The 127,599-nt window shown below is 36.4% G+C and overlaps 1 protein-coding gene across 4 annotated transcripts; it reads left to right on the plus strand.

Moving 5' to 3' along the window:
- Positions 1-8,791: 8,791 nt before the first annotated feature.
- On the plus strand, positions 8,792-90,969 carry TRAPPC8 (trafficking protein particle complex subunit 8). 4 transcript variants are annotated; one of them, XM_070513256.1, is made up of 30 exons: positions 8,792-9,342; positions 15,462-15,656; positions 24,620-24,709; positions 26,005-26,179; positions 28,246-28,399; positions 30,800-30,893; positions 31,533-31,792; positions 32,135-32,250; positions 32,950-33,100; positions 37,292-37,392; positions 40,388-40,493; positions 46,781-46,801; positions 47,688-47,819; positions 51,636-51,860; positions 52,813-52,921; positions 54,984-55,178; positions 55,605-55,735; positions 57,920-57,994; positions 58,486-58,612; positions 60,647-60,801; positions 66,417-66,859; positions 68,491-68,638; positions 69,812-69,908; positions 72,306-72,374; positions 72,465-72,523; positions 74,417-74,590; positions 77,716-77,817; positions 81,429-81,574; positions 88,900-88,989; positions 89,918-90,969. In XM_070513256.1, exons 1-30 carry the CDS (start codon positions 9,186-9,188, stop codon positions 90,150-90,152), a joined length of 4,332 nt encoding a protein of 1,443 aa, XP_070369357.1. In that variant the 5' UTR covers positions 8,792-9,185; the 3' UTR covers positions 90,153-90,969. The 4 variants fall into 4 exon arrangements, with proteins under 4 accessions (XP_070369357.1, XP_070369358.1, XP_070369359.1 ...); XM_070513257.1 differs by having other exon boundaries at positions 31,536-31,792; XM_070513258.1 differs by lacking the exon at positions 46,781-46,801.
- The last annotated feature ends 36,630 nt before the right edge of the window (positions 90,970-127,599 follow it).

Here is a 127,599-nt window from a genome sequence, read left to right on the forward strand (position 1 = left end):
AAATGAAAACCAAACATATCCATTTTTGTAAGATGCATCTAAAGTCACGCTTAGATGGAATTAAGTGACCATTAACTGTGATCCTATCTGCTATCACAGCATTTTATCAGGGATATTTGAGGGGTTTTGTTTGTTTTGTTTTGATTTAGTCATACATGGTTGTTGAAATTTCCATTGATTCATATAATCTTCTAATCCGGAGTATGGATTTGCATGTGATATTTGTTTAACATATTTTTTAATTGTGTTATTCTTGTTTGTTGCTATTGATTTTATGAATTTAGGATCCTTTATTGAACACTTTTATTAATTCTTATAGTTTTTTCAATAAATTTCTGAGTACATAATAATCTATTGGGCTGGCCTGGTTGTGTAGCAGCTAAATTCTCATCCTCCACTTTAGTGGCCCGGCATTCACTGGTTTGGATCCCGGGGTGGACCTATGCACTGCTTATCAAGCCATGCTGTGGCAAGTGTCCCACACATAGAGTAGAGGAGGATGGGCATGGATGTTAGCTCAGGATCACTCTTCCTCAGCAAAGAGAGGAGGATTGGTGGTGGATGTTAGCTCAGGGCTAATCTTCCTCAAAAAAAAAAAAAATCTGCTTTTTCTTTTCTGATATTTATACTTCTTATTTTTATTTCATTATCCCAAATTTTCAGGATAAAATTAAATATTAATAGTAATTAACATTGTCCTGCTCCTGATTTTCACCAGAATGTCTCTGATGTTTATCAACTTTTCAAAGAGATCTGTGATCCTGAAAGTTAAGAACCATTGTTTAGAATCATGAGTTATTAGCATTCATACAATCCTTCATCTACAGATGGTTATTCTTGAGATCAGAAAGGTTAAATGACTAGTTTCAAGGTCTTACAACCAGGCAGTGGAAGAACCATGACTAGGTTTTCTCGCCACTTATTGTTTTACGGTTATCAAACATTATAACACGAATCATAATGGTTTTCCTCATCTCTGATTTTTTTTTAAATTACAAAACATTGCAGTTGTAATTTTTTTGGTAATAGCTTTATGGAGATATAATTCACATACTGTACAATTCACCCATTTAAATTATACAATTCAATGGATTTAACACATTCACAGAGTTGTGCATCATCATCACAATCATTTTAGAATATTTTCATTACCGTAAAAAGAAATCTAGGACCCCTTAGCCATAACCTCCAACTCTCCCACTCCTCCTGGCCTCCCACTGCCCCCCAGCTCAGGGCAACCACATATCTATTTCCTGTCTCTATTGATGTACCTATGCTGGATATTTCATATAAATGGAATCACATGTGGTTCTTTGTGACTGGCTTCTTTCACTTAGATGTTTTCAAGGTTCATCTCTGTTGTAGCCTATATCAATACTTCAGTTCTTGTTATTGCAAAGAATATTCTATTGGGTGGATGTGCCACATGTTATGTATTCATTCATTAGCTGATGAACGTTTGGATTGTTTCCACTTTTTGGCTATTGTGAATAACACTGTTATGAACATTCATGTACAAGTTTTTGGGTGGACATATTTTTGTTTCTCTTAGGAGTAAAATTGCTGGATCATATGGTGACTCTACGTTTAACAGTTTGAGGTACTCTCTTTAAACAAGCTGTTTTCCAAACCAGCTGCACCACTTTACATTCCTGCCAGCAGTACATGAAGGTTTAAATTTCTCCACATCCTTGTCACATTTGTTATTCTTTAGCTTTTTGATTATAGCCATCCTAGTGGGTGTGAAGCGGTATTTTATTACAGTTTTGATTTGCATTTCCCTTATGGTTAATGATGTTGAACACTTTTTCACGTGTTTATTGCCTATTTGTACATCTTTTTTTGGAGAATCATCTTTTCATATCCTTTGCCCATTGTTTTTGACTTTGAGAATATTTAAATGTTTATTGGCCATTCAAGTTTCCTCTTTTGTGAAATGACTTTTGTCATTTGCTTATTTTTCAACTGCATTGTTTGCTTTTTTTCTTATCAATTACTGGAGTTCTTTAGTGTAGATATATATCTTTACGTTTGTAGCATGTATTTTCACTGTCTCTGTGGTCTTTTGATGAAAAGAAGATTTTAAATTTAACAAAGTCCAATTATCAGTCTTTTCTGTTATGGTTTGCACGTTTTGAATCTTGTTTAGGGAATCTATACCTACTTTCTTTGTGAAAGGGAGGTAATATAGTGTAGTAATTTAAAACAGGGACTCAAGAGGCAGATGACATGAGTTCAAATCACAGCTTTTCTACTTACTGACTCTGTGACCTGGGGCAATTTAATTCATCTTTTTCACCTCAGTCGCCTCATCTATAAAATGGGAATGATATTAATAGTGCCTACTTCACAGGGTTGTTATGAGGACTGAATGAATTCGCATGTGTAAACTGATTAAAACCGTACCAGGTACATAATAAACATCAAGTAAGTGTTTGCTACTATGATTTGTATCTTTATTCTACCTTACCTGAGTTTTTGTATGTTGTGACATAGAAAACTAATTGGATTTATATTCCATAGAGACAACCAATTATTAAAGCACCGTTTATTGAGTAATCTGTCCTTTCTGCATTGCTTTGTTCATATTTCAAGTTTGCCTATCCCACAGCTCTCTAGTTATTCTATCGGCCTATTTGTCTACCCCTGTCTTTTAAGAACTGTATTGTAACTTTAGTACGTCTTGCTTGCTAGTAGTGTCAATCTATCTTTTTATTGATCTTCAAAATTATCTTAACACTTTTTAGAATTTTGCTCTTAAACATGGATTTTAGGATTAGTTTGTCAAATTCCATAAAACTTTTGTGGGTATTTTGATTGGAATTGTACTGAACCTCTGGATTAATTTTGGTGGAATTGACATCTTTATGGTGCCTCTGCCACTACCAATGAGAGCATAAATTAAAGCTCTCCAAAAACATGTCTCCTCACATAATTCACTTTCAGATAGGATTCTTCCACGTATATGTCTAGCTGACAAAACCCTAGTCCAATGATGATGTCTTAGCTGTAAGAGAAGCTGAAATATGAGTTCTGCCTTCTGCTTTTGGGGGGGACAATTGAAGAGAAGATGTACACCCACATAAATATGATGAAGGTACACTGTATATTTAGCCCATTATATCATTTCTAAATAAGTATAGTTGTGTTTCTTCCTTTCCAAATCCTACAAATTTTCTTTTTCTTCTCTAGATGTTTTTGTAGGAAGCTAAAGTATTGAATAGAAATAGTGATAATGGACATTCTTGTTTCATTCCAACTTTAAAAGGAGAGATTCTTACTTTTCACCATTACGTATAATATTCTGGATTTTTGTTACATAATCTTCATCTAGTTAAGAATTTTTTTGTTTTTGTTTATTTTTAAATTGAGGCATAATTGACCTATAAGAATGTTAGTTTCAGGTGTACAAGATAATGATTTGTTATCTGTATATGTTGTGAAATGATCACCACAAAGTCTAGTACATTTGAAAGTTTCTAAGAGAGTAGATCTTAAAAGTTCTCATCAAACACATCAAAAAATTTGTAACTGTATGGTGACAAATGTTAACTAAACTTTGCCCATTTTTGATTCAGTTGTCTTTTTCATTATTGAGTCATAATAGTTCTTTATAAATACTTGATTATTTACCCTTATAGATATACATTTTTGATATCCAAATGCAATTTTTGGCAGTATTTACACTCATCAGATTTTTATCAGATCATATATAATTTGCAAAAATTTTCTCCCATCTTCCATCTTGTGGATTGTGTTTTCATTTTCTTAATGGTGACTTTTGAAGTCCAGTTTTTAAAATTTGATGATGTTCACTTTATCTCTTATTGTTACTGTTGCTTGTGCTTTTGCTGTTATATCTGAGAAACCATCCTCTGATTTCAAGTCATAAAGATTTATGCCTATGTTTTCTTCTAAGAATTTTATAGTTTTTGCTCTTACATTTAGGTCTTTGACTAAATCTGAGCTAATTTTTATATATGGTGTGAGGTAGGAGCCCAACTTCACTCTTTTGCATGTAGATAACCTGTTGATCCAGCACCATTTGTTGAAAAGACAATCTTTTTCCTCCTCTAATTGTCTTGGCACCCTTCCAAAAATCAATTGCCCTTAAACGTGACGGTTTATTTTGCAACTCTCAATTCTATTCCATTGAACTATACATCTGTCCCTTATGGCAGTACCACACTGTCTTGGTTATGGTGGCTCTGTAGTAAGTTTGTAATTAGTGTGAGTATCCAACTTTGTTCTTTTTAAAGATTGTTTTGGCTATTTTGGGTCCCTTGAACTTTGAGATATATTTAAGATCAGCTTGTTAATTTCTACCGAGAAGTCTGCTGGAATTTTGATATGAATTTGTAGATCAATTTGGAGAGTATTGCCATCTTAATGATATTAAGTCTTCTGATCCATGAACATAAGATATCATTCCATATGTTTAGGTCTTCTTTAACCTCTTTCAAACTGCATATATTCTTTAACTTGCATAGCAAGTTAGCTAAAAAAGTACACAGCTTTTGGGGACTGCTTAGTAGCTGTAACTATTCCTTTAATTTTTATGTAAACAAATCACTTTGATGTGTTAGAAATTAAAAGCATTTATTAAAAAGTACTCATTAAAACAATATCTGTTGACCTAAATCATTTCTGAAATAAAGAGGGACAAATAAATAAAAAAAAATTTTAATTTTAGTTAATATGTGAACTTAAGAAGTATAATGAAAAGTGGAAGTCAGGAAACTGGGAAGCTTTTACTAGCTGTGTACCTAACTAGGCATATAACCTTGGGAAAATTATATTACCTCTCTATGACTGTTTCCTCACATATAAAATGATACCGTAGTTTTTCCTAAATAGAAAATCATGGGTCTGTGCTATCAATCTACTATATGGCAGGTAACTGTGTGTTTATTTTTAGCTTAAGGATTAAACCTCTATAGAATTGTTTTGAGTTGAGATGTTCAATATCCCTCTCCCCCAATATCTACAGTTTTCATATCCAAATCCAGTTTTTAGAAGTATTTATGTATAATTTAAAACCAAACGCTAATGTTATCCCCTATCTTAGAAGCATAAAGGAGAAGAATATTTATAGAGGATTTTTACTTGCTTCAGATTAAATTAGAGGAGGATTTATATGGAGCATAAATACCTATAATAAGTATAAAATAGAATTATGAGCCTTAGAGTGCAAAATTGTGGTTACAAATCATCCTTAAAATAATTGATAAATAGACACCATCTGTTTTAGTCAGAAATTTAATGCTAATAAATCGTTTTAAAACATCTAGTACAGTAAATAAAATAAAAAGTGTGGGCCAACGTGGATAATATATTTAAATCTTTCTCTTTTTTTTAGTGTTTTAAAGTAGCGCAACATAAAACTTTAAGCTTAAGAAACTTTTAACGTACAGATTTTCTGAGCATTCCCTGACCTCCAATGCTTTGATTTATAGATTTATCTCCTCTGTGAGGACTATGTCTGTACTCAGGAATTAGAACTGTTTTTATTGATTTTTAAAGCCAATACTCAATAGCACCATCTATTGTTAACACAGTGAAATTTAATAATAGTGGAAAGAATAATAGACTCTCAGATCTTCACCTTGAATTTAATACAAGAAACCTACTCCCAACTTTCTAAGCTTACAGATAAAGAATTCAAGGCTCAGAAAAGATAACTTGTCAAAAGTCACAGATTTCTTGCTAAAACGGTATATACTATTGCACACTAAAATTTCTGTAGGTCCTTTCAAAGCAAGAAAACATATGGAAAAGTAATTTATCCTAGTGATCACGTCTGCAGGGTTAAAAACTGAGCTGGTTCTGTTTCTGGCTCCAGTGATGACTGTCTTTGGGTAAGTTAATTAACTGCTTCGTGCTTCAGTTTCTACATCTGCAAATTGGTGACACGTGCTTCTCAGGGTTTGCATGACAAGCAGATGTAGTAGACAATGCATGTAAAGCTTGATAGCTATGCTTGATAGCTGGTGAACAGCAATGGTGATATTATTTTTATTCACAAGTGGTAGAACTGCCTCTGAACCCAGGCCTCTCTGACTTCAGTGTCTGTGTTCTTTAAACTTGACCACACCAGCCATCAGAAGAGACAGGCAATATCATACATACAAAATAAAACAATCCATAAATGTTTGATAACCCAGTATATCAAAATATAAAGCCTATTGGCATAGCATAAGTTTTATGGGATTCTTTGATTTGGGAGAGAGAAGGAAGGTGGGTCTCATCTTTAGTGCTTGGAAAAGAGGTCCTGAGTTGCTTGTGTTATTGTTATTATTTTGTCCAACAAGCTTCCTCTCTTCTAGTGATAGACTCTGTCCTCTTGGCCTTGAGGGTGGGCATATGGCCAAGGCCTGGCCAATCATAGCACCTCATTTTTCCTGGACACAGTGCGTGGTTCAGAGGGCATGTGATGCAAAAAGGACCAGTGTCCAGAGGAGTCAGAGAAATGAAAGAATTGTGATATTTAGACTCCATGCAAATATATGGGTACCGTATTCCTAATAAAGTGTGGTAGAGACCTTTGACTGTCATCTCATACTCATTCTCCTCCTCTTCATTTAGCAACAGAACCCTTGAGCCTATGTTTTCCAGTCTCCTTTGGAGTGAGGTGTCACCACAAGACTCATTGGCACCAGAGGGATGTGAGTGAAATTGTTGAATTTCATTTCTACAGTTTGATCTTAAACCATTAATCATGTGCGTTTACATTCTCTTCTTCCCACTCCTGCAGCCTGGAAAGCAAATGTGGCAGTGACTCAACTTTAACCTTTAGGTGAGGACAACCTATCCCAGATGAATCCCTTAGGTAGACTAGATTAGCAAGAAATAGATTTTTTTTCAGTGAAGCTACACACTGGAAACACTGTGTGTGGTTGTAGTGTTAGACTCTAAATTCAATGCATAAGACAAAAATCCATTTAGGCTCAGCCACAAAAAGGAATGAAGTACTGATTCATGCTACATGAAGAACCTTGAACACATTATTCTAAGTTAAAGAAGTCAGACACAAAAGATCACATAGTGTATGATTCCATTTACATGAAATGTCAGGAATAGGTAAATCTATAAAGACAGAAAGTAGATTAGTGATTTCCAGGGCCTAGAGGGGGCGTAGGAGCGGAGAGTGACTGCTAATGGGTACCAGGCTTCTTTTGGGGGTGATGAAAATATTCTGGAATTAGATAGGAGTAATGGTTGTGCAACCTCTGAATATACTGAAAACCACCCAAATGTACACTTTAAAGGGGTGAATTTTATGGTATGTGCATTATATCTCAAAAAATCCATTTAGACTAAATTCCTCTTCAAAGTTCTTTTCAAAGAGTCTAATACAGCTGGTTTTACCTTCAGTGTAAAAAATAGCCTTTTAAAACTTTTATTTTGAGTTCAGTACTAGATAAAATAGTATGCTTGCATTGAGGAGTACAAGTCCTGTATCAAAGAATATATCTTATAACTCGAGTCATACTCAGTTGTATGAGATTCTCACATTATAATGGGTAAGGGATTGAGATCAGAGGAATTCAAAAGGCGATACAAGAAGAATTTCCAAGGGATACTCAGGCACACATGGTTTTAAGGAAACAAATTTCCAGGTCCCCAGCTTACATGTATTATCTTTTCTAAATTGATCTGTGTCTAAGCTGTCATGTCATTATGTCCTAGAGTCCTTTCCTACCTCCCATTTCTCAATTTGCAGGAGAAAGGCATACCTCTCACCTGTCATAAACTCTTACCATGGTAGAAACCTCAGGATGCCAAACTACCCGACAATTTGGAATACTGATGTTGGGGAAGCTTCTTCCAAATCAAGGCACCATAAAACCACGAAAAATGCAACCACCAGCGTTGCATTTTTACTGGTCTTATATTTTTGACATGTAATTCAGAAGGAATTCAAACAATTGAGTGAGAATACAGTAAAGTTCCTTTCATTCACTTCTACTCATTTAGAGGAAAAAGGTATATAAACGAAAGCTAGGAAAGAAAGCCAGTTCGGTACATAATTACTGGCTTCTCCGCACCTCCATCACTATGAAGTAAACACCCTATCAGAATGTAAAAAAGGAAGCGGCTGCGGACAAACGACTCGGACGTTTGCACACACCCTTTCCCTGCGACCAAGAAAGAATGCAGTAGCGGAGGAGTTTTCCCTTACGTTCATGGTAGTGGCAGCACCCACAACAGCACACATTTCTGCTCACTGGTTGAATTCACATTCGTGGCAGTCTGTTTCTAAAAGCGTGGTTGTGTTCAAATGACACACGGCCTGTTCAGGCCAGCTCCAGCGAAACCTCCAAGCACCGGCAGGGCCGCACACTCTCCGGTGAGCAGGTGGCCTTGGCCGCTCCACTGCGAGCGTGTGGGAAGGGCGGGCCGAGCGGGCAGGAAGCCGCGCTAACAGCCACCTCATTTGCCCAGCGTTTCCAAGGAGAGCCTCTAGGGCTCCAAACAAGCCGCGTAGGCGTGGAAGGCGAGCGTACACCTCCACCACTGTGACAGCACCCATCACGAAAGCGCGCCTGCCCCATAGCGCTTCGCACCTCGCGAGGCTTTGCCAAATACGTGCGTGAGAACCACGCCTAAAGTCGCGTGCCTCTCCGCTTGGCTCCGCCCACCAAGCTCGTAGCCCTGCCCCCCCCCCCCGCCCCGCCCAGTAGGGGCCCACCCGCGCACTACTTCCGGCGTCTGCCTCCTGACCGGCCACCGTCGCTTCTGGCTTCCCTGTCCTCGGCTCTCTTCCCCCGCCCCTATCGCCTCCTTAAACACGGTCACGTGAGGGGCGAGCGCGGGGGCTGCCGGGACTGGTACTGCCGGTGGGTCAGGGTTCGGCCTCAATATGGCGGTTCCGGTCAGGCAGTGACCAAGGTTTTGCCGCCGAGAGGATTAACTGGCGATTGTCGGCGCCTCCACCTATCAGGGTGGCATGCGAGGACGCCGGGGCGAGCGCTGAGGAGCGGCGGTGACGGGGAGGGGTCAGCGGTGTGTGCTCCGGGAGCCGAGGCGGCGGCGTCTGTTCCTTCTATTGGTCTCGAGGCTTCAGCGCGGGGCCCCGCCCGGCCGGGCCAGGCCGGCGGGCGGCGGCAGTAGCTGCTGCAGCCGCGGGCTCGGCCTCTGAGAGTGGGCCGGAGGGCGGGCGCCGCCGCCGCCTTGCCGCGGCGATGGCCCAGTGTGTACAATCAGTGCAGGAGCTAATCCCGGACTCCTTCGTCCCCTGTGTCGCTGCGCTGTGCAGCGACGAAGCCGAGCGGCTCACTCGTCTCAATCACCTTAGCTTCGCGGAGTTGCTTAAGCCCTTCTCTCGCCTCACTTCCGAGGGTATGTGGTCTCCTCCCTTTTTCACTGAGCTCCCGCAAAGCCGGGCCGGGAGAAGGAAGTTGGGGGGCGGGCAGGGAAGGGAAGGGCGATGTTTACATCCCGGAGCCGGTGGAGTGGCGTCTGGGGTTAGGGCCCCACGGTGTCTACCGTGGCGGCTGGACGAGGGGCCTTGAGTGAGGTGGTCAAGACAGCGCGGTCCTACCTCCAGTTTCTCTAGGTACTTTTATTCTCCGGACAAGCTGGGCCACTAGGTAATTAGTGTAAAGAAAAACGTGAGCCCCAGAGAAGGGTGTTGGGAATGTTCTGAATATCCATAGGGAGGGAATTAGGAAGATGCTGCCTCTTGGACCGATGAGGTCTTAGTAAAGAAGACGGATCATCTTCCTCGGGTGTTAAACTGGGCTTTCAAAATTGTCTCGAATATTACATTCTTCTAGCAGTGAAGCCCATCCATTTCTAAGTTTCTGTTTAGTTATTTTATGAAAATGTAACTGTTTTCTTAGGTATACAGTGTTTTACTTAACCTCTCAAGAAGATAAAAAGTATTATAAAATAATAAAACTTGCAACAGCCTTTTGGCTGATGGACAGGTAAGGACAAGTTGTGGTTCATCTAGATAGTTGAAGTTAGATTTATAGGCATAGAAAAGTCCTAAAATTTGGTTTTTCAGATAAAAGTTTAATCAACGGGAGAAATGTGTCTTTTGTTGAAGAGCTGCCTGTCTTCTCCAGCTTTATATTCTTTATTACGGAAAAATAAGCGTAGTAAAACTCCAAGTGTGGTTTAAGCAGTATCTTTACCTACTTTGCACACACCACATAGTGAAGAATAGGTAATGTTCTTAAGTTCTGTATAAAATGAAAAGTTCTGTAATAAAGCTGTGTCAAGCGAATGACTGATCTTTATTTGGTTATGATGATTTCTCCACAAAAAAACAGTGCTGTGCCATAAATTTATGTATTTATATGCCACAGGTGTGTATTCTTTGGGGGAGAATTAGCTCCATGACGCTTTTGTGTTTAAAGGAGAGAGGGAGCTGTCCAAAAAAACAAAGTTTGGGAACTCTTGGATTTTCTTCAGCCTGTATCTTAGCCATCAGTCTCAGCTCCTCTGGTATTGTGATTCGTTAAGAGGAACAACAAAAAGCCTTCCATTCTTAAAACTTTAAAAAAAAACAAACACTTGAGAGCCAGTTTGATTTTGATCTGTGTTCTTCCCTGCTGTGTTAATAATAATAATGCTAATACCTGATACCTGCTTTATGTAGCTTTTCTTTTTTAGTCCTCATTGAATCCTATGAGATAGAGATAGTTAACACCATTTTAAATCTGAGAACATTGATGCATAGTGATGTTCACTGTCCACAGTTTACATGTGGGAAAGATTTAAAAATGGGCAATGTGACTCAAGACAGGGTGTTCTTAATCAAGTCGTCTTATCTCTTGGCGATATTTAGAGTTACTTATTCACACTGGAGAGCTGTGCTATTGGGTAGAAATATAATGTGTCACGTATATAATTTTAAATTATTTAGTAGTCACATTTTAATGAAAAAGTAAAAAATAGATGAAATTAATTTTCATATATATTATTTAACAAGTATTTCCAAAAAGTTATCATTTCAACATGTAATCTATATAAAAAATCTTAATGAGAGGTTTCACAGTTTTTTATTGCGAAGTCTGAAATTTGGTGTGCATTTTACACTTATATTACCTCTCCATTTGGACTAGACATACTTCACGTGCTCAATAGACACGTGGCTGCCTCTAGTATTGGACAGTGCAGTGAATAGAAGCTCGAATCAGAATTCTGATTTCCTTTTGTAGACTGGAAGATTTAGGGAAGGAGTATACTGAATTGGGCTTTCATGGATAAAGAGTTGGTGGAAAGGATGAGGACAAGAGTTCCCTGTTGAGGAGGGGGATGAAGTTAGAAAGGTATGAGCAACAGGTATAAATTATGATTGAGGTTGGGGAACAGTGAGGAAACTATTGCTATCGGAGTACAGGATAGAGAGAGAAGATGCCTCGATAAGGAAGGATCTTGAATTCTAGGAAAGGGATTTTTGGATTTCATATCTAATGGTAAATGTATGGCAGTCATAGATTCTTGAGCATGGGTATAGAATTTTGGGAGATTAGAGTTGTGCAGGTTATAAGCAATTGAGGTTTTCTTTATACAATGAAGTTTTGTCTTTTAGGTAAAAATATAAGATACCATTATTTTATTTTTCAAAATATATACCATAGAACATCAGATGTGTTATATGCTCCCTAAAAAAGAATTTTTGGGGGCCGGCCCCGTGGCCGAGTGGTTAAGTTCACGCACTCCGCTGCGGCGGCCCAGGGTTCGGATCCTGGGCATGGACATGGCACCGCTCGTCAGGCCTCGTTGAGGCGGCATCCCATATGCCACAACTAGAAGGACCTGCAACTAGGATATACAACTATGTACCAGGGGGGATTTGGGGACATAAAGCAGGAAAAAAAAAAAAGAATTTGTGGTCAAATAAGTTTGCTTAATATAGCATGTGTTTGTGAGAATTACAGTGTCCTTTAGCACATTAAAGGCTGTGGGAGGACTGGTTATAAAGAGACCTATTAAAAACTTAATCCATATTTCCCCAGTTTATTTGAACATGGGATCGATTTTTCAGAAATAACTGTTAACTATCTTGAGGAACCAGTATTACATGGAGCAGCACATACTGGGAAATGTTACTTCATAATACAGTATTCAGGAGATAATGTTTAGATGGGGTGTGTGTGTGTGTGTATATATATATATATATAATTATTTTTAAAAAGTATTTATAAAAGTAAGATGGTAGAGCTGAATTTTATTTTGAAATTGAGATGTTATATGATATATGGAGTCACCTTTTGTGATGCTGTAATCTTAATGAAATCTTAATATAGTTATGAAGCTTTTGAATTTTTTTTGTGTGATTTCAGAGCGTTTCTTTTAATCATTCTTAGCTCTTGCATTCCTCTTTTTTGGGTTGGTTTTGTGATACTCCAGTGTATTATTAGATATTGTTGTTTAATAAATTACCCCAAAACTTAGCACCTTAAAACAGAAGCGTTTATTATCTCTCAGTTTCTGAGGAATCTGGGAGTGGCTTAGCTGGATGGTTCTGGCTCAGGTCTTTCTTGAGGTTTTAGTGGAGCTGTCAGCAGGGGCTACAGTCATCTGGGGCTGGAGGAACCGCTTCCATGCTCGCTCATATAGTTGTTGGCAAGTCTCAAATCCTCGCTGGATGTTAGCCTGGGACCTCAGTTCTGTGCCATGTGGGCATCTCCACAGGCTCCCTGAGTATCCCCATGGCATGGCAGTTACCTTCTCCTGGAGGGAGTGATCAGAGTGAGAACCCAAGATGAAAGCTGTACGTTTTATAACCTTATCTCAGAAGTGAAATACCATTGCTTTTGCTGTGTTCTCTTGGTCACGTGTACCAACCCTGGGATGTGGGAGGGACCTACACAAGAGTATCTCTACTGGGAAGTATTGGGATTATAGGGGGCCATTTCAGAGGCTTCCTGCTACACCTATTAACACCTATTAACTTATTTCTGAATTATTAGTAGGACTACCTAATAACTGATAAACCCACTCTGAATATAGGGCAAAACCAGAATTTTTTTTCTTGTTAACACTTATGAATACCTAAAGGTAATTAGCCAATTTAAAATTTTGAGAGAAGTTTATTACACACATGGGTATTTACGTTATTTGACAATTGTGGATCAACTTTAAGGAAAATACTTGTACAGTGTTCCTAAAAATAACAGAAATGCACCGTAGTATTTTCATGTTTTTTGGTTTCATAGTTAGACCAGCTGGAAAATTTAATTAGGGAGAGGCCTGTGTGTGTTTATTTAAGTTAGAAAACAAAGAATTACAGAAGAATGCACAGAATACAAGAAATATCTATCTCCCCACTACCCAGAACCAACAAATATTACCCTTCTTGTCATATTTGCTTTGGTATCTTTTCCTTTTCTTTAAAAAGAAATCAAATATAGGTACAGTTGAAATCACCTTTCTACCTTTCTTAGTCCCATTTCCTTCCTTTATCATAGACAACCATTATAATGGAATTTGCGTGTATACTTTCTGTACAGATATTTATATTACAAGTGCACATATTCATGTCATATGTACTACTTTAAAAAGGTTTTTTTTTTAATTTTCGGAGGAAGATTATCCCTGAGCTAACATCCACCGCCAATCCTCCTCTTTTTGCTGAGGAAGATTGGCCGTGAGCTAACATCTGTGCCCATCTTCCTCTACTTTATATGTGGGACGCCTGCCACAGCATGGGTTGATAAGCGGTTGGTAGGTCTGTGCCCAGGATCTGAACCAGTGAACCCCAGGTTACCAAAGCGGAGCGTGCAAACTTAACTGCTGTGTCACTGGGCTGGCCCTTAGTATTTTAGAAAGATTTTTGTCTTATGTTTTTTAATTAAAAATTTAGAAATCAACAGAGAACTCACAGAAAATTTAGTAAGACAGTTTTTACGGATGTAACTTTATTTAAAATATGGGCAGGCCTGAACTTAAAAGTTTGGAATAAAGTATTTTCCATTGGGAAAAAAGTGTCATTTTTTTGTGACTAGGTACCCAAAGCCAATTTTCCAAAGTTTCCTCTTGTATATGATGATCCATGATGTACTTGAAGCAGAGTATGTTGCCTCTGCTGCCTCCACCACTTCTCAAGCTCTTAACTGAATAGTTATGTATGTGTCAGGCATGGTGCTCGGTGCTTTACACTTACTGTGTCATCTAACGTCTCACCTAAATCCTTAAAATAACCCTGTGAAATAGGTATTAATGACATGTTATAGATGAGGAAATTGAAGCACAAAGAAGTTTAAAAGTTGTTGAGGATAACCCAGTTAATAAGTGGCAGGTTGGGATTTAAAATAAAGTCTGACTCCAGAAGTTGGGTCCTTAATCAATATAATGGACTGCTTCTAATACTACTATGAAAACTAATCATCCTGTCTGATTATATGATAAAATATGCTTGCATTTCTTATGATTATATTTATATGAAAAAATATGCGCTGTGGGCACTGTCTTCTTGCTACCATTGCCTGAGAACCTATTCCCTGGCCTGAAGCTCTGAACCACTGGTTATGAATCCCATACGCTGAGGCAAGGCCTATGGCAGGATGAAGGTAGGAGGTATTGGGTTGGGAGAAGGGATATGGGCAGTGATTTTTTTTTAATTGACTTTAATTTTTAGAGCAGTTTTAGGTTCACAACAACATTGAGCAGAAAGTACAGAGAGTTCTCCTATACTTTCTGTTTCAACATGCACACAGCCTCCTGCACTACCAACATCCTACACCAGAGTGGGCATTGATTTTTTAATTTTTTTTAAAGATTGGCATCTGAGCTAACATCTGTTGCAAATCTTCTTTTTTTCTTCTTCTTATCCCCAAAGCCCCCTAGTACGTAGTTGTACATTCTAGTTGTGTGTGCCTCTGGTTGTGCTATCTGAGATGCTGCCTCGCATGGCCTAAGGAGCGGTGCCATATCCACGCTCAGGGTCCGAACTGGTGAAACCCTGGGCTGCCAAAGCGGAGTGCGCAAACTTAACCATTCTGCCACAGGGCCGGCCCCTGAGTGTTGATTTTTACGGTAGTGGAATAGGGACTGAGAATGCAGGCAGCGCTGTAGGGGAAGCAGAGGAAGCGAGCATGCGGCGTTTAATTCCTCTTTCTTCCTTTTTACTATTTTCACTGTCGATACCACATACTTCACGCTGCCCTGGACCAACCTTGGGGTGAGGTGAAAATTAGAGATTTGATATGGATGATGGTTGGTCCCTGGCAACTTCAAACACAGGAGGAAGAAAAGAACTTACATAGGGAAGTTGTGAGCAGTAAGCATTATGGGAGGTTAGATTTTCTAGCTAGCCCTTTTGGTGTATAAGGTAATGTCAGTCAGTTGTATTTCTGGAAGACTGTTCCACTTGGAATTTCTGGTTTCTGATTTGAGCATCCTTTTTGTTTGTAATCTATTAAGCCATTTTTTAATTGTTGTTGTTATAGTTGAGTTATGTATTGTGAATTAATTTCCAGTTTTTTTCCTTTTTTTTGTTAAAGTTCATATGAGAGATCCTAATAATCAGCTTCACGTAATTAAAAATTTGAAGATAGCAGTAAGCAACATTATCACCCAACCACCTCAGCCTGGAGCCATTCGGAAGCTTTTGAATGATGTTGTTTCTGGCAGTCAGCCTGCAGAAGGATTAGTAGCTAATGTGATTACGGCGGGAGATTATGACCTCAACATCAGTGGTATGTAATGAGGTTTATTATTATCTTTTAAATGAAGTTTTCTTTTGTTAGGAAAAATAAATCTGTAACTTGGAAGTCACTCAACAAACACTTAAGTGCTTGCTGAGTGCTAGAACCTGGGAATATGATGTTGAAACAAATAGTTCTTGCTTTTGAGGACTTTTACAATCAAGTAAGTAGGCAGCCATTCAAATAACTATGAATTACATGATTTCATTTTATTTTTTCATAATGAAAATGTTTTTGTAGTTCTAATTATAAAGTTAGTACAAGCTCCATGAGGGCAGAACTTTGGCTCTTTATTTTATTCCCAGTACCTAAAGTAATGCCTACAACATATGCATGATAAATATTTCTTGAATGAGAGAACTAACAGTAGATAAAAAAACATTATTTTGTGACATAAGTAATATTATAAAAAGCATTACGTTTATTGTATTTTTTTATCTCGTCTTAGTGTTAAGTGGAGGAAATGTTTATAATATATGAATAAATATTTGCTGTTTTCTGAGTGCTTCTGATTTGAATGGTAAATGTTTTCATAGATTGGTGGGTGAAATTATATATTAATATGTAAAGTGAGTTAGTAGTATTTGGTGTGACTCTTTTCCAATATGAAAAAAGACTTAATTAATGGAGGGATATGGTATATATTTTTAGAGGGGAAAGAATAAAAGTACATCATCTGGTTAGGATGTTTCAGCAGCCTAATAAAATAATCTTTTTAGGTCAGTGTAATTTATAATCTGTTATTGTAACACCACCTAATTGCATATTTAAACATTTTCCTAAACATACAAAGAGGACTTAACTGGTATGTTTTAGGTCACAAAGTTAGTTGGTTGTAATTGTGTAGTTAGAAATATTTGTAGATTTATTTTGTTTAAATGTTCATAATTTTTTTCTTTGTGTGTGATTAATTTTAATTCCAGCAAGATAAGTTAACTTGATGATTTTAAGTTTCAAATATTATGATTGTCTTTATGAATCAAAAGAATCTGAATTTCAGGATTCATATTTTATGCAGTTCTAGGCATAAGATATTGTCAACAAGAGGCAAAATTGAGATCTTTCTGGGAGAAAGTGATGAAATTTGAACTACTACTGTCATCAATAGAAAATTCGTGTTTAAATGTGAAGGACAATGAATCAAATGCCAAAGCCTCCAAGTTTTTCTACAGTCATAGCCATTAGTTAATTGAATAACTTGAATAAGTTACTTATTCAGACTCAGTTTTGTTCTCTTAAAACAACAGAATTTGGCTAAATTCTTTCTTAAGCCCTCTTCTATACTTTTAATCTTGTGATTCTATTTTATAGGGTCTTTAACATTTTTGTTATTCATGCAAAAAATATTTACTGATTTCCTACTGTATGCTTTGCATTGAGATGTAGAGATGAATAAGACATGCTATATAAGTTCATAATCTGATGGGGAGACAATACCTTATAATTACAATACATTGTAATAGAGATATGGCATATCTGATATGCCAAAATGCTAAGGGAATACAGACAGGGATTAAGTATTATATTTAAAAAACACAGGGCTGGCCCAGTGGTGCAGTGATTAAGTTTGCATGTTGTGCTTTGGCGGCCTGGGGTTTGCCGGTTTGGATCCTGGGTGTGGACATGGCACCACTTGGGAAATGCTGTGATAGGCATCCCACATATAAAGTAGAGGAAGATGGGCACGAATGTTAGCTCAGGGCCAGTCTTCCTCAACAAAAAGAGGAGGATTGGCAACAGATGTTAGCTCAGGCCTAATCTTCCTCAAAAAAAAAAAAACAACAAATAAAAATATCTATCTTTATGCTGTGAATATCTTTCTAACCTCCAAAACACATAATACCTTTTACTCTAAAAGGATTTAATTTATCAAAATGATATGTGCACAGAGACGTGATGCTAAAAAGACTTCAAGGAAAAAACAACAGTAATCTCTTCCCTGCACTGCTGCCCCACCAGGGAGCAGTTCTTTTAGTGGTTTCCTCTGGTATTTATTTTGTGTTTCTAAGTAATATTTTTATATGTCTGTATGTGGCTTAATGGACTTAAATTTTTTTTTATTGATTTCTCATTATAATTGATGGAGATTTAGCTTAATTGCTCCCTTTCCTCCTTTCCCCATTTCCCTAATGTAGTTTTCATAATTTTAGGTTAATATTCACTGTTTACAGTGTTATGGCTAAATATTGTTCACTTCTTCACTGCTAAGCCAAATATTGGGCTTTGAGTTCTTTTTTATACAGCGTTTTGTTTTTTCAGGATTTAGTAATTGCCTTTTTAGAATGACTTGTTGAGGGCCAGCCGTGGTGGATCACTGATTAAATTTGGCCTGCTCTACTTTGGCAGCCAGGTGTGGATCCTGGGTGCCGGCCTACACCACTCATCTGTTAGTGGCCATGTTGTGGTGGCAGCTCACATAAAAAAAGAAAAAAAGAGGAAGATTGGCACTGGCTCTTAGCTCAGGGTGAATCTTCCTTTGCAAAAAAACCCCAACTTGCTAGAGTTCTTTGTATCTTTGGCTGGTCTCTCAAACATCCAGTAGCCTCTCAGTAAGATTTTCCACTTGGCATAAATTTACGAGATAATCCATTTATCAGGATCTCCTTCCTGCAATCTTCTCTTTCTACTCCATGCATTCTCAATATCATCCCTCAGTGGGGAGAGAATTTGGTTCTTGGGACAGTGCAAAATTCTTAGTTATTACAATGGTTTGTGGCTCTCCAAAGGACCATGGTACATAAAAAAATAAACAGTATATCTCTGATCTTAAAAGTATTTTTAGGGGAGGAGGACCAATTAGAAAAGAAATGCCTAAAAAGGCTCGTGAGAGAAATAAGGAATAAAAGTTGCAAAACATTGTTCTATTTCATCGTGGACTGGAGTAGTTATGGTGAGCGTCACTGGAGTTACTCTCCAACGACTGCTCGACAGCCGTCATTCAGGGGATTTCCTTCCCTTATCTGTACCCTCTCATTCATATCTTTTTTTGTGTATTTCCTTGATTTGATGAAGGACATTTCCGGTAGCTTCCTGAGAGAGGTTACTTGGCAGGTAAAATTTTGGAGAAATGAATATCTGAAAATGTTCTTATCTTTTCTATTTGATTGATGGTTTGACTATATGTATTATTATTAGAAATAATTTCCCTAAGAATTGTTCCACTTTCTTCCAGCTTCTACTATTGCTATAAAGAAGCTAGATGCCATTAAGTTACATATCCTCTCATTTCCTCCAACCATTGGAAACTTTTAGAAGCTCTTTATCCCTGCTATTTTGAAATTTCATGTTGGGCCTGATTTCACTCCTGTTTCACTCGTATTGAGCTGCCTCTTTGGATTATCTGGTCACACACCCTCTTTAGTCCTGGGAAATTTTGTTGTATTGTTTCTTTGTTAATGTTTTCCCTGGAAATACTGTCAGTTGGATGTAGAACTTCCTGAGTTGTTCCTCTAATGTTCTTATCTTTTTTCTAACATCATCACTTAAAAAAGAGTGACGATTCTTCAAAATGTGGTAGTGCAAGATAGGAACTTAGTGTTCTTATTTTTCCAGGTTTTTAAAGTATTTTGCTGTTTGTCATCGTCCTAGGAATTATTTATCAATTGTCAATTACTCTGAACTACGTATAAGAAAGTGGAAGCATGATGAAGTTGTCTAGAAGGATGATGCAGTAGTGAACTAAGTCATCACTATCACATCATCCTTAAATTTTCAATTTTGTATTGCCCAAATTATTGCATCTTCTTTCAAGAAGGTATAAAAGAAGTCTGGAGACACCATCTTTGTAGTCATCACCTTTGTCTTCATTTTTTTCTTTGATTGAACATGGTTGAAAACTGAGAATTTTTCTTTTTTTTTCTTTTGAGGATGATTAGCCCTGAGCTAACATCTGCAGCCAATCCTCCTTTTTTTGCTGAGGAAGACTGGCCCTGAGCTAACATCCGTGCCCATCCCTCTACTTTATATGTGGGACTCCTACCACAACATGGCTTGCCAAGTGGTGCCTTGTCCACACCCGGGATCCGAACTGACGGACCCCAGGCTCCCAAAGTGGAACGTGTGAACTTAACCGCTGCTCCACGAGGCCAGCCACAAGAATTTTTCATTTTTATTTCATATTGGCAAAGAAAAGAAAATTGTCCATGAAAGACACAAATTTTCACAATTGTTAGACAAATCAGAAGACAAAATATAGAATTTTCGTCCAGCTGATTAGTAATTTAACAGGAGGGACTTCACGCAATATTTTGAGACAAGAAGTTAGACCATCCCATTTGGTTAAAGGACATGTGACAGTACTCTTTCATCCTTTATGATATTTTTGTAACAAAATTTGCTTGATACAGTTTGTAAGTGGGCAAATGCTAAAGGCAGATATGTGTATGAAGATGATTAGAAGGAATTAGATGATGTAGAAATGAAAAATTCATAGGATTAATCATTCTATTTGCTATTTAGAAGTCTAAAAAATCAAAGTGTTTTGCAATGATGGAGCAAATAAGATGACCTTTTTCTTTCCAGAAAAATTCTGAACCATCAAATTTTTCTGAAATGTACCTTGAGTATGCAAGTGCAAGAAGAACCAGAAGTAATGATAAACTAGAACTTACTAGAGATATATTTGAATCTGGAGTCAGTATTTACATGACAGATGTGTTCCAGGTTCATTCATGACAGTTGATGAACAGTTAGTTTCACTCAAGGAGTGTTGCCTAATTGAGGCAAGTATCTTTAAAACCAGGAAAATGTGGAATACAATTTAAGTTTGCTCTGTTTAAATTCTTACTAAAATTTCTAAAAAGGTTTTTACTATGCCTTTATTCTTAATTCTGTAAATAATTTGTAAAGTGAATTAAAAATACAGTGAAATATTAAGGGTCAGTTAGATTCAGATGGTAAGTGACCATGACTTTTTTCCTGATATACTGAGGGTTAAAAGGAATATAGTTTCAAAAGAGAACAATTTATTTTTTTAAATATCTTCCACTCTGGTGTCTGAGAAATTAAAAAATTGGGAATAAGTAATCATGATTCTCATCTCTTTAGAATACTTTGATTTTTGCTGATTTTTCTGAAAACATTTGATGAGAAATAGTTTCCTGGGCTGGCCCCTGGCCGAGTGGTTAAGTTTGCACGCTCCTCTTCGGTGGCCTGGAGTTTGGGTTGTTCATATCCTAGGTGCAGATATGGCATCAGGCCATGCTGAGGCGGTGTCCCACATATCACAACCAGAAGGACCTACAACTAGAATATATTTTTGGGGGGCAGAAGAAGAAACAAAAGAAGATTAGCAACAGATGTTAGCTCAGGTGCCAATCTTAAAGAAAAAGAAAGAGTTTCCTTAATAATAGTTCTCAAAGGTATTGTTAAAATACAAGGTTAATATTTCTTAGCTCTTAATATTATTTAAGATCTTTTATAATTTGCAAAATGCTCGTAAATTTCATATAAGAGTTCTGGTTTTGTTTGTTGTAGTTTTTGTATTCTAAGATCCTCTAAATTAAACCATATTTTCTGATAATCACAGTGTTTATTGGTAAATATTTTTTACCTTGAGGCTATGCATTTTCTGAATTAAATAATTATACAACATTTAATTATTTAGTTCTTTTCCCTTACTGCAATATTTACATTTTGAAAATATATTAAGTTTTGGTATATCTATTCCTGTTTATCTAAAGTTACATAGTCATAAGTGCCAACATTATGTAGAATTTGTTAGTATTTCTTAGTGCTTTTTTGTTTAGTCTGAATAGTGATTTTCTGGCACTTTCGCCTTTTATGAATAATTAAGAAGGGAAAATATGTGATTTACAGGTGATGTTTATGTTTAGGATATTCAGTCTTTTTAACTTGCAGATTTGGAGTTACTAAATATATTTAGTTTCAATAGGATGAGGATCAGAGTTGCTTGAGGTCTAGCTCACTACTGGCAGCCCTTGTGAGATATGGATTGGGAACACTAATAACTCTGTGTCCCAAGTTACTGGCACTGAGAAGGAAACAAAGAAGAGACGGGGAAAGAATGCTACATTTTGTGAGTGTGAGTGGAGGATAGAGCATTATGTCATTTTTCAGCTTTTAGCTGCCTTCCTTACCCTTCGTAACCAAGACAAAGTACATTCTGCCTAGAGAAGCTTTAACTGGTAGGGTAACATGGTTCCTGTTTCAATTCTGAACAAAGAACCTGTAGAGATGGAAAGCGGTATGAGCAAAATACTGATTTCATCCCAGAGTAAGTATGAGGTTTTTTTTTTTTTGAGGAAGATTAGCCCTGAGCTTACTACTGCCAATCCTCTTCTTTTTGCTGAGGAAGACTGGCCCTGAGCTAACATCAGTGCCCATCTTCCTCTACTTTATATGTGGGATGCCTACCACAGCATGGCTTTTGCCAAGTGGTGCCATGTCCACACCCGGGATCTGAATGGGTGAACCTCGGGCCACCAAAAAGTGGAACATGTGAACTTAACCTCTGTGCCACCAGGCCGGTCCCAGTATAAGAGAATTTTAAGGGGCGAGAGTTGTTAATAAATGTTAAAGTCTTTGTTCACATAAAAAATTTAAAAACTATCACTTTTTCCACTTTCTGCAAAAGAGTCATTTGAAAAAGCAAAAAAGTAGAAGGATGCCCTTGATTTATTGGCATATAAAAAAACTGAAAGAGGAGTTCTTAATTAACCTCTCAAGGAAAACAGGTGGCTGCAGGGAAAACTTACCCTGTCAACCTAAATGTGACCTACCTGAAGGATAAAACCCACTTCTGCCATATAGTATGTTTTTAAATCTTTCCTTGGCTCCTCATATGTATCCTTAGTTGAGTACCCAGGGTCTTCTTGCACCAGTATTTAGAAAGTATTATTTCACTTTAAGAACTTGTACGTGTGTGTACTTGCTTTTTCCTTTTGATTTAATTTTATTTTTAGTTATGCAGACATTTATTTAGTTCCAAAGTCAAAGCTATAGAACAAGGTACATTCACAGAGGTCTAGCTTCTGTCCATTTCCCCTCCCCTTTCACCTCTCTTCTCTCCCTTATATATAATGAAATTTATTAGATTTATCCTTCTATTGTTTCTCTTTGACACCATACACAAATACAGATGTGCCTCTTCATATTTTCTTCCCTTTCTTATACAAAAATGCATACTTTTCTGTTGTTGCCTTTTTTCACTTAACAACAAATCCCGGAGAGCACTTCATAGTAATATATGGAGAGTTCCCCCTTTCTCTTAGAGCTGCATGGTGCAACCACTTAATAGATGTACCATAGTTTATTTAACTAGTCCCCTCCTGATGGACATGTGGGTTTTCTAGTCTTTTATTAAAGATAGTGTTGCAGTGAATAGCTGTTTTGGAAGATCTAATTTATTTATTCAGAACTCTCCAGCCCACCGTGAAACAAACCCCTTTTCATATGTCTACAACTTAGCTGTTATTTGTTAAATTTAAGCAGCATGGAAGCAATGAAGTAAATAGAAAAATAATTAAAGTTGACAAAGTCATTTCCCCATATCTGTGGAGGTTCCTTCCTATTTAACCAAAGTTTTCATTATCTATCTTTTTTTCGTTATCTTTCTTTTCTTGTCATTGTACTAAATGAAAATATACATTAATTTTCTAGGCAGAGACCAATTTTAACTGATTTGGGGGGATATATTTAATGGTTGGTAAGAAAATTGATTTTGTTATTCTAACAGTCTAGTCTGTGTCATTCATCCTTCAATTTTTGCCATTTTTCATAAAGATGATATTTGTGGGAATGTGTTTCCTATTCTGTAACAATGAATGTGAAATTGTTACGGTGGTATCCCTCGTAAATGATATATGGGTTATTCTCATAAGACATTTGTTGGAATTAAAATTTTTTGTATATATGGCAACAGGTTAGATACACTATTGGTCAAGATGAATAGCTTTTTTTCTTCAACTTTCCCAGTCGTTTAATGTAGTAGTATAATGTAAACAGAAAATATATTTGCTCTGTTTTCAGTGATTAAGATGAAAACAAAAAGTACATAAAGTTTCATAATCAGCATAGGTCACTAAGAATGTAGTGTTCTTTTAGTAAAACTGAATTAGGTACTCTGCTTACACCTAGTGAAATGACTAAGTCCAAATAAAAAAAAGTTAGAATAGTTGTAATGTAAAATACTTAGCATGGAGCAAGAGAGATTTGACATTTTAAGAATCACTTTATATACCTGTATACAGAAAGTGAAAATACAGTTCTGTGTATTTGATTATAAGGTAAGTATGCTTTGAAGTTCTGTTTAAAGAGGTTTTGTTACTGTCATATTCAAGTAATCAAGTTATGAAGTAGGGTTTGTCAGCCTCAGCACTACTGACATTGAGCCAGATAATTTGTTGTGGGAGGCTGTCTTGTTCTGTTCCTTGTGGGATGTTTTGCATCATTCCTGACATCTTTTCCTAGATGTCAGTAGGACCCTCCTCCCCACCTCTAGTTGTGACAACCCAAAGTATCTCCAGACATTGCCAGCTGTTTCCTGGGGGTCAGAATCACTCTTAGTTGAGAACCACTGTTCTGAAACGATATCATTTATGAAAAGGAGCTAGTTATGACGACATGACTAGTGGCAGGGGCACAAAATTTCAGTTCTAAAATCCTTTCACTCACGTAATTAATACTTAAAGCATTAATGGGTAAGTTGTGGGATCATTGTGTAGGTTTGAGAATGTCAATTCTATTTTTGCAAATATATATACTCCTGTGTATGAATGTATTCGTATGGCTTTATGTGTCACACGTATCACATATATATATTAAAGCACAGGTGAAACATGCTTGTTACATATCTTTAAGCATGAGTGAAAAATGCTTGTTTGTAGCTAGAAATTATTTTTTAAGACTTTTAGGAATACGGACTTGAAATTTTGTCTGTTGTAAACTGATTCTATTGAGGAATTTTAACTGTTTTTTTATGTTGTTAATTTTAGCTACTACTCCATGGTTTGAGTCCTATAGAGAGACCTTTCTTCAGTCAATGCCAGCATCAGATCATGAATTTCTGAACCACTATTTAGCATGTATCCTTTGACCTTAATGTTCTCTTAAAATCAAATGCTTTGGTAAGGAAAATAAGCCAGACAGAGAAGGACAAACACCTTTTCATTTCACTCATTTGTGGAAGATAAACTTATGGACAAAGAGAAGAGCTTAGTGGTTATCAGGGGTTGGGGAGTGGACACAAGGGGTGAAGGAGCACATTTATATGGAGTCTGATGAATAATATACAACTGAAATTTCACAATGTTGTGAACTATTATGACCACAATGAAAAAAATCAAATGTTTTGGAAATTATTAATCTCAGAAATAGTTATATAAAGGCAAAATTGTTGAGAGGATGTAGAGAATGGAAAAATTATTTTTTATTGTTGCTATTTCAAGTTTTTGTTATTGTTAAATGGTGTCTCAGATACAGGACTGATGTAATAAATTAATTTTGATTAGAAAATAAGAATACTGGGGCTGGCCCCATGGCGGAGTGGTTAAGTTCCTGCGCTCAGCTGTGGCAGCCCAGGGTTTTGCTGGTTTGGATCCTGGGCGCAGATGTGGCACCATTTCGTCACGCCACACTAGATGGCGTCCCACATGCCACAACTAGAAGGACCCACAACTAAAATATAATACTGCATACTGGGAGAGTTGGAGAAAAAGCAGAAAGAAAAAAAAACCTTTTAAAAAAAAAGAGAAAATAGGAATACTGAGGGTTTGCTTATTGTTTTTCTTTATCCCCCACCTTAGAGATTTCATGCTTAATAAGTTTTTAAGCCATTTTAGAAAGAGAAAATGTAAACTGTCACTTTTAACTGCTTTTGCTGATTGCAGTCAAAATTGATTGCTTATGCAAAAGCTCATATTTAAAGACAGTTTTCTATCTTTTTAGTAACCTGTTTTATAGCTATTAACCTCCTTTGACAGTTGTGGTTTTTTAGTTTTCTTAATGAGGTTGCAGAGAAAAGTTAAGAGATAAGATAGAGTATGAAACTGCAGTGAGATAGAATGGAGAGGAGCAGTACTCAGCAGAATTGTTCATTATGTTGATAATTGTACAATTTTGGTATTGTCCATTTTTATTTTTATAGATTTCCTTATTGTATATGTAAATGACCTGAAAAACTGTCAACAAAAAATCTTTAAGATTTAAAACCTTGAATTACTTAGATGTGTTGGAGATAGTATTTTGTGCTTGTGGTGAAAACCTATGAAATCAGATTTTTTTTTTAGCTCAGAAAATATCTTCCTAAAGTTTGTTTTAATAGGATAGTATTTATCATTGAGTGATAAGTGGTAATTACCTTAATAATACGGTTTACAAGGTATGTTGGTAGCATCCTCTAGTGAAGCTGAACCTGTGGAACAGTTTTCAAAGTTGTCGCAAGAACAGCATCGAATTCAGCACAACAGTGACTGTTCTTACCCCAAGTGGTTTATCCCAAATACACTTAAATATTATGTACTTTTACATGATGCAAGTGCAGGAGATGAACAGAGGTAAGCTTTATTTTAAAATGGTTTCCCATTAAATGATTTAACATTAATTTGGACATGGCTTGTTTAAATTTTAGATATATTTTTCATCCAAGAGTGTAAAAATTTATTAATAAAACGTTTAACTGTATTTTTTATTCCAGTTATATTCAACACCTAAGTCATTTTATATTAGATTTCATATGCTTCCCCAAACTTTCCTTTAAATATATATCTTTATTACTACAATTTTTGTACAAAAGTGCTTACTATTTTACACCTCTAGGCCTTAGCTGTTATTTCTCACTTTATATAAAATTATTTCTCATTTTTTGTCTTTTCTTCTTCCTAGTTTTTCTCTAACTTTTCACTTCCTGGCTGTTGCTCATAGGCACTTCTTTTTCACTCTTCGCTCTTTTGTCACTTTTTATTTTTAGCCTTGATATTTTTCACACTCTCAAAAAACATCCAAACATTTCTTTATGTTCAACCCTTTAATATTTCTTATTAGTGATTTGCTGTAGACCTCTTATCTTTGGGATAAGTGAATTACTTATATTTAAAAATAGAATAAGTTTTTGAAAAATAAGATAACATTAAAAGCAATTTTATGTTTATGGCTTTGGAGTTTATTTTGAATTTTGCTTCAAGATGTGGATCAAATTAATCTTTTGTTTCAAACTCTTGTTTTGATAATGCTATTTAGGGTGTGCAATTAAGTAATCATTTCTTACTCTTGTTCTGAGCACAGATCATCATTTTTTAATACATTCTCCTCTATAAAACCAAAGAATTATTCTGAGGATTACTAATCTTTAGGATATTTTGAAATCATAAACAGTCTGCACCCTGTTGGATAAAGTGTACTATATAAATAGAAATAATTTGAACTAGCTATTAAACTTAGTTTCTATCAGTTAAATTTGGTGTATATTTTCCGTATTGAATGGTTGTAACTGGGATATTTAAGTGGTAATTCAAGTATTAGATCAGTGGTTCTTATGTTTAGCAGAAACATTGGTAAAGTGAGCAGTTTAGTTTATTATTCTAGAGTATATATACATATATATATACTTATATCTGTGTTTATACAAATTTATAACTATTTTACATATCCAACCTTAATTTTATAGTGTGTAATATGATTTGTTTGCTAGGCTTGTTAGTTGTGTAATATTTGCATGTACATTTGAATATGATATAAGATTTTCCATGTGTTTTTTGGCACCAGATGGCTGATTGACTAAAAAACTACCTATTTTTTAAACTGGGTTAGCTTATGTATCAAAATTTCATTTTTCATTAGAATGTTGTCTTATCATTGGAATTAGCTTATCTTCCACCAACTAGCAAGTTGAGTTAACTTAAAGGAAATCAATATGCTTCTTGTTGCATCTGAGATATAGCTCATGGATCTAGCTATTATAAATTTTGCAAGAAAAAAGGGTGGATTTTTATGTAATGAATACCTTGGCTGCTTTTCTTGAGTTTTCTCCCTCCTGTTATTCCTTTGAACTGTATTCCTTTGGAGACAGCTGAGGGAACGGTAAACTATGGCAATGAAAGATGTTTTGTAAGTTTTGGGGTGCTATATTTTCTGTTTTAGCAGTTAACGTTTTTCGATAAGTGTCTGTTCTCTAAGACAGTATTTCCCAAAGTCGTATTTCCTGAAGACTAGTTCTCATAGTTGAAGGAGTTCCTGATCTCTAAGTTTGAAACAACTCTTTAGAAATTCATAGTGCACGTCAGCGAATGGAAGGCTTCCTGATGGTCTGCCGCAAAGAAACTGTTTGGCTTTGTTTACTGTAGTTCCCCAAACTAGTCTGACCCTCAGAACTTTCTCTTTGAATAACATAGGAGTACCTTCCACATTTTATTCCATGAAGCATACTTTGGTAACTGCTTTAAGGTGATATCTAAGCTAGCTAAAGTTCAGTTAGGATCACGATCTTTAATTTTTTTATTATTCTATCTCTAATTTTCTGTTCTGCCTTTTGGGGACTATTTTTGCATTGTTTTTGTGTTATTTTAATATTTATCATTTTCTAAGATCTCCTCATTTATTACAAACTTTTTTCCATTTTTTTTAGAGCTGAGTCAATTTATGAAGAAATGAAACAGAAATATGGAACTCAGGGTTGCTATTTACTTAAAATTAATTCTCGAACATCTAATCGAGCATCAGATGAACAGATACCAGATCCTTGGAGTCAGTATCTCCAGAAAAATAGTATTCAAAACCAGGTATATGTAAAAAAAAAACAATGAAGCAAACCGCAAAAGCTGTATTTCAGTTTTATGACATAATGGTGTCACTGTAGAATTTTTTATGTCTTGGTTTAACTAGTAAAATTACTAATATTTATTTTGTGGTATCTGGCTAGTTTTGATCCGTCAGGATGTGAGCTCTTAAATCAGTGGTGCAAAAGCTGTTTCTAAGTTAATCCCTTATGTATATTCCTTTCAGGTATATAATATCACTGTTAATTATCTTTTTCTTAAAAGATGAAAGAAAAGTAAATTACACAAGAAGAATTGAATTAGATTGGGTAGACATGTAGAGAATAGGACTTTTGACTTGTATATTTGTTATGAATGCTTACAGTCAATTCTTTATTATCCACATGCTCTGGGGTTGCCTTCCTTCATTTTCACCATGCTGTTCTTATGGCCACCTTTTGGAGCTCATACTTTTTAGGTGGGTGGGCTTTTTTCCCTAACTTTCCTCTGATTTCTTTTCCTTCTGAATTTTGAGGAAGTAGTATTTCTTCCTAATCTACTCTTTTCTTAATCTGGAATTCTAGACGACTGTTAATTGTTGTCTGTTGGCCGAAGTGGGTGAATGTAAGGTTTCACACTGTCAAATTTTTAAGATAGAATTGTATGTGACTTGGTAGTAGCTGAATGCCAAGTTCCTATGCTTAGTTCAGATAATCAAGAGTTGACTGTTTCTTGTTTAGAAGGAGGACTTCTTAAGTAAATAGAAAATTTATTTATATTTTGTACAATTAAACTACATTATGTACTCTTTATGTGATTTTTAAAAAAATGTCAATTATAATAAAGTTTATGTAATATTTGATATTCTAATATAAATATTGTTTAATAATTTAGTTGCTTTATTTCTGTCATATATGGAATTTTTATCCAGATACAGTGGTATACTGATATTTTACTCATTTTAATACTGAGATAATTGCTGACCTTTTTAAAGATAATGCTAGAGAAAAGTGTCTGAGAAAAAAAGAACCAGCTGGATGTGAAGGAACTTTATTTTTTAAAATGGTCTTTCAGAGTCACACTTAGAATAGGAATGGTGTTGATGTATTCAGTTTAGAGTCCAGCCATCTAAGGTTGGGAAGGGGCACGTGAGTCAGATTGTCCAGTTTGAGGACTTTTAACAGAAGACAGAGGTATCAGAAATTCTATAGCTTAGAATCCTGGAAACCTAGGATTGGAGGATAGGTTAAAGGTTATCAAATTAAGCCTCTCTTTTAATGGTTTAATTTCCTTTAAACCTCTGAATGACCTCATCTAGTGACAGTACTCACTATTTTCTCAGGTGACCCATTCCATGTCTGAACAACCCAAGTTGATCAGTCCTGTGGGGATCATATCAGTTTTCCATTTAAGATAGCTTTCAAAATACAGAAGGTTAGCTCCCGTGTCCCCTCTGATGTTTTCCAGGCTAAATATACTCAGTTTTTCCAATTTTTTCTTTTCTTTTTTTTTTTTTGGGGGGGGGAAGATTAGCCCTGAGCTAACTACTGCCAATCCTCCTCTTTTTGCTGAGGAAGACTGGCCTCTAAGCTAACATCCTTGCCCATCTTCCTCTATTTTATATGTGGGACGCCTACCACAGCATGGGTTTTTGCCAAGTGGTGCCATGTCTGCACCTCGGATCCAAACCAGCGAACCCCGGGCCACTGAGAAGTGGAATGTGTGCACTTAACCGCTGCGCCACCAGGCTGGTCCCATCAACTTTTCCTTAAATGGTGGTTTCAGACTGTTTCTTGTCCTGATTGCTTTCCTCTTATTAAGTTCTAGTTTATGTATTTCTCTCAAAGTATGGCTCTCCAAATAATACCTCATGTTTACCGATATTAGTCTGAGTATTTTTATTTTAAGTTTTTCTTGTTGGCTGAGAAACCAGTACTTTTGTACAAATAAACACTGCATTGGATATTTTTCCAAAACACTTTTATGTATTCAGAATGACTCCAACCTATTAACACTGTGTCCATGACCCAGGAGATTCCATACCATCCCTCGTTTTCCCCTGCTTGGTTCTAATAGTCCATCTCTCTTGCTATTATTCCTTTCTTAGATGCATATACAAGTATTCACATAGACATATACAGATCACATATAAACAGATAAACTGTAAAAGAGATCATTTGAATTCAGAAGAATTAGGATAGTAGATTGAATGTGAAAGGGGATTTAAGAATATAGTAGGTGTGGATTGGAGTGATAGAAAAGGTACATGGAAGAATTTAAGAATTTGGAGAAATGGGAGAGAGGAGTCGTAGCAAATAAATGAGGCTTACAGTTAGCAGAGCAACCATAGTTGTTGATGGATTTGGTGGTGTCTTAAACATGATTAAATATAACTGTTAATGCTCTTTTATTTTATTTTGATAGGAATCATATGAAGATGGCCATTGTACTATAACTTCAAATAAGAATTCTGATAGTAACTTGCTTTCATTGGATGGATTAGATAACGAAGTCAAAGGTCTTGATATACTTTCTCTAAGTTTCTCTTTTGATTGGAAATATGCACTGTTGTGAAAGCATGCTAATCTTTATAGATAAAAGATGGGGGAAATTTTCATAATGAAAAAAGATAGTGGGCAGGTTAGCTTTTCCTCTGAAGATTTTGAGTCATTTGAGTCTGATGTTTTTTGACATTTAAAAATTTATGAGTAATAAATCAGATTTCCTTAAATTTTTGTGGAAAGCAAGGGAAGATATGATGTGCCACATTAATTATTCCCCAAATTCACATGCTTTTGAGAGCTTTATTTCTGTATTTTAAATTATAGTTTTGGTAGTGATAGCTCTAAAATTTTTTTGTTGTAATTTTTCTTGTTGCTTAGTTGTGCTATTTAAAAGTAATTCTTTATATTATTTTAACACTGTATTTTTCTTCATTTGTTTACATGAATTTATAAATTTCTGTTATGTGTAACAAGTATTAACCCAAGCCCTGTGATTTTCGGGGGGAAGCTGTTAGTGTTATTATATCTTATACTTCTAGGATACACAGAAAGTTAAAGGTTCCAACATTTCTTCCCTTTTTCTTTAGCAGTATGGTAGTAATATCACAATTTTCTGTTGCATTCTGAGAGTAAAAGAAAGATCTGTTTTTCAGTAGATGGCTTACCAAATAACTTTAGAGCTCACCCACTTCAATTGGACCCATCCGGTGACCCTTCTAACAGCATTGATGGCCCAGATCATGTAAAATCTGCTTCATCGTTACATGAAACAAAGAAAGCAAATACTGGAATTATTCATGGTGCATGTTTAACCCTTACTGATCATGATAGAATTCGACAGTTTATACAAGAGTTCACATTTCGAGGCCTTTTACCACATATAGAGAAAACAATTCGGCAATTAAATGATCAGGTAAGATTTAATCTTTTGGATTACTATTTTTAAAATTTCAATAAATAGTAAACTTGAGAGTATAGTAGTATAAGTTATTTAAAGTATTTGGAGTTTTTCTTTTTATAATAGACCAATATTAGGATTTATTGACACTACTCTCAGTGATGAAATTCTGCTAAATGCTAGAAGAGGCTTATATTTTCACTAGAGATTTTGTCAGTGTATTCGACAGTTTTCTATAAATCAATGTTGTTAACATGAACATTTGCTCATTCTTAAAGCTTTTTAGCTGTTTAGAATTTTTTTATGTAAGAGAAAAATATTCTCATATTTGTCCACATATTTAATCTTTTTTCGTAGCTAATATCAAGAAAAGGTTTGAGTCGATCTCTATTTTCTGCAACTAAAAAATGGTTTAGTGGCAGTAAAGTTCCAGAAAAGAGCATTAACGAGCTGAAAAATACATCTGGATTGTTGTGAGTAAAATATTTTCGTTTTGTTTTTCTGTGTTTAACTCTGATTAGTGTTTGACCCTATGATGTTCTGCAGAAAGTGACTATTTCTTTAGTTTCTTAATTTTATATTGGTCAAAACTCAGGTAGATAAAAACAATGACTGTAAGCAAATTATATTAAATTAAAAAACCCTGTAAGTAATTGGATATCTAAAAATGAGCAAGATAAGTGGGAAAATCACTTTACTTTGAGTCTGTTTGTCAAAAGATAAGAGTTAGATTAAGTATTTGTTAATAACTCTTCTACATTAAAATAGTGTGGTCTAGTGATTCTAAGACATGGCATATGTTTAGAAAATTTTGTTTAATATAAAATCCTATTTTAAGGGAAAATAAAATTCATTTTGGATTTTTTTTTCCTGGTTGTATATAAAAGTGAGTCACCTGGAATTAACTATTTCCTTCATAATTTGACCATGGAGAAAATGCTTGCCTACTGTTGAGAAGTTCTCAGTACAGGGCTATAAATTATGTAAATAAGATGTAACTGTTCCCAGATATCTTTGAGAAATGATACTCTCTCCTTGGAGGTAGAATTCTTGTAAAACAGGATCAGTTTTCCTCATGTTCTGGACAGCCGAACAGCTTGTTAGACATTTCATAATATTTAATGGTTTAGGGGTTATAAGTTATAAATTACTTCCTTATTTTGTATTTACAGGTATCCACCAGAGGCACCAGAGCTTCAAATCAGGAAAATGGCTGACTTATGTTTTTTGGTGCAGCATTATGATTTGGCTTACAGTTGCTATCATACTGCAAAGAAAGATTTTCTTAATGATCAAGCAATGCTTTATGCAGCTGGTGCCTTGGTTGGTATTCTACAGTATTATAATTTCTTATTTTTGCTACTGTAAATGATTTAGAAATGTCTGTTTATGAAATGGTGAACAAAATACTTAGGGATAAAGTGGTACTCAAATACCATACAATGCTTTATAGGTTTTGAATTAGTTTATGTTGAGCTGATGGATTTTTCTTAAACTAGTGCATTCAAACATGGTCATGTATGAGGGTTGATTTCTTAGTTTTGATTAGTACCTTCTAATTTCTGTGTCCATTTTCAAAATTTAATTTGAATTTCACTCTTTATTATATTCACAGTATAAAGTTTTTTTCTTTAGAAGATGCTTGTAGACCTCTTGAAAAATGATTTTAGGTTGCTTGAAATGTTTCTTCTGTTGGAAGACTGTCTGTTGGTTAAGAAGATGTACTTTGGTGTGAGACAGACTGTCGTCTTCAGCAAGTTATTGAACATCTCTAGTCCTCAGTTTTCTTATCTGTAAAATGTGAATCCTAATGGCAGTAGGGTTGTATAAGGTATAGGCATTTAAAGTGCCTAGCACACTGCCTTGTATATGTATGTACGCTGTCGGTAGGCATTGGCTATGTTAGTTTTTGTAATTGATAGGTAAACCTAGGTGTTTCAGAAGGATTTTCTGTACTTTACTGCCTTATAACCTTTTAATGTGTTTGAAAAGTTGTCATAAATATATTTGTAATGTGCTGTCTCTACTTAGAAGAGAGTAAAACTAGCGCTGTTACTTTCTTCTTAGTCCTTTTAAAAACATGTATGCATATAAACAAGTGTAAAGAATAAAATATATAAGAACTCTAGATACTTTATTGCTAATTATCATGTAGACACTTGTTTAAACTCGTCTGTTTTCATTTATTTTAATAGTGTGTATATATAAAACTAAAATAGTTAACTTAAAAATGTAAAGCTAAAATAGGAAAATTATATTACTGTTCCTTTTTATTTCTATAATATTTTTAATGAAAAAAGTCAGCTAACTTTTAAAAAACTTTGTTCAGGAACTGAAAATATGTTATCTTCATGAGTAGAAGTGTTTGAAAAATTATATGAATTGTCCTTGGCTAGACATTCTCTGGTCTTTTATAATAGTCATCTAATATAAGTTAATGTGAAACTACAAGTGCTTAATGTTATTTCATTAATACCTTATAACATAGGTATAAATTTATAATTATAAAATTATACATAGGGGCTGGCCCCGTGGCCAAGTGGTTAAGTTCACGTGTTATGCTTCAGCTGCCCAGGATTTTGCCAGTTCGGATCCCTGGTGCGGATATGGCACCGCTTATTGGGCCATGCTGAGGTGGCGTCCCACGTAGCACAACCAGAGGCACTCACAACTAGAATATACAACTGTGTACTGGGGGGCTTTGGGGAGAAGAAGAAGAAGAAAAAAAAAAAAAGATTGACAACAGTTGTTAGCTTAGGTGCCAGTCTTTAAAAAAAAAAAAAATTGCACAGTGTACCTGCAAATTGAAAATTTGCAAATAGGTGAAATCTTATAAATGTATAGCAAAGCATTTCTGATTTTATGTTACTTAAGCTTTTTCATTTTTATATACAGTCTGATAAATACTGCATTTAAACCATTTAGGTAGAGGCATTAGTAGCAGCTATATGAGAGAAAGTAGTTTAGCACTGAAAAGAAGAGCTTATCTACTATAACATAATATATGCATAGTCTATAAAAGCAGCCCTAAAAATGATAGGCATTGGAGAAAAATAGAGTTGGGATAGTCCTCTTAAAACCTATGTATCTTTGTAACCAGAGCATAAAAGTTTCTGTACCTTGGGAGATGATCTGTATAGTCTAGTGAGGCAGCTCAGCATGACTAGTATTTACCTCAAGGAATAAAAAAATACATAAAGCCAGTATGTAAATACTGGCTGGGGATAGGGATGGGCAGGAGGAGCTCTTAACGAGTGGAGTTACCATGGAGGTGAGTGTGGAAGGAAGTGCAACCTGCCTTGAGCCAAGAGCTGTGCAAGGCTGGAGGTGCACTTCTCTGGAGAGAGAGTCTACACACACCAAAGTGTAGGCATTCATTTTTTATTTTCTTAACATACAGGTGAAAATAGTTCCTGATTGTACAACAGCTGGCTAAGCTCAGGGCTTTTTCCTTTCCTGCTGAAGGTTATAATTCTGTTTCTGCTATTTTTGATGCCCTTGCCTAAGAAAAATTGTTTATAAATGAATACAGATTTATTTGTACTGATACCACTTTCCTATGTACCATTCACATATTAGCTAATTAATACGGTCAAAATGTGTTGTAGAACAGACTATATTGTCTGCCTTTTTAGATGAAAATTATAGAAGATATTTAGTTCTGATAACTAGAAAGTTAAAATATATGTCATAGAAAAACCAGTAATAGGGACTTTTGGAGAAATACAAATTTTTTTGTAGTTTAATTTGCTCTGGTGGTCTAGCTGTTAAGATTTGGTGCTCTCACTGCTGCAGCTGCAGCTGGGGTTCGTTTCCCAGTCAGGGAACCACACCACCTGTCTGTCACTTGTCATACTGTGGTGAGTATATGTTGCTGTAATGCTGAAAGCTATGCCACTAGTATTTCAGATACTAGCAGGGTCACCCATCGTGGACAGGTTTCAGTGGAACTTCCATTGTCTGATAGAGTGCCGGAAGATGAAAGGATGGCACAAAAAGACTAAGAAGGATTCCTCTCTGCCGTACACAGGGTTGCTAGGAGTTGTAATAGACTCAACAGCACACTAACTGAAGATTAGGTAGATTACTCCAGTTCTTAATGAAAATCTTCGTAAAATGTAGTAATCCATTTAGACTGTAAGAAATGATTTAACGATTACCGAAGATTGTGCAGTAACTTGGGGTGATCATTCTGAACGTTCTTACTGTATCTGTAGAAATTGTCAATTTATGTGTATATTGATATTTCTTGTACAATTAAATTGGAAAATAACTTGGAATTTGGGGCATATTTTTCTTACAGGATTTTTTCCTAGTACACTTTTATTGATTGTATATACATTTAGTAAATATAATGTATTTTTTGTACAATATTATTCAGTAATTCAATGTACATTAGATACTTTTTGTACAATATAGAACCCTATATATATTCATTATGTGTATTACTTAAAATATGAATAGTTAAGAATACATGATGTTTCAGAGCTGTAGAATATTTCATTACATGAATATGATGTATTTTCATTCAGTTTATTCAATAAATTTTGGAGCAGACACTGTGCTGAGTACTCAGGATGCAGAAGTATTCTGAAACATATGGTTTATATTATCATGTAACTTTTAGTCTGTCAGGTAGTATCCCAGTTTTTACGTAATTAGAATTATTTCTGTATTTTTTTTTTCTATTTTAAAAAATGTTGCAGAGAAATATGTTTATTCGTCCTGAAAGTGGATTGGCGTTAACAATTCCCCCACCCCCTTTTATGAAAGTTCCAACTATTTCTAGTTAAATTTTTATTAAAACTTTGTCTAAGTGAGACTACAAGTATGGATATAATAGGATATTTTACTAAGAAGCCAAAACCTGTATTTTCATCTTCATTTCTAAATCCTTTAACACCATTGTATATTATTTGAATTATTAACAATAGAATGGGTTTTAAAATGAAATAAGAAGGCCTAGAAAATTGACTGTAATATAGATCTAAGAAATGGTCTTTGTGCCCTCTGTATGATATAGGATATAAACTGTAGAGTGTGTAAATAGCTGAAAATATTTATACTGCAAGCTGTTGTGACCTTTGTTTTCAAATTTGGAAGCCAATAAATTGGAAAGAGATGTACTTTATTTTGTCTCTCTCTGTATGATCCTATCATTGTTTTATTCTCTACTCATTGAGGAATATGGAAGAAGAGGGAGGAGATGGTAGCAGAAATCTTAAGCCAGGCTCACTTGGTAGTTATATCCTGTAACTGAAAGTGTTTACTAGGTCTTCTTGAAAATCTCATTTAAATATTGAATGATGGACTTTGGAATTTAACTAGAGAATTTTAAAACTAAAAGCCTGTAAATGTATGTTTCAAGTCCACATTAGGCTATACATGCATTTTTATACATGTGCTTATATAAAATACCCCAGCAAACTTCATTCCAGTTTTTAGGCTTCTGAGTGCTAAACTACAAGAATATTTCTCCTTTTGAAATCGTATAAATAATGTCTTTTCCTCTAGGAAATGGCAGCAGTATCAGCTTTTCTTCAGCCAGGAGCACCTAGGCCGTATCCTGCACATTACATGGATACAGCAATCCAGACATACAGGGATATCTGCAAGTAGGTGACTAGAATATTTATGTCCTGTCCATTTAGAGGTACATTTGACATTCATATTGTTATTAGATATAAATGGTTCTATGTTTTTCATACTTTAGATAAGCTCGCAAATCAAGTTAATATAGTCAGAGACAAGGTGAGGTGATCTTACAAAATTAGTCTTTTTATGTCCTCCTTTCCTTTCCTATTGTGTTTGGGTTTGTGGTTAGGAATTTGTTTTAGGTAAGGTTGAGGTTATATGTTATATTGAGGGTGGTTTTTATTTTGGGGCCATCTCTAACCTTAACTACTGTTAAGCCAAGAGTTAGTAATTTTGAGCTTTGCTTGTGAAATAGGCAAAACACAAGGGGCTAAATCGTAGTCCAGGGAAGCAAAGGAGAAGTCTTTTGTACACACAGTGAGTTCTGGTGGAACTCCTAGGAGTTAGAACTCAGCACCTGTGAGGAGACTGTGGTCTGGTCCAGAAGTGGTCCAAGGAGGCGTCATGGAGTGTTTGAGGATAGACCTTGAAAGAAAGGTGGCTGGAATTTTATAGCTGTGAAAATGTTTCGGGAATGATGATTTGGCAGGAATAATATTTTGGATGTAGCATTACTGGTGAAAGAGAATAGAGTCCTGGCTAGGTTAGAGGGTTTATGTATATGGAAAGGTGTTTTGAGAAAAATCAGTGTGGGGAACCTAACTCTCACTACTGTATTTTTAATTTGTGGTTAAGATTTATGTAGTGGTAAATGGGGAGTTACTGAATATTTGAGTAGAGCCTTGACGTAATGAAAGTTACTTTTCAGAAAGATTAATCTGACTTTTCTGTGTAGAATGGATGGGTTGGAAGACAGATATACAGGCAATTTGTCTCATAGTATTCTTGAAGTAGAAATAGCAGTCGTAGCAATGTGTTTACAACACAACACTGATGTTAATAATTAACATTTATTGAGTGCTCGGCATTTACGACTGTGCCAAAGTATTTCACAAAATCAATCTTTACCATAGGCCTATGAAATGGTGGATACTATTATTATCCCCATTTTACAGATGAGGAGATGGAAACTTCAGAGTTTAACTTGCCCAAAGGCATGCAGCTCATAAATGGGGGAGCCAGTGTCAAATCCTACCTCTTCTACTTTATATAATCTACTTGAGAATGTATTTGGAGATTCTGGCAGGAGATAACAGCCTCCTGTGAAAGAGGAACCCTTGAAGGATTCTGAAAAGGAGAGATTTGAAAGCTGGAAAAACTATAAAAACTATGCGCGTGGGGTATCAAGGAAGCCAGAGTAGTAAAGGAGTTTTAAGAAGTTTGAGCATTCTGTCTTTGAGAAGATTTTCCTTGTTTTCATGAAACTCAAAGAGTTTTGGGAGAGATGCACATGGAATGATGCAAAAGAAAAGGGATGACACCTAGTGACCCAGGTAGCCAAATAAGCCTTGGCAATCCGTCTTTGTCCTCCTGTCCAAAACACACTATGTGCTTTTTCTAAATACACACTTACTGTCATGCATTTACCTTATAATCTTCATTCTAAGTTGGTAAGATGTACCATCAATTTAATAGATATTTTGGGATAAAGTAGAAACATTAATTATCCATATCAATTTTAAGAAGCTCCCTGATCTCAGAAGTACTAAAATATAAATAAATTTTCTTAAAATACAGGAAATAAATATTACTTTTGCAATGCCCTCTTAGAATGCCAGGCTCCTTTTAACTGAGGGGATCCTATTTATCCTTAAAAGATTTTGTTAAATTTCTTTTCTTTTATGCATCTATCCCTTCCCTCCTGTCTCTCCCCAGATCATAGTGAAGGTCAGTCATACCCTGGTCATTTTCTGTTTCATATCAGTTTCTACTTTTAGGTAGGGATTGTGTCATAGAAATACTTGGATCCTTAGCACTTCACTGCCTGACACAAATGATTTTTTTAAATGTTGCTCGAATAAACAAGTTAATAACATCCTGGGCTTGGTAGCCTTGTGATTTAATGACTGACCCATGGGGAAATAGGTGAGGAATCAAAGATAAATAAGTAAAACAATAGTGTTAAGATTTAAGAGAGTTTATAAAGTTTACTAAAGAAAACTTTAAGAACTGAGTATATGTGAGTAGGTTCTGGCAACTAGGAGTTAATCTTTTGTGTTCATCAGGCATTCTTAGAAATTCGTAAATACTAACCCTCTAAGAAAAATCGTAACTTATAGAAAGTTTATGGCAGATTACTGCAATAATTTTTGAAAGTAGTAAATTGTATTTTAAAAATAGCACTGTTTAGAATGGCCTTCAAGTTAGTAGTCTTTTGTTGTAATTTTAAAATCAAGTGGTATTTTTTTGATATAAGGATACACGGTAAAAAGAAAAACTTGGCTGCTATTTCCCAAAAAGGATTCCAGCTTGTAATTTCACAGTAAGAATGTTTTCATTTATTTTTATTATTTTTAAGAATGAATAATTCAATTCTAGATTATTGATGGTAGTAGTCTACAAAGAAAAATCAACTAATTGTGTGTTTTTACAAAGAGGATTTTGCTCAGGAATGAATCAGGCAATACTGGCCCCATGCCATATCCGGCTGAAACACCTCAGTGAAAGTACCAGAGGGAAAACACCCAAATAGTTCTAAAAGTAGCCAGTATGAAACACAGAGTTTGCAGTGAGGAAGGAGAAAGAAATATGGGTGAAATGTTTATATCCCTTCCTGTTGAAAGCAAGTTTTATTTGTTAACTAGCTGCTGGTTTAGAGATACCAGTTAGGTTCTAGCTTTTTACATACAGGAAATGTAACTTTGCTTTGTATTCTTACTGCAAAATTATGATAAAAGTTTTGATGAGTTATGAGAATTCTTTGGAGTTTTTTTATTTAACCTTTTATTAAGTGGAAAATAAGGACATGGATTTCTTTTTACTCGAAAACTAGAATTGGAAACTTTGGTTGAATGCATGGTTACTATGACGTACTAAGATATTATTGTAGTGCTAATTACACTCTTTTTTCTTTAGGAATATGGTATTGGCTGAAAGATGTGTATTGCTTAGTGCTGAAATATTAAAAAGCCAAGGCAAATACTCAGAGGCTGCAGCTCTCCTAATACGGTTGACCAGTGAGGTACTGAAACTGTGTAGTATTTGCCTTAACTAGTATTGTTTCATAATTTTTTAAGAATTTCTTTTTTCTTGAGTGTGCAAAACATAAAATTAGAGGAGAATCTCCCTTTGGGAATTTATAACATGGCTATTTTAGTAATTTGTTGAATTAATTTTAAATGCAGTATTTTATAAACTGAATTTATTTTATTTACAGATTTTAAGCCTATATTATTATTAACCACAAACATGTATTGTGCATCTTCTGTGAATTAGGTTTTGACTTAAGCATAACAATATTTAAAGCAACATGCATGTGCATCATTCCTTATATAAAATTGATACTTAAAATCACTCAGGAAGTTTTAATCTTATTTTCACTAGTTTGAACTTATTAAAAAAATCATCTTAAGCATTTAAAAAATCTGTATTATGAATATTTCAAAAGGGAGAAAAAGTAATTCACTTATAGTTGCCCTTGAAGGTTTACAACAGACATTATTAAGTTGCATTGACTCAGACTTGTAAAGAATGGTAGTAATTTTGTAAGTATGGTTAAAGACAAATTTTTTTAGATGAATGCTCAAGAACAAAAGAACAAAATCAAACATCTCCTTTGTTTGCCCCTTAAATGTTAATGTACCCTAAGGTTTTAATGCTTTGGTCACCGTACTTTTTTACTGTACACATTTTTTTTGGGTCATCTGTTCACAGTCATGATTTTCACTCTCAAATTGTCTCCAGCCTTGACTTCTCCTGAGCTTTAGGTTTGTATAGCCAACTGTCTTAGATTTATCTACTTCGGTGTTTCCAGTGCACCTTTAATCCACATATCAATAGCTACCTTACATGGGGGCTGGCTGCGTGGCCTGCTAGTTAAGTTTGCTTGCTCCACTTGGGCAGCCTGGGGTTTTGCCCATTCAGATCCCGGGCATGGACCCAGCACTGCTCATCAAGCCATGCTGAGGCGGCATCCCACATAGAGCCAGAAGGACCTACAATTAGAGTATACAACCATGTACTGGGGGCCTTTGGGGAGAAAGAAAGAAAAAAACAAGTAACAAACTTTCTTACATTATGAGATCTGAATGTGATCTTAAATTATGTTGTAATCAGCTAGCTGCTCATTTGCTCAAGGCAGAAACTGCTTGAGATGCTCCCATATTTTCCTATCCGGTCAGTAACACAAGTAGGGGGATTTTTTTTACCTTCTTAAACAGTTTTCTTTTTATATCTCCAACTTTTTACTTATCTCTCTCTCTTTTTTTTTAAACCCCTCCTTCTGTCCTGCTTCACGTTTTTCATGTTCTTTTCCTGGACTGTGGCCCTTTTTCCTCTTTCTTCACTTAATTTACTGATCCTGGTGTCAGTCATATCCTTCAGGTAGTCATCTGCAGTACCCTAGGTTGTCCTAAGTGTCTCTGTCCTGCCCTCTCTTATATGCTGTAAGACGTGACAAGTCTTAACAAGCCTAATGCTAGGCTTGGCACATGGTATATGATTTATAAATGTTTTTTGATCTGAACCATTGATTATTCTAAAAAGGCTTCTGTAGGAGATAGTTAACTAAGCTAAGGGATGGTTTAAAAAATGTTTTATAATGCATACTGCCTCAACACTGACCAGTATGAGCAATTGCCAGACATAAACTATTTGGTATAGATGAATATAGGCTCCTGAGTATGTTGATGTTCTGTATTATAATAAATAATCTTAACTTGGGTTTGAATATATTGCTCTGTTTTCCACCTAGAGATTATCAGTGAATATAAAAGGAATTTATGGTTTAGGAGCTTGAATAGAATTTCTTTAGAGCAAATTCTTCTGTCTGCATTGTAACCTTGTTATTTTCTGTCATTGTTCTCTTTCATTACAACTCTTTGTTTTCACTTTTTTTCCCCCGAACCTGGATGATTTATTTTATCATGAAATTCTAGGAAACTTATTATCGTTTGTTGCTTTGGGGTGAGACGGCAGGGGCTAGTGGTGGTACATTTCCCAAGAAATGGCCTTTTCTGCTGTACCTTTCAGATATTTCTTTGAGATAACGTGAAAGCTAAGACTACTAGGCATAATGTGTATAAATCTATGTTAAATTTTAGCGAATGATTATATTTATGTATTTTGTTAACTAGAAAGGCTGTGTAATATTGTGAAAAATGCACTCATCTTGAGGATAGGGAACTGAGTTACATACTGTTGGCATTCATGAATTGTTTTTCCTAGGTTTTCCTGTCTCATAGCAAAAGACAGCTGTGAGGCCTGAGGAAATAGAGTTGTGCTTTGACTTTATTTTTTGGACTGCAAATTTATGAGCGAGTGGATCTTATTCTTGTGTTAGCCCCTGGGGTTCTCAGCATGACAGAGCAAACCTAGCTTAACGATAAAACATGCCACATTGGGGGCTTGCCCCATGGCTCAGTGGTTAAGTTCGCACACTCCGCTCAGGCGGCCCAGTGTTTCGTTGGTTTGAATCCTGGGTGCGGACATGGCACTGCTCATCAAACCATGCTGAGGCAGCGTCCCACATGCCACAACTAGAAGGACCCACAACGAAGAATATACAACTATGTACTGGGGGGCTTTGGGGAGAAAAAGGGAAAAAATAAAATCTTAAAAAAAAAAAAAAAGTGCCACATTTCCCACCACATTATAGTATGTTTGCCTTTGGTGCTTAAGACATGATGCTTTTCCTGTACCTGTGTCTGTGTTTCTGTGTTGGACATTTATTCTGGTCTTATAGCCCATTTTGTCTGTTACTGCATTTCAATACAATAAATCAGTTTCTCAAGGATAGTAATAGTAGCAGTTTTTGTACGTTTCTCCAGCTTGGGAGGAACTGTTTCTGTGGTAAATTGATCAGCTTTCCTGTTAACGTCACAATTATGCAAAGAAAAACTTTTGGAGCTGTCCTTGAGCTTTGATTCAGTTAAGTTTGTGCAACTGTGTTTTTATGGGAGTGTTTATTGAAGCCCTTTCTTCAGATGATTTTTCCCCCTATTTTTATCCTCATATTTTAAGTTAATGTTGCCTTTTCAGCTTTTGTTAAAATTATATCTTGGTTGTGGGCAAAGTTCATAGGCTAGAGTTCTTGTTGAAGTGGTATCACAGGTTTTTTTCCTTAGTTCCATATAGAGCATATATAATAGGCTTATCATATCATAGATATGAACTACCACTAAAATAAAATTTTATTCTTCAACTCATTCAAAGCCTCTGCTTTCTGGATAAAGCTATCACTTTGTGAAATTCTTTCATTTTTCTTCCATCAACACTGATGGGAGTTGTCAGTCTTTTCAGGGCCATTTTTTTGTTTCAAAGCAATGCTTTTTCTACTTTAGGTGTCACTATAAGAGACAGGGACTAATGAAGAGCAAAGTTGCAGTGAGATGAATGTAGGGTGTTCAGCTCTGCAAATTGGTGCTTTCTCAAACAGCTGGATGCAAGAGTCTAATTTTGCTTCAGCTAAATTAATATATGCCATGGACTTCCAGATCTCTCCTGAGTTATTCAGTCCTTGAGTGTTAACTTTGAGAATGCTGAGAGTTTGCTCTGCTGCTTCTCAGCTGGATTGTACATGAGAATCATTTATGCACCATCAAAGATATCCAGGCTATATTCCTTATCTTAATAAGAATGTCCTGGATTGGGGCTGGCCCAGTGGCATATTGGTTAAGTTCGTGTGCTCCACTTTGGTGACACGGAGTTCACGGGTTCAGATCCCGGGCGTGGACCTTTGCACTGCTTATCAAGATATGCTCTGGTGGCATCCCACGTACAAAATATAGGAAGATTGGCACAGATATTACCTCAGTGACAATCTTCCTCAAGCAAAAAGAGGAGGATTGACAACAGATGTTAGCCCAGGGCCAATCTTCCTCACCAAAAAAAAAAAAAAGAGAGAGGGAGAGAGAATGTCCAGGATTGATGCCTGTCCAAGTGTTGCAGTTTAATGACGTTTCATAGGTAATTAAAGAAATAAATATGTTTTTATACTGTATATATGTGCATGCGTGTGCTAGCAATAAACTTAAGAAATTTATAGGACTTAAAGAAAAAAACTGAAACTCTATTGAGAAGCCCAAATAAAATTCCAAAATAGAAGTAATTATAATTACCTGCTCTTGATATTGAAATGTATCATAAGGCTACAGAAATTAAAACTGTTTACGGTGATAAGAATAGACAGACTAGTGAAATAGAATGAGAATTTAACTACTACATATGATTAGATGTCCTTTAAAATTCATGGGGAGTGTTACGTTATTTGCTGAATGATATGTGACATCTAACTAGTTGTTTGGGGTTGGATTCCTTATCTTATTCATTACATGATAATATAATTATAGCTTGATTAAGTTATAATATGAAAAAACAAACCCCAAAAAACCTAGAAGAAATGTAGGGTTTTTTAAAATCTAGGAATGATAACATCCTTTTTTAGTTTGATGCAATATCTTGAAGCCATAAGGGCTAAGATGGTATGCTTGAGGACTAAAGAATAAACTCTTTCATGTCAAAAACTGGGAAATACTATTTGCAAATGTATGACAAAGGCCTAATATTGATTAAGTGTACAAAGGGCTCTTACAAACCAGATAATCACAAAAACCCATTCACAAAAGGATATAAACAGGCAATTCACAGAAAAAGTACAAAGACCCTTAAACATATGAAAGTTTAACAGCCTTACTATTAAGGAAATGTATGTTGAGAAACAAAATGTCATTTTTTTTCATTAAAGAGGTAAAAATTTTTGAAAATGATTTTTGGCTGAGTAAAGTGGAAAACATCCACTTTCATTCCCTGTTGATGACAATTTATATTGCTACTACTTTTTTTGTAGTAGTTTGGCTATATTGATTAGAATTTGAAGTATATGCATAGCTTTCATTAACTCTGGAAGTAGAAGTGATTCTACTTCCAGAAATGTGTCTAATATAAATCTTTGTATAATTACTCAAAAATGTTTTTACAAAGGTGTTTATTGAAACTTTTTTTGTAGTCACAAAAGTATGAAGCAGAATTAATCAATTGGAGACTCTATTAATAAATTATATTAAGAATACACTGTAGCTTCAAAAGAAATGAGAGATATAGATGTCTTGGAAAGATGTCCATGATATTAAGTTAAAAAAGCAAGGTAAAGAATGCTCTATATGATACAATTTGTGTATGAAAAAGTATGTGTATTTTTTAAAAATGTATTTAGTATATAAGCACAAATATGACATATATATAAAATATGGAGAGACAGAAATGACACACACTAATACTAAGCTTGTAACAATAGTTACTTCTTGCAAATCATATGAGACATGGAATGAGAAAGAAAGATGTTCAGTTTTTTTGTGTGAGGAAGATTGGCCCTGAGCTAACATCTGTTGCCAATGTACCTCTTTTTGCTTGAGGAAGATTGGTTTTTTTTTTTTTTGAGGAAAATTAGCCCTGAGCTAACTACTGCAAGTCCTCCTCTTTTTTGCTGAGGAAGCCTGGCCCTGAGCTAACATTCGTGCCCGTCTTCCTCTACTTTATATGTGGGAGGCCTACCACAGCATGGCTTTTACCAAGCGGTGCCATGTCCGCACCCAGGATCCGAACTGGCAAACCCCGGGCGGCCAAGAAGCGGAACATGCGAACTTAACAGCTGCGCCACCGGGCCGGCCCCTCCTGAGGAAGATTGTTGGTGAGCTAACATCTGTGCTAGTCTTCCTCTATTTTTTGTGGGATGCAGCCACAGTGTGGCTTGACAAGCAATGTGTAGGTCTGTGCCTGGGATCCGAACCTGTGAACCCCACGCTGCCGAAGTGGAGTGTGTGAACTTAACTACTATGCCACCCGGCTGGCGCCGGATGTTCACTTTTTTCCTTCAAACATTTATTCTTGAAAAAGAAAAGAATCTATATTAGTAATTTTTTAAAAACAAAACATTTTCTATAAAATAATAAGCTCCCTAACTCTCCCAAGTAATTCTTATACAAACCCTTGGTTAAGAACCACTTGCCAATTATATGTTCCTGATTTTTCCACTAACCAGCTTTTGGATCTTACTAGGAAAATCATTTGATCATTTAGTTTTTGTCATGAGGGGGTTGAAATAGGTAATAATACCTGCCATTTACTGAATGCTTTCTAGATTGTTTCGTCAGATCCTTTTCCGCTCTAATAGAATTTTATGATTGCTGTAGAGATAGTTATAATAATCAGTGGTCTATGAACGGTTTTTGATGTAACTATAATTTGTTGAAATTATTGCATTTAAAGTCAATGTTTTCTGTTTTCAACTTTCCGTGGGGAAAATAATGGCAGCAGAACACATGGAAGGGCATGGTAAGTTCAGCTTGAGAATAGCTGAAAACCTAGAGAAAGTTTTGGTGAAAATGTTGTTGATACTTGATCAGCAACCTTCAGTACTTTCTCAGTTATTTGTAAAATGATGGTGGCTCTTTCAGTTGAAAGGTTGTCCTTATGGATGAGGATGTAAATGCAGTATGTGTTTTTGTAGACACTGTTGTAAGAGTTGGTTGAAGTGGACACTAATTTGAGTTCTACCATTTACTAATAGCAGGTTATAATCCTTGAAAGGGAAGCCTTCTGAACTTGTTAATGAAGAGCAGTTATTTTGGCCCTGTTAAATTATAGCAAAAATTGAGAATTCTTTTTAAATACAATGAAGCTTTATAGAGGATAAAGTAGTAGATTGGATTATTTCATACTCTACACAGTTTGTTTTATCTTTCCTTTTGTCTTGGATGGATGGAAATATGTTATTGGATGTCACAGATAATTTCCAGAAGCAATTAGATTGGTGTAAATCTTATTTTTTTTTGGTGCTCTATTTTCTGGTTTATCTTTAATAAGTATACCTGTATTAAATTCCCAGTTTTTGTACTTTTTTGCCATTTGAAAACAGATTACATTTCTTCAGAGATTTATTACATGGTGCATATCATAAGCAGATGTTTGGCTTTATGAAAAGCAAAAGTAAATATTTCATGCTAGAGAATTTTTTGAAGGATTTAAAAAAAATTTGTTCTTATTGGAAGAAAGAATCATCAGGATTGGCTTGCCTCTTGATCTCTATCCTCAGATTCTCTTAAGTTAAACCTTGACTATGATTATGTATTATTTTAAGAAAGTAGATGTTTTTCCACCAATTATCTTTTCTCTTTAAATTTTATGAAACTAACCTTCTTTTCTTTTAAACCTTCAATAGGATTCTGATCTTCGAAGTGCACTTCTTTTGGAACAGGCGGCACATTGCTTTATAAACATGAAGAGTCCCATGGTTAGAAAATATGCGTTTCATATGATACTGGCAGGCCATCGGTTTAGTAAAGCAGGGCAGGTGAGTGCATTTTCTTTAAAAAGAAAATAATTTGTTATAACAAATTATTTAATTTTTATTTCTTATAATTTATTTATTTTATAAATGTATGTCATTTGTCAATTTTTTATGATTTACAGTTAATCCTAAAAATGGGAATAAATTTTCTTCCCAGATAAAGTGTTATTCTGGTAAGGGCATGAGATTTGGATTTAGACAAATCTGAGTTCAAATCTTGATCTTTTACCCACAGCTTGACTTTGGACAGGTTACTTCTCTGAGCCTCAGTTTTTTTATTTATAAAATTTGGAATTTTGCCCAAATTTTTGTCAGGTTAAACCAAATCATATATATGAAAGGCCAGATACACTGAATGCAATTTTAACTATTCTTGACAGTGGTTGAACTCTTCCTCTTTCAGCTCTGGTCTTCTCTGGTCTCTCAGAGTGTCTTATGATGCTATGTACTTATTATTTAATGAGTAGAGGTCTTCTGTCTCTTGTTCCTGGAATCAGTTGGTTTGAGAGATGTTTATTAATTTAGAGAGATTTCTCTAGCCCTGGCTGTCCCTTTAAACGTTAGTTGGCGCTTTGCTGGAGGCAGAGTGGTAGCAGCAGTGAGATGGTGGTTTACTGTATGTGCACACAGAAGTGTGGATTGAACAGTCATCTCTGGATTCCAGGGGCTGTGCTAGGAACTGAGCATGCACTCATAAAACCAACATGTCCTATCTCTAAAGGAGCTTTTTGTCTACTAGTAGGTGGAGTATTTTTTTTTAGTCAGTTAATATGAATTTTTATGAACATATTTAAATTTCTCAAAGTCTGTGCTAACCAAATCTTGCCAGTGTTTTAAATTATGTGTTATTTCAAAGGTACAAAGAAATAAAGTGTCCAAAAATTACTCTCAATTTCATGTAAAAATGCTATAATTTTAAAAACTAACATTTCAAGATTGAGTTCCTCTCTCTGTTTCTGGAAACTGGCAAGTTACAAAATTTGTGAACTTGCTTTATATTAAATATAAAGCTATAAAAATATTTATAAAATTAAATGTTTTTATAATAACTGATGTACCCATGAATTAGAATTTCGCAGGCTCTAAAGTGGGGAAAAAAATTAAAAACTGTAGCCATCATTTTTCACAGCCCTTCTTCATAGTAAGTGCAGATGCATCTGAAACATGTTGTCCCGTTTTTATCTTTGCTTAAAAGTGTTCTATTAAAAAATTTACAAAATGTATTAAGCATGTGGTTTCCTTTGCTTAGAAGGAAAATTATATATCCCATTAGGAATGGTCTGTTGTCTCTTATTAAAAATGTCATCCTTTTCCCACACCTTTGTCCACTTTTGTGAATGGTTTCATTTGTGAGAATGATGATGTCATGGGAACTGGAAACAGCTGCTTGTATTTACCTTCTGAAATTATAGGGCATATTGCTTCTAGGAAATGCATAGCAAGTTAAAAATGCTACATTTCTGGTAGGTTGAGGTACATTTGCTAGCTAGCCTAATTATCATCCCTTTAAATGTGGTTATCTCATAGAGTTAATGATTCCAGTATAGCTGGTTTTGCTATTTCTTGCACACACTCTATATTCCCCGAGCTCAGGAAGTCTTTCTCAGACAGTATGTAGAATCCTGAAAACATGACTAGAAATGCAGATTAGAAAAGCAAATACATGTCCTGTTGAAGCTGGTCAAGAATATCTATCTTTCTTGGAAGAGTAGGGCACTTAGAGCTCACACAATTCTGATTGAGGCCAAGTTGTTTCTGAGAAGCACCAACTTTTCATGACATTTCCATTAAAAACCAGGTGCATGTATTGGCAGGGATGAGTGAGGACAATAGAGTAGATTACATATATAGTACTGCCATTTCTCAGTCCTCATTGATTGAGAATTCACGCTGAATTGCTTATCTAGTCCCCGGAAATTTTTATAGTTCAATTTTTTTCATTAAAAATATCAGTAAGTAAAAGGCATTTAAAAAAGAGAACTAGCATTATAAAAGATTAAAATAAGTAAAAAAAAAATTTAAGAAAGTGCTGGAGAAGGTATATGTGTTTGTGTCCAGTATATCTGGGATAGTCTTTCTATTATTTCTTTAAAGGACAGACTTTAAATCTTTGTTACCTTTTAAATCTCTTTAGATGCTTTTCTAAGAAATGCTCAAAAATTCACTTGAACTCGATACTTAGACACATTCACTTGTTTTTCTGTATCTCTCAGTTTTTAACTCAGTATCTATGTTCCCTTACTAAATGCAATATGAAGATTAGGGTTTTTTTTTTAAAGGAACATCACTTAAAAATTATTTCAAAACAATCTCACACTTACAGAAAAGTTACAAGTACAGTTCAGAAACTTTTGCTTACCTGTGTTATTTGAGAGTTAATTTGTCACCCCGTGCCCCATTACCCCCAAATACCTTAGGACGTATTTCCTAGTTCATAGAAACAAGAACTTTTCTCCTGTATAACCATTATACAACAATGAGAATAAAGAACTTAGTACTAATACGGTACTACTATCCAATCCTCAGACCCCATTGAGGTTTGGACAGTTGTCCCATAAATGTCCTTTATAGCAGAAGAATCTGTTCAGAAGGATTCTTTCACTTTTATGACCTGGACACTTATGAGGATTACAGACCTTTATTTTATAAAGTGTCCCTCAATTTAGGTTTGTCTGATCTTTTCTCATGATGAGATTCAAATCAGGTATCTTTGTAGGATTATCACAAAAGGGAACTTGTGTGTTGTTCTTATTGCATGCTGTCAGGTGGCACATGATTTTGATTTGCTTTCATTATATCTTTATTAAGAAAACATTTCTTAAAAAAACAAACAATTTTGGCTATACATGATACAAAGTGTGTAATCTGGCCTGGGGAGGGAAGTGGGTACAAGAGTATACTCTGAAGCAAAAGGTTTAATGAAGAGAAGCCTCGTCCTTGGTACCAAATTCCTCCGCCCTTTGTTTTTGTTTTGGTGAGGAAGATTAGCCCTGAACTAACATCCACCACCAATCCTCCTCTTTTTGCTGAAGAAGATTGACCCTGAGTTAACATCCTTGCCCATCTTCCTTTACTTGAAATGTAGGACACCTGCCACAGCATGGCTTGATGAGTGATGCATAGGTCCATGCCCAGGACCTGAACCGGCAAACCCGAGGCTGCCAAAGTGGAGCTTGTGACCTTAACTGCTACGCCATGGGGCTGGCCCCTCCAAATCCCATTTTTGAAATGGAGGTTGTCTGGGTTCAGGGGGTGGCAGTGTTATGTAATTAATGCCAAAAGTCGACTCATGAGTGTGGCAGGATGCAGGAATGGGCAAAAGAAAAGAATTCCAAACTCTGTCACTACCAAACAAAACAGTAGTTTAAAAATGTGTATACATATATAAATATATATACACACATACACTGTACACTCACATATGCGGTTTTAGCACATACAGAGTATTTCCATTCAGCCTAATGCAGTGATATAAAGAGGGATGACCACAACAAAATTGAGACTTCATAAGATAGCTCTTAGTTACAAGTAACAACCAAGCCTCTGAGTAGTCCATGACTCCGTATACTACTGCTTTGGAATCTCCCAGATGGTTTTTCGAGAAGTCATTATTATAAAGCAGCTGCTTGCCTTTCTTTAGGACTTCTTGATTTTTAGTAATACTTGCAAAGGAGTTTTCGTAAATGTTAATTTCATTTTCCTCATCATTCTAGTTTCTGCTAGAGGAAAAACTAGGTACAAGTTACTTGTGTGTGTGTATATTTATTTTTTCCAGTCCAAGAGAAATGTGGATTGTAATACTGTTTTATTTTCTTACAGAAAAAGCATGCTTTACGCTGCTATTGTCAAGCCATGCAAGTTTACAAAGGAAAAGGCTGGTCTCTTGCAGAGGATCACATCAACTTCACTATTGGGCGCCAGTCCTATACTCTTAGGCAGCTGGACAATGCTGTGTCTGCTTTTAGGCATATATTAATCAATGAAAGTAAACAATCTGCTGCTCAACAAGGGGCCTTTCTCAGAGAATATCTTTATGTTTACAAGGTAAATACTTATTTTCAGGTGTAGATACTAAAATTATATTTAAATCAGCATTTTCAGCAAAAAGCATGTTGAGTACTATCTAGTAGGAGTCTAATAAAATGGTTTTGTTGGAATATATGTAATTATCTGTCATAATAAAATGTGGCCGGCTAGGCTTTTTGGTCATTGATCTGATTTGCATTGCCCTTCCACAGTTCTTTAAAAGAGAATTTTAATATTCTAATAAATACTTGGTTTGTGGTTTGTTCTTGGAATCTTAAAAAAAGAAAAGATGCCACAAGCTTTCTGGACTGTTTCTTCATTATGTTTTTTTTGAATCATAACTGATTTTATAACATATAGAGTCCTTTTACCATCCTTTGGAAAAAGTACATTCTCTCTTTTCCCTTTGAAAGGTAAGGAGGTACGGATCTGGGGGAAATAGATTATTCTAGTGTAACCCAGAAAAATTAATGGAAGTAAAAAATATTTCATTAATCAAGAGGATAGAAAATAAAAAGCATGGTTTTATGGAAAAATGAAAAGTCATTTTTTTCCTCAAAGCCTATGAATAGTGACTATTGTATCTGTCATGCAGAAAATAAGTACCCTTTTATAACTGTATTGATTTGAAATCGTATGTGTTAGAATTTTGGCAGATCAGGTGCTGTAGTGAGTCACAGGAAGCAAAATGCACTCCAAAATGATGTTTGAAGTTTAGCATTCAAAGAGAGCTAAGTAGCAGAGTATGCTTAGGAAGATTCTCTTGGGCCAGAATAAAGGAGATGTAAAGTTCTTCCCAGTTGTGAAATTTTATACACTGATGTATTAAGTAAAACTTAGTAATTCTTTATCTTAATATTCTAGCTTAACGTTTTTTGATACCTTGTGTATTAAAAAATGAAGAAGCAAATAGGCAAAAAATAGAGTTTTCTCAAAAATTCTTCTTCTTTTACTTCTGTGTTTCTCCTAGAACGTAAGTCAGCTATCACCAGATGGTCCTTTACCGCAGCTTCCTTTACCATATATTAACAGTTCAGCAACACGGGTTTTCTTTGGCCACGACAGACGACCAGCAGATGGTTAGTAAAGTTGTTACCTAGTGACTATTTTTTTTACTTTGTTTTTCTTTCTCCATTTAAAAAATAATGTTTGGTTATTAAAGAAAATTTGAAAATAAGCTACTTTATACCATGTCACCTGAAGATAACCACTACTTCAGTGTTTTTCCTTCCAGCCTTAAAGACCAAAAACAATAACAACAAACTAGCTGTAATTATAATGTCTTTTCTCTCATAATATAAAGAATGTTCATGTTATTACAGAATCTTGATAAACATTTTTTTTTTTAGTTTTATTTTCCCTTGTTCTCTCCAAAGCCCCCTGGTACATAGTTATATATTTTTAGTTGTGGGTCCTTCTAGTTGTGGCAAGTGGGACACTGCCTCAGCATGGCTTGATGAGTGGTGCCATGTCTGCACCCAGGATCCGAACCAGTGAAACCCTGGGCTACCGAAGCGGAGTGCGAGAACTTAACCACTCGGCTATGGGGCTGGCCCCCCGATAAGCATTTTTAATGGCTGTAAGATATTTCATTCAGTGCATATAAAGTATTTTAATATTAACTGGTTATACAGTTAGACTGTTTTCCATCTTTTTGCTTATATAAAATTATGTTGTGATGGACGTCTTTGTGGATAAAATTTGTTGTCTTTTTATTACTGAAATTTCACATGTACACAGAAGCAGAGAAGTATTGCCAATATTCTACTGTTCTTACTGTAAGACTTTTTAAAAGGATTATTTGCTTAGGATTGAGCCTTAGAATGACAGTACTGGGCCAAAAGTATAACTATTTTAAGGCTCTTGATGCATGTTAAAGTAAACTTTGTAATTCTAAGCATTTTTATATTTGAGCTTAATGTGTTTCTCCTTGAGATCTAATTTAGTATTTTATTAAAAATACTTAAGGCTGGCCCTGTTGCCTAGTGGTTAAGTTTGGTGCACTCTGCTCCTGCAGCCCAGGTTCAGTTCCCAGGTGCAGACCTACACCACTTGGTGGCCATGCTGTGGTGGTGACCCACATACAAAAAAGAGGAAGATTGACACAGATGTTAGTTCAGGGTGAATCTTCCTCAGTCAAAAAAAAAAAAAATCAGAATGTTTATAGCAGTATTATTTTTAATAGCAAAAAAAGTGAAACCATAGGAGGGAATGAATTGATAAATTTTTGTATATTCATGTAATGGATTTCTGCTATAGGACATGAGTAAACTAGTTCTGCATGTTTCACTATGGATAATACTCATAATGTTGAATGAAGAAAGTTACAGAATGATACATCAAATATAATTTCATTTATATAAATTTCAAACATACAAACTAATTCTGTGCATTGTATGTATACATTCCTATGTGGTAAAGTAAAAAAAAATATGGATGAGAACACTATACTTTAACTTCGGAATAGCTCTGGGGAGAAGTGGTGCCAGTGGAGATGAAGGAGAGCAGTAGGATTGGGGAGGGTTACATAGAGGATACCAACTGTGACATTTATTTTATAAAAAATATTTGGGGCGCTGGCCCCGTGGCCGAGTGGTTAAGTTCGTGCACTCCGCTGCAGGTGGCTCAGTGTTTCGTTGGTTCGAATCCTGGGTGTGGACATGGCACTGCTCATCTAAACCATGCTGAGGCAGTGTCCCACATGCCACAACTAGAAGGACCCACAACGAAGAATATGCAACTGTGTACCGGGGGGCTTTGGGGAGAAAAAGGGAAAAAATAAAATCTTTAAAAAAAAAATATTTGGGATCATATAGCAAAAGTTAACATTAAATTTAAATACACAAGTATTTGTTATTCTCCATGCTTTTTCCATATGTTTGCAGTATTTCATATAAAATTGTGGAAGACTGGGGAAAATATATTCTTTCAGAATGAGGAGGAGAAGAGCATCAATATTATAAGCAACTTCCAGTTAGACTAGGGTTAATAAGATGATCTTTTTCTCTCATATAATTGGAAATAGGCAAGAGCAAGTGTATATGTATATATATTTGGATACTTTAGATTTTTATTTAAAATATGTTTCATTTGAGGTCAGGTATTAATAAATGTGTATTTAATTTTGACACCTGTTTTTAGGTGAAAAGCAAGCAGCTACTCATATAAGTCTTGATCAAGAATATGACTCTGAATCCTCTCAGCAGTGGCGAGAACTTGAGGAACAAGTTGTAGCCGTGGTTAACAAAGGAGTAATTCCATCCAATTTCCATCCCACGCAATACTGTTTGAACAGTTATTCAGATAATTCAAGATTTCCCCTTGCAGTTGTAGAAGGTGAAATACTTGACTTTTTGTTCATGTTTTTTCTTTTGTTTATTTGTTTTACTTACAGCAGATTCAAGATAAATTTCTGTGTGCCAGAAATCACTGAAAGCTGAGGATACAAAAGTAAATTAGGAACTCATAATTTAATGAGCTGCATTTATAAAACCAAGCAATGGGGGCTCTAATACAGGTATATGCAATGTGCTCTTAGAATATAGAAGAGAGAATGACATTCTTTAGTACAGAGAAATTGGGAAAATCTCTAGAGAAGTTAATTTTAAAACTGAATCCTGAGTAAATGGACATTTACAAGGTGGTAAAAGACAGTCTAGGCAGAAATGCAGAGCTATGAAAGCAAGGTGTGTTCAAGGAATTGAAGTGTAGGATGATGTTAAGGGTTTATTAAAGTTACTAATTTAGGCCTTTCTTTTATAGAACCCATAACAGTAGAAGTGGCTTTTAGAAACCCTTTGAAGGTTCCACTTTTGTTGACTGATTTGTCATTGCTCTGGAAGTTTCAACCTAAAGATTTCAGTGGAAAGGATAATGAAGAAGTTAAAGAACTAGTAAGTTATTAAAAGGTATTTGTAATAAGCATGTTTCGGTAATAGCCTAACAGATGCTATAATAACATTTCAACTTCTTCTGTTCAGTGAGCTATACTTACTCTTTTTATGCTTATTTTCTCTAATTATAAACAGTATGATACATACTTATTGTTGAAAAATTGAGAATACAGAAGAACATAAGGACTAAAAGTAAAACTGTCTTCTCGGTATTTAGAAATAACCACTTTAACACTTTCTGTATGTTTTTCCAGTCATTTCCATTTGTATGTTTTTCCTCATATATGGGATTCTCTCAATTGTGTATCTTGCTTTTTTTATTCTGTGTTTATATGCGTATTTTGATATTAAAGTATCTTCACATTTCATTTTTGCATAATATTACATCATATGGATGATCTATAAGCTATTCTACTGTCTTTCCATTGGTAGTTGTTTTGAAAGTTTCTATTTGTTTACTATCATGATAAGTCAGTGGTGAAAATTTGGGTGTATAGTTTTTTATTCTGATTATTTCTGTAGGAAAGATTCCTAGGCATGAAGTTACAACATTCTAGGGAATAAATATTTTAATACTTTATTGGTTTCCCAAAAGTTTATACTAGTAGCTTTTCCCTGGCAGCATATGGGGTTGAGTATCTCATCTTTGCAAGATTAAGCATTCTTATTTATTAAAAAAATCTTGTTCATTTGATGGGTTCAAAAAAAATGCATTTTCTTTTCCATCTCATTGATTTCTAGTGAAGTTTAAGTTCTTGTATTTGTATTTCTTTTGTGAATTGTCTGTTCATATTCTTCATACGTACTTTTTTTCTTTTCTTATCCATGTCTATAGTAAGATCTAAGACTATTATTTTTGAAGCAGGAATGACTTGAACAACTAATTTTTGTTCCCCAGCTGATTGTAACAAATATCTTAGACAAGTACATTTTTTTGCCTAGTTAGTTATTAGTTTATTCACCAATATCTATTATATAACTTTTAGTTCTTTATACTACCTTGCTGTATACTTTAATAATGTGGTAAAAATTATTTTTGAACTGGGAACTATCCCAATATTTTTGTGCTGATCTGTGAACTTGAAAGATGTCTGCTGTACTAACTTTAAACTATTTCTCTTGAAGTGTTTTGATTTTTTAAAGATTGCCTTATTTAAAATCTTGCTGGTTAAATCCATTGAGAACATTTTGTAATTATTTATACTCATTGTGAATAATTTGAAAGATTGAGATTCCCTAGGCTCTATTCTGACTTGAATTTTAGCAACCTTGGTAATTTTTCCAATGATTTTTGGATGCCTGGAATACAAATTAGAAGAATATGAATCATTCACTTTTGGAAAAGTTTTTAAAGATTTGCTAGTTTTTTAAGTATATTTCTTCAATATATTAGATTTTAAAGGAGGTTTATTAAAGTTAAGTGAAAATTTTCATTGTGTATAATGAAATTTTTTCTAAAAATCTCAAACTCTTTGGATTTCTTCATGAGCTTCTATTGGTAATGGACTAAGATGCTGAACTGGAATTTAGGGAAATGTAATTTTTATTTCTTGTGTCAAATAACTAATTTTATGGTAAAAGTAAAAAAGTGTTTAGAGGATCAAGTTTACCCCCAGTGTGAGCCAGTTAGCTTGGCTTTGGTGACCAAAGACTGTAGTCTTTTACAGATGGCGTTGATTTGGAGGAAAGAAGGCCTTTTTTGCTCTCTCCCACTGCCTTTGTCCACCAGTCTTTTATGCATCCTTCTTAGGCTACCATTACTGTTTCTATGTGTAATTAGCCAATTTGGGAAAAGAGGCTGGTCAGAGTAAAAGATGGAGAAATTTGTTCTTAGTGCAAGATTAAATTAAATGGCCCGTTTTGGCCATTGTTGGCAATCAGCAGCTAAACTTTATTTCCTGAGGTTTCATCCTTTTGGTGGCTACAACTTTGAGTAGGTCACTTATCCTCCTCAATTGAGTTAAGACTAAACGAAATGAAAATATATCAAGTGCCTACTACTGCATGGCTCTACTCCAGGGGTAAAAATAAAACACTTTGAGTATTGCTTAGCATATAGTAAGAGCCGTGTAAGTACTAGCTATAATTATTGTTATTGTTCATAAGTATTGATATATAAGAATATTAATAATCTGATACATTATTTATTAGAATCTGTAATTTACAAAGTAATTTATTTTTCAGGTAACAGATGAACTAGAAAAGATTGGAACTGAAGTTATTTCAGAATTCGTAATTAATAGTGAAGAATCGAAAGTGGTAATTATTTTTCTGTCTTAAGCCTTTCTAAAAGTAAGATGAAAACAAATTTGAAAATCAGTTTATTCAATTTGTTTTATATTCTAATTTTCTTAAAAATTAAGATTGGGAAGATTAGGAAACTGGAATTGCACAGGAGGAAATTGATGGGAAAAGTAGGTTTTGCAGTGGTGTTTGGTTTGTTAATTTCCTAAGAAGCCTGGTGAAAAGTTTTTGCTTTTTTCTTGGAGTCAGTGTGGTAATTTCATACTATATTTGGTTGACCAGAATAGTTTTATTTTTATTAAAATTATTGGTAAGGACCCAGGCCTATAATTGTTGAATTTAGAGATTTTCTTTTGAAGAAAATGCTTTCCAATAAGAGAAATTAATCAACAATTAAAAAGTTTAGGTCATGAGTTTATGTATCTGCAACATTACAGAGTTTAGGTATTGCACTATTTAAGATACTGTGAAAACAGATAATAAGAGTGACTTAAATGTCTCCACAGGCAAGACTAAAGCTCTTTCCCCATCACATAGGGGAGCTGCATATTCTGGGAGTTGTTTATAATCTTGGCACTATTCAGGGCTCCATGGCAGTAGATGGCATTGGTGCTCTTCCTGGATGTCACACAGGTAAAGCTATAGCGCTGATAAACAATTAGAAAACTAATAATTAAATCTCTGTAGAATAAAATGAATGAAAATGAGGTATTTTTAAAATAGGTTTAATATATCTTTAATAAAGGCATTTAGTCAGATGGAAGGACGAATAATTTGGATTATTTTAAATTCTGCCATTCCTTCAAAAATAAACAACTTTGTTCCCTTCTAATGTGTTTTCTTTTGATAATTCTTAGGTTGTACCCTGTGTATTTTTCTTTACTCTTATTGATTCAAATTTATTAAATTCTAACCAAATATATTCTAACCAGTGATTATGTCTGATGCCAGTACAGAAACCATCTTAGGCTATTCTATTTTTTGACTATTGTCTTTTTATAGACATAGAGGAAATTAAAGACCAGTGTTTTCACATCATTGGATATTAAGCCTCTTGAATTCTGTCATGTATTCTGTAAAGAGAGTAGGATTTTAGTGTGAAGCTGCTCTTCTTGGTACCCTACTTGATACATTTTACAAACTTTTGAAGAGTAAAACTACAAGATATATGTTTAACATAGCTTACTTTTTTTTTCTTTAAGTTCATGGAACCCTTCTAGATCTACTATTATCTTGTGATTGTTATATGTAGTTATTTAAGTTGACAAGCTGCTAAGGAGAGAGTTTACTCTCTTGCTTCCACCTGTTCATTTTAGTAGATGTCTTATTTTTCTAACTAATAGTCATTGACACACTTGAATTTAGCATTTACAAAAGCTGATTATTAATATTGGGAAATCTTTTGAGAACACTTGGAAAGTTTTTTGGTCCTTTTAACCTTCAGTTGAATATTTGTATTTGCCTGCGTATCTAGCATGATTCAATACACATTTTTTTTTAAAAGTAAATAGAAGTAGGATGAATCCATAAGAATTCAAAAATTATGACTGAAAAATTTATACTGAAATTGAATATGATATTCTGCATTTTAGTACAATATTTGTAATTCTTGGTTGACAAGTACCAGACAAGGTTCATTTATAAATAATCTTGCTAATTTATTGCTTATTTTAAGTAAGTTAACTGGGCTTTAAAAACTTTCTGAAGCGCCTTTCCTTTTCCACTTGCACATACTTAGGATCTTAATCTTAGGACCACAAAGTTATGGTTGTCAATAAAATATAGCTAACTGCTTCATTTAAGGTACCACATATATGTATTAATATAATAATTTATATGTTATTTTATGATGTTAGTAGGAGGAGACTCTGAATTAACTACTAAAATAAATTGCATCTTGTAAACAGAATTTTCATCAAGTTTTACTGTAGTTTATTATGTAAAATGCTAATAGGGATCTAGGTCAAACGAAGTATGGGAACTACTACGTTATATTTCTGGTCTGGGAGTATCACAGTTACCTTCAGCACATTAAATTCTAAGCAGTCCTGCAGAAAAGAGAGTTATGTACTCTAGCTTTTTTCACACCTACATGCACTGCATGGAAGCTTTTAGGAAAAATCTCACATTAATTTTAAATGAGTTTAATTTTGAAAAGCTACCTATACTATATTTTCTTTGTGCAGTCTATTGAGAAGATGTAGTTATTTATAATCCAGAAATAATTCGAATTAGTATATATATTTGAATATGAGTAAAAATGAAAAATTGATCTGTTCAATGTTTTGTTTTTTTCCTTTGAAAGTAGATCTTTTCTCGTAGCCTGAATCAAATCGTTGGTCCCAACATAGATGTTCTCTCAGATAGATCTTTTTGGTTAATAGACATTATGCTTAAATATAGGTTTCAAAGAACTTCCTATTCAGTGATGTGTAGTCTTTCTGTAAAGTAAGTAAATCCTGATAAAATGAGAAATTAAGCAGCGTACAGCAGATGTGGTTAAACATGAAAATAAAATATACTTAATTCTTTGATTACCCATGCTAATCAATAGTCTAGAATTTTTCTAGAAATACTCTGAAATGTATAGTGTGCATATATTCAAGCTAAATTGATGTCAATTAACATACCAAATTATTTTAGGGCACTGATTGTTTTTTATTCCAGGAAAACATTTCTTGAGTATGTCAGTCCGAGGGAGACAGGATTTAGAAATTCAAGGTCCTCGGCTTAACAACACAAAAGAAGAGAAAACATCTATTAAATATGGTCCAGATCGACGTTTAGATCCCATAATCACTGAGGAAATGCCACTATTGGAGGTATTTCACTTTTTAAAATTTCATGGATGTAATAATTTATAAGGTCAGATGATATTTTAAGTTAATTTTAGACTTTGAGGTTATTGATACTACACTGAACCACACTTTTAAATTATTATTAAGCTAGGATTAGGTAGGTCTAATTGACAAACATAAGGTAATCATGCAAATTGGCATTAAGTCACAGCCATGTTAGAAAATATAACTCTCAAAATATTAATGGAAATTAGGAGAAAACTTCTAAAAGAATACTTCGGTTATCCTTAAAATCAGTGGCTCTTTTTCGGTAAGATATAAAAATAATAGGAGAATTAATGCTTGTGAAAAATTTAAGCAATATAGATAAGTATATGAGTAAAAAGCAATACTCCCTTCACCTTCTTTATTTCCCGCCCCATCCTACTTTGATGCCGTATGAGTTAAATGTCTTTTAGTTGAAAAAGATAGAAACTGATGCTAGGTAGTGTGAGTCAAAAAAGAGAAAATTAGTTGAAGGATATTGGAATATCTTATGGAAACTAAAGTTTTATAGAGTAGTAAGTGTCAAAGAAGAATAAGGACTTGGCACTCCAGGGAATTTAACAGCAAATGTTTATAAGCCTTTAGAAGGCATTGTTTTTGCTATGATCTTAGTCTAGCAACTTCCACTCTTTGTGTCGCTTGAGTACAAATTTTAAGTTTCTGGGAGAGACATCTGGCCTGCCTTGGATCAGGTGTCTACCTGAGAGGCGGACCAATGGCAGAGTCATGTAGTATAAGCGTGAACACTGGAAGGAGTTCCTTTCTCCTGCATCCTCAAGTTTCTCTCGTAGAGGAGTTACATAAGCTTAACCATGTACCTTCAAAAAGTGCCAGTGATACCAAATTGATGCTTCTCTTTTCAGACCTTTCATTGTATACTTATGTATAGTTTTAGTAATTATAAATGGGATCATACTGCACATTTTATACTGTGACTTGCTTTTTGTCTTTAACAACATAACTTGGTCTTTGTTTTCATTTGGTAAAAATTCTTTTTTAACAGCTATATGTGGTATTTCTTTATTTAGATAGACTGTAATGTATTTTAATTATTTATGTATTGAAGAGTGTGGTTCTAGTTTTTCATCATTACTGACAGTTCTGCAGTAAGCATCATTGTGTATTTTATCCATGTTCTAGTTTAGAATAGATTTTAGAAATGGAATTGCTGGGTCAAAGGATATATAAATTTAAAGTTTTGCAATATACTACTGAATTACCATTAGCAAGGCTGTAGTAGTTGCACTCTTTTTCAGAGTGAATGTGCCTCTTACCTCACACCTGTGCCATAGTGGATATTATATGGTTTTATTTTTTTTGAACTTTTGCAAGTGAGATTGGTGAAAAACAGCATTTCTCTGATGATCGATAAGATTGGCCAGTCTTCATATTTTTTTTTGGTCCATGTGATTTTTTTTCCGCATATGTCCATATGATTGCCTATTGATACATTTTTAATGGGGTGTTATTTCGCCTTTTCTCATTGGATACTTTTGATGGGTACTAATCCTATAGTGGTGGGGTAGGTAACATGCTCATGAAAATAGTGATGTGTGTGTGTTAAGGGGAGGGTATTGCTGAGCTGCATATGTTCTGTCCAAGTTTTACACTTGCTTAATTATGTTGCATTTAAAGGGTTGTGGGGGGCAATTAAAAGACTTAGACATAGACTGACTTCGGTGCTAGTTTCTGCTTGATAAGTATTTTGCATATATTTTAACTTCAACTTGGTGTCTTTCACCATGTTAAGGTTTCTAACGTTTATGAAGTCATATCTGATAGTCCTTTACTTTGTTGCTTCTACGTTTTATGTTTACTTACAGAGACTTCCCTAGTTAAAACTTTGTTTTATTTTTTATTTTTTTAAAGATTGGCACCTGAGCTAACATCTGTTGCCAGTCTTCTTTTGTTTTTTTCCTTTCTTCTTCTCCCCAAAGCCCCCCAGTACATAGTTGCATATCCTAGTTGTGAGTGCCTCTGGTTGTCCTATGTGGGACACTGCCTCAGCATGGCCTGACGAGTGGTGCCATGTCCGCGACCAGGATCTGAACCGGCGAAACCCAGGGCCGCTGAAGCGGAGTGTGCGAACTTAACCACTCAGCCATGGGCCTGGCTGCCATAGTTTTATTTTTTACTGTCTCTTGTTTTTTTTTTGTAAATCCAAGGGAGTGTGCTCTTCTGAATGTCAAGGGATAGGGATCAAACTCTTATTTGTTTCTAGTCCCAGTCACTGTTAATTGAATATTGGCAACTCATTATGCCATCTTTCTAATAGACCCATATCCTGAAAGTACCCATACCCCTGTTTTGTTTTCTGGGTGACACTTATTCTGCTTGATAATATTTCCTCATCTCTTTCTGTGCCAATACTGTGCTCTTGCTTTATATCATCTTTTTTTATCTGGCAAGCCAAGTTCTCATAATTTTAAATTTTTTTTTCCTTCTTATACTTACACCATTTTTTGTCCAAATTTCGCAAGTTCCCACAATAATGCATTGGATTTGTATTAGGATTGTATTCCTATAGCTAGGAGTTCTAAGTGTGAAGATGAATTGAAATGAGTTGAGATCCAAATGTTACTTTAAGGCTATTTACCATTGTAGTTTAGAAGTCACTACCTAATAAACACTTTGCTTGGAATTAAATATGTAACAATTTGCTAGAACTTACTTGCAAAAGGGAAGATTCTGATCCTCTGGTTAAAATTGTTGAGATAAATCAGAGGACAGCAAAATACTCAGTTTTTATAGATTCTGCCAGCTTATAAGTTTCATTGTACCACATCATGTAAGTGTTCTTCAGTTATTAAGACTGCTAAGTATCCCTGTGGTTTTCAAGTGCAGTGCTTCTCAAGTCACAAGTCATTAGGGATAGAGCTTTACTTTTAGGCTTCTGTCTAAGCCCCCTCTCTAATTATCTGACCTGGGAAAGTTTCTTCACTTACAAAATGAGGAAAGTTGAACCAGATGATATTTGACTTTAGATTTCATTTAACTCAACGGTCCTTCAATTTACGTTCATCTTGGTTTTGATATTCTTAGTTCTGTACTTAACTTTGCTTCTTGCATAGCTTAGTGTTTTTTTTAATTATATTATTATAGATGTAGTACTCCTTGAAGAGAGTATTTCAGAGCAGAAGACACCTTATTCTACATAATAATAATAACTGGTGTTTGGTTGATTAGATAAAAAAGCTTGTGAAGTGAATAACAAAAAAACACAATAGATCCATACCCTAGACAATTGAGTTTAATTTTAGTTTAAAACATACAAATGTACATTTATTCACTATTTTAGGGGGATGATTTAGGTCAGAGGCCTTTTCTGTGAGTTCTTTGTGTTGGTATGGGTTTTCTCATGTGAGTTTCGTAATGTCTTTCATGCATTCAACCACATCCATAAATTTTCAGTTTAAGTTTCCAGTTTTGGTTTCTTCTGAGTGAGAATCTAAAGAAAATTGTCAAGTAGTCTAAGTACAATATAGGTCTAGATGGTATTTACATATGAAAGCTATACTTTCAGGTATAGATGGAAGTAGTTTATATAATAATTTATTTAAACAAGTTTGGGAGCAAATAGTTACTCTTGGTAAGAAGAAGGTGGGCATAGTAGAATGCTATGCCTAGTTTATTTTTTCCTATCTTCTTAATCTATTTCTATATTACAAGAGATTTCTACATTAATCCCTTGTTTTCTCATATCCATTTGTAAAGCTTCTGATGTCCCCAAATTTTATCTGATTCCTTCAGAACATGGCCATATTGAAGTCCGATTCAAACTTAGATTAAAAGACACAGGTATTTCCACTGGATTTTCATAACTCCTTTGGGATTGCCAGCTGTAACTTTATTAGAACATTTTTCCTCATTTTTGTTACCTTTATAGTCCTCCTTTCTTAGATTCTGTCAGTGTACTTCTGACATTTACACTTGAGTATCTTTTAAATGCAAGTAAGTTACTGGATGATTTTATTAGCCCATATTTCTGCAGTACAGGTCCCACTGTACTAAAGTAGTGGGTCCCATAGTACAATCCCTTATCTGAAATCCTGAGGCCAGATGTGTGTTGGAAGTCAATTTTTAGAAATTTGTTGTGCAGATATATGTGTGTGTATCTAATGTTTATGTACCTCCTGTTGGGTTTTGCAGCACCTGATAATCAAACACATTAATATTGCTTGAGTGAACCATATGAATATCACACTAAATGCGAATGGTTATAAAAAGCCTCCATTAATCAAGTCAGGTTTTGCTCCTGTGTTGGTTACTAAAAGCCTGAGGATGTTTGGAGCTTTGGGGGTTTTAAAATTATGGATATGAAAAAAAATTATGGATATGGAATCATGGATCTCTATGTTCTTACCTTTTAAGACCTATGGTATATCTTTTTGTTTTAATAATGTATAAATAAATAGTTGACCTACTTTTTAAGTTGACAATAAGAGCTTTTTGGTTGATAATCATTTAATTCAGATAGCCATGTTAAATTACTTGTAATTTCTCTTGTCCATATCTACACAGTTGTGAAAGTTTGCCGATAGCCCTCTTGTTATTTATTTACTTGTGTATTTATTTTTTGGTGAGGAAGATTGGCCCTGAGCTAACATCTGTTACTAATCTTCCTCTTTTTGCTTAAGGAAGATGGCCCCTGAGCTAACATTTGTGCCGTCTTCCTCTACTTTGTATATGGGACGCTGCCACAGCATGCCTTGATGGGTGGTGTGTAGGTCCACGCTCAGAATTCAAACCCGCGAACCCCAGGCTGCTGAAGCAGAGTCTGTGAACTTAACCTCTATGCCCCTGGGCCAGCCTCTATTTATTTTTTTTTGTGCTTTTTTTTTAGGGGGTGGGGACAACTGGGCCTCAGCTAACTTCTGTTGCCCATCTTCGTTTCTTTTTTCTTCTTCTTCTTCTCAAAGCCCCATTGCATAGCTGTATATCCTACTTGTGAGTGCTTTTGGTTCTTTGTGGGATGCTGCCAGAGCATGGCTCGATGAGTGCTGCGTTAAGTCCACACCCAGGATCTGAACCAGTGAACTACGGGCCGCCAAAGCAGTGTGCGCGAACTTAACCACTTTTCCACTGGGCCAGCCCCCGCCCTCTTGTTATTGACATTTTACCTTTAATTCTTGACTGTAATCTGTTAGAATAACGTTGGTTTCTGTCTCATTCTCTCTCTCTTTTTTTTTTTGTGAGGAAGATTGGCCCTGAGCTAACATGTCTTGCCAATCTTCTCTTTTGCTTGAGGAAGATTGTCACTGAGCTAACATCTGTGCCAGTCTTCCTCTGTTTTCTGTGGGATGCTGCCGACAACGTGACTTGATGAGCAGTGCTAGGTCCACGCCCGGGATCCAAACATGTGAACCCCGGCCCACCAAAGCAGAGCACGTGAACTTAACCACTATGCCACTGGGCCTGCCCCTCTTTTTTAAAATGGAGTTGTTGATTGCCACATACTCTGGGCAATATCAGAGAGAATTAATAAAATAACTTACAAACCTGTAGTAAAGAAATACAGCATCTTAAAGTGTTATTGATTAGAACTTCAGCATTTTTAACAGACAATATAATAATATTTTTTCCCTCCAATGCAGGTGTTCTTTATACATTTTCCTACAGGGCTCCTCTGTGGAGAAATCCGAAAAGCATATGTAGAATTTGTCAATGTCAGCAAATGTCCGCTTACTGGATTGAAGGTTGTTTCTAAACGTCCAGAGTTCTTTACTTTTGGTGGTAACACGGCTATTCTAACACCACTAAGTCCCTCAGCATCTGAGAACTGTAGTGCTTACAAGACTGTTGTGACAGATTCTACCTCTGTATGTACAGCACTCATATCATCAGCTTCTTCTGTAGACTTTGGCATTGGCATAGGAAGTCAGCCAGAGGTGATTCCTGTTCCCCTTCCTGACACTGTGCTTCTCCCTGGAGCTTCAGTTCAGCTACCAATGTGGTTACGTGGACCAGATGAAGAAGGTGTCCATGAAATTAATTTTTTGTTTTACTATGAAAGTGTTAAGAAGCAGCCTAAAATACGGTAAGTGTAATAAAACTTTTTTGATTTAACTTCTGTGTTTAATATATGTGCACAAATTCAAATAAACATTTTGATATTAACATATGTCATTGTTTATTAAAAAATTACCCCCTTCCAAATTATGTATGACGTATGATATTTATGTCTGAGGTTGACCCTAATCTAAGTTCTAAGTAGCCGAAACTGGAAAAAATTAAGCTACATTAATCTTTTTAGTGCTTCTATCTATAAACTTCATGATTCTTTGATACAACTAAGTACTGTGGCCAAAGGCATCACATAATAATGAAATTCACAGGTACTATGTATTAAAACAGGGTGTCATTTGTTTATGAAGACAACTTGCCTACAGCCATCCCTTTTTTTTCTCTTTTTGGTGAGGAAGAATGGCCCTGAGCTAACATCTGTTGCCAATCTTTCTCTTTTAGCTTGAGGAAGATTGTTGCTGAGCTAACATCTGTGCCAGTCTTCCTCTGTTTTGTATGTGGGATTCTGCCACAGTGTGGCTTGATGAGTAGTTTGTAGGTCTGCACCTGAGATCCAAACCCACGAACCCTAGGCCACCGAAGTGGAGCATGCAAACTTAGCCACACGAGACCAGCCCTAAATCATCCTTTTTAAAGGAAATTATTTTGTTTTACTTTTCCTTTTCCCTGGTGCCCTCCCTTGTCCCCCCAAAATGTATGTATTTGCAGAACAGATGAATAGGGTGGTGTTACAATGCGGATCACTGAAGAAATCAGTCCTAACTGACTCACACAAGGATCTGTAGCCTATGTATTATGTGACAGAATATTTTATGTGATAATGCCATTGTTATTTTTATAAAATTAAGTAGGAGTGCTTGTGCTACATTTTAAAATTTGATGGAATATTTAAAATATCTTGTCAGACTTAGTGTGAGGACAAAATGATTTAATATTTCTAAGCACAGGACCTATAATCTTTTTTGGTCCTCAATAAGTGTTAATTCTCCTTAAGAAGATGATGGAGAGTACTCTGGCCGAGGCAATCAGGGAAGGCTTTGTGGAATGTAGTAGTGGTGAAATGAACTTCCAAGGAAAGCAAAGATTTCAGAATTTGGATATCAAGGGGGATAAGCAAGAGAGTAGTGGGTATTCCACGGAGTAACTGTATATGTGAATGAAGATTTACAAGTCAAGAAATAGAAACTGAATATAGTTGGTTTGGCCGCAGTGTAAAACATGCATAAAAGAAGTAAAGGGGAATAAACAGTGAATTGTAAAGCTCTTTTGTGGAGAGCCTTAATTGCAAGGTGAAAGTTTGGTGCTTACTTAGTAGGCGTTCAGTAAGTTGGATCTACTGTCAGAGAAGAGGTGTAATCAGGACATGACTCTGAAGATTATTTTTGTGTGTTATGCAGGTGAATTTGATGAGCAGGGAGAGTGCCCAGAGTCAGGGGGACTAACAGTTTCCGTCCAAATTGAGAAGAAAGAACTGAACTGAAGTTAGGCTAACTAGATAATTTTACTTTATTGTGTTTGTCTTTGTTTTTTTAGAGTATATGTGGTCCTGAGAATGATCTGATTTTGAAAGCTTTATTTGGAATTAGAGAGTCATAACACAGGGAGAGGTTCTCAGATTAAATTAGCATGTTTTTGCTTCTTTAGTCACAGAATATTAAGACACACTGCAGTAATTTGTACCAGCCGATCTTTGAATGTACGAGCCACTGTCTGCAGAAGTAATTCTCTTGAAGATGAAGAGGGCAGAGGAGGCAATATGCTAGTCTTTGTGGATGTGGAAAATACTAATACTGTAAGTTGATTTAAAACTAAATTTTGTTTTTAATTATATTTGAAGTGTCATCTTTGTTTTTAGTAATGGATTTTTTTGTCCTTCACAAGACAGCATAAACTAGGAATTTAAGAATGTTCATATAGAATAGACTGTGAAAACATCTTAATTCTCCATTAGCTTTCTAATTTTATCCCTCAGTCCCTCGTCAAATAAAAGGATCCAGCAGCATTAATATGGTACATATTAATATGATACATAGCTCCATGAGTTCAACCCAAAAGAGATCTCATAAAGTTCTTTCAGTCTCAACATTGAGAATCTATTGATGTAATTAAATTTATGAAGTTCTGTTAGGCTTTCACATTCAGTATTAACTTGATAACCCTTCCCTTCTGTGTTTCTGACAATATCATTTCCTTTATACAGACATTTCAAACGTTTTCTCATTCGTGTTTGTATGCTCTTAAATATCGAAGTGAGTATTCTTGAGGAAGGGAATGGGATCTCATAATTAAAGTAGGATCTTAGCTTCAGGTTTTTTCAGTTGAGATACCTATTTGAAGTGTTACTTATTAATTCTGTAATGTCCTTTTCTTTTAGCTTCATAAATTTGTAAAACCAATTCTTTTTAGGATATTTAGGGTCAGTGTAGTGATACTTTGGTGTTCTGCAAAAAAAATCAATATTTGTAAGAGTAAGAAAATTTTAATAATTGCAAATTAGCTCTAATTCAGGAGAATAAAAAATTATATGCAATTTAAATAACTTTGTGTGGTTTGTATATTGGAATTCTGTTTTTTGCCTTAATGGGAACGAGATATCTCAGAAAGATTAAAAGAAATAAAATACTATAGTTTTGATTAAAAATTGTCACCAAATAATTTTTGATCTATTATATACTACTAATAGGTCATTATGATAAATTCTAATACTGAATGCCTTTCAGTATTTTAAAACTTGCCACTGGGAGTGCATAATAGTTAAACGTATTTCTTGGATATAATGTTGACTTCTCTGTTTTAAGAATATTTAAAGAGAGATTTAAGTAACTTAAACTTTCTGAGATGCATATTGTTAACTTATTTCAAAATAAAAATTTCATCTTATGTTAATCAGTATTGACTGGTAGCAATGTCTGTTCCAAGTTAGTGCTCCTAAATCCTGAACGACTCTTTTATTTCTTTTTGATAGAGTGAAGCAGGTGTTAAGGAATTCCACATAGTACAAGTATCAAGTAGTAGCAAACACTGGAAGTTACAGAAATCTGTAAATCTTTCTGAAAACAAAGGTTTGTGCCTTTTTCCTTCTTCATAATAAATTCTGATATTTTCATTGCATGATTTTTTTCAGATTAGTACCAGAATATCATAAGATTATTGGTTTCTTTCTTTCTTTTTTTTTTTTTTTATTGTGGTCATAATAGCTTATAACATAGTGAAATTTCAGTTGTACATTAATATTTGTGAGACACCGTGTAAGTGTGCCCCTTCACCCCTTGTGCTCACCCTCCACTCCCCTTCCTCGGGTAGCCACTAGTTTGTTCTCTTTGTCCGTAAGTTTGTTTATATTCCACACATGAGTGAAATCTTATGGTGTTTGTCTTTCTCTGTCTTGCTTATTTTGCTTAACATGATGCCTTCAAGGTTCATCTGTATGGTTGCAAATGGGACGATTTCGTCCTTTTTTTATGGCTGAGCCATTATATATATACCACATCTTCTTTATCCAGTCATCTGTTGATGGGCACTTGGGTTGCTTCTATGTCTTGGCTATTGTGAATAATGCTGCAGTGAACATAGGGATGTATAAGTCTCTTTGAACTTTTGATTTCAAATTCTTTGGGTACATACCCAGTAATGGGATAGCTGGATCATATGGTATTTCTATTTTTAATTTTTTGAGAAATCTCCATACTCTTTCCATAGTGGCTGCACCAGTTTGCATTCCCACCAGTGGTGGATGAGGGTTCCCTTTTCTCTACAACCTCTCCAACATTTGTTGTTTTTTGTCTTGGTGATTATAGCCATTCTAACAGGTGTAAGGTGACATCTCATTGTAGTTTTGATTTGCATTTCTCTGATAATTAGTGATGTTGAGCATCTTTTCATGTGCCTGTTGGCCATCTGTATATCTTCTTTGGCAAAATGTGTGTTCATGTCTTCTGCCCACTTTTTGATTGGGTTGTTTTTTTTTTTCTAGTTCATTTGTGTGAGTTCTTTATGTATTCTGGAGACTAACGCTTTATCGGGTATATGATTTGCAAATATTTTCTCCCAGTTGGTGGGTTGTTTTTTCATTTTGATCTTGGTTTCCTTTGCCTTCCAGAACCTCTTTAGTCTGATGAACTCCCACTTGTTTATTTTTTCTTTTGTTTCCCTTGTCTGCGTAGACATGCTACTTGAAAGAAGTCTGATGTCAAAGAGTGTACTGCTTATATTCTCTTCCAGAAGTTTCATGGTTTCAGGTCATACTTTCAAGTCTTTGGTCCATTTTGAGTCTGTTTTTGTGTATGGGGAAAGATAATGGTCTAGTTTCATTCTTTTGCATGTGTCTGTCCAGTTTTCCCAGTATTTGATGCCTTTCTTATAATTAACTTTTTTTAAGCATTAAATTGTGCTTTCATTAGTTTATGTGACTGTAAATCAAATTACCTATCTTAATCCATTGCTTCCCATTTTTGTAGTTCATCTCTTTTCTATTTGCATTTTCTTGTTCTTTTTTTATTCACCGGTAAAATCTGTACCTGAATATGTGATCACTTTCAAAATTTCAAACAGTATACCGGCATACAGACTAGAATATGGAAGTTTCTCTGTTTCCTTTGCCATTTTGTTTCCTTTGGTTTTTCTGTTTATAATCATACCTACATTCTGACTGGCTGGTTTCCATTTATTTACATACCTATATAAAATTCAAACAAAAGAATGTGCACCTTTGTGATACATTTTGACAAATTGTTTTTCAGAATATTTCTGTCATTTATCATCTGGCCAGTAATATGAGAGTGCCTAGTGCTTGTAAGTTTGGAGTGAAGCTGGCAAAATGATATTTGCTCTTTCTGGATAGAATTGTACAGTATATTTCAAAAGATACGAAAGTGTTTAAACCCTTACCTTAGCCTCACAAGAATCCTTATTTTTGGAATTTATACAAAGAAATTAATTCAAAATATTGGAAAGTCTATATATTCAGAGAAATTTATTGCAGGATTATATTTAATAGGGAAAAATTCAGTGTAACTTTAATGTACATTAAGCTACAACTTGATTATTTTGTGGTCATTAAAATATCATAGCATTTATTAAGTGTCTGCAATTGTGGGAAAATGCCTCATAGCAAGGTATGTGCATGTAATAATATTGATATAATCATACATATGAAAAAATACTGAAAGGAAACGAAGAAATGATAGAATGGCTGCCTTGTGGACTCCCTGGCCCCCAAGTTCTGATCTTTCAAACTTTATGTGTAATTTCATATGTATGTGTGTATCTATTTCAAGAAAATTGAATTTCATCCTCTTTAAGAGCTGAGTGAGATTTGCTTCATTGAGATGAAAGCAAAGATTTTTTCATTAAACATTATTTATAATTATGAATTATTTTCCTGTTTGAGGAATTCTGAATAATGAATTAGGTTTTCCCATGTCATAAGCTGAGAAAGATCTTTGAAATTTTCTTCCTAGATGCCAAACTTGCTAGTAGGGAGAAGGGAAAGTTTTGCTTCAAGGCAATACGATGTAAGGAAAAAGAAGGTAAATTCATTTTACTTTCTTACTTTCTTAAATGGTCATTTTATATTTCATGCCAGTGATATGATTAGTTTGTTTTGCCCTGTTTTTTAGTTGCCACACAGTCCTCAGAAAAATATACCTTTGCAGATATCATCTTTGGAAATGAACAGGTATGCAAATAAGCACAAGAGCATTTTATTTTAAAAGTCACAATTCTGGAATATCTGACTATTTTGATGAAACTATTGCTTTAGTAATCCTCAGATTCTTTGGTGGATGAACATGTGAACTTCTTTGGGTTTTGCAACTTCCCTTCATGCCCCAAAGCTAACCAAAAATGCTATTTGGACTATACCATTTTAATTATTTAAAGTTAGCTTTCGTTTCAGAGTATCACATGAAATAAGTATAGTCCTTGGGATTAAAAAAGAAGCAGGATTATATGAGGGGACCTGTTTCTTGAGGAAAATGGTCACAGTGGAACATGGAGATGATAATCCTCTGGATTTTGGTATATTGTATGGTTCTGAGACCCAAATAATAAGCTCTTTTGTGGATTTTAAATGTATTCTAAGGCAGTTATACTCCTAACTTAATTATACTTGAGAATCACCTAAAGCAGTGATTTTCAAACTTTCAAAAAATGTGCATATGAGATACCTGGGGAGCTTGTTAAAATGCAAATTCTCGATCAGTAGGACTGGGTGGGACCTGAAGTTCTAAATTGCTGAAACTCCAGGTGATCTTGAGGCTATCAGTCTGCAGATCCTATTTTCGACCTAGAGAATTTTGTAAAGATGAAGCTTTGCCTCCCCACCTCTAAAGCTCTGGTTTGTTAAGCCTTGAGCGGAGTTTGGGAATATGCGTTTTCATCCAGCCCTGCACGTGATTGAAGAAGTGATCTGGAGACCTGCTTTGAAAAATACTTACCAAGAGTGTAAAGTTGCATATAGTTGTATGCTGTTACTGGTATTATTTTTTTCTTTGTGCTCTTCTCCTTGATAATTCCAAACATCCTTATATCTTTTGTATTTCTCCTCATTTGCCTTCATCAGACCCACTCTTTGTGACTGTCTTTTGGCCGTTTGACAAAACAGCTATTTAGAAATTCCCAGAGCGCCAAAAGCCCAATAATAAAACAGTTAAGACTTTTGGAGACACTGTGCTTCCTAAATGGTTTAATTTAGCTTTCAGGACTTCAGTTGTTTGTTTTGTTTATATCTTTTTAAAATTTAAAATCCCTAGAAATATCATCAGGACCCTTAAATTATATTAAGGTTGTAATTTTTATTGTATTTGTTAATAATTTTGTATGGGAGCACTGAAGAAGGCAGAAACAGACATTTGCCCTTTTGATGAATCTGGTTGAGTAAATAGAACTTATCAGGCATTACAGATTAGTGAGAAAACTATGTGGACAGTGGTTTATCAGAAAAACTTCACTTCTCAGGGGGAAAATGTGTATATTTGTTAATGTTTGGTAATTAACTTGAAGCTTAACATCTATATAATATAGCCTATAATGCAGGAAATCATGAATGTGGAGATTTTACTATGAAACACGATGTTTCATTAGTTAAGGGGGAATCTTACTGTTCTGAGTGTTTAAAATTCTTTCCTCCTGTTCTCTCCTTTTAAATATAAAAGCCATGTTAATGATGATAAATCCATTTGCATTGTCTTTTATTGGATATTGCCTAGTGTTCTAAGTATTTGAATGAGAAATACTTAGGTTATTTTAATAGTTAAAAAAACCTTTCTTTTCAACAAGTAATTTTTTATTCATTTTCTTAGAGATGCTCATTCGTCCTCCCTGGATACTTGGAAAGTCAAAGCTAATGTCATGGCAGTGTAGATTAATGATTTTGCACTTTAAGCTTTAAGATTCAGGGTAATTTGTACTAAATATTTTAGGCGTTCAAGTCTTAGAGTGGCCTGTGTGAAACCAAATTCACAGTTATTGAATAAGCCTTTTAGGTATATATAAGTTATAGAAATACAAATTTTGGCAGGGTATATTTAATTGAAAACATTGATGTAGACAGGTAATTTTCTTTTAACAGATCGTAAGTTCAGCAAGCCCATGTGCAGACTTCTTTTATCGAAGTTTATCCTCTGAATTTAAGAAACCACAAGCCCAGCTGTCTCTGCATACAGAAAAACAGTCAGTAGAGGATGCCGTGAGATTAATTCAGAAGTGCAATGAGGTGGATTTGAATATTGTCGTATTATGGAAGGTATGTGTTATTAATTATTTCAGCAAGCCTTGCTTATAGATACTTGATTCTTAAGCTGAAGAACAAATGTGAGCTGCTGTTTACATTTTTTCTGCTTGTTTTCCAATTTCCATACTCAAATTGTTTTATAACCTTTTAAACAGTTCTATAATGACTTTTTTTTGTTTGTTCAAAGAAAGAATTCAGTCAAATTAGATGACTTTCCTCTGTGTTACTGTTACTTGTAAGTGGTACTGAGAATATTGTAGATATGATAAGCTCCATGAAAGCAGGTATTATCATTAAACTCTTTATTATGGAGGTTTCAAGTACTGAAAAAGGAAAAATTGCACCATGAACCTCTGGGTACCCTTTACTCAGGCTCCTACAGGCACAATTTTGTTTCTATTCATATTTCATTTATTCCATTTGCCCCCTCCTTTGTTTTATTTTTACCTTCCTTTATTTTTTGCTGTAGTATATTTTTAATAATGACATAATATTTCTCTGTAAATGCTTCTGTAAGTACTTCTAGCAGAAATTTATATTCTTTAATATAACCCCACAGTATTAGTATCCCATGCAGTCAAATGAACAATAATTCTTTTTTTTAAAGATTGGCACCTGAGCTAACATCTGTCGCCAGTCTTCTTTTTCTTTTGATTTCTTCTTCTCCCCAAAGCTCCCCAGTACATAGTTGTATATTCTAGTTGTGAGTGCCTCTGGTTGTGCTATGTGGGATGCTGCCTCAGCATGGCCTGATGAATGGTACCATGTCTGCACCCAGGATCTGAACTGGTGAAACCGTGGGCCGCTGAAGCAGAGCGCGTGAACTTAACCACTTGGCCATGGGGCTGGCCCCTAACAATAATTCTTAATAATTATCTAATTGTTGGTCTGTGTTCAGCTTTTCCAGACTATTTGAAAATATTTTAATATTTTTTTATAGTCAGATGCAAATAAGATCCACACATGGCAGACCAGAATGAGATTGTTTAGTCTTCCCTAAAGTTAACTGAACTATAATACAGAGGAGGTTTATTTTTCACAGTACACCCTTTTATAGTTTATGCATTTATCATTTATTTTTTTAAAAACATGATTCTACAGTGAAATTTAGAATCTTGCCCAAGGATATTCACCTGAGCTATGTGAAAATGTTTGATTTTGTGTTATCATATGTAAGAGCTAACATAGAGACATGCCCATAGTAGATGATCAATACATATATTTTTAATTGATTCGGATGTTCTAGAGTGTTCTTTTTACTAAACTACGCATTTTTATAATAAACTTTTTTGAAACCAAGTTGGGTTTGCATGAGTTCCAGTAAAACCGCTGAAGCAAACTTAGAGTTTTGTTGATTCTAGAAGGTGTTTAATGTTAAAAAGATCGCTTACACATTATTAGCTTGAAATCAGATGTTCTTGAAGCTTAGAATAAAGAGGATCCTATTTTCAGGCTAAGTAGCATTGCTTCTTAATGTAAACTAACTGTCCATTAATTAAATGTATAATATACCTTTGGCATTTGTGGCTCTCAGTCCATAGATTCCTGCTCTGTAACAATTTATAATATTTCTGAGACAACATTTTGAGTAATGTATTCTGTATTCTGTACTCATTGTTGAGCCCAGTGACCTTCATTGGGGGAGAAAGTAATATCTTTTAAAAAATTACCCTCATCAAAAAGCCCACTACTAGTATTACTGATTACATGAAGAAGAGGAAAACTGTCCGAGCTTGTGATCCTCCTTGGCTAGAAAACAGAAGTTCTAATAGATTACAGAATGGGATATTAAGTTTGGTAGTGGGGAATATCTGGGATAAGTTTATCGTTTACTCATTTGAGAAGGTGACTGATAGCTTTTCTTTAAGTGAGGGCTCTAGATAACGCAAAAAGAACCCCTTGAATGAAAGAAAACTTGAAAAGTCATTTAAGTTGTGGAGTGGGATGCACAGGAAGCATAGGATGCTAATAAAATATGATTCCAGAGAAAACTAAGAGCTCAGACAATATTTTTATGAAAAAATAGTTGAAAAAGGAACATAGTACAACTCCTAACCAATTTTAACCAAAAATAAAGATTCGTTTTAAAAAGTTAAGCCTATATGCAGGTAGGAGAATGCATTATAAAATTATGCCTGGCTATGGGTGACTTTTGCTCAATCCCTTGAGACCATTGAAAAAGATGTATGACGTGTCTCAGGACCTTATCTGTCAGCTAGCGTCCTCTCTTGATTTAAGGTCACCCCATCAGGAGTTTAACTCCTCCTGCATTTCTGGGTGGTGCATGGATGGATGCTGAGCAGGTCCTGGGCTATCCTATGCCTAGTGCAGGCAGTACTCTAAGTGTGGTCTGTGGATGGCAAACTGTCAGTAGTCATGATAAGTATAGAAATTGAAAATAAACATTTAAAAACTTATAGCATTTTGACTGAGTAGTTTTATGTCTGTTGAATCTAATAGTAAAAAAATTGGGCTTGTCAAAAAAAATTTAAGCCTTTGTGTTTGCATAATATGACAATAGTAGTATATGAGAGCTATTTACAGATTATATTTTCTTCAGGACAGAAGCAGTCAAGAGGGAGAAGAGTTATATGTTGGAATAAGTTTTTTGATATAGATGAAATCAGTTCACTGTATAGGAAGAAAAAAGTCTTGTTTTAAAACCATAGGTACTTATATTTTAAGATCTCCAAAGACATGACATTTCCACTTAGAGGATTTATGATTGTACTCACTGATTTTGCTCTGCTATGTGATGAACCCTGGGGCATTCAGAAGCAAGAATATAAGAAAAAGCCTTTGACTATATATTGGCAGTCCAGTAAAGAAAAAATCTTGTGTTATGGTACTCTTCCTGTTGCACTAGTTTCTTAAGAACCCTAGAGACAATTGGAAAAGATTTCAAGATGTTTCTCTCAAATATCTAGGCCAACTGTGTTATATTGAGGCAAAACAGATTTTGACAGATACTTTATTGATTGAGTGGATAATTAAAGATAGAAGTGTTGGCACAGCCGTGAGTGTTGATAATTTATAGATATTAGCCATAACATTTATACCTCCCATCAAATATTGCATTGGTTACTTTTGAGGTTACTTCCAAGCAGGGCAACATTTTTGTGCTTTGTATTTCTTAGGCGTACGTGGTGGAAGATAGTAAGCAGCTTATTTTGGAAGGTCAGCATCATGTTATTCTTCGCACTATAGGAAAAGAAGCCTTTTCATATCCCCAGAAACAGGTAATGACTTAATTTGGTTTGGGGCTTTCCTGTGAACCGCTGGGGTTTTTTGTTTGGTTAGTTTTTGCGTTTTCGATGGTGTCTGGTTTGTGCAGTCTTTCATATTGGGATTTGAGTTAAGGGTTGGTGGTAGAAGACGTTAAAATTAGAAATAAACATAAATTGATTTTGAAATTCATTAGCACATTAAAAGAGTATTAACATGCATTTGTGATCTTGGAGTTTCCTAAGATAGATTCTATATTAAATCTAGAATTCATAGTTACAAAAAGAATTAATTTGTTTGAGAGGAAGGGAACCATATTCTCTTTATTTCTTCTTTGTTGTGATAGGCCCACACGATTGCAGAGCTCTAGGGGGCATGTCATAAACTGCAAAGGATGGCCTCTGGAGTTGTGCAGCAGCTGGTATACTGTTTCATGTGTTTTCTTGTTTTTCCTAAAATACTATTTATCATACCAGGAAGTTCTCATAGTGTATATGAGCAAAATCTAAGCATATTTAGTCCACTAATTCAGTGACCCTGTATTGTGTTTATAAATAGTAGATCTTAATTTTCAAGCTTTTCCCCATTATTTTTGACAACTTTTATTTTAAGGTAATTTTCAAACTTACAGAAAAGCTGCAGGAATAGTATAAAGGACTCTTATTTCTTTCACTCAGGTTCACCAGTGATTAACATTTTACCTTATTTGCTTTATCATTCGTTCTCTATTTACATACATACTGATTTTTTTCTTAATCATTCTCAAGTAGTTACACCAAAATAAATTGCAGATATCCTGCCCCTCTACCCCTTAATACTTCATTTAGTATCCTAAGAATAAAGACAATCTCTTAAATAATCACAGAAACCATTATAAATTCAGGAAGTTTAACATTGATGCAGTGCTCTTATATATAGCCCATATTCAAATGTCATCAAGGTCTGAATTATGTCCTTATGACTGTTTTTTCCTAAGATACAGTCCAGGATCATCCATTGGATTTACTTGTCATGTCTCTTTAGTCTCCTTTAATCTGGAATAGTTTCTGAGTCTTTATTTGTCAATTATGACATTAACCTTTTTGAAGAGTATGGACGAGTTATTTTAATGTAGAATAATACCTCTTTGGATTTTTCTTGTGTTTCCTCATGATTAAGGTTCTACATTTTTGGCAGAAATACTCCATAAGTCATGGTATATCCATCTATTACATCAGAAGGCACATGATGTTAATTTTTCCTATTACCAGTGATGGATTATTTGATTAAGATGGTGTCTGCCATGTTTCTCCATAGGAAAGTTACTATTTTTCCTTTTATAATAATAAGCAATTTTTGGAGAGAGAATTTTGGGACTACGTAAATCTCTGATTTCTCATCAAAGTTAGGTCTACAAGTTTTAGCATCCATTGGTGATTCTATAACTTGAATCAATTTTTGTTTTGATGATAACTACTGGTAATATTTTGTTAGGTTTAATGAAGATATCAAATTTAACTCCAAATCTATTTCTTATTTTAAGAAAATTGTTTTTCTCCCTTTGACTAATACAACAATTCCAAGTTTTAGTTGTAAATGTCATAAACTTGATCATTTGAGATATCTCAAACAATGGCAAGATTAGCAGTTAGGAAATGAAACTGATTTCTATACAATTTACTCGTTATATTCCTTTTTTACATACTGTGTATGGCATATCATTTTTATTTCTCTATACTCACCTTTGAAATATTTTATGTTCTCTTTATATGATTAACTGAGCTTGAGAGATAGGGGAATTTCATCATACTGTGAATAATGTATTCGGAGCCCAAAGACTTTCAAATTGATGATGTAGTGCAAACTACTTGCATAACGACAGACCTTGGCTTACTACTACTCACTTATAAAACAAGGATAATGGTACTTTACACTCTCTCCACCTCTCTTGTAGCAGAACTGTCATAAGATACAGTCAAATCCTTATTGTGAAACTACTGTACAAATTGTCTAGCACTGATTGTGAAAATACTTGTTGCTACTCTCAAGCTGAGAGAGAGGGAATCTCTTCTAAATATTCTCTCAGTAAATTAGCTTCAGGTTTTTGGTATCCTTTTTGTGGCATTGTTCATGTGTTTTCCTCTTGATAGGTGGTATATAGAAATTTATTTGGTATAATTTAGAAGTCTCAAACAATAGCTTGTTTTCTTTGATGATTAGAATATGCAGTCTTGCATTGCTTAACAAAGGGGATACATTCTGATAACTGCGTCTATAGGTGATTTCATCGTTGTGCAAGCATCATAGAGTATACTTACACAACCCTAGATGGTATAACCTACTACATACTTCAGCTCTATGATACTAATCTTATGGGACCACCATTATATATGTGGTCTCTCGTTGACTAAAACATTGTTATGTGGTGCATGACTGTTTTAAACAATAATACATTTTTTGAGCTTTTTATTATTTGTCACATAAATACAGAATAGTGAATAGTTCATTGAATTTCACAAATTGAAGAACACTCCAATACGACCAGGACCCAGATGAAGAAATAGAACATAATAAGCACCCCAGAAGTTCTCTTCCAGTCATAAGTCTTCCCTCTTCCAGGGTAAACCTCTAGACACTTTTCTCTGATTTGTAAGTCAAAACCTAAAAATTTAGTTTTTGCTTTTGCAGCTGTAAAATCAGGGGTCAACAAACTTTTTCTGAGAAAAGCCAGGTAGTGAATCTTTTAGGCTTTGCTGGCCAGAAGGTCTTTGTCGTAATTACTCATCTCTCTTGTTGGAGTCCAAAAGCAGCCATAGACAGTATGTAAACAAATGGGTGTGGCTATGTTTCAATAAAACTTTCTTTACAAAAACAGGAGGCAGGCTGGATTCAGTCCATGGGTTGTAGGTTGCCAATTTCTGGTATAGATTGGAATCCAGCTAGGCTAGCAGGAAATTGAAAACCAAAATTTTCCTGGATAGTGAAGGAAGATGGAGAAAAAATAACTTTGAAAGAAGATAATAATAGAAATGGGACATTATTCTTTATTTTTATTTAGATCATAATGATATTTATTGAAATGTTTACGGTGTGCCTGACACTAAGCTATATTAAGACTTTTACATATTTGTTAACCTTCAGTTAATATAGTTGAAGGACTGTAATCTATAAAACTCAGCAGTCTATTTTCAAAAGGAAACTTTAAGGCCATTTTAGTTCTTCAACTATTAAAACAGATGCTCTACCATTGAATGTCTATATATACTAAGTGGTTTTACTAGGTGAGAACCACAACAACTTTTGGAATCATATAAACCCCTTTTACGAATGAGGAAATTAAGTCTTAAATTAAGTGTTAAATAACTTATCCAAGATCACAGAGCTAATATGTGAAGTTGCTGGAATTCAAGTCTAATCCCAGAACATAAAAAATAGGGAATGAATAAATGATTCCAGATTCTAGTTTCTTTATCCTAGATTGTATTGCATATGATGCCAACTGTTAGTTTAAAATAAGAGCAGAAAAACTGTTGTTCATGCTTTAGTTTATCTCTGCTGGTTTTAACTTCTTTTGTTTGTGTAGGCTATACTTTATTTTAACAAGACAGGTTTTCATTGTCATATATTTTTCCTTTTCTCTTCTCAGGAGCCACCAGAAATGGAACTATTAAAATTTTTCAGGCCAGAAAACACTACAGTTTCCTCAAGACCATCAGTAGAGCAGCTTTCTAATCTTATTAAAACGAGTCTTCACTATCCAGAATCATTTAATCATCCATTTCATCAAAAAAGGTTTGAGGTTTATTTTTGTTAAAATTTTTCTACCAAACACACACACTTACGTATTTTTTATTTTGCTGATGGGATTAACTCAAATGTTGAAGAAGAACTTTAGAATAATATTGAGTCTATAGATTTGCTCTTAAGTAATTTACCCTTTACTACAATTACTATGTGTTATTGCTGTGGTTGGAGTTGGATGTTGTCTCAGCCACCTCAGTTGCCAAAAGTTTCCTTGTGATGAGCAAGTTTATCATCAAGTCAAAAACAAGGAAAAAATATTATATCATTTTGTTTTTGTTTTAGACATAGAAATTAAACCTAAGCCATGACTACAACATAGACTCATCACACAGTTCAAATTTAGATGGCACCATTTACTTAATATTTATTAAGTGATAAAATTCCTGGGGAATGATATATTTATAATTTTGGTAAATAGCTTGATTGTATAAACTTATGGTTCTAAAAATAAGAAGTCTTAAATCAGATGACACTTCAAAAAGTTGCTGGTTGCAAATATAAGAAAAGATGGAGAGGCTGGCCCCGTGGCTGTGTGGTTAATTTCGCATGCTCTGCTTCGGTGGCCCAGGGTTTTGCCAGTTCACATTCTAGGCACAGACCTAGTGCCGCTCATCAAGCTTTGCTGAGGTGGTGTCCCACCTAGTAGAACTGGAAGGACCTACAAGCAGAATATACAAGTATGTACTGGGGGACTTTGGGGAGAAGAAGGAAAAAAAAGAAAAAAGATGGAGAGAAGTCTCTTAGAACTAGTCTGTAAGTGATAATTGAAGGTACAAGTTTTGGTGAAGGCATCCTGGGTAGGGGCATAGAACAAAAAGAGAGCAATGACCTGCAGAACAGTGGTGTCTGAGAGAGAGCTAAGGCAAAAGGAGTCCGTGAAGAAGACTGGTTGAGAAATAGTAATCAAAGAATTAGGGAGAAGAGAACAATGAGGAGAAAGTGGTATCTCAAAGGTTGAGTGAGAACAGTATAAGGAGAGAGAAGTAGTTAACAGTTTAAAATGCTGCAGAAAGGTCAAATAATAAATGGACCAAAAAGGCATTCATTGGATCTGATAATAAAGAGGCCATTCATGATTTTTGAGAAGAATGTTACTATATAGTGGGGGTGGAAGCATGACATAGTAGGTTGAGGAGAGGGAGGCAAGAAAGTAAAGATACTAGTTTAAGGGCTGGGCCGGTGGCATAGTGGTTAAGTTCACATGCTCTGCTTCAGTGGCCTGGGATTCACAGGTTCAGATCCTGGGTGCAGACCTATACACCGCTCATCAAGCCATGCAGTGGCGGTGTCCCCCATACAAAATATATGTTAGCTCAGTGCCAATCTTCCTCACCAAAAAAGAGAGAACTAGTGTAGAACTCACTTTCAAGAAGCTGGGCTATGAACAGGCATCAGGGAATATCTGTTTGATATTATTGTTTTCTTACTAGGTAAGATGTAGATATGATTATGGTCTTGAAGGAAATCTTCAGGTAGAGAGTAACAGAATCCTTAATAGATGGAAAGATACACAGACCAAACAGTGACAGGATTAGCTTTGAAATGAAGAAGGGGTCTCCTCACTATTGAAACAGGAAGAGAAGAAAGTAGGGAGAAATTTTAACAAGTTTACACATTAAAATGGGGTGCCTCCATTTTAGGGAGTTCTGTAGGAGCTAACCTATAGCTCCTCAAAGTCATCTAGGAGATAAGAGAATAAAAGGTAGAGGATTTTTTAAAAGTGAAATCTGAGAGTAACTACTGAGAGGAGTGAGAAGAAGCTGGCAAAGGACACAGAAAGAGTGCTGGGCAAAATTAAGACCTTCCCAGAGACTTAGCGTCAGAAATATTTAAAAGGTGGGGCTGGCCCCATGGCGGAGTGGTTAAGTTCGTGTGCTCCGCTGCAGGCGGCCTAGTGTTTCATTGGTTTGAATCCTGGGTGCAGACATGGTACTGCTCATCAAGCCACGCTGAGGCAGCGTCCCACATGCCACAACTAGAAGGACCCACAACGAAGAATATACAACTATGTACTGGGGGGCTTTGGGGAGAAAAAGGAAAAAATAAAATCTTTAAAAAAAAATAAGAAAATAAAAGAAATATTTAAAAGGTAACTCAAATGGTGCCAACCATTTTTAAACCCTTTCATTGTGAAATAGAACACAAAGTGCTCAAAAACAAAAATGTATGGCTACAGTGATTTTTTTCACAAAGCTAACACCCAGATAATCACCTCTCTTCAAGAAGCAGAATATTGCTAGCATCTCAGAAGCTCTGTGTGTACTCCCTCCCAGTCACTACCCTGTCCACCCCCAATATTGGTAATCACTTTTGTGGTTCTCTTTATTATTTTTCCGACTAAGTATACATCTTTCTATTTTGATTTTCATGTGAGGTTTTTTTGAACTTTTTTTATATAAGTGGAATTATACAGAGTATATTATTCTTATGTCCGGCTTCTTTTGTTTAATATTATGTTAGTAATCATCAACCATTTCATGAAGCTGTAGAATTAATTTTCATTGCCATATGAGTATGTTTGAACGTACCAGAATTAGGTTATCTACTCTACTGTTGATGGACTTTTGGATTATTTTCATATTTGAACTATTTGGAATTCTACTGTGAATATTCTTATTTTTATATATATATATATATATATAATCTCAGTATGTGTGTGCTTGCCTTTTTTGTGTGTGTATTCCAAAGTAGTTTTGTCAATTTGTACATCCCACTGGCAGTATATGGGAGTTCCCTGTGCTCTATACCTTTGTCAACACTTACTGTTTTCGGATTTTTTAAAATTTTAGCCTTTAAGTTATTTTTTAAATACTTTTGTTTTTAAATCTTTGCCTAGGTCTTAATGTTGCTCAGTACTCATTCTGTGTGCCTTTAACTGGCATCAAGACACAGGGGCACAGGGGGATCACCTGGGGAAATTTAAGAAATATAGATGCTTTAGTCCTTCTGCCAGAGATTTTGATTTGATTGGCAGGGGGTGGACATCCTGAGTTCCTAAAGTTCTCCAGGTGCTTCTAATGTGCAGCCGAAGTTGAGAGAAAAAAATTTATGTTTTATCCCTACTGAACCTGTCTTGACTTCGCATACTTTACATAGTTTTGATTCCATAATGTTTCATTTTAACCCACAATCTACTTTGTCTCTGTTTATCAAACCTGTCCTGCTTCATGTACTTCCTGAATATCTTACATTCCATGGTGCTTCTTTTTTTTTTAAAGAAGTTCTAATTTTTTTTTTTTTTAAAGATTTTATTTTTTCCTTTTTCTCCCCAAAGCCCCCCGGTACATAGTTGTGTATTCTTCGTTGTGGGTTCCTCTAGTTGTGGCATGTGGGACGCTGCCTCAGCGTGGTCTGACGAGCAGTGCCATGTCCGCGCCCAGGATTCGAACCGACGAAACACTGGGCCGCCTGCAGCGGAGAGCGCGAACTTAACCACTCGGCCATGGGGCCAGCCCCCATGGTGCTTCTTTTTAATCTTAGCAGGCAAAACGTTGGCTGTACTTAGAAGCTAGGATATTTAGGAGTTCTCCACGTGATTCTTTCGGGGTTAAAAAGCATCATAGAACCTAGGCAGTGCAGGGAAGGATGTGGAGCAGGACAGGTTTGATCAAACTCAAGTTAGAGTAGTGGGTTAAAATAAAGCATCACCACATCAAAACTGTGCATGGAAGTATGTGAAAATAAGCAGGTTAGATAAGGATAAAATGAGGCACTTTTTTCCAACTGTGGCTGCACATCGGAATCACCTGGGAAAATTTGAAAATTGCTCTGTCTGATACTCAGGCCAATTAAATCAGGATCTCTGGAAGTAGGACCCAAGCATCTGTATTTTTTAAATGTCCTCAGATGTGCATGTGAGGACCAGAGTGTATCTGTATCAGTCATTGTTGCCACAATAATGCTTCATAAGAAACCACTCCAGAATTTAGTAGTTTACAAGGCATTTAATCTCACGCTCCTGAATCTCTAGGTCAACCACGATCTGGCTGAAGCTCTGCTCCAGGCTGTGGGTTGGTTGGGTTCATGTCTGCACCACATATATTTTGGGCTCAGTCCAAATGGGCAGCAGCTACTTGGAATGTGTTCTTCTCATGGCAGATCTCTGGATACAAAAAGTGAGCCTTATTGCAGTAGCACATTTAAGGGTTTGTTTGCTTTGAAGATATTAATATTTCTTAGCCGAATAGCCTCACCTTCATAATCAACAAAGACAGTCCATAATCTCACAATGGGAAGGTAAGGGAGTGAATAACTGCTAAACAATAGTTACAGTGACCACGGTAACCAAGATTGAGAATCACTGAAATAGAGGTGATTGGGCATCCTTGTGAAACTAAAGAACAGAAGCGTAATTGAATGAGAGAGCTGGAGAGATGGGAGATAGTGGTCAGAGAATGGAGTAACTGAGTATTATTACAGAGGCAGCTATTTTAGGTGACTAAAAAAAATTCACGGTATGGTTATGGAAATTAGATGGCTGAGTTTTGAGTAGTACTGGTGGTTATGGAGGTGATAGGTCAAGAATTTGAGGTATGGAGTGAGTCGTCTACCTAGACAGTGAAGTTGTCCAGAATGATGACAAGGCTCGGGATTGAAAGGAAGAAAGCAAACTCATGCTAAAGCTTTTAATAAATGAAGCCAATAGATGATATGGAAGAGAAGCCTAGTGTTTCTCATCTAGCTGGTATGCCTCTGCTTGACAGATGTGTTAGATGAATGCGGGGTGGGAGGTGAAACAGATGTTTCCCTCATCTTTACCTCAGAGAACTCAAATTACCCATCCCTTCCCCACACCCAAAGAATCTCTGCTCTACTGAGTTATTGTCCTTGGTTTTAGTTTGTCAGTATGGGGACAGAAAAAATGATTAAAATCTTTGGAGTAGTTTATGACAAAAACGGGTGTCTTTACAGAAGAGGTAGGAGGAAGAAATCATCAAGAAGTGGCACTGAGGATTACATTAACGATACATTCTGATCGACATGTGGAAGATGTGGGAAGAAAAGCAGCATCTGTTGTTGAGAGGGCTATAGAGGAAGCTGTATGCTCAGCCAAATTTCAGTTAAAGTAAGATGTAGAAATCTAAAGAGAAGACACTGAGGATCTAGAGGAGTGTTCTTAATGTAATGTGGAAATGGGGGGCGGGGGGAGTGGGACAGTAGGAGGTTTGGTCACGGCAGTGGAACACAGAGCAGTAGAGGAATGAGAATATGAGAAAGAGTATGTGACCAGAGATGACAAACATGTGAAACAGATGGGGTTTAGCTGTCGTAGCTTTTCAAAATGAGAAGTCATATTAGATAATGTTTATGGAGGTTTTGAACATGTGCTGGGCATCATTCTCAGCACTTAGAATATTTGATCTTACCTAATCACCACAACAAACCCGAGGTAGGTACAATTATTGTTCCTGGTTTACGGTTGAGAAAACTGAGGCACAGAGTTGTTAAGCTGATGTTGGAACCCTAGCAGCCTGACTCTAGAACCTATGCCTTTAATAATGCCAAATTTTGGTTGTAGGGGAAGAGTTGTCAGCAGTTTGGTCTTTAGGCACTGTTTGTGGCTCATCAGATTAGCATTTTAGAAAGACTGTTGTATAAAGCAGTGGTTTTCAAAATGTGGTCCCAGACCAGAAGCATTGGCGTCATCTGAGAACTTGTTAGAAATGTGAAGTCTTGGACCACACCCCAGACCTACTGAATCAGAAACTTTGGGAGTGGGGCCAGCAGTCCTTTTAAACCAGCCCTCCGAGTGATTCTAGTACATGCTTAAATGTGAGAAACAGATCAGGTCTGAGAAACACCCAGTGTAAGGAATGGATTGCATCGGGGCACAAATTCAGAGGCTATTAGAGTAAACCAAGAGACCTGATGACTTGAACGCAGAAGGAAAATGAAGATTGAAGGAAGTAACCAGGTTCCAGAGATGTGTGGGAGAAAGAATTGACAGGAATTTGTGAAGAATAACGGAAAATTGGGAATGGGGGCTAGTGAGACAGTAGCCTCTATTCCCAATTAAAAATCACAGAGTATGGTGCCTAAGGTGTACTGGGGGTGATGGGTTGCTATTCGCTGAAACAGTGAGTGGAAGAAGAGAAGGAATGAAGATAATGAGTTTGGTTTGGGCTAGGAAACATTCAGGTGTTCACATTTCTTCTTTTACTAGAAGCATTTAGATAAGGCGTGGAGAATTTGACATTTGAGGATCCAGTGGGAACAGAATAGCGAAAGTTCCTGAGGTTTTGCCTTGGGTTACAAATTCTGCAGTTGGAATGTAACTTAATGAGGTGCTTCGGAGTGGAAACTCACTCAGTAGTCTTTGTTGCCCTCCTTTCCTTGTGAGAAGTTTGTGGGGGAGGTAAGGGCATTACACCAGCAAAATCTGAGGTTATGTTTTTGAAATTATCTTAGTTTTTGTTTAGGGAAATCTGTTATTTGCAGTATTGTTTAGAAAGTATTTCTCAGTAAGAGTATATAAAATTTCTGAAAGCATAAAATATATTATCTGAGCAGAATTTTAAAGTTATTTTGTGTAAGCTTATCAGGTTATTATTTTTCCTTTTTTACTCTCTTTGTTCTTTGTGTTTATGGAGCAAAATATAAATAAAGTAGGTAATGAGGCTTCATTTGTCTATAGGTTAGTTATTATGTTCTTGATTTGCAATCTGCACCAGTCTGTTCGTATGTCCTCTTCTGTCATTGCCTGTTGTTTCTCCTGTGCTTTAGTAATTTATTACTTATAAAGTGATATCAGCAACTAGGTTACCTGAGCAAATGTGTCCACTTGAAAGGGCTTTCCTCATCACTTCTTGTATAGAAATAATTCTCATATTCTCTAAAACATGACTTTTATGCAAATTTGATAGAAATGCAAATGTCAATCTAGGCCAAGTTCTCAAAATTAAACAATTTTCAAGTAACATACAGAGAACAAGGTTAATTGTTGTTAAAAATAAGTCATGATTTTTTTATCCATTGATCTTTCTTAGTTGAGATTATTTTGTTTTTCATTTTGGAAAGTAACCACCTGGAAACACTTTAGTTATTTTTTAAGATTAGTTATAATAAATGGAAATAAAATGGCTTTGTGGATGTGTATATTCTGATATTTGGTATTCAGGCATTGTATTAATGTGTTTTACTTCTTATTTACACAAATAATTTGTCTTGAGTGATTTTAGAACTCAGTTTTTTTTCCTTACTTGAATCTATTGTTTTTAAAGAGCCTGTGCTCTGTTAGGTATTTTTAAGTGTTATTTTCAACAATTTTTTTTTAAACACACAGCTAACCTCTTTTGTTTGTTTTTCTTCCATAGCCTTTGTTTAGTACCAGTCACTCTTTTACTTTCCAATTGTTCTAAGGCTGATGTTGATGTAATAGTTGATCTTCGGCATAAAACAACGAGGTAAAGATTTATTTAGTGCAAGATTATGTCATAGTTTAGGATTGATTTGAGAGCAATTAATATTTTGAAATAATGCAAATCATTACCAAGCATGGATGGAGGAAATTTACTCAGGCACGCCTAATTTTTTGTTTGGTATTATAGAAATTTAAGAGTTACAAAGGATTGTCTTAGCATTATAATAGTGACAAAATGGAAAGCAGTTTCCAAAAGCAGCAAATTATTTTGACGAGAGACAAAAAGTTTTATAAAAGTTTGTGATAGAAGTATTTTTTTAAGATTTTTTCCTGATTATAAAGTAATACTTTACCAAAAAAAATGCAGGTCTCTACTCCCATATCTGATACTGTAAGAGCCAAATGCTTTTTGGAATTCAGAAATTTTGGGATTTTTAGAAAAGTAGTATGAACTGTATACTAATTATTACTGTATAACACCCCACACAGAATCTGGGGCAGCTCTCTGAAATCCAGACACATTCTGTTTGATTGTGTGTATCATAAATTAACTAACTAATGCCTCACTGATAGATACTGGGTTGCTTTCCATTTCTTAATCTTATAAACAGTTTCAATATTATAAGCATTCTTGTATCCACATTTATTTTTATGTATGGGTAACCAAGTGGCTAAAAGCTCAGGTTTGAAATCAGGTTTCATCATTTACTAGCTGCTGTTGTGAGCATTAAATGAGAGAATTCACTCATAGCATTGTGCCTAGAACATAGTAACTGTTAATAAATGTTAGCTATTAAAGCAGTAGTAATAACAGTTATTGCCATTATTATTAGTAGTAGTAAACAGTGAGCTTGATAAAATAATTTCTAGAAATAGAATTACTAGATGAAAGGGATATGTTGTTAAGGGACCTTGGGGAAAAAAATTACAAAGAAAAAACCCTCCAACTTACCATTTTTCTTCTCCCTTAGTCCAGAAGCATTGGAAATCCATGGATCATTTACATGGCTTGGACAAACACAATATAAACTGCAGCTTAAAAGCCAGGAGATTCACAGTTTGCAGCTCAAAGCATGCTTTGTCCATACAGGTGTTTATAACCTTGGAACTCCTAGAGTATTTGCCAAGTTATCGGACCAAGTTACAGTGTTTGAAACAAGTCAGCAGAACTCCATGCCTGCCCTGATCATCATCACTAATGTGTGACCACTTGCAAATTTGTACTGAAATCCACAGGAATCAGTTTTATTTTGCGGATTGGGTTTTACAGCAGTATTTGAAATACCTAACTTGTTATGGAGGTTGGTGTCGGATCACTGCAAAATATTTTTGACTGGTCAGTTTGTTGATGATACAAACAAAGCATGTTGGACTGAGAATACTTATGTTCTTTTTTTGTATTTCTTTAAACCCTGGTAATAATTTACATGTCATACTACAGAATTTCAACATGTCCACGCACCTTATTAAGTCCCACCTTAAAACCAGTGTCTGAGTCTGCTGTTACAGCTTACTGATGCTATATGAAAATTAGGAGATAATTCTGAGGAAGGAAAGGCCTTGCTGGCAATACTCCTGTTAAGCCATTAGTCTCTAAATTCCAGCTTTACTGTGAAGTTCTATAGAGTGTTAAATACAAACTTTTCTGTCTTGCTCCACACAATTCTCTGAAATCAGTTTTGAACTTTGGTTATAGAGTCTTCATACTTCAGTATCTGATGTCCTATTACTTATATATAACTTTGTAAAAAGAAAAAAATTTTTTTCTGATGCTTTGAATATAGTTTTGAAAGGAGTTTGACCTTTTTTTCCCCTCAGTCATCTCAGCATAGAGTGCACTATTTCACAATATGAGATTTTTGTCATTTAAATTATCATATTCTTTATTATGTAACTTTAACAATTGAGTTGATCTGTTTAAAATATAAATCTACTCAAGTTAATTAAAAATAAGCTTTTCAAAAATGTATTATATTTATAACAAATGTACTGTAAATAGAATAAAGACATGCTATTCACTGTATAGCTTTATTGGATGCTGTTTTTTTAATTTTGAGGACTTAATATATTCTTAATTTAAAGTGAATGCTAATCATATTATTATAGCAAGTACCAGATTAATTTCCTGTGAAAGCTTTATCATCTTTCTTTCCCAAAGTGAAGTACAGTCTTTGTCCTGCAGTCCTTGGTGGCCTTGTTATACATGAGCAAATGAGTTTTATCTTTAAATGTGTCATGTCTGATGCCCAGTTACAAATTTGGATACTCCTTTTATATCCTGGAAGAAAGGAAGATAAATGTTCATTGAACCTATTGTTAATAACCACATAGCAGACTCTGATGCTGGTTTTGGCAGACTAGATAATTTAGTCTTCCTGCTGAAGAAAAGCAAAAGGTCTCAACAAAATAGAAAAATATCATACTAAAAACAAAGTGTTACCAGTATAGTCAATTTTAGTGGGCCAAAATGCAGGAGAAGAGAGTCCAGGGAGAGGAGGCCATCATTTGGAGCTACTTTGCCTTGGGAGGCTTCTCCACTTAGGAAGAAGCAGCTAAGAGGCAGAGCCTCACCTTTGACAGACTTTAAGACAAGAAGTGTCGGTCAGGAGAAATAATCTAAACTGAAGCAAGGGGAGAAAAAGGGTGGGAAATAGGCAAAACTGTAAGAGACCTACTGGATTCCGTGAGAAAGTATGATTATTTGGAGTCCTAGAAAGAGGAGAGAGATAATAGGACAGAAGCAGTATTTGAAGAGAATCTGAGAATTTTCTAGGATGGACATCAAGTTACAGATTCAAGTAGTTCAGTAAATCCCAAACAACATAAATAAAAAGAAATGGATATCCAGATTCATCATAGTGAAACTTCCAGAAAATAAAGATGAAAGAGGAAGCAATTTTTTTTTCTGAGGAAGATTTGCCCTGAGCTAACATCTGTGCCAGTCTTCCTCTATGTTGTATGTGGGTCGCCTCCATGGCATGGCCAGCGAGTGGCGTAGGTCTGCATGTGGGATCCGAATGTGCAAACCTGGGCTGCCAAAGTGGAGCATGTCAAACCTAAGCACTACGCTACAGGGCCCGTCCCGAGGAGGAAACAATCTTGAAAACAAAACTTACTGGAATAGTAGCAATAATTCAACTGATAGCAGACTTCTCAACAAAAATAATGGAAGCAGAAGGTATCTTCAAAGGATTGAAAGAAACTAACTGCTAAGCCAGAATTCTAAACTCAGAAGAATGCATTTCAAGAATGGAGATGAAACAAAGATATTTCAGACAAATAAAACCAGAGAGTTCACTTCCAGGTGGCCCTTGGGACAATGGTGTCTTCCTAAATCTAAACCTTTCCGTTCATTTTCCGAATAAGTATATGAATCAACAAGAAGAGCAAGTGAAACCACACCTAACTCATATTTTTAACGTAACAAGACAGAGAATACGACTAACTTCAAATTATCTGTAAATGGCAAGTTTAGCACTAAATTCCAACAAGCTATCTCAAGCATCTACTGCGAGCCTTTGTAAGAGAGTGGAGATGGGAAGACAGGAATCCAGAAAGGCATGTGGAAAGGTGATAAGAGAACAGAGGGCTAACAGTGAGCTGAAATCACTGAACAAAGAGAAAGTCTACCCTAACTATAAAAGTACTCAACAAGAGATATGGTAGGTCAGAGGTCTGATGACAGGCCAGGCACTTGAGGCTTTGCACTGGGGCCTGAAGCAGCTGCAAGGAACAGGGTCCACTCATCACACAGCTGAGGAAATGCCTCCTAACAGGAATTCCCTCAGAAATTGGCTACTTAGAAGGGTATTGAGTATTTTGAGTCTTTTGCAGCCCAAACAACTTTCAATCTCAACTGAAGTTCTTCCAGTAAAGATTCATGCCCTTAGGCCTGACTTCCAGAAGACTCCTTTAAAATGCAAATGCCTGTAGGTACCCTAAGAGCGTACCCTAATTGATCTTTAAAATGTGAGATTTGGCAGGTGGCTTGTAAGAGCAAGGCTTTAAATGGAACGGGATACCAGAACAGTGCCTGGAAGGGAGGTGAGGAGTGCTGGTGGGAGGAGCAGGCATGGGGACGGGGTCTGAAGGAGTAAGTGACAAGATGCTAAACAAAAACTTGACCCATTCCACCATTTTGCCTAGGGTCAACCCAGTTTGATGATATTCCATTGCTTGTTCCCAGGATTGGTGGACTATAGTTTATTACCTCAGGAGAAGTTTGCATGTCATGGTGCCCCCCTCCCCGTTTCTCTCTTGATTTTTAAGCTGTGATGGAAGTCAGCTTTACTAACTCCAACAGTTCTCTGCAATTCCTTACCTACTTGAATTAATTACTGTACTTGGTGGCAGGAAAGGACACATCTGAGAACTGGATGTTTCTGTGAATAGCAAAAATGAGTTCTTTTTTGCATTTGAATGGTATGTCTTAATTCAATAAGCATTCCACTAGGATGCAGTATATTAAAAAATCTGAAATCTTTTGAAGAAATCTGAAATCTGTTGGTTAGAAAGTCTGGTTTCAAAATAACTTTTAATGAAGGGGCGTTTGGTTGCGAGAGGGAACTCTGAAATGTCGACGCAAAGCCCTGATGCCGCTGGAGGAAGGGCAGGAGAGTGTTTCCAAGGAAGAGGACAGGCTGTCCCACGGGCAGGAGGGTCTTTGGGACCCACGCTCAGCCAAGGCTGGACCAGGTGGGGCCCCAGCCCCTGTGCCATTGGCAGCTGCCACTGTTTCTTCCAGTCTGAGTCCCAGCATCCTTCTAGGGATCTGCACAACAGTGAGAAGAGATCAGAAGATTCTCCAGGTTCAAAAAGATTCTAAAGTAAACCTTGACACATAGCAACTTTTCGTGCGGGGCTGCTGGAAGGTGCTCTGTGCTTCTGAATTTTACTTGGGTCTCTGGGCTTCTTCCCTCTGCACTGGATTTTGATGTGTATGGGGCAAGGTGGAGAGGAAGGTCACATCTAGGGACACATTTCTTTCTTGGAAGTTAGGTCCATGGATTTGCAAAAAAGTTTAGGAAGAGAAAATAGAGTGAGAGAGGCTGTAGTCAGTGGTGTCCTGGAGCATGTTTGCAGCACTGCCCAGAGCCGATTATTAAATTTTCAGTATTTCTGTGAAACAATTGTTAAACACAGCCACTAATGAAAAATTAAATTTTATAAACCTACATCTGAATGAATAATTACATTAAAGATAAAGATAATAAATACTCAAAATTCATCACTTCCTAATTATTTTACTATTACCTATACTTCTGAGGTTATTTTATGACTATTGTATTTGTATGGTTGAAATACTATACAGTCATCCCTCAGTATCCACCGGGGGTTGATTCCAGGACCCCTGTGGATACCAAAATCTGAGGATGCTTAAGCCCCTTATATAAAATGTCTATAGTCTGTGTATAACCTATGCACATCCTCCCATATACTTTAAATCATCTCTAGATTACTTATGATACCTAATGCAATATGAAAGCTATGTAGATAGTTGTTATACTGCATCGTTTGGGGAATAATGACAAGAAAAGTCTGTACATGTACATGACAGACACAACCATTGTAGGCCTTTCCATCTGGAGTTGGTTCAGTCTGGATTCTGAGCTACAGATAGGGAGGGCTGACTGTATTCATTGTACTACACCATTTTGGATAAGGCACTTGAGCATCTATGGATTTTGGTATCTACAGGGGTTCCTGGAACCAATCCCCTGTGGATACCGAGGGTTGACCATAACGGTGTGCTGCTCATCTCTTCCTAGCTCTGCATTCAATGAAATCTTGCTCTGGTAGCTTGAAATTGGCCAGAGTGGGAATATTTGCCCCAGGGAAATCAGCAAATGCTACACATAAGGGCTAGATTTGCTGATTTTTGCTCTTTACTCTAGACCTAAGAAAGTCATGGAGAAAAATGTTAATAATTCAGCTTAAATTTACAAGTGTGGCATGCCTGGGCTGCTACATTGTGAGTAGCACACATAGTTGAGGAAATATTCCTCTAATATCCGAAAACTGTTATGCAGCTCAGCAAAGAAGTTGTTCACGTCATCAATGAGCAGTGAAGATCTATCTGGCATGTGTCTTCTCACGCTCCTCTTCCTCCTTAACATAAACGAAAATATCAGCCAACATTCATACTGGAATTCCTCTCATTTGTTAATTGCAACATACGTTGGTTGTACAAGAACTTGACAAAACAACAAAGGCGCTCTGTGAGAATCAATGGGCTACGTGGAATTTACGATAAAGAGTACTGCATATTTTATTATTATTTGTAAATTGTGTGCAACATAGACTTTAGATCAGTTTACAAACTTTTTTTCCTGGGGAGTAATTTGATAAACATGGATCAGCACACCCCTGGGCATGAGCATAGACCATGAAAACGTTAGTGTTCTGACATCCACATCGCAGTTAGGCAAGAGCTGAGGTGTCTTATGGAATCTCCCTGCCTTTAGGACTCCGTAGGGCAGTGGTTCTCAAAATGTGTGAGCATAATCATTGGGGCAGCTGCTAAAAATGTAATTCCAGAGTCTGCCTCCCAGCAATTTGGTCTACCTCCTAGACCAACTTTGTTGGTCTGGTTTGAGTATGGACTCTTGTTTTTGTTTATTGTTTTTAAATCTTGGAGTTTTAACAAGAGGGGACCTGCACGCCACACTTTGGGAAACACTGCCCCAGCTGAGAAGCACTTGTATCCAGCTGCACATTTTTATAAAGTTTGTTTCAAGTTCCACATCCTGGAAATATTCTTCTTCTTTAAAAGTTCTAGGTGGCTAGGCCAATGTTTTAAACATATGCCCCTAAGATGTGGCCAACTGTTCAAAGATTAATTTTCTACTTAAGGATATTGAAATAAAAATTGAGTTTACAATAGCTCATTTGCTCAATTAGTTAAAGTAAACAAGAAGGCTGGGGTTGACATTCAACCCAACTTGCCTGTCAATTTTATTATTTCTCAGCCATTGATCATAAATAACTATTAACTCTTACCAACTTTGGAGGTGTCCGTTTATTAGGTTACTATTAAGTTCTTTTGGGCAAGTAGTGTAGTCTCTACTGGGTATAGGTGGATCAGAGCTATAGATAGGAGGACCACTTAAGTTTTCATCCAAAATGAGACATTTTGAGAGCGAAAGGGGGCACTATTAACAATTACAGTGGGACAACAGGCATAAACTGAGCATGTTCCAGGCACATGGGGATGTGTATTCATGTTAGCCCCAGCTCTCTTCCCTCTCAGGCTGTCCGCCTACTGGCATGTCAAAATGAGTTCTGCACATACAAATACAGCACGTTGACAAAGCAATCAGATGGCTTATTCTTAGATGCTTAAGGGCGTCCTAGTTCCCTGCCATTTTGGCAGAAATGTTCACTCAATGCAAGTGTAATGATGGGTGGCAAGATTCAGTTAACCTTCGGATTGCAATCATGTGACAGAATCCTCCGGTAATTTAGTGGCTGGAGCCAGGAGTGAATTTTAGCTCTTGGCCAATAATGCCACTCCAACGGGTATAGGCTACTGGCCTAATAAGATCCTTAAACCCTCTTCTTGCAAGTGTGGAGGAGCTTGTGCCATATTTCTAGCCAATACACATGTCTTGAACACCACTTATATCTCCTTTATGTTGATTAATGAGCTAACTAGTGCTAATTGAGACAGCTGGTATTTGAAAGGCTTTTGGTAGCCACTTCTGGATTATGCACTGACCAGTTTTTCAAAGGCTAGATAACCACCCCTGGATTAGGTAGCTCAAATGTTTCTAACTACTCCTATGTGGTTAAAACTAACTTAACTTACATATGTATCACACTATCCTTGATGAAATATTTTAAAGTAAATTATACTCAGTATAACATTTGATCACAATGTGAGTAGATGAGTACAGGTGTTCCAAGACAGAGTATTTCCTCTGAGATTGATAAGAACTGTAATAAGACTTGTCTTTAAGGGCAATATTATAAAATAGTATTTCCCAAAATGTCTTACATTGAATAGGGTGTTAATAGGTATTAGATGAAAAAAGAGTTCCCTGACTATACAAACTAGGGAAATGCAGAATTAAACAAAACTAAAGAGTTTTCTTTATTGCTCATGTGCATTCATGGGGAGTTTCCCAAACATATTTGACAGGGACCAGCCCGTCTTAGCCAAAACATTTTTCAGAACTAGTGATTTTCTCAGAGGCTAGAGATGGGCAACCTTTCTCTGTATAGTAGCAGATCGTAAGCCTTTTAGGCCTTGCGGGTCATACAGTCTCTACTCTAACTGCTCAACTCTTCCGTTGTAGCACAAAAGCTGCCAAACTCAATACGTGAACGAACAGTGGTGTGGCTATTTTTGTAAATAAACACCTGTTTCTGCAAAAGTTTTACTAGCTTTAACACTGTGTGACATTGTCAGCATATCTTGGGAACCTGGACTAAAGGAAGAGAAAGGCGAGAGCACAGAGCATGGGGTGAAGGCGTGCCTCCTTCCTTTCTAAGGAGGTTTAAACACTAAAACCTAGCGAAGGAGTCCTGAAACCAACTGTATCCACTAGAGGGCACAAGGACTGCAATTTTGCATCATGGCCATCCTTACCATTTGCCTTAAAAATGTTGAAATTAGCATTTTAGGAGGGAGCAGTTAATGGAGTTGGGGTTAGCATTCAACGTTTTTTCCTTCTGCTACAGAGGATTAGAATCAGGCAAGTTAATGATAATTTACCAATCTAAAGTATTCACAGGATTAAGCCAGGAAATACTTCATAATTAAAACTTGCTGGCTTTTTAATAGTCTTTACCTCATACAGAGAATCAAGATGGAGCGGCTTTCTTGAAACTTTTAATATTTTAAGACACTGTAAAGTTTTATTGATTGAGAATTCTTTTAATTTGTCATGGTGCAATCTAAAATGGAGGCTAAAATGGAAAATTGTTAATAAAACTTCTGATAAAAGATATGGGTTAGAATTCCTCCATTCTCACTTGTTGGCTGTGGGCAAACCTCTTTAACCTCTTTGTTTCCTTATAACACAAGATTCTTTTATGGTCTATTTAAGTGAGATAATGGGTTTTAAAGCGCTTGGGACATAGTTGGTGTACACTATGTACTGGTTAAGATGTGTTGGTGAACCACACGTTGGAGTTTCAATGTACCTTCAAAGCTCTCCTAGTGGGATACGACATTATAGGGCAAGACGACTGAAACCAGAAAGCCTTCAGGCTCTTGTGGAGAACAGGAAAACTTACCAACTTGATTCAGTCCTTGGGGCAGCTTTCTAAAGTATCTCATAATTATCCAAAAGTCAAAATCTGAGAGAGTTTAGGTGCTGGGCTGGTGATCTAGTGGTTAAATTCGCTTGATCCGCTTCAGTGGCCCAGGGTTCATGGGTTCAGATCCCAGGGGCAGACCTACACATCACTCATCAAGCCATGCTGTGGTAGCATCTCACATACAAGATAGAGGAAGATTAGCACAGGTGTTAACTCAGGGCCAATCTTCCTCACCAAAAAATAAATAAATAAAAAAAAATCTGGGATTATTTATAAAAAGTCATAAATAATCTTTTAAACTTTACAGCAGAAGTTATGGTATTATAAACTAAAACATTAATTTCAAAATCAATACCAGGATTGAGATATGAAGTATAGTACTTAAAACCTTAGATATTTAAAGTAAGGTTGTAATATTTTCTAAGCAATAAAGTCTATAATTTGGGGTATATGAGTCTACTTGTGGATAATAGACCATAATCTCTGGGAACAAGACTACCTTGGAAGATCTATTACGAGGGGCTCCTAAATCAGACTGCTTGGGTTTGAATCCATAGCTTTACTCCCTGCCAAATATGAAACCTTGAGAAAGTAAAAGTAATATAATGACCCACCTCAGTTTTCTTATCTGTATAGTGTGGCGACAATAGTTCCCATCTCAGTGGCTCCTTGTGAGGATCAAATGACTTATTCCATGGATTTCTTAGTTCAGTGACTGATAGGTAGTAAATATTCAATAAATCTATTATTTTTAAACATGATTTACATGAATTCCATTTGAGAATACCCTTTGTAAGCCCCTCTAAAAATGCAGTTTCAAATAGCTGTATGAACCATAAACCCATAATCAATTCTATCTATAGCAACCGTTGCGTTAAGTTTCCAATTTTGTTCAAGATTATAGGCTTTATTTTGATTGCAGGCTTGGGCCTCGGGCACATCAACCATGAGATTTGCTTCCTTATATCATCCCTTAATGCTTAGAGCAGTGCAAGAAATTCTTGCACTCTAGAAATTCTTGTTGAGGTGAATAGAAGAATTGATTAAATTATCTTTTGTCTATTACGAGCTGAATGAATTTCACGATTAGCAGTGCCAATGTGCAACAGCTCTTCAATGGCTTTAATATAATATGTGTTACAATACAAATGACAAATATTCATTATCCTGGCAGTAAGTTTAATAAAATGAGGTTTTAAAACTAAATTCACATACTTGCATTCATAGGAATTCATTTTCCTATTAAACGAAGAGGAAAAACAGTAAGAACGACTGAGCCTTTTATCCATGACAAAAAACATTAAGGGTTTTAGGGAAGTGAAAATGTTGGGTTTGCTTCGGTATTGTGCTTTTTTGCCATTTTCATTAAAAGTGATTTCAAGTATAGAAGTTCTAAGGAGTCCTTCATTCAACAAATATTAATAGGGTCTCGCTTGGGCAATGTTCTGGGCTAGAAACGCTGTCCTGGGCTTTGGCTGCAGTGATATCTAATGTTAAAGAGATTAATTTTTAGCTTAACAGGTGTAGCAACCTGCAGACAACAGCTATGTGAACGCTGCATTTGGGAAGAATCAGATTTCATATTTGAAAGGTACAGGGAAATGATTTGCTGTGTGAATTCACTAGACCAAGCAATGAAATCTTTTGCTTACCTTTTTCTAGTTATTACCTTTAAAAACTGTGTTCACTTGATTTACATACTGTAAAATTCATCCCTTTTGATATCCACTTTTGAGTTTTGACAAACATGTATACTCACGTGACTACTATCATAATCCAGACCCAGAGTAATTCATCCTGAGCCAGAACAATTCGACCTCCAACATTAGTTTGCTAGGGCTGCCATAACAAAGTACCACAAACTGGCTGGATCACACGACAGAAATTTGCTATCACAGTTTTGGAGGCGAGAAGTCCAAGATCAGGTGTTGGCAGGGTGGGTTCCTTCCGAGGCTGTGAGAGAACCTGATCTGTGCCTCACCCCCAGCTTCCAATGGTTTGCTGGCATGTGGAAGCATCATCCTATCTCTGCCTTCATCTTTACATGGTATTCTCTCTGTGTGCATGTCTGTGTCCCAATTTCCCCTTTCTATAAGGACACTGGTCACTTTGGGTTAGGGGCCCATCCTACTCCAGTATGACCTCATCTTAACCAATTACATCTGCAATGACCCTATTTCCAAATAAGGTCACATTCTGAGGGACGGGAGGGTTAGGATTTCAACATCTGAATTTAGGGGAGGCACAGTTCAACCCATAACAGTAGTCGACCACTCTCCAAGCCTCAGCCCCTGGCAGCCAGCGGCTTCTTTCACTTAGCATACTGTATTTGAGAGTCATGCACACTATTGCAAATATCAGTAGCTTCTTTTTATTGCTGAGGACTATTCCATTGAGTGGATGTACCAAGTTTGTTTATCCATTCACCAGTTGAAGGATGTTTGAGTTATTACCATTTTTTGGAGATCATAGATAAACTTGCTATAAACATTCACATTCATATTTTTATGTGAACATAGTTTTGATTTCTTTTCAGCGAATCCATAGGAGTGGATTACTGCATCAGTAGTGTATGTTTAACTTGATGAGAAACTCCCAAATTGTTTTCTAAAGTAGCTGTGTCAGTTTGCATTCTCACCGGCAATGAGCGAGAGTTCTTGTTGCTCTGCATCTTTGCCAACAATTAGAATTGTCAGTTTTTTGGATTTTAGCCATTTTATAGGTGTGTAGTGGTAATTCTTAGTGGTTTTCATTAGCATTTCTCTAATAGTCATTACATTAAAAAATTTTTTGTTAATGTGATGGGTACCCACCATTCATATTGTAATTGTTATGTGTGTAAATCCAGTCATCTCTTGACATTTGAAGGCTTTTATGTTTTTGCTTATAGGGAAAATCATTTTGTTTTCATTAGAGGCTTAAGCCCTGTAATAATTCAAGGGGCATGTGACATAATTCTGCCATCAAGCCTTTACTCATAGCCTCAGCTTGACCCTGCTTTCATATTTCTTAGTTTCTTGCACTGAAATATAGTATTTTATCTTAAACCAAGTAAACAATCTAGCAACCTTATTTTATTAAAAAAAAAATGGTTCCTCAAAGTATTGCAAATGTTACTACTAATTAAAAGAAATTAGGTTATGATATGCTTTCTAAAATTTGAATGGATTACAACCTCCCCACCAGTGTGAGTTGATTGTGGCTTCTATTTAAATACATATTTTGAAAAATGTGTGCCTTTTAGACTGTATTTCTGGAAGGTTACAGGAGAACCTGATAGTGGTTGTCACCTCTGGACTGGAACGTTGATGATTGTGGGATAGGAGTGGGACAGAAGCTTCGTTTTTGCTCTATATTCTCTGTCATCATTTACATATCAAACCATGCAAATATCTTTATTTTAAAAATTAAATTAGGGCCAGCCCTGGTGGCCTAGTGGGTAAGTTTGGCACACTCCGCTTTGGCAGCCTGGGTTCGGTGTGGGGACCTACATCACTCGTCTGTCAGTGGCCATGCTGTGACAGCAGCTCACATGCAAAATAGAGGAAGACCAGCAACAGATGTTAGCTCAGGGAGAATGTTCTTCAGGAAAAAAATAAATTAAAAACAAATAACTTAAAAGCTAATTTCCAACCCCTATCCTAGATATTTTAGCTAAGCAGATCTGAGTAGGGAGTCATGAATTTACATATTTAACAACAAAAATGTCCACTTTTTAAGTTTCCTCAAGAATTTGGCATTTTTATGAATGCAATGATAGAATTTAGAAATGTTTCCTGAATGAATGCATAGTATCAATATTTACCATTTGTTGCTGGTAATCACTGTAGTTTTCACATTAACTAGATTAACGATAATCTAGTTTTTGCCTCAAAGTGACATTTTTGGATTCATTCCACTTGATAATGAGGAACTGGTGTATTCTCACAGAGAGTCTCAGGAGTTATTTTATTTCACCCATATAAAACTCATGGACAATGCGTGTTCCATTTCCTTATACAATGCCCAATTGTTTCACTCTCTGAAGTACCAATGACCCAAACTCTATGTTTAGCAGAAGTTTGAGGATTTGTGGCAAAGGAGGGTTGTTATATTGAAACACACACAGCACAACAGCAACTGGAAACTGGATACCAAACATCCAAGTAGAAGTCCTTTGACGACCCCTATCCCTGGGCATCAATTCCCACTGACGTACTTTCCCAGTTTCTGTCTCATCATCTGGCTCCCAAACCTCACTCTCTCCCTTTTGGACTCCCTCCTGAAATGCAATATTCATGTCTTATGCAGCTGTTACTTGGAAAGAGCACGACTCTGTGGGATGCAGCAGGAAACAATTCTATTCTTTCCCCTCCCCATCCCCAATATGCACACTCAAACCACCCAGACCCAGTGAATATTATGTTGGGCATCATAGTTCTTTTGGCCAGTGTCCTGCAATCACTTTAAATCTCAAGAAGAGCCTCAATTTCCATAATTAAATTTTCCAAGCACTTTAATAACCAGCATTCTGAATTTCACAAAGTTAAAGCTTTGCTTCTCTACTGGGAAGTCTTACTGGGGAGGAGGGTGGCCAACTTCTCCCTTTTTCTATTGTGTGCATCTCCCCTTCTGTGTCCGTATACCTAGCTGTCTCTGAATCTTCCGGAATTCGGTGAGAACACTAAGTAGGAGAAGCAAGGGTTAAGAAAGGTCCTAGCTCACTGGTACTGTGGTAATCCGGCATTGCTGTTCTCTGGACTCTCTGGTCTTGGTAGTTGTTTAAAGCTGACTCTCCATCAAGGAATGTTTTGTGGGTTCTTGGCAGACCTCCCATCATTGGAGATCTCTCATCTAAAGTTCCCAAATGTCAGCGATACCTCCTTGGGTGGCTATTTATGGCTGTCTCTCTCTCTCGGGCTCCCAGTTTCCCCTGGTGAACCCCTTTTAAATCCAGCTGCAGGATGGCTTTCTCTTGTACATGGCCCACACCTGGTACTCAGTCCGAACAAACTGCAAAGGCACCCTATTCCAAATGTCACCACCACACCTTGCTCTTCTATCAGAGGAACCAGCCAAACAGAGTTTCTTGCCTTTCAGCTTTTCCAGCCATGGGCGTGGCACTCACCTCTGTAACTTTCAGTCTGAATGAGACCCAGGTCAAACTGTCTGAGAAGTTCCATTGATGCTCTCTCTAGGCCTCTAGATTTATCCTTTTTTATACCCTTGAGGATATTGAGTCAACTGGGTGTTGACTGTCTCCTTTGTGAATAGGCCATTTAGTACCTCACTTTGGAATATGAGAGTACTTTCCACCTTTTCTTTTATTCTTGGAATTTTGGCACATCAGTGAAAAGGAAAACAGAAAGAGTCCCATTTTAACAAGGCTTTTCATTTATTATATAGAACAATTTAGGTCTCTTTGTGTCATTATTATTGCATATTGGCCTTTTGCAAAAGGTAATACAACCAGACTGACCTATCAAAGCTTTCCATGTTGCTTTTTCTTGAGAAATTCTACTCTCTTCATTTCCATTTCACTTTTCTCTATTTTCTCAATCTTGTTGTCAATATTCCTCTATTTTCAGCAATGTCTCGTTTGTGCTACTTCCAAAATAGATTTCATTTGTGACCTGGTTGTATTTTCATCTTCCATTTTTTTCATGCCATTCTTATCATCTTGTTCTTGTGCTCTTGTATCCCTGCCTGTACTCTTTTTATATAGAGGGAATCCTTCATTAAGTGTTTGCTTTTAAATTTGGTGTGTATATCTTTGGTCACATACTCTGTCTGCTCTGTGGTAACATTACTCAGATAATTTTTCTTGTTCTTTTTTTCTTGTAGTAATTAGATATTTACTTATTTTTGGTTCTAAACTCATCTGTAAAAGAAATTCTGGTTTCTAAACTCGTCTTTAGAAGAAGTGAGTTCCTTGACCAATTATTTGTAAGAAGTTTATGGGGGAGAGGGTTGTATATGTTTCATCCTCTGTGTTCCAGTAATTTTGCTATGATCAAAGGTTATGGGAGTAATTTCAGCCTTTGCTATTATTTAGCCAAGCAAGATTAATAGCTGTAGAGGTTGCTGCTGAACATTTTGCCTCACTGCAAGATTTTTTCTTACAAAATTGGCTTCTCAGTGTAATTTCTTGTTCAGTTCTGCCTCTCTGTTTTTCTTCAGATTCAAACTCAAACAAGAGAAGACTCTCATCTTGACTTTCAGACAAAACATCCTTCTGGATTTCTTCCAACACCTCTGATGCTCCTTTGAGTCTCCTTTTTAAGCTCCTTTTTCTTTATTCCAACACAGCAGTTAGGCCTAATTGTTTGTTAAAAGTGGGCTGGTTTTGGCACAATGTGAGGTTTCCGTTAAAAAGGAGGCTTGATTCTACTCATATTTTTATTTCCATGCTTCTACGGAATCTTGGGTTAATAATCACATAAAATCATAGGGAAAGTGCCTTTTCTCCTGAATTTTTAGGGTGCATAATTAAGCATTTAAAAACTAACTGTGCTCAAGGACTTGATGAACTAATAAACAAGACAACAAAGAAATAGCTTTATAATAGAAAAAACATTCCAGAGTAACGAGGTAAAATGAATTTTAAAAATATTCTTGTATAATAAATGAAAACTAAGCTAATGCTATTCTTTAGAAATGCTATTCTGTTATGAAAAACGGAATTGTAGGTTCCAGGAAAGTTAATTAAAGGTCTAGGAAATGTCTGTTAGTCTAAAACGAATTGTGGTTTGGGGAGATTCAAAATTCCTTGTTAAGTTTAATATTTAAAGAATTGGGATTATCTGCCTAGCAGTTAAATTTTTTATGTTGCATATTTCACATTAATGTATTGAATTAATCAGAAAATGGATAACTGCAACTCAAGTATGATTTATAAAACAAATGATTGCTAGTAAAATAATTAGCATATTATAATTAATGTAATGTAATAACTCCTATGTTCTTATATATAGGAACTCAGAAGTGGCTACTTTACATGAGCACTCATCTGCCTATTATAATTAAAAATATAAATTATATATTTAAATGTGAATTACAAATAAATAATTTTAAAATGTAAATTTAGGTCTACCATGTAGGAATCTGGAATTGGATACTTCTCACAAACACACATTTGCCAGTTATAATTATTTCTAAATGTGAGCTCAGATCCACCGTTTTGATGATCAATCACAAATTTATATCTCCAACCAAAATTTCTCTCTCAGCTGTAGCCCTGGACATCACCACTTATATGTTCTGCAGACATTAGAACTTAGCACGTTCTAAGCTACCCCACCCTCCCCAACCCTTATGCTCCTACCAACTTTCTTATCTTGTATGTTGCACTGCTGTCTAGCCACATCCCAAAGCCAAGACATGGAGACTGGTCCTTAACTTCTTCCTGTCCCTCATTCTCCACATCCAATGAACTGCCACGTCCCGTTGATACCATCTCCTACCACGTGAACTTGTCTCCTTATCCATTGCTGCTCCCAGACTCCAGGCTTCTGTGGTGACTAGTTTGGTTTATTACAAAAGTTACCTAATGGGTCTAACCCTCATGCTACCCACCTCCAATCCAGGTTCCAAATTACAGCCAGAGTTTCCTTCTGAAGTGCAAATCTGATCAATTTATTTTCTTGTTTGACACCTCTTTTCCTTAAAAGAATATCTAAACTCCCAGCAGGCTCTTCTTTCTGAAGCTTATTTTAGACTCATCTTTCACCATGCCTCAACCTTGTACCTCATGCTGTTTTTCGAAATGACTTTGTGCTTCTCCAATGCATCGTGCTTTCTCTCCCTTCTGGGTCTGTGTATAAACTCTTCCCTCTACATGGAATGTACCCTCCCACACATGCCTTTAGGGCAATCACAGTTGTCCTTCGGGATGCCAGTTAGATCTCTTCCCTGAAGCCTCCCTAAATCCCCAGAAGTGGCTGTCCTAACTCATCTATGCCATAGTGGAGATTGCTGGTCATCCCACAATATCCATCCTCCCCTTCTTTCACATAGTAGAACCCCAGGTATTTAGCTGGCACATGGCTTGTCAGAATAAGGAGCCCTCTAGTGAGTAGATGTGGCCACGTGTCTAAATTCCAGCCTATGGGACACAATTGGAAGTGTTATATGCGACTTCTGGGAAGTGTCCTTAAAGGGAGGGAATGTGCCTTCCTTCTCTCTTTTTATCCTTGCTGAAGGCCAGGATGCACAGACTGGGATGGCTGGAGCTGGAGTCGCCATCTTCAGCCACAAGTTGGAATCCATGTGTTGATAATGGAGCAACAAATTGGTAGAAGCCATGGTCCTAATGTCTACATAGTAGCCTGGGACTGTGTAGCCACTGCCAGTAAGATGTGTTGTTGCCTCTAAGTATCAAGATCCTTGAGGGCAGATGTCTTGTTCACCATGACATGTCTGGATCTTAGCACAGTGCTGACCGTGGACATATGCTCAAAAATATTTGTTCAGTTAGTGGATCAACCTGATATATTATGGAGGCGGGCTGATTTGGCATACCATATTTTATTATTTATACCCAATTTTTAATACAACAGTTTAATTTGGTTGAGTTTAGAATTGCTAATGTAGACCAATTATCCCCCAAATTCTCCATCTCCCACACTCATCTTTTTAAAGTCTAGTCTTTGACCAGGCTCTGTTCACTATCCCCAAGGATACTTACCGTACTATAAGTCCATCATGGGACAGTCCATCCTGGCTGTGCTTGTCTGGACAGCTGCTGCTCTGGCTTCTGGGGTCACCTCTGGCACTTGGGCAGGTAACAGGCTTCTCTTTGGCTGTAGCTTCTCCCATGATGCTTAGCCCCAAGTGTGGCCAACCCAGGCCCTTCCTTAAGGCCCCAAGTACAGCTGATAATAAGCTGTAGCACTGAAACAAGAATTAACTGAAGACTTGCTGTTAACAGGAACACAAACTAGAGTCTGTTTTCAAAACAGAGTGAAATTACCCAAATGGCCAAATTTCCTAATTTAAACAAAAGTTTAAAGACCAATGTTTATTGATCCATTTGTCTCGGGGCTTTCACTGGTTGATTGTGGTTGATTGTGTAACATAGATTCAAACTGCTGTTTATAAAATATTTATAAGATATCTTTTATAATGGGTCGAAAGCAAACCTGACTGAGTTTTACTGCAGAGGGGGACATTAGTTTTGTTATCCTGCACACTAACTTCCAAGGCTGTTCACTATGCAAACATTCTGGAGAGGGTCGTCTGAAACAAAAGGCCAGTCAATGCTCACAAGACGTGCAGAAATGCAAGGATCTGTGGAGAATTGTCTCCCAACAGAAGGCAGCCATTAGGTCCTTTAAGAACATTTAAGAAGCTTTCTTGAGTAATGTTAAGAGTTGCTAAACACTTTTAGAACGTACTCCACCTGGAAAATTATTCATAGTATATAATCTTAAAGGAAAAAGGAAGTGTTATATTGAGAAATTGTTAGCATTGCCAGCCAAGAACCAAAGAATATGAATAGCCTTAGAAACTATATTTATGCCGTCTAGTGTTACATCATAACAGAAAGCCTGTGCTAGACATTTATTTCTTGGTATTATGACTTTGTCTGATGATCATCAGAAACACTTTGCAGATAAAGACAATTGTTCTGCCGTCTGTATGTCCTCAAATGACTGGTAACACAATTCCAGGGTTCCCAGTATTCACGCAGACTTCTCTATTTGGCGAGACTGACACCCGGCCCACAGCTTGTTATTCCTCTTTCTTATTCCCCATTTTGGCTTTGCACGCAGCCAAATGTTCTATATTTAGTGTTGTTCTTCCCCCATATGAAATGTTGTGATATTACAGAGAATTTTTAACTCTTGCCAGGTGAAGTAGCTTTACCTTTCATTCCTTACTTCTGACAGAAATATCACAACTCTCATATTTTGTAGTATCTTTAATCTTTTCATTTTTTTTCTGGGATGGAATAATATGATAGGAAAGATATAATTTTAAAAAGACAGAAAGAGACCAGCTGACACTGACTGGACAAACTAAAGTCTGAATTGTATGTCAACTTTCAAGTGATTGCAGCTTTGGGAATTAAAATTCTATGTCCTCCAATTTGTGAATTAGAAAATGTCACGTGTGCCTACATGTATGTGATATACATTTTCTAGTTTGTAAGATTAAAATACATGTATGTGTATACCTATTTAGTGATTCATGGAAATAGCTATTTTGAAAATTAGTGATTTGCAATGATCAAAACAATGTCCCTATTTGGTTGGAACTGATGACAAGATTTTATACAAAGGGAGCTCTTTAATTTGTTGATTTAAATTAAGTTCAAATTTTTAACCATTAAATTTTCTTAAAGCACATGATCTTATACTGTTGCCATTTTGAATGTTAAGATATAAGCCCAGGTGTTGCGGGAGGGTGTTTGTTGCCAGGCCAAGACCAGGTGCCACTCTCAGGAGCCTTCACGAGGTGGGATTTGCCTCCAGGTCACTGCTTTCAAGGGATGTTTCCAAAGCCTGGAATTCTCAGAAATCTGGTTTTGACAGAAACTTAGGTGGAGATTCATTACTTGCATAGAGTGAGGTTTGCACACACATACACACACATAAACTCAAGTGAATGTATAATGTATACCCATTTATTAAATTACGGAAAGCAATAGCACTGACACATGGATCCGTGTGCTCCTGTTGTCAGAGCTGTCCTTCTTGCAGGCAGGCTACAAAGGAAGCCAAATTATAATCCAACTGAGGTTTGATGAGTATAGAGTCAGAGCCAAGGGAGGGTTTTGACTCGAATTTTTAACGGCACTGGCTTATGTCAATCTTCGTGAAGAAGATATATCTCAGCTAGAAAATTTGGGAGTAAACTGTAGATAAATGATGTGTCTGAAAAGTTTACAAATATACAATCCTCCAATCTAGATTACTCTGGAACAAAGGACTAGAAAGTGATTGTAATTTAGTGAGGGGAAAACCAAATTAGATGAAACCTTGGTTGGAGAAAGCCTGTGTGAACATAGGGGATTGGTCAATCTGAAATCTGTAAAACTTATTCCCAAGAGGTTGGCAGCACCCATCCAAGCACATTTAGCAGAGAGGATACCCCAAGTCTAGACTTTAGGCCACATGGTTTTCCAGACTCTGTGCCCTGTGTCCTGCCTCTATCCCGCCAGTCACTGACCTTGATGTGAAGTTCAGACCCTTCTGAAGTTTCCTCTTTAGAAAATGAAAATATCCTCACACCAAGTACTATGGTCTGAATGTTTGTGTCTGCCCACAATTCCTGTGTTGAATCCTATTGCCCAACGTGATGGTGTTAGATGGTGGGGCCTTTGGGAGCCTCGTGGATGGAATTAGTGCTCTTATAAAAGCGACCCCAGAGAGCTCCCTAGCCCCTTCCATCATGTGAGGATACAGTGAAAAATGCTGTCTATGAATCAGCAAGAGGGTTCTCACCAGACTCTGAGTCTGCTGATGGCTTGATTTTGGTCTTTCCAGCCTCCAGAGCTGTGAGAAATAAATTTCTGTTGTTTATGAGCCACTCAGTTTATGGCATTTTGTTATAGGAGCCTGAACAGACTAGGACACACATTTTTTAAGAAAATGTAAATGACTGGGAGATTTAGCCCTGCTATTTAAATAATTATGACCAAGACTGTACCGCATGTTTAAAAACATTTAAACAGAGGTATTGTAAATGTTGAATTTTTTAAAAAAGTATTTGTAAGAAGTTTATTATGAAGAAGCATAAAAAGTGTTCAGGCTCCAATGATATTAGGAGAGTATGTTGATGGAAATCATCTTCAGAAGCCTTTACACTGACCTTTGAAAGGTCCTATTCCTCTAAAAATACTTCTTCCCTTTCTCTTTTTAAAGAAATAAAACCAGTGAGTGAATTAGGTGTTTTCAGGGTGTCTCAGGTGGTGAAGTTTATTGTTGGAAACATAGGAAAATCAAGAAGTGGAGGAAACCATGCCGGTTTCTGAGCGTCCAGCTCCAGGGAGACCTACAACGTCACTGCATTCAGGTATGACTGTAGCAGCGCATCCTTCACCAGCCACACCCATTGCTCTGCTCTGATGCTGCTTCCATTTTAGTGCTCAGTTTTCTGCTTCCAGGACCTCTAATGACTCCAGCTGCTTCCACCCTTGCTTAAACTCCTCTTTGTCCTTCCCATGGCCTCTGCTTACGAGTTTACATTTGTCTCTCTGGGGGGCTCTCAGGGTTTGATGTGGAGAGCTGAGGTATCCCTTCTGTCTGTGTGTTACCTTGAAATGTTCCAAGGGAAAGATCTGTTTGGGTCTGTTTCTCATGGCCCTCTTGGGAAGAAGGCTCAGTCCAAGCCATCTCATGTGTTGGTTCCCTCATCTTCTGATTATGGTCCAGTGGTTTCCAAATTTGGTTAAGCATTGGGATCACCTGGTGAGTGTTTCAGAAATACAAAATCCATTCTTTCTCCTCAGGGAATTTGATTCACTGGGTTCTCACAAGACTTGTTTGTTAGAAATTTTCTAGATGATTCTGAAATACTGCTTTAGATGGCTATCTTTGTGTTAGGCATACATTTCTGGTCTAATCAGTTGTGTTTAGGATCTCAGGGTCAACTTACCCAATGAATGAGGGGACCGCATTTAGCTGTCTTTCCAAGAAGAAGGCAGTGGAACTGGCAGGACTTTGAAGCTTTATCCTGCTGAGCACCATGTCAGAAATAGCTGATACGTTAGAAGCAGGTAAAGGCCCACTGTAGGAGCTGAATTTCTGAGTTGACTAGGGAGCATGAAATTTTACTTTAATTGTGCTTCTGACACTTTGATAAATGAGCCATATTCTCTGGAATTCATCTCCTATTTTTTGAGTCTTCTATCTGGTAGTAGCCTGCATGTCTACAAATTTTAAATCCAGAGCAAGCACCATTGGATGCTCACGGAAATAAGACCAACAATGCATAGTCATGGGAAATTAAGGCATGGAAGTTAACACAATTAACCATGTTAGTTAAAAAATCTTGAATATAATATATTCATCAACAACTTGCTGAGATTCCCTTAAAAGATAAAATGATTATATTCACTCTCAGGGTGGCATTTTCTTTGCTGTATGATCCACTTAGACTAGGGAGTGAAAATATGAAGCATCTATTACCTCCATGTAGAAGATTCTGATTGCAAGTAACATGTGTTAACTGACCAGACATATTAGTCAGCATAGGCCTGTTACATAGAAAATGGCCATGTGTCAGGAAGTGAGAAGTTGTAAACTGCTTCATATTTATTGGCTAATGGAGCCTTGAAGGAAAACATAACTTGGGTGGCATTTATTGAAGTTGTGTTTAGGTGCTGGCATGAAGATCATATTTATTTGTATCCTTTTGGTTGCAAGTGAGAAAACCAAATCAAGTCTAAGCAGAGGTTGTTGGAAACATGGCTAGGAATAACTTCAAACCCCTTACATTTTAGTTTCAACCATTAGAAAGAGACAGACCTGATTCCCTTTTGGTTCTAAAACCCCAAATCCCAGGAATGGGCCTCATTGAACTTACTTGACTCAGGTCTACATTCCTGGCCAGTGGACTATGGCCAAGGGACAGGAGTAGGGAGTGGAATGATTCTCAGAAGAAGGAAGGTGGAGGTGAGGGGGAGGTTGTGGAGGGAGGGCTAAAATGGACATCTAGAAATACAACAGGGAGGAAAACAGAAATGCGACATTGAGGGGAAGAGATCTGAGGCGCTCTGATGTCCATACCAGGCAGCACGCTATTACATCATGAGGGTAGCAGTGGAGGCTTACCAACAGGTTGGTCTCTGTTCCACAGGCCATGGCAGAGATGTTTTGTTGTTGTTGGTGGTGGTAATAAGCAACCATTAGCCCATCTTATTGTGTTTGGTGTTCAGTGATAACTTCTTCATGGAGCAACAGAGATTTTAAAGAATTGCTTAGCCTACAGTAGAGTGCAACCCTCTCAAGGAGAGAGAGCTGCAAAGGAAAATTCAGCCAAGGGAATGAGGGTGACCAAAGGGAACAGGTGGGGAAAGAGAGAAATAAGAGAGCACTGGCCAGTGAGGGTGGGGTGGAGGGACTGTCATTGCCTCCACTGTCATCCCTTCATCTCCGTCCTTGAACATCAAGCTCGAGATAGAAGGCAGCAGATCCCCTCCTCTCCATTTTCCTCTGGTGTCTTCAGATTAGGAATTTGCTGTTTCTCTTTCAAATCACTTCCCTCCCGCAAGCTTTATAGGGTGAAGTGCATTTAACCTGGAACGACTCTGGGGACTTCAGTGCCTTATGTGAGAAGGTGACTTGGGTCGGCCTCAAAGAAGAAAATACTGGCAACAGGATCTGGGCTTTAAGAGAAACTGATAAATAGGACCTGGAATTTTTTGTTAATATTAACCAGCCTGCTCCCCAGCCTAGGGACAACAGTCCTTGTGTTCTTGCTTGGAGACAAGAGGACAGTTGGTACTGCCTGAAGCGCTAGTTGTGTGAAACAATTAGGACCAGAGAAATCGAAATAGCAAGTTTCAATATCAAAAGAGGTGGATAGAAATCGGACACATTTTCTGAGACTATCTGAGTGTGAGAGGTGGGAAGAGTGCATCCAGCTGCGCTGAGGTTAGAATATGCCTTTAGACACACATCTGAGATCTGATTTCCTATATCTTAAAAAAAAATCTCAGTTCTATTTTCCAAGTAGATTTCCCAGTGAAAAGAGATATTTCTAGTTGTAAATGTCGAAATTGGCTTTCTGTATCAAATTAGTACTATCTGAGCCTGAATGTTGTGACCCAGTTTTCCCTGGGCCTGGTCACACCAGGCGGAACGGAACATCGAGATTCCAGAACTGCAGAGTGGAGGTCCAAAGTTTGGAGTATTTCTGAGTAATTCTGAGATCTTCGTTGACCCCCCCCATTTCCACACAATTTCAAGAAGGATATAAAAACATTTTGAAAAAAAAATCTTTTCAAAATACCCATAAATAATATAATGTGATTTGGTGCTGTAGACTCATCTTGCTTTATCTAATAAAGGTTTCCATTTAAATGAGATATTTGTCAATTCATTGTGCAAATGAATGCACAAAAAACAGCCTCTTTTTCAATTAATTAGTGAAGCATAACACACACACACACACACACACACACACACACACCTGGGGATGGAATTTCATGAAGAGAATTATAAGTCTATACAAAAACCACTTATGGGGACTTTTTAAAAAATTAAATCAAACTATAAATTTAATATTATAGACCCAATTTCTCCATTTGGTTGTTTTTAAAGAAAGTGTTGGAGTTAGTGTGACAAGAGATGACACTTCAAAACCCAGCTCAGGTTGGTTTTTTAAGGCATTCCAGGAGATCACCATAATCTCCGGTGGTTTTCAGCTCTATAATTAGCGACTTGATTATAAATGCCCCAGAGATATTTAGTTTCTAGTGGAAATAACTTATGTTATTCAAATTCACAAAAACTGATATATTAATTAGAATAGTAATGTACTGATCTTGAATGAGGGATATTCTTTTCTAGTGTTAAAAATATTCAAGACCACTATAAAGTTACAAATTACCCCACATTTTTGTGGCTTAAAACAACAATAATCAGGGGCTGGCCCTGTGGCTGAGTAGTTAAGTTCACGAGCTCTGCTTCAGCGGCCCAGGGTTTCACCGGTTCAGATCCTGGGTGTGGACATGGCACTGCTCATCAGGCCATGCTGAGGTGGCATCCCACATGCCGCAACCAGAGGCATTCACAACTAGAATATACAACTATGTACTGGGGGGCTTTGGAAAGAAGAAGAAGAAGAAAAAAAAAAAAAAGATTGGCAACAGATGTTAGCTCAGGTGACAATCTTTAAGCAAAACAAAACAACAATAATCAGTTATTATCACTCACAGTTTCCATGGTTTGGGACTTCAGATAATGCAGAGGGGATGGCTCATCTCTGCTTCACGATGGCTGGTACCTCAGCTGGAAGACAGAAGGTTGGGGGCTAGATTCACTGAAGGTGCATTCTCTTGCATGTCTGATGGTTGATCCTGATCCTAAGTTTGTCCGAGACTTTAGCTGGGCTGTTGGCTGGAACATCTATATGTGACCTCTTCATGTGGCTTGGGCTTCCTTACAACATGGTGGTCAAAGAATTTAAAAACCACCACAAAGGACACCTGAATTATTAATCAGAAGAATGCTTGATTTTTATGACTTTCACACATGAAACTCATTTTTATAACTTTTACAGATAAAGTAGGTCATCATTTGCCATCTAGAAGAGAAATAATGACATATGTGCCACCACTACACCAACTGTGCTCATGGTGAATATTGTGCTAAGTCCAGACAAAACTTTAGAATCCTTCATAACGCAGAGTTTCAGGTAGCCGTTACCATATACGTTGAACCCTGTCTGCCATGCTTATTATGAAGGCTTGGTTTTACTTAAGTTTTGGTCTCAGTCAAACGAATTCCCTTGCTTCAGAGGAAAGTAACTTCATGAACCCAAGTCCAATTTGTGCCGAAGACATTTGTCCACTTATTCTGGAACCATCCATACTATCCTCCTTATGTTCCAGTATAAGATATATATATATAACGACATTTAACTGATTCTATCACTACTTTAATTTACTTAAATTTTATCATTAACTTGGCTGAATTAATTTCCTATAGCTAATCACATGGCAGCATGTTTGTGTTAAATTTCCAAATATATTGATAAAATTATATTTTCCAGAAAATATACCTTGATCCTCTTGATAGATTTGATTTGCCGCATGTCCTCGACCAGTATTTTTTTTAACTTTCTGTAGGTTAGTTATTTTTTTTCAGCAGGCTGACTCGTACATTGCAATGGGTTTTAATAGTTTGATTTTGAAAGGTTAACCTTCTTTCCCAGTTCCAGAAAACCCTGACAGCATCGATTTGCTGACAAAATGAAAAGTCAAAATTTGAGAGACAATATTCTACCATCCCTTGATCTGAGTCTGCTACACTTCTGATCGTTCCACTACGTTTTCAGATTGATCTTTCTTACAATGAAATAAACCTGAACTGTATTTTATGATAGGTCACACCCTATTCCAACTCATCAATGTGCTGTTCTCTTATTGTATTTACTGGGATTTATCTGTATTAATAAATGAGCCATTGACTTATGCGAGGAAATCTTTGCTATTCTGAGAATTTCCTAATAATGGTCTTAACCAAGTTTTGCATTCTGTTGCCTAAAATGAAATGCTTGAAGATTTTAAGTTGCTCCAAGTGTTTTTATAGATCAGGTAGAGCTAAATCTATTTATTTGTTCTAGCAAAAAAAAGAAAAAAAAGCTATTGGAATAAAAATTGAGGTATTAGATGATAGCCATTTGATATATTAATTCATCAACCTTGACCTTTAAGTGGCATTTATGGAACACTAGCAACCCCACTTCATTGGGGTTGTTATGAGAATTATTTAATTAATTTTATTTCATATGTCTTATATTTTACGTATGTATTTTTTACTTAAAATATGTAAAGTATTTAATACAGGCCCTGGCACATATTAAGCTCTTAATATCTGGTAGATATTGTTTCATTACCTTCTCATTATTATGAAATGACCCCTAGAGCTAAGTATCCAAGGTCACACAAGTTGTTGGTGGCCAACCAAGTTTGGAATTCAGATCTACTGATTCCAGGCCTTGTGCTTTCCACCTTAGCGTGATGACTTTCTGGAAAAGCTCCAGCTCCACCTAATGGGAAAGTGACCAGTCATGCAATAGGAGCCCTAACCCAGCCTAAGAGGGCTGAGGACTCTGCGTACCTGCTGCTACAGGGACAGAGAAAAATGGCCATGGAGAAGACCCCGATTAGTCCAGAATTTGAATGCTTTTAGTTATCAGGACCCTTCTTCCTAGCAGTTTGGGACAGGTGTCAGGGTGATTTGAAGGAGTTTGAGAATTGTCTGGAACATAGACTCTTAGCTTTCATAAACAAATGAAAAGCAATAGGAGTGTATGAGTGTATATTGGAGTGTATGAGGAAGACTTTTGATTTAAAACTAACTTGGCCTGACTTTGTTTTTCCAAAAGGGCCTGACCTGGCCTGTTGAGCATGCATTGAACATCTGCTGTAAATATTTACAATCTCACAAAGACAAGAATTATGCCCTTAAAGATAGGGATGTATCTTCCCTCATATAGGCATTTTGTTAAGGATAAGCATCTCTTCCTAGAAACTAAGGATTAATTACCAACCTACTGTGCTCACCTTGTGACCACTGATCTGCTGTGCCAGCGAAGCAATCTCACGACTGCTGTAAAATGAACATTCCAGTCATATGTGATGGATGCTCTTTGTTCCGAGGTGGTATATAACCACTGTGCACACCCCGCTTCTTTGGTGCCCTTCCTTCCTTGGGGAAAGAAGGTCCCAGGCTATAGTCTTCAGATTTGGCTCATAATAAATTCACCCCAACTTTGATTTATAGATTGATTATGGATTATTTGCATCAACAGCTTCTATCAATAGAAAGGTGCCTCTAGCACGAGAGGGAACAAAGCTTTATTCAAGGCTCATCCCAGAGATGTACAGAGGACACGGAAAGTAGGATTTTTTGATGACCGTGTGTCCTTTCTGTGTTATTACTTTCTATCTGATAGTGCATCACATATGTCACCATATATTAAAAAACATAATTGCCAGGCAAATCATATAAATTCTAGATGTTTCATACACCCCTATGTTTCAAATTTTTCTACAGGTGTTGTGGAATTGGAGAGGGTTGAGGATTTTGACTTTATTAGAAAGTGGTAAAACCCAACAGAAGTATCCTAAAGGAATTAGCTGAGACAGCAAAAGCTACAAAAGGATAGTCATTATGCAAATACAGAGCCATTAAATGACAGTCTTCTGCATATAGACAATGTCAGAACCTGCTTTAGACCCACAGGAAAGGAGGGTAAATGCCTAATGGTTTCTTTCAGCACAATTCACCCCATTCTGACAAGCTGTCCTCAGTAAACCAGGCTAACAGATCTTGCTTAACAGCAAAGACCAGCAGATGACTTCTGATATAAATAATATTCATCTCACATTCTGTTTTGGTCTCCAGTATCTCTCTTCTCAACTTTGAAGGTATTTTTCTAATTTTCAAGGTCAAGGAGACTCAAGAAAATAAGCAAGAAAAATAATCTTTTAAAAGTGTAGTCCATTTCCCGCCTATTTTACACCTCATGAGCTGTAACGTGTGTTTGCAGAGACAAAGTGTATCCATTTTGCTTCACACTTAGCGATACAGCTTGTGATAAATGGCTGTTATTCTTCTTTCTCTGAACTCGAGCTCGTTGAGGTTAGTATTACCTTGCCTGAGGACTACTTGCTAACAGAGGATAGAAATAGGTGCTGTAATTCTGTGGTTCAGCTACTGCCTAAAAGAAAAATTCCAAGGCAAAGAGTGCTGGCATTATGAAGGGTGAAGGGAGAGAACAATGCTGTTGTGATGTTTCTATGTATTCCCCAAAGCCATCCAGGCGCAGCACTATGAAGACACACTAAACTGGGAGGAATGCAAAAAGGAAGGATTTAGAAGCAAGTGTTACTGCACAAAATTGGGGTTCTCTTGCCTGACGCACATAAACAGCCACTTAATTATGGCATCAGCCTTTCGGAAAAGAGATCAGCTTTATTCTACATGATCCACCTGCAGGGAGACAGGGGGCGCATGCACTCACATCTGTCTCCCCAATTCAAGATCTGGGGCAAAATTTAAGAGGTTTGGGAGAACAGGCTGGCATGTGGAAACCTAGTGGGACAGGTTTTGATTGGTGGGCTTCAGGCATTTATAGTAAGTTTCTAAACATTTATGATGAGGTGGAGAAGGAATTTTAACACCAGATCTTCCTGAATGAGGCACTACTTGCTTCTGATAAGAGTCCAACTTTCAAGTTCCAGTTGTGTCCTGGTCCTTTGGTTCCAGATCTTTGGCTCCACGGTCATTTCAGGTCAAGATTTCTTCTTCTGCGCATGCTCTGGCCATGTGACTTTGCACGTTTTCTGAAAGACACTCTATTGATAAGAGATGGGGTCGGTTGAACTGGTCCAGGAGGGCCTGTGGTTACAGAAGCGGGAAAGAGAAGTGACAAGAGACTCAACTAGAAATGGCAGATCTGGTGAGATAAGCATCTTTTTTGGATCAACAGCTCCATAGGGTAAGTTTCTTTGGCTTGGAATCCACAGATGGGTTTTAGATCAGTTCCGCCACTAACTAGCAGTATGACGTTGCCTCGATTTCCTCTCAGCAATGGGAGTCTAACAACAACATCTTTGCTCCCCTCACAATGATTGTGGCAAATGAGATGCAAATGAAAACCCCTGTGAACTGTGAATAAATATGAGGCCTCAAGACTGTTAAAGATAAACTGAGGCATATTAAAAATTTTAAGAGTTTATTTGAGCAATCTGTCAGAATCAGGCAGAGCCACACCAGAAGTTGTTAGGAGGGCTCCAAAGAGAGGAACTGGGGAGAGGCTAAGAGAAAGTGCAGAGGCAAAGAAAGGAAATTATTTGACCGGCTGTAGCTTAAAGCCTAGTTGGCTGTTTGTGATTGGTTGTCCTTAGTGTTTAATTTCGTAACCTTGAGGCATTTACAGGCTTAGGTTTTGGTTTGCTTACATAGGCCACCCAGGCATCAGAGCCACCTCAGTCTAATGGCCTCCTTGATTAATTAATTTAACAAGAGGAACACACCAAAGACAGCCAAGATGGGTCCTACTTGGGAAATGAGGAAACAGCTTTCCTCTGCTCTCTTCGTTTTCCAGCCTGCATCCCTGCTTCTCCACAAACCACCGCTTCCAAAAAAGGGCTTTCTGATGACTGAGTTTCTCAGATTCAATGTTTCTTCTTGGCCGAACCCTGAAGAATCCCTCTCATCATCCAATACCCATTTATTACCTTCCATGCAGACAACCTCCTCTGCTCACCTGTTCTGCTTCAAATATGCCCACAGCAGTTGATAAAGCTAGGTGTTTTTGCACCCAGTCAAGCATCGTTGCTTTTCTTGTACTCCCTTCCCAATTATGCCTGGGAGAAACTCTAACCTCTAGGGTAACTTTTGAACAGAATGAATCACATCCGTTATGTTGTAATCTACTGGTTTAACACTCAGGGGTTAACATGGTATCTCCTTCTTAAAATTTATTTGGGAATATTTCACAGTCACATTCATTTATATGGCTTCTTTAGAAGGTGGGACTGTCAAGAAAAGACTGTTTTTAGACTTAAGGGACTGCTGACCATTGTGATTGCCCTGTGGGAGCCATGGAACCCAGAGCACATTGTGAGGGGGAGGGGTTTTTCCCTCAAAGAGAATACACGTTTCTACTGTCAATCATCCTGAGGTAGAACGGGAGGGGAGAGGACATCCTCTGGGGTGCAGTTGGGTCTGGACTCAATTGGTGGGGATGCCTAGAGTTGTCTGGGATTTCTGCTGGAGTGAAGCCTGCTCCTGCGGTGTGTAGATCTGCTGCAAGCTGGTCAGGAGTTCTTGAGGTTAGGGTCAGTAGCAGTTGCACAGGAGTCTCTGCACCATTTTCTGTATTCCTACTTTACTGAAAAGTGATAAAAGCCACAGTCTGGTCTCAGCTCTCCTCTGGTCGTTAGTGGCAACAGGATCCGCAAACTGAGGACAGAGTGGTGTCATCAGAGTGGTCATCACAAGGGACAGCTGACCCACTGGGGGCTATTTCACAAGGCTCATCAGGGTTGTAAGTTAAGAAACAGAAGGACTTGTGGCACAGTTCCCTTGAGGCGGGACCTTGGAAATGCAAATAACAAGTATAATTTCCAAGGAAACCAAGTAGTCATTACTGTTCCTTTGAGACAAAGCTTCAATCTCCTCTCCTCCACAAGGCCTTTTCTGCTTTGTTGTTTAGCTTTCCTTTGGCACTTAGCATATGCTACTGTGTGTTATTATCTTATTTATTTTTGTCCTGTGACACTTAACTAGACTGAAGCTCCCTTGAGAACAGAGATGATATCCAAACTTGCTTTATGTGCCTGGCCAGCATCTTACATGCAGCAACTGCACATGAAAAATTTTCTTGATTCTTTCCACATCTTTTCATTCAACAAATATTTATTGAGCTGTTACTATGTGCCAGACATTGTTCTAGACCTTGGGGAGTCAGTAGTGTATAAAACAGGCAATGAATCTGATTGCATTGAGCTTATGTTCTAGCCGAAGGAGATGAACAACTAGGAAATAAATATATGTCAGGTTATGATATGCTATAAGGAAAAAATAATGTGAAGGCCAGCCCTGTGGCATAGTGGTTAAGTTTGGCATGTTCTGCTTCAGTGGCCTGGATTTGCAGCTTCAGATCCCAGGCATGGACCTACACCACTCATCAGCCATGCTGTGGTGGCATCCCACATAAAATAGAGGAAGACTGGCACAGATGTTAGCTTAGGGCTAATCTTCCTCAGCAAAAAAAAAATAAAATAAAATAATGCAGAAGACAGCATTATGGACTTGAGAGGGGATTGTGGCATTATTTTACAGAAGGGGGTCAGAGACAGCTCTGATAAAGTGGCATTTGAGTGGAGTCCTGAATGAAGCTGAGAGCAAGGGGGTCGTTTTATCAATACGAATGTTTATGAAGCTGCTGGCTTAGGATATCTGACACCACTAACCAACCACATAATCTTTTTCCTAATATGAAAAAATTTAAACATTTAGAAAAGCTGGAAGAATTTTGTAATGAACACCATACACCACCACCTAGATTCTACTGTAAACATTTTACTTTATCACACATCTCTCTATCCATCTTCTGTTCATCCAAGTCATCTTTTTTTAATGTATTTCAAAGTAAATTGAAGACATTAGAGTACTTTCCACTAAATACTTCAGCATACATATCATTAGTTCAATTTTTTTTAGTTTTATTTTTTCTGTAGGTAAAATGAAATGAACAATTCTTAAGTGCATATTTGCCGATTTTTGACAAATGCATATACATGTATAACTCAGATTCCAATCATGACATAAAATGTTACCATCACCCCAGAAAGTTCCCTCATATTGCATCCCATCAGCCCCCATGCCCACTCCCCTACAGGCAACCACTGTTCTATTTTTTTTCCATCATAGTTTTTCCTCTTCTAGAACTTCATGTAAATGCAATTCTACAATATGAGCTCTTTGGGACAAGGTTTTTTCCACTTACGTTTTTGCCATTCATCCACGTTGTTGCCCGTATTGATAACTTTACCACATAGAAAGCTCTATTCCAGTGGTTCTCAATCAAGGGCAATTTTGCCCCCAGGGGACTTTTAACAATGTCTGGAGACATTTTTGGTTGTCACAACTGAGGAGGTTGTTACCAGCATGCAGTGGTTAGAGGCAGGGGATGCCGCTAAACATTCTATCATGCACAGGACAGCTAGCTCCATCCTCCCACTTTACTACAAAGAATTATCCAGCTCCAACTGTCAATAGCAGTGAGGTTGAGAAACCCTGCTCTAGCAGATATAAAACATTATTGGTATCTTTCCATCCAATCAGTAGCTGTCAGCTGTCATTGATCAACTAAGGCATTAAATATGGATCTTTGCTCGGTGTTAGTCTTCTTGAGACTTTTTACATTTTAAAAATGGACAACAATGGGGCTGGCCCAGTGGCAAGTGGTTAAACTCAGCATACTGTGCTTTGGTGGCCTGGGTTCATGGGTTCGGATCCTCAGTGCGAACCTATACCACTCATCATCCATGCTGTGGTGATGACCACATATAAAGTGGAGGAAGATTGGCACAGATGTTAGCTCAGGGCTAATCTTCCTTAACAAAAAAAAAACAAAGAAAAAAGGACAACGTTTTAACCAAAATAATTTTTCTTGCACAGTGGAAAATTCATTCATCAATAGCATTCATCCAGGTAGGAGGAACTTTGGGGACAATTCTTTCCTGGGACTCATCAAGTCCTATTGCATTCAGCCTTCTTGAAAAACTTAGGCTGGGCCAAAACCACACCAGCCTCTAGGAATGACCCCAGGAGATGCAAGATTAGAAACTTTCACTTCCTTTTCTTTTCTTTTTTAATATCTCTATGAGCATGGGGAGGGCTAAAGTGGCCTCTTGATTTGGAGGACGGTGTGGATGCTTTCTGATTTCATTTGTTCCCTTTCAGAGCTCTGTTACAAGGACAGATAGAAGCTGGCTGGGGGTGGTGGTGGAAGTGGCAGGTACTTTGAAATGTTCTGTTGCATTTTTCAAACAAAAGTCATTGATTATGATACAGAGAAAATGAGATTCATAGAAACGAATTGGAGAGCAGTTACTTTAAGTGTATCATAAATTTAATGGCTATTGTTTTGAACTACTTGATTTTTTGGTAGAGAGGCTGCCGTGAGGCTGAATTTCTTGTTTCCACGAGAGCCATGGTTAGCACTCCAATAGCTCACAGGCACCTCTGAAAGTGGGGTGAAAACAGAGTAGAACATTTCTCTTGGAAATCAGCTGCCTGAAGCTCTCCATTTATGATGTGTTTATCATCCTCATTCATGTTGAGTTTTTATTGTTTTAACTATTATATTTTAACTCATTATTTTAAACATTAATGAGCAAAATTAATAAAGTCATAGGTATAAATGCCATATTTATAACTTTTTATTTTATTTTATTTTTATTATTCCTCTGACTTTCCTTGTGTTAGAAATATAACACACTCTGATTTTTGATCATCGGTAGTTTTTAATTACAGGTTTTGTTTAGATCAATGTAAGTTAATTTATTTATAAACAAATAATACAATGATATACGAAATGCATAGTGGAACAAATCACATTAAAACCTATCTAGTATTATCTGTTATCTAATACTTATATTCACTTTGCTAAAAAATAACTTTGTTAAAAATATATTTCTTCATAAGTCCAAGTTCTGTCAGCTGGTGCCCTTCAGTCCCTATTTTCTAGGGCCTCTTCCCCTGGTAGCCTCTTAAGAAACTTCTAACAGTAACCAAAGGAGCAGCTATTGCTCACTGACATTATTCTCCTTATAACTTACCTAAGGAGTTATTAATCTCCTTAAGCCAAATATATATTTTTTGGCATAATTATCTTCTTTGTCTGAGTGGTCCAAGTGATCTTTTCTTTACAGAATCTTTTCGAAATGCTATTACTAGTCATAAGATCCAGAGAGAGTGTTGTCTCTCTACTATTCAATAGTGTTGTATTAGTTTCCTAGGGCTGTTGTAATGAAGTATCAAAAACTGGGTGGCTCAAATAACAAAAACTTATTGTCTCACAGTTCTGGAGGCTAGAAGTCCGAGATCAAGGTGTTGACAGGGTCAGGTCCTTCTGAGGACCATGAGGGAAGAATGCGCTAGGCCTTTCTTTTGGCTTGTAGGTGGCTGTTTTCATGTTTACATGGTGTTCTCCTGTTTGACTATCTGACTCCAAATTTCCCCTTATTGTAAAGACACCAGTCATATTGAATTAGGGCCCAACTTAATGATCTCATTTTAACTTGATTACCTCTATAAAGACCCTATTTCCAGACAAGTTCAGGTTTTGAGGTATTGGGGGTTAGGACTTCAACATGTGAATTTTGAGGGGAATACAATTCAACTTGTAACAAGTGTCATTTTCTAAACTTCCTGAAAACTCTTACAGAGCCTAATACTTATTCATACCAAATAATTAAAACATCTCATAGATAATTTTTAAAACTTCTCACTTAAAAACAATGAAGATCACACACAATTGGTTTTTTATCATAAGACCAAACATATTTAGAAAATAGAACAAAGATTAAAAGACAGATAATTCTATTTTCAAAGAACATTCTTTTATTGTCATTTAGAAAATGGTAGCTTTAGAAGATAGCTTCTTCAGAATCTTTGTTTCACAGCTTTATTTATGTATAACTGGCATATAATACACTGCACGTATTTAAAGCATACAACTTGATAAGTTTTGACATATGTATTCACCCATGAAACTATCACCAGAATCAAGATAATGAACATATTCTTTACCCCTCCACCAAGCTTTCCCCATGTCCCTTTGTCATTTCTCCTTCCTGCTTCTCCTCAACCCTTCTATTCCCAAGGCAACCATTGATCTGCTTTCTGTCATTATACATTAGTTTGCATTTCCTATAATTTTATATAAGTGGAATCATAAGTATGTATTCTTTCTTGTCTGGCTTTTTTTACTCAGCATAATTATATTAAGATTCACCCCTGTTGTAGTCTGCACCAGTAGCTCATTACTTCTTATTGCTGAATAGTATTCCAATGTTTGGATATACTATAGTCTGTTTATCCATTCACCTGTAGGTGGACATTTAGGTTATTTCCAGATTTTGGCTATGACAATGACATAGCTAATAGCTATGAACTCTTGTGTACAAGTCTTTCTATAGATGTATGCTTTCATATCTTTTGGTAAAATGCCTAAGAGTGGAGTGACTGCATCATATAGTAAGTATAAGTTTAACCAAAGAAACTGCCACAGTGTTTTCCAAAGAGGCTGTACAATTTTATATTGCCACTGACAGTGTATGGGCGTTCCAGTTCCTCCACATCCTCACCAACACTTGGTACAGTCTGTCTTTTCAATCTAGCCATTCTAATAGGTATGAAATAGTAACTCATAGTGGATTTAAGTTGTACTTCCTTCATGAATAATGACATTGAGCATCTTCTTAGGTGTCTTTTGGTCATTCATTTAAAAGAGCTCACTGTTAAACAAAATTTCTTAGACAAATTTGATATTGAGTTTGTGTAAAAATTCATTAATTTGCTAGAGGCAAGGAAACCAGTAAAGTTCAAAGGAGAGAGAGAGAATAGAAATAAAGGGGTTAAACAGTTGGGAAAGAGAATGATTACATAAGTAGCTAACGTTTTTTAAAGTAAAAAAAAAGTGTGCAGTTTCATTTTGCATCACAACCCTATCAGTGGTTATAAAGACATCTGTGACAGTGGTCCCAGATGCCAGGTGTGCTGTCTACCAGTCAAGAAAGAAAAACCCTGAACAAGCAAATGATGAAGATACATCTGTGGTGCTAGTCATTGGAATAACAAAGTTTCATCCCCCGACTGAGGTTCTAATGAGGCCAATCAGCCTGAAAGGGGTCAATGGGGCCAGGCAGAGAGCAGAAGCTGAACTCCAAGGAATGCAGCTGAATTTTAAACAGGCTATTTGCCTGAAGCAATTTTGTTTCAAACTCAAAACAAAGATACATAATACACAGTTCTTCCATTTCCTAGTTTGGGGACTATTTTTTTCCCTTGATACTATTAAAAAGCATGGGAGTGTTTAATTGTTTTGAATAACAAAGTGAGGAGAGTTGAGTTTCTGTGGATTGTCTGAGGAAGGGTGCCTCTGAAAAGAGAATGGTGTTGGGGGAATGATGGTGGCTGACCTGCACGCCAAGGTAGTGAGAAGGTTTTTAACAACAGATTTTATCTAATTTTTAGGTTTTGAAATTGCTGTCTTGTGAATACCTCTGTCGACCCCAAACATCAGTAAACTCTGTTATATGCATGAATACCTTGAATGAGTGTGTGAGCATATGAGAGTGTGTGTGTGTGTAAACCAAGGACAAGAAGCCATGTCTGGGTAAATGGACCAGGATGGCCCTCCTCCTGTAAAAAACTCTAAAGTTGTATGACGTAAAAGTTCTTAGGTATTGGGTAACAGGTAGCGTAAGACTATGATCCCTGAGATAAGGAAAACCAAGAGCTGAGCCCTATGTCCGTCTGGGGACAATTTCCTGCCTGTGGCCTAGGGTGGTGGAGTCTTAACAAAGCACAGTGGTCTTGTTGAGCTGATGAATCAGAGACCAGAGTTTCGGACCCACAGAAACGGCTGGAATTGGCAGGGCAGCAAACTGGAAAGGAGGGAGCTATGCAAATGTTGGGGGGCAAGTGCAGAAATGTATTTGTGGGATCCCTGTGAGTCTGTCAGAGGATTGGGCTGTGCATGCACAGATTGAGAATGCAGGAAGTTTACTAGAGAGTCGCAGCTACACAGCGGAGTTCGGAACAAAGATACTAGAATTCAAACATTGAAATTCAGCTCCAGCCAGAGCAGAGTGACCTCATTAACATCCCAGACATCCACAAAGCCCACGTCTAAGGAGTGAGAATCATGTCCTAGAGCAAGGCTTATTCTAGACCACTGTAAAAAAAAAAAAACAAAAAACATAAAACCGAGTCTTATCAAAATCTACTGGGTAGATGGAGTTTGAAATTTGAATTCCACAGGCTAGGTAAGCATCTTGGGGCTTTTCACAGATCTGCCCTAACGAAACTTCTGCCACTTCAAGATCATTAACCACAATTAACAGATGAATAGAACCCAACTAAACATTATTCAGAGAGTAAGAAAACAGAATGCAGAATCTATCAAATGTATTGTGAACAATATCCACTAGACAATAAAAAAATTACCAGACATTCAAAGAAACAAACAGGAAAATGTAAGGAATAGTTGAGAAAAAATAGATAACAGAAACAGATCCCGAGATAGCCCAGACATTGGATTTAACAAACTTTAGAAGCAATTACAAGTATATTTAAGGACTTAAAGAAAATACAGTCTTAATGAATGGACAGAGAAACGGAAACTACAATAAAGAACCAAACAAAAATTATAGAATGGAAAAGTACAGTAACTGAAATGAAAAATTCACTCAACAGGCTTAATAGCAAATTAGAATTGGTAGAAAAAAGAGGCAGTAAAGATAGTTTCCTATGCTACATAGAATTGTTATGCAACAAATTATCACAAACTTAGTGGCTTAGAACAAAACCCATTTTATCATCTCACAGTTTCTACAGGTCAGAAGCCCAGGTATGGCCTAGCTGCTTTTCTGCTCATCATTTCTCAAGGCTTCAATCAAAGTGATGGTCATGCTGTGGTTCTCATCTGATGCCCGGGGACCACTTCCCAGCTCATTCAGCTTGTTGGCAGAATTCAGTTCCTTGCGATTGTAAGACTGAGATCCCTGTTTTCCCGCTGGCTGTTCCCTGGTGACTGCTCTTAGCTCCTACAGGCCAGCTGCAGTTCCTTGCCAGTTGGCCCCCAAATACAATTCACAGTAATGCTGTTTGCTTTCTTCCTGGAAAACAGGAGCACATCTCTCTGATTTCAAATATCTGACTTCCTCTGTGTCTGACCTCTAATCCACAGTTAAAGGGTTCATATGATTTGGTCAGTCCCACTCAGATAATCTCCTATGTCAAAGTCAACCGATGGACCTTAATTACATCTGCCAAATCCCTTCGCTGCAGCACATAGATTCGCGTTTCATTGAATATCTGAAAGAAGGTGTGTATATACCATGGGCATTACCATTGCACATTGCAGGAAGAGTTTGTAGCTCTCTTAGGATAATAGTATCATGATGAGAATCTTCACTAATGATGCTTGA

Source organism: Equus asinus, chromosome 7 (assembly GCF_041296235.1).
Source record: "Equus asinus isolate D_3611 breed Donkey chromosome 7, EquAss-T2T_v2, whole genome shotgun sequence".
Lineage (NCBI taxonomy): Eukaryota > Metazoa > Chordata > Mammalia > Perissodactyla > Equidae > Equus > Equus asinus.

Excerpts from the sequence above, each read along its gene's own strand:
- TRAPPC8 (XM_070513256.1), top strand. The coding sequence starts at position 9,186 with ATGGCCCAGTGTGTACAATCAGTGCAGGAGCTAATCCCGGACTCCTTC. Across the intron at positions 47,820-51,635 it reads GGTTTAGTAAAGCAGGGCAG|AAAAAGCATGCTTTACGCTG; the intron begins GTGAGTGCATTT and ends ATTTTCTTACAG. Across the intron at positions 60,802-66,416 it reads AGGAAATGCCACTATTGGAG|GTGTTCTTTATACATTTTCC; the intron begins GTATTTCACTTT and ends CCTCCAATGCAG.